Source organism: Pipistrellus kuhlii, unplaced genomic scaffold, assembly GCF_014108245.1.
Source record: "Pipistrellus kuhlii isolate mPipKuh1 unplaced genomic scaffold, mPipKuh1.p scaffold_m20_p_7, whole genome shotgun sequence".
Lineage (NCBI taxonomy): Eukaryota > Metazoa > Chordata > Mammalia > Chiroptera > Vespertilionidae > Pipistrellus > Pipistrellus kuhlii.
In genome coordinates this window covers 36270476-36414654 of record NW_023425573.1, presented here as the reverse complement: position 1 = coordinate 36414654, position 144179 = coordinate 36270476, and the positions used below count along the sequence as shown (strand labels likewise).

The following is a 144179-nucleotide window of genomic DNA, read 5'->3' as shown; positions in this document are numbered from 1 at the left end:
TGGTTAGGAGGGTGGTGTGCAGGAATTACCTCTAACCTTCTGGAATTCTTACTTATTTGTGGTCATTGATTTATCTGGAAAAGGGACCAATACTATGTTTTCCTACTCTTTTGGGAAAATAACCTACACTAACAGACACACTAACTTTTTTTTTTCTTTTAAATAGGTTTTTACTGATTTCAGAGAAGAAAGGAGAAAGGAATACCAATGATGAGAGAGAATGAGCTGCCTCCTACACGCCCCTCACTAGGAATCAAACTTACAACCCAGGCATGTGCCCTGACCGGGAATTGAACGGTGACCTTCTGGGTCAACACTCAATCACTGAACCACACTGGCCAGACCAGACACACTAAACTTTTGCTTACGACTCCAGGAGGTCTGGCCCCAGTTAAAAACAACTGTCCCTGACTTAGTTTCTCATAGGACTGTTTCTGAACTCCTGGTGTACGTTGTAGAGAGAAAGCAAACGGGTGAGAACCTGGGTTGAGGGATCAGGCTCTCAATTTGAACTCTGGCCTCACCACTGACCTTGGGCAAGCACCTGAACCTGACTTGCCTCAGCTCACCTGTAAAATGAGGATAATAATAGCACCTGTTTCATACAGATGTCATTAGGATTGAGTGGGCTCATGTGTACAAAGGGTTTCGCCGAGCACCAGGTACGTGCCAATGTTTGTGACTGTCATTGTTCATTTCATTGCCAGTCTCTTAAAAAGTTTCTTAGTATCTTTTCTTGGCCAGACCAGCCTCTTGGTAAAGGGTGAATTCTCTCTTCATTCAGGACATCATCGTTCAAGAGATGTCTTGCTCTGAATAATCTCTTTCTTTTCTTACCTGGCCTTTTTTGCTCATGGAACAACGGTTGCCTCTCTTGATGGCTTTGAGTTTTAGTGAGACATTTTGAAAAGAGAGCCAAACACAAGGCCACACAATGCAATCTACAGATCATGCACTGTGGAGATATATACTTGAAACCTATATATTCTTATTGACTGGTGTTACCCCATTAAATTCAATAAAAATAATAAATTTTAAAAAAATAATAAAAGGCATTTTTAAAAATAATATACTTTAACAAGTAGAGATAGTAACAGTGATTAATATGTATTCATAGACATAGAGATAGATCCTCAGAGGAGGCTTTTCAGACATAACACTCCTCAGAGGAGACAATACTCAGAGTCCCCATAGTAAATGGCTGCCCACCCACAACTCCACCAGCGGCTCTGGCCACAGACCTAACACATTTCCCAGCACACAGATGATTCTAAACTAGTGTTTATTGAATTAAGTAGCCATTATTGTAAATAAGGCAAAAATGCCTAAGTAAATGGTACAAATTGTGTCCCAGGCACAGCTGAGCCATACCTTAGAGGCGAAACCTCTGTATAATAAGGGGGAAGAGAACCATTTGGGGTGGGAGGTCCCATCCTGTACTGCAGTGTTTCCCAAACTCTTGACATATGTGTACCCCTTCTAAAATTCTCGTAACCCTGAGTACCCCTCATACTCATGAAAATGTAGAATTAGGCGCAGCTAAGCAGAGTGCAGTGCATATCCCAACCAAACTCCGGCGCAGTGTGTACCCCCAGAGGTACGGGAAGAGTTTGGTGGGGGTACGCATATCACACTTTGGGAAACACTGATGTACTAGATGGTTCACTCATTTTACTTCATTTGCTCTTTCCTCTAATTCTATAAAGATTGCACTATTATTACCCTGCGTTTACAGATGAAGAGTCTCTACAAGCTTAAAGAACTGAGAAAGGCACAATAAAATTAAAATGTAAATTGTTTTCAAACGACTTTTTAACTCCAAACCTTTTTCCTAATAAATTCTTAACAATCAAACAGATGACATAGAACTTTTCCCAAAGGAAGGATTGGGGGCCCATAGCCACCCCAACTGTGCTCCATGGAGCCCTCACCCTAAAGAAAACCTTCCCCTGCCGAACCCCTCTCTCTGAAAAAAAACAACGGGAACCCCTGGATTCAGAGCCTGTTTCATCACCCAAGAGCCATGAGGACTAAGTGCGTGTGTATACTTTCTGGTTGTCTATCTGTAATAGGACAGGACAGGACAGGGTTGTTGTGCTGACTGCCTGATGTGAGGGGGCCTGGAGTCACGCACCCAGATGGTGCTCAGCAAGCAGCAACCCTGTGACTGGCTCATGTTTGCACAAAATGAGCAAGTGGAGGAGGCTGGATTCAGCTCTGGGTCCCAGACATCAGAGTTCAAGCTTTTCCTGCCCTGCCACAGCAACTTCAGGGTCCTAAGTAGAATGGAGGGAAAGGGCTCAGGACCCAAGACAAGCCAATGTAGGAATAAATCTGGAATTCTATCAGGAAAAAAATAACACTGGCTCCATGCTTACACAGACCTCTGAAGTCCCCCAGCATCAAACACACCATGGGGCACTGGTAAACATATTTGGCTGGTGAGCCCTATTTAACCTAGCTTGAAAGACTGTCTTAAAAATACATGATGTCGCAAAAACCGGTTTGGTTCAGTGGATGGAGCATCAAGCCTGCGGTCTGAAGGGTCCCAGGTTCAATTCCGGTCAAGGGCATGTACCTTGGTTGTGGGTACATCCCCTGTGGGGATGTTTCTAACTCTCTATCCCTCTCCTTTCTTCTCTGTAAAAAAATCAATAAAATATATATTTTTTTAAATGCACGATCTCTAAAATTTCCTTTGTTTTGGAGTTTCTTTTTTAATTGGTTTATAAATGTAATATGGATTTAAATATTTTATAATAAATGTTGAAACACTTATAAGGCAAACGTATTGGAAATGTTGAGTCAGTTCATCAGTCACTTTTCTATCAAAGTCTCATCATCAACTCTCTAAGTTAAATTCCAAAAATAAGGAAGGTATACCCTTCCACCCACTGCAGCAGCTCAACTTTCACATTCAGCCACCAAGAGCAGACAGCATAGCAGCTCTGGGACAGCGTTGATCCGTGTCCCATGCAGTCAGAGCAAGCGTCCACCAGCCTTTCCACGCAGCCTGCGCACTGCAGAGAGATCAGCAGGACCTGAGATGCCCTGGTCGTTGCTGCTGCCAAAGCTGACAGAGCAGCTGGGTCAGGCTCAGCTGACACTGTGGGGCAGGCCTCTGCTGATTCAGGGGTGGCACAAGGCTCCCCAGTTTGGTCTCAGGGACAGGGAAGGTGATAAAGAGGCACACCTGCAGGTTACTACTCTAAACTGCAAATATGAAGAGAATAGCAGGAAGAGAAGCAAACTGACATAGGTATTCTTAAGCAAGGTAAACTGAGTCAAGCAGCAGGCTTTACTCAAAACTTAACTGTTGCTGAATATTTCTTAAGGTATAATTTCATGTAGCTTCATTATAGGAGATAATCCTGCCCTAATTTGTATTTTTCTTTAAGAACTGTCAAATGATGGCTGTTCTTCTCTTGAATGGGGCCATTAATGAGGTTTCACAGGAGTTACATGAAATTCAGATTATGTATAAGACGGTAAGTGGTTTAGTTGTTCTTCTATCTTTAAGATTATGCACTGAACCCCTCAAAGTATATTCAAATAACTTAAGATTGAGCTCCCTTCTCCTTCCCCTCAAAATGCCCTTTGTTCATTGAGAAAGATAGAATATTAATGTCACCCCACCCCAAAGATGTTTACATCTTAATCCCTAGGACTTATAAATATGTTCTTTATATGACAAAAAAGACTTTGCAGGTGAGATTATATTGAGAATTCTGAGATGGGGAGGTTATCCTTCATTATACAGAAGGCCTCAATGTAATCACAAGGGTTATTTTTTTAAAATATATATTTTATTGATTTTTTTACAGAGAGGAAGATAGAGGGATAAAGAGTTAGAAACATCGATGGGAGAGAAACATCAACCAGCTACCTCTTACACACCCCCTACTGGGGATGTGCCCGCAACCAAGGTACATGCCCTTGACTGGAATCGAACCTAGGATCTTTCAGTTCGCAGGCCAAAGCTCTATCCACTGAGCCAAACCGGTTTCAGCCACAAGGGTCCTTACAAGTGATTGAGAGAGAAGGTAGTGGGGGAAGGATTACAATTTCTGGCTTTGAAAATGGAAGGGGCCAAGGGCCAAGAAATGCAGAGGGCTTCTAGAAACTGGAACTGCATTATTCCCTAACGCTTCCAGAAGAAACACAGCTCTCCCTGCACCTTGATTTTACTCCAACGAGGTTCATTTCTGACTTCAGGCCTCCAGAATCCGTGTGTTTTTAAGCCACTTAGTAATCTCTAACATTTAAGAAAGTTGAAATTTAACTTGTGATCATTGTTACAACTGCAATAGGACATTAGTACAATACATTCATATGACACCTTCCTTCTCATCCCACATTCTGTCTTTCCATATGTCGCCTGCCCTGCCTCAAACATTAATTCTTCCAGGAAGTCTTCCTCTCTGACCCCTGCTTCACCCTCAGTAGAGGTGAGGTGCCTCTCTCAGGCCTGACCCCTGTCAGAGCACGTGTCACACTGTGTTATAATTGACTATAAATGCTTCGTCCATCTCTCACACTAGACAATGAACTTCTGTTGGGCAAGAATTGTGCCTTGGTATTTTGCATCCCTTGCTCTGGGTACAGAATCTGGCACAGTGCAGACTCTCAAAAATATTTCTTAAATGAATAACTGCTATTTTTAAGTTTTTGCACAGTTCATCTTTTCCTGGAAACAAACTATACCCATTTGCCCCTGAGATAGTGAACATCTATTGAATAAATGAACAAATGGAAAAAAGTGCTATTGACGCAGAGCTTACATCCATGAATTGATCAGAGAATAATAACACTGCTGAGCAGTCCGCTGCCATGCCTGGCTCCCTACGCTTCCCTGAGAGCAGATTATCAGCTTCATTCTAAGTGATCCTCTCTACACATTCCAACGGCAATTACTGGGTTTAATACAGATTTGCCAAATGTTAACTTTGCTCAAATAACTTTGTTTAGGTTATTCTGTACACAGCCATAATGCCAGAAAAGGCATTCTGTATCATTTAAGGATCTTGAAATTTTTATCTATATTAATAAAAGTAAAAAGTTACCAAAGCAGTGCAGCGATTTTTCTAAAGGAAGGGGGAAAGAATGCCTCATGGAGGAATATAAAATTCTGAAGGGAACAGAAGCAAGATTTTACAAGACTATTTGATATCATGTCAAGTACGAGAACAAAAGAACATAAACTAAGGCTCAGAAAGGGTCAGACCCTCGAGGACTTTAGGCAGAATTTCTTTAGACATAAAGGAGGAAGTTTATAGAGTAAAAAACAGAGGGTTGAAGTGGGGGAAAGGTTGTAAATACGGTTGAAGTTGTTAGACCAAAATTGTTCCCTGAGTTATACTCAAATCATAGATCATGGCTTCTAATTCCTCAGAACAGAGCAACTTGAGCTGAGTAATGGACTCTCTTTGGGTGGTGTCTTTTTTATCTTCTTTTTTACTTCCTTTAAATCAGTCCTTCAATTTAGCCACTTGGCAAGGCCTTAGGATATATAATCCAGGCAACCCATCTAAGAGTTTGGTCCCACAGATGAGAAAACCAAGATGTGGAGATTAAACGGTTTTCCATAGGACTGGTGGTGAGTCCCTAATTGGAAGACTGGAATTCAGAGCTGTTATACCTTCAACGTCCTACTCATTGAATTGAATCCTGGGTTTGTGATTCTTCTTCATCTCAGTAAGGAAGCTGTCCTGATGAAATTCCCATTGACTCTTTCTATCATTGCTGTTATTACGTACTTACCCTATTTTTATTATTATGTACTGAGCCTTTCTTAGATGCTGATTATTGTCTATGTCAGTGGTCAGCAAACTCATTTGTCAACAGAGTCAAATATCAACAGTACAACAATTGAAATTCCTTTTGAGAGCCAAATTTTTTAAACTTAAACTTCTTCTAACGCCACTTCTTCAAAATAGACTCGCCCAGGCAGTCGTATTTTGTGGAAGAGCCACACTCAAGGGGCCAAAGAGCCTCATGTGGCTCGCGAGCCGCAGTTTGCCAACCGCGAATCTATGTCATTTACTTGAAACTTAGTCTCGTTGAATAAGTGGTTTGGTCAATTGTATCATATATTCAATAGGAAAAGGAACTTGGGTTTGAGCCAGCAGCAGATGGGTGGACATCAGATAGGTGCAGAGAAGGAAAGGAGAGTGGGGGAGGGTCCCGAGAATGCACAATGATGTGGATATACCACATGTTCTCAGCAGACCTTATTGAAAGGAGATGTCAGCAACCTCCTGGTACGGAGCAGGTCAGGACTAGAAGCTGGCTCAGGGCAAAGTCAGTGCTAAACAAACCAAGTCCACGTGACCGCTGCTTTTAAGGGACAGCCCAAATCAAACAGGCCCACTGGGGGCAAGTCACTGTCACAGAAAGTCATGGACATCAAAGTGGATGGATTGAGGTGGTTGAAATCAGAAGGATCAAAAACTAGTCAGCTAGTTTTTCCTGTCCCACTCTGAAAAGAAGATACTGGCACCAGTTCTTTTAAATACAAATTAAAAACAAAAATGAAGTGATATATTGCTCTATCAGATTGCCACAACATTTTAAAAAATATTTAATGCTTGCAATGGTGCTATAAAACAAACATTCTTCTATTCACTGATGAGGGCATAAATTGGATAAACTTTCTGCAATCATAATTTATTTATTCATTTAACAATTATTGGTTGAGCACCTGTATGAATAGGCATACATCTTTAAAAACATCTTGCCTTTTGTTCACCCTCCTTTTTCCCTTGTTCTCTTGCTGCCCTCTGGCTCCCCAGAGCTTCTCATTACTGATGCTCTGCTCAGACCCACCCTCTCTAGACAATGGCTCAAGATGCAGATCTATCCCTCTATCTTGTTTCCCTTTCAAAATAAAGCTGTTTGGAGTCCATTCAACTATGGGAACTACATGTATTCAGCTAAGTCCATTCAGTAAATTTTGTCACAGTTAGTGACATCAAATATACACATTAAATGGACTAAATTCAACTATGTACCCTAAAAAACAAAAATATTTTTTCACATAACCTTAACACTAATCACAAATCAAATATTTCATCTGGTACTCATCTAAAAACAGTCATATATTCCAATGCTGAAGGAAAACTGTGTTATTTAATTACATATACCCCAAATCTATAAGTATTGCAATAGTAGAATTTATGGGCAATGTGATGATAATTTGACTTCACTGACTATTCCCCTTAGTCATTAAACTTAGACCTAATCCTGTCCCTAAAATAGTCCTCTAACTCAAGCTCAACCAATTCATGTTGAAGAACCAATGGTTAATAATCTATTCATGTGTTTCCTATGCAGAGATATTTGCATTGTAAAAGAGGACATTTGGGAGAGCAATGCTTTTTCCAGAAGGAATAGCACTGTTACTGGTGCTGTATTTATTGAGGAGGGACCTTTTAGCCAGCCTCCTACTTGTACAGGAGGCCTTGAATTCCGTCTTCTTCAGATTTATTCAAAGTAAGCTGCACCAATAAAGTGGTTCACAGTGGTTTGGATGCCCTTACATACATTGCACATGCTTTATACTATTACCAGTGTACGACTCAGTGAATCAAATCCACACTTATTTAGCATCTAATAGCAATAGGAACCGAACTATAAACACTTTCATGTATATTGTCTCATTTTTAATCCTCAAAATTACTACATACGTAGTAATTCTACAAAAATTTGTAGAATTTTTATAGATGATAAAAATGAGGCTCAAAAAAAACACATCAAGTTGTACACTTCGTGAAGCAAAGATTTGAACTCAAATCTGATTGACCACGAGGATGATTGCAATGGGACAGTGCTCCTAAATGACTTATTAGGGGCATTTGCTACCACATACAACCTTTTGACTTAGGCTGGAAAGTTCTGTGGGTCATCCTTATAGTAGAGATTGACAAACAACTCCCTACTTCGTTGTATCATTGAACAATTTGAAAAGCACTTTTAGATTCAGTCGAGACCGGTTTGGCTCAATGGATAAAGCGTTGGCTTGGGAACTGAAGGGTTCCGAGTTCGATTCCAGTCAAGGGCATGTACCTTGGTTGCAGGCATATCACCAGTAGCGGGTGTGCAAGAGGCAGCTGATCGATGACTCTCTCTCATCGATGTTTCTAACTTTCTATCTCTCTCCTTTCCTCTCTGTACAAAATCAATAAAATATATATATTTTTTTAAAAAGAAGAAGAAAAGAAAAGCACTTTTAGATTCATTATCTCAAATGACTATCAAAAGTCCATGAGGCATCACAGCAGGGCAAGTATTATCAACCTCAGTTTCATAAATAAAGCAATTAATGACCAGATTGTTAAAGACTAAGATCATGAGATAAGGAAAAGGAAAACAATTTTACAGCTAGAAATAAGAAATTAACTTTGGCACGCTCTGCAACACTACGTGGACCACGCTTAGAATTTCCACTAATGTCAGTCACTAAGCAGCCACCCCATAGAAGATCCATCAGAACTGAGTCTGTCTATGACACCCAGTTCAGAGGCCGAGGCCAGCTTTGATGAGCCTATGCCTTTCTCCTTAAGAAACCATCTCTGGCTCTTGCTGAACAGATTCGAACATTCCAAACTCATACCACGACCTGAATCAGAATCTAAGATACTTCTTTTCAATTCCCATAATGTTTTTCTCCTTTCTAAAATGACTCACTTAAAGACTGGCCTATTCCTATCCCTTTCTCAATTACTTTCCAAAGCGCAAAAATTACATCAGACAAGTGTGTACATACTTGGTCTCCAAGCTACAATGTGTTTGCACCCCTACCCGCCTGCAGAAAGATCTCCAGTATATCTGAGTTTGTAAAGGCTTTATTCATGGTTAAGGAGAGATTAGATGGCATTTGGCTACAGAGCCAAAAATATACAAATTCCGTCTTCTCCATAGAGACTTCAGGACAGAAAACACACAAGGAGAAATAGCAAGACGGAAATAAAATACCACTTTCTTATTAGCCAGATGTGAGTATCTTAGATGAATCCTATTTCCCATACACTGCTGTGGACCATAGGGAAATCCTGCTAGCCATTACTCTATATTTATGTTCCAGGAGCAATAGCAACAACCTTGGCTTTTATTCCTGGAGATTTTCCCTCTGTCGGCCAGCCAGCACATACCAAATCATATCTTCAGAGGCCGTAAAAACTGAAATTTAACACAGCACAGGAACACAATGGGGTTCCCTCAGAGCTACCATTGTGCTCTGTCCATGCCTCCCCATGCTATCGGCAGCTTCAATGTCCAACTACAAAACTATCAACAAAGTCAGCAGAGAGCAAAGAAAGCCTTTACCACAGATAGTAATGAGCATGTTGAAGAGCAGATTTCCCTAATGAAATGGCAGGTCGGAGGGGGTCAAAGTCAGGTGTGCCAGGGAGACCCACAAACCTGCCCACACCTCAGGGCTGAATACGCCAGCCCCATATTTAAACAGATGGAAAGTGCCTCTTCTGTCCTTGAAAGGACAGATAAACATAATAAAAAGGGATGTGATGCCTGCTTTTTAAATTTCTCTTTTCAGTCACTTCTGAGCCATCTATTTCCTAAATGTTTCAGGAAGTTAATGCTACAATAATTCAATATGCAGGAAAATGTAGTCAGCCCTGAATACCCAAGATCCAATAATTGAAGCATATACCACTGAGATTTTTAGTTATTGCTTTGAATGTTCTTCTGTGGCTACTCTTCTATGGAGTTTGAAACTTTTCCAACCGCCATCATACTAATTCCATGCATTAAAAATTCAAATGCATCCAAACTTCATTTCCAAAGAAACATGTTGTACCAAGGATGATTATTACATTGAAATCTGGAACCACATAAACTGGAGCCTGAGATAGTTAAGTTATCCTTTTTAAAAAGTGTGCAGTAACATTTTCTCTATTGCCCTTACATCCCATGGAATCACAAAGCTAGAAAGCAAACTCAGGGAATAGGGTATATTTCTTAGGTTACTTTGAATAGAAGTTATTTTGAATGACTCTTAGTGGAATGTTAGAGAAGGCACCCTGAGATCACAAACTGGTTGCCCACAAGTACATTTTATTTGGCCAGCATAAGTTTTTTTAATGTTTCAAAAAAAAATTGTTGCCCACACTCAAAGATCTGAACATTTCTCAGAAGAAAAGTCGTGTTCTTGACTTTTCTTTTAAACCCGAAGGTCTGGCCAGTGCTGTTCAGTATTCCCATGTGGCCAACATCTGCCAGAAGAGGAGAAGGGCTGCTCTGTGCAGACAGGCAGAGGCCACCACCCTCCACTACTTCTATCCCAAAGCACCCCTGTCTTAAATAGCATCCAGTTCATCCGTGAAATAGAAAAATAAAAGTGTTACTTCTATTTACCTTAAGATATAAGTTCATGTTCTACTTCTATCACTGAGACAAAAACAGATCCCATTATGAAGTGTGTCTGGCAATCAAAACCTTCCATCAATGTGCCTAATACAGTTAAACAACCAATCAATACAGAGAAAGAGGAAATCTTTCCAGTTACTTCATTTTACCTCGATAAGTTGGCAAAGTGTCTTAGTCAAAATAGCCTTGACTTTGGGAGTTTCAACCCAGCCTTTGCAGCTTTGCTGGGGAAAGGGAGCCGAATGTCCTAGCCAAAGCAATTAGTTCCATGAGTTCATCTATATTAGACCTGAGATCCTAGCATCTTAAAAACAGCTGCATTTGCACAAAATCAGACAGTCCAAGTCTCCAAGCCTAATCTAGACCAATGCTGTTCCCAATGTGAGCTCAAGACCTCCGTCAGAATGCACATTTTCAGGCCTATTCCAGGCCTACTAAGTCAGAAACTCTGGGGATGGAGTCCAGCATCTGTTTTAACAAGCCCTCCGAGTGATTCTGATGTATGCTAACATTTGAGAATGATGAGTGAAGCTTCAGAATCTTCTGGAACAAAATCATCTAGAATCTTGAGTCTTATTCCCACATGCATTTCTAACAAATTCCCATGTGGTACTGCCACTGCCCGCCAAGGAGCCAGACTTCGAATAGCACTGCTGTAGACGCATGGTTCTCAGCCCGGACTACCCACCAGAATCACCAGACCAATTGAATCAGGAGTCTTGAGAGTAAGTCCAAACCCTGGTAATTTTGTATTTTTTATTATTTTTTAATCCTCACTTGAGGGTATGGTTGTTGTTTTTATTTATTTGAGAGGGAGAGAGAGAAAAACATCAGTCTGTTGCCTCCCATACATGCCAACCTGGGATTGAACCTGCAACCTAGGTATATGCCCTGCCATGGAACTAAATGCTCTAACCAACTGAGGGCTATCCTGGTATTCTTTAAAGCCCTCCAGGTAATTCTAAGGTATACTTAAGCTGAGAACCACTGCTCTCAACACAACTAATCTCTCTAGTCAATTTTAGTTCCCCTAACACACATCGATATACTCATTCGTCTTCTCTGAAAATGTTCTGAGACTATTTCTATCTCAAGATATAGCCATGACCAATAATCTCAGCTGTTCTAGTAGGCTTTTCAAAGAGCAGTCTTCCATCAGTTTGATAGAAATTGTCCCCAGTAGTCATTTTCTGACCCATGTTTGGGTTCATATTTGAAGATGGTGTTATTTGGGGATAACTGCTAAGGGACAATGTCAGCAAATTGTTTCTGCCAATAGGTAGAATCCATAGCCACGAAAATCAGACATCCTCCAAATAGCACATTCCATGGCAAAAACTAAATGTTTTGGCTGAGGAAGAGACACACAGATGTTCTAATATTCTCAATACCAAAGTAGTTTTCTTCCAAGCAGCTTCCACAACTCCAAAGGAGATTTGTTTAACCCATTAACTAAAGTCAGGGAAGGTATCCCTATGGCAGTGGGGCCCAGAAGATGTACTTTCAACCTTAGAACCTCCTTAATATGTTGGTTAACACAGGAGCTGCTGCAGGAGACAGCCTCTCACTGTACGAAACCACGTTCGGGACATTTAGAAAATTATAATGAGAACTGTAGGTAAATGTCAATGTTTGCCCAAAGCATTTCTAAAAAACTTTCTAGAGAAATATTCCATAGACTCAATGGATCAAAATATCTTCTGACTTAGAGGTTTTTTTCCCACTAAAGAAACATGTACTAGTGACAACTCATCTAACGGGGAAGGAGTAAAATGAAAACAAAATGCATATTCATGTGTAATAACAGAGTAAAAAGACTGTGGAAGAAAATATTGATAAATAAATATTTTCCTAGAGAAAGTGGTGTGTTTATTTTAGCTTCCTAAAAATACACTTGAAAGAGGGAAGAAAAAAACTTTTTTTTTTCCATTTTGGCTTTATTAGAACAAGAGACTTTGTGCCTCCCATCAAAGCACACCCAGGCCCTTTTGTCATGTCGGAGGAACTATTGATTCCTCTATTAAATTGCGCTATATGGAAAAATCTTGACAAGAGCAATATCATTTATTAGACTAACAAATATGTTAGTTGAACCAGCTTCAGAGACTTCTAAAATCCATTATACAACTGCAGCTCTTTCTCAGAGGCCAGGATATATAACAGAGACCAATTCTCAGGACACCGTATAACTAATTTACTTGCACATTCCAAGAGACCATTATTTTTTAGGAAGAGAAGAAAAATTATAACCTTCAACTTTGGAGAAAATCACTGGCAGCTGATGTGTTTTTACTAAATATCTCAACAAGCTGGTCCTACATTCTCTATTATTTCCAGCTTCAGCATTTTCTGACACTAACATTTTTATAAGGGGGAGGGTAGAGAGGAGAGGGGGGCTACAAAGAATAAAACTGACCAGATAGTCCAATCAACTTTTGGAAGAAAATAAATAATTAATATATATAAGGTCATCAACCCTCCACCTGGTGCTGCATATTACAACTCAGGTTTCCATGCACCCAAATCTACTCCTCACCCTATTTCTCTTCCTTATTTTCTAGGAACATTGAGACTGTGGGACCCTTTTGAATCCTCAAATATCACATCTTACTCCTGACCGTTTGTATTATTTTCCATGGCAAGCAAGATATGCCAAACTCGGAGAATCATAGCTCTAGAGACTGCTTCAGTGTTCCCTTTGTCTAACCACCCCATTTGTGACGCTCAAAGGAAAGAGGCTCACCTAACAGACATGATGGCAGAGCCAGGCAACCTGGCTCCCTCTGCCATGTGCTTCCCACCTGTCGGCACACGAGCTCTGTTCATCTCTTCAAACGTGGTGAAAAACCAGGCTCCGCCTCAGCTCGCAGCACTGGGAGGCCTTCGTGGCCATCTGGAGCACTCACCTGGAAACCTTGATGCTATTAGGAAGTTAAACCGATCACCGCTTATGATAAATAAACCGTATCTTGACAGTGCCTAGGTACCATGCACAGAATCAAATGCACATTCTTCCAAATGCACACCCAGCTCCCCGGAGCCAGGTGCCGGGACTGATGGGGATCTGGAAAGGGCTGATTTCTGAAGGGGAAAGGAATGTTTCTGGGGCAGCCCAGGGGCTGCCAAGTGTGTTGTTGAGTCTTTTTGGCTCTGGAACAAGCGTTTGGGACAACAGGAGGATTTTGTCATAAGTCCCAGTGAACCCAGAAGGAGGAAAACTCTTGTTGCCTTTGTCTACACCCAGGCAAGAAGCTCAATATCAAGCAGACCAGAGAGCTGCGTCATCACTGTGGATCAGCATCTGCTTGTGTGGCGTGGGAGGACACAGGACAGCAGCTGGAGCGAGGCGGGTGAGAAAGACACCTGAAACAGGGAGGGGGTGAAGAATGGGAGAGAGAGAAGAGGAAAGAAGAGAACATATGTAAAAAAGAAGATAGAACATGTGAGGAAAAGGGCTGAGTTAGAAAAAGAATTGTGGTAGAGCCCTCTGAGGCCCATCTGTAGCTTGTTCGCCTTGCCTCCTGGGACTTTGCAGGTCTATGCAGGAATGACCCTTCCCAGTCCTGGGAGGGTCCATGTGGCTAGTCCATGACAGAGTAGGGAGAAGTGACATGGAGTGGAGTACTGAATACCAACACAAGCCCCGGAGGGCTCCATGCTCAGCCCAGGGAGAGTGGCAGCTGTGGAGACACCATAAGAGTGGAGAGGCTGGGAATGCTGAGCCAACACATGGAAACCATTTGTCCTGATTGCCACCCAGATCTCCAGACAATTTTGCTTAAATGAGAAATAAACTTTGCTACATTAAGCCACTGAAATTTAGAGGTTGTTAATTACTGCAACATCACCTGGCCTATCCTGGCAAAATAGAAAAAACAGAGAAGGGTTTAGCATAGAGAAAAAGAACTGAGAGAGAAAGAGAAGGAGAGAAGAAAAGAGAGTGAGTGAAAATGGAAAGAGGGAATGAGAGGGATGCATGCAACGGCCCCTCATCTAATTACCTTATACCTTGTTCAACCAGTTCTATGAGCACAGGAGAGACATGAGAAAATGTGCCCAGAAAGAATTCCCGAGAGAGAAGTCAGGGCTTGTGAGTGGCAAATTTTCCACTTGCAATGTGTTTGTAGTCATCTCCTTCCTGGGCCGTGCTTAATGTAATGCACATATGCCTTTATTAAATATTTACTGAGCACCAGGTAAATGCCAGATACTGTAGCACTAGGGATATGGAAGAGACCAAGACAGACTTGGTCCCTGGCCCCATGAAGATTACAAATTATCTCCTTCCCTTTAAACTCCAAAGGGAACATCATCACAATAAATCCACCCGGCAAAAATAAGACTTCAGCCACCAGGAAGATGAGTTTGAAAAAAGAGCTCCAGAAGCTAAACTGCTGGTTCTGTTAGGAACCAGCTGCGAGACCACACTGAGGAACCTCTGAGCTAAATCTCTTCATCTCTGGCATAAATTAAATTAGACCTACTGATTTCAACCCTAATGACAGTGGTAATAATAATAGTACTAACAACATCAGCTAACATTTATGGAGCATTTACTACCTGCCAGGCACAGAGCTTGGATTATTGCATTTAATCTTCACATCAACATGATACCCATTTTGCAGATGAGTAAACTGAGGCTCAAAAAGGTGAAGAAACTTGCACAAGACCAGAGAGCTGGTAAGTTCTGTAGAGCCATTATCTGGAAGGAAATATGATCAACTTCTGAACCCATAGTCTTTACCACTCTGCCATAACTATCACCAGAAAATGTATCTATTGCTGTGGTCAAAAGAAAATTAAACATGGAGACAAAGCAGATATGTTCTCTAACACTCATCCTTGCCCCAGAAAAGGGTCCTAGAAGAGATAAAGTGCCTACAAGTAACAAAGTTTAAACATTATTTGCCTCTCTTGTGAGAAATGGGGGACTTTTGTTCAGGTTATGTAGCATTCCTGCTCTGTGTTCATCTAGTTGCCTCATGCAGTCCACAGAAAGGACAAGTTGAGTCTTCCCTCTAGATATCGCCCACCTTTCTCAGCTCCTATGACTGTGGGACAACCTCTTTTTGTCCACATCTGACCAGCTAGGTCATTGGTTGTCCCTACACTGTGCCCATTGCAGCCAGGGGTCTCTGCAGTCTTCAGGGCCAGACATATTTCACCGGAAAACCTCTATCCATCACACTGTATTTCAGCTGGTGTTAGTTTCTTGTGTCCCTATCTGTCCTTAAAACTAAATAAGAATGTAAACTAGCAAACAGTTACAGACCTTTTTCTCTAGGCTTGTAATAGAACTGCAGGCTAACCAGGTATTCAGTAAATCTTGGGGATCTAACTCTTTAATTAAAAAGTTGTTTTGAAAAAGCACTTGAGTAGAAATTCTAAGTAACTGCTTGCCAACTCCAAATACATGTCTAGGAACCCAGCAACAAGAAAAATTATATGCAGAAAAAACAAGATTTTGACTGCAGTCTTAGAGGGGAAAGACACCATCAAACAGGTAGACTGGTGCTCTGGGTGGCTCAATTGGCTGGAGCATCATCTCATACATCAAAAGGTTATAGTTAAATCCCCAGACCCAACCAATCAATGTCTCTCTCTCTCTCTCTCTCTCTCTCTCTCTCTCTCTCTCTCTCTCTCTCTCTCTCTCTCTCTCTCTCTCTCAAAAAAATCAATAAAAACATCCTTGGGTAAGGATTTTTTGTAACCAATAAAACATATCCTAGGGCAATGACTTAAAACACACACACACACACAACGTAGACCGGAGATGGGCAGCATTATGATATAGCATAACTGAACAACTTTGTTCAAACCGAGAGATTCCGCCCTGCCAGAGGGTGCATACGCAGCCTCATGTTCTTTCTGTTTGTCTGCATAGTGTATTTGGTGCAATGTCTAAAAAAAGTTTTATGGGTGGTTTTTTGTTGTTGTTTTAATTTGCTGCCAATATTTTCTAAAGAGAAGATTTCATATAGAATCCAAATCTCAGACTTGTCTTCAAGTCAGAAGATTTGGCAAAACCCTGAACCTACATTTCCCCAGGGCAACAATTGAACAGGGCCTGAGCTCTCTGATTCACCACAGTCCCTACCACTCCCTGATGTCTGACACACTGGCCTGATTATCTGTCTAACCTTCCTGGGTCCTTCAAGCCCTGAAGTCAGCCATTTGAACCCTCACTGTTTGCTGACTGTGGAGCAAAGGAGATATGGACAGGTTGTAAGTAGGTGTACATGTACTGCATGTCTTTTTAAATCCCTGATCTGGTCTCTCATACATCCACTCAGCATTGCCACATGGGCTCTATTAGAAAGAAGCTCACCAAGACATAGGTCTGAGCCTGGAGTCCCACTCCCAAATGATAGTGCTGGTTATCTGCATGGGTCCTCGCTTCTGAGTTCCATACATAAATCTATAGAGACAAAGCAGATCAGTGGTTGCCTGGGTCTGGAGTTAAGAATGGGAATTGACTGAAAATGAATATAGGGGACTTTTGGGGAGTGAAAGAAATGAAATGTCCTAAAACTGGATATTGGTGATAGTTACACTATCCTCTCCTACAAATGTACTAAAAATCATTGAATTGTATACTTAAAACAGATAAATTTTATGGTATAAAAATATGCCTCAACAAAGCCATTTAAAAAGAATAATTGTGACTGCTTTGTGGAGACTAAACCAGAGGAGAGCAGGGTGAAGTCAGGGCACCCACTTAAAAGGTTCATATAATTATCCAGGTGAACGTCAATGGGGTCGGGGACCATGGTAGCACTGAAGGAGGTGGGACATGACCAGACACTGCACATGCCTGCAGGCAGAGCAGATGGAATTGGCCGGTGTGCGAGAAGAGAAAGCAAGGATGACACCAAGGTGCTCATTGGGAGAATAGAGTTGCCATTTACCAAAATGGGAGAGACTGTGGGAGAAGCAGGTATGGAAAAGTGTAGGAAATGTAAGGAGCTCTGGTTTAGGCATGTCAAGTTCAAGGTTCCCACCGGACAAGGAAGCTGGGAAACTGAGTAAGATAATCTATACAAGTCAGGGGGAGATGCTGCTTGAGTGAAATTGGCATAAGCAGTGGAATTCCTATGAACAGCCACTCAACCAAGGTCTAACAAAATGCCTCAGCACAGTCATTATGCAAGCTACTGGTAAGATGCAATGAGATGCATGTGTTGCTCAGATGCAAACATACATGTATATGTTGTACACACCATATATATATATATATATATATATATATATATATATATATATACACACATACACTATCAGGAGTTAGGCAGGTACTTTTGGGGTAAAGAGCCTTGTATTAGGGTCTTAGGGAGGAGTGTAGATAGTAGGCCAAAAAAGGATATAATCCATTTCATCTGGGCTATTTTAATGAAGAAATAACATCCAATAACAATTTTATGATAGGATGGGGAGGCTTAACATTGTATAGTTGTTAATCATTCCCAATTAAGCTGTAACTAAAATAAGACTCCAATTGGAACGCTGAAAAAATAAAATATAAAAAGGCAGGCAGGCCATAGTAAGATTTTGTCTGCTGCTTTTCCCCCTGACATCATCAAGCTATAAAACTGAAACATGTCAGGCATCGTGTAGTGCACTTAATCCCAGGCCCAGTTATACAGATGAGATCCAGAACCCCACAAAGGTGAGCCCGCTTGCCAAAGCATATACTTTAGTTTATTTACAAATATTGCATGAAAGGCAGCTATATACTTCTGTCTTTCAGAGGACAATAAATCAACTCTGTATGCTCTGAAACATACCACAAGAGTATAGTTGCCAAGGCACCAAAAACTTCTCCCATTATTGGGGTTTATCAAAATGTAAAAGAGCTCATAGAAAAGCAGTTTAGCAATATAAGTCACAATACTAAATGTCCATATGTTTGAACCAGTGATTCTGCTTCTGAAAATTTATGTAACTGAGATATTGGAAACATCTACAAATACCGTTCCTCATATTTTTATTCTATTATTACTATAATGATAATAGAGTACTGTTAATAATATAAGTTGAAAGTAAATAAAATATCTATAAAGACCGTTTATAAATAGCTCAAGGTACACCATACAATGAAATATTATACAATCACAAAAATAATTATGTGGTTCTATATTTATCAATATGAAAAGAAATCCAGACATGAATATAAAAAAAAAGAATATAAAAGAAAAAAGATTAAAGAACAAATGATCTAGTTGTCTGAATTCTAAAAAAAAAAAAAAAAAAAAAAAAAAAAATTAAAAAAAGTCATAGTATATTCCATTTGAAAATACAGAAAATAATGAGTATCTTTTAGGGGGAGAGTAGCAGAGTAAAAAAGCAAGTAATAAGGATATAATTCATTTCATAATACAGGAAGAATGTTCAGCAAAATGTTAATCATGGTGACCAATAAATATTAGGGGTTAAAGTGGATCTCTTTCTTTTTTTCTTTTTCTTTTTCTCATGGTTTTTCTGTATCCTTTCCATTTTTTATTATGAGAATGCATAATTTTTATTTATTTTTAATCTTTATTGTTCAGATTAAATATAGCTGTTCCTCTTTTTTCCCCCATAGCTCCCCTCCACCCAGTTCCCACCCCACTCTCCCCTCCACCCAGTTCCAACCCCACTCTACCCCATGCCCCCTACCCCGCACTGTCCTCATCTATAGGTATATTATTTTTGTCCAGTCTCTTCCCACACCCCTCATACGCCTTTCCCCCCAAGAATTGTCAGTCCACTCCCTTTCTATGCCCCTGATTCTATTATATTCACCAAAATATTCTGTTCATCAAATTTTTTTATTCATTTAATTTTGAGGTTCATTTGTTAATAAATAGGTATTTGTTGTTCATAATTTTTATCTTTAGCTTTTTCTTCTTCCTCTTCTTAAAGAATACCTTTCAGCATTTCATGTAATACTGGTTTAGTGGTGATGAACTCCTTTAGCTTTTTTCTTATCTGTGAAGCTCTTTATCTGACTTTCAATTGTGAATGATAGTTTTGCTGGGTAGAATAATCTTGGTTGTAGGTTCTTGCTATTCATCACTTTGAATATTTCTTGCCACTCCCATCTAGCCTGCATAGTTTCTGTTGAGGGTACTCCCTTGTAGGTAACTGTTTTTTCTCTTGCTGCTTTTAATATGCTCTCTGTCTTTTGCTCTTGGCATTTTAATTATGATGTGTCTTGGTGTGGTCCTCTTTGGATTCCTTTTGTTTGGGGTTCTCTGCGCTTCCTGGACTTGTAAGTCTATTTCTTTTACTAGGTGGGGGAAGTTTTCTGTCATTATTTTTTCGAATAGGCTTTCAGTATCTTCTTCTTTCCCTTTTTCAGGCACCCCAATAATTTGGATGTTGGTATGCTTGAAGTTGTCCCAGAGGCTCCTTACATTATCTTTATATTTTTGGATTCTTTTTGCTTTTTGCTTTTCCAGTTGGGTGTTTTTTTGCTTCTTTGTATTTCAAATTTTTGACTCAATTCTTGTGATTCTCTAGTCTGCTGTTGGATCTCTGTATACTATTTTTTATTTCAGCCAGTGTATGTTTAATTTCTAGTTGGTCTTTTTTCATATCCTTCAGGGTCTCACTACATTTATCGGCCTTTTCTAGAAATTCTTGAAAAACCTTATAACTGTTGTTTTGAACTCTATATCCAGTAATTTGCTTCCCTCTATTTATTTCATTTGTGACCTGTTTCTTTGTCTCCACATTTTGGCTGCTTCCCTGAGTTGACAGAGTGGCTTTGTGTGCTAGGTGTCCTATAGTGCCCAGTAGCTCAGTCTCCCAGTTAGCTGAGGTGGACACTCTTGGTGCACTCCTTTGTAGACTGTGTGCACAATCTTGTTGTAGTTAAGCCTTGATTGTTATTGGTATCACTGGGAGGAACTGACCTCCAGGCCAATTGGCTATAAGGATCAGCTGTGTCTACGATGGGAGAACTTTCGTGCTGGAGACACCCTTATAAGGCAAGACTTGCTTAAGTGGTGCTTTGGTGCTCACTGAGTCTGCCCCCTGAGTGTGTCCTTTATGGATCTGAGGAGTTGTATTCTGAATGGTCCCACTCTGACCCCTGGGTACACTGGCCCTTGTATCTCCAAGGAGGTGCTAACTTAGCCTCTGCTTGAGGCCACCCAGCAGGAGCTGTGAAAAGATCTGCAGATTTCTCTTCTTTGTTGGGGTTTTGGAGGTGCCCAGATGATGCCCAGCTGTGAAGCAATGCAAGCTGCTGTGAGGCCTTGAGCCTTCTTTTGGATGTTCTGGATCTCACCGGCTTCCTCTTCTATGGACAGAAGTGCTGTTTTCTTCATTGGTGGTTTGTGGTTTCTTCACTTTCTATTGTAACTAGAGGCCTGATGCACAAATTTGTGCACAGGTGGGATTCAGCCGCAGGTGGTTGTCCAGCCAGCCCTAACCCCAAAGGGGGTGAGGGGAGCAGATGGAGAGAGGAGGGCTGGCCAGGGAGAGGGGTCAAACTCTTGGTTGAGAGGACAATTTGCATATTAGCCTTTTATTATATATGATAGGGAAGGCTTCCTAAATGACCAGCCCTTGAATCCTGCCTTCTGAATACCAGAGCCCAAGCCAACCAGGAGAGCATCCAGTGTCTCTTCTGATTAGGGACTTGGCAACATTTCTTATTTTAAGAAATGTTGCCAAATTGATCAGGTGACTTCCATCTTATCACAGGTGTCACAAAACCCACATGTCCCAGCAGGCCCTTGAAGACCTCTTTCTTCGACAATCCCACTCACCTCCTCCTTCCCTGCCAGCCCAGGGAGAAGAGTATTTTCTTCTGTTACTCTAATACCACTTTGTGGTGCAAGTGCCTCCCTCTGTTTGACCGCCTGCCCTCACCAAAGTGAAGAAAAATTCCTCTTCTGGGGCTTTATAATGGAAGGAAAGGCCTTTTGAAGCCATTGTTGTGGGAAATTTCACAGTGAACAGGAAAGGGTAAGGCAGGCCCAGCCCTGGGATGAGACTTCACCAAGTCAGACCTTTGCACAATCAAAACTGCATGCGGTTTTTAGGCTCCACCTTCCAGGAAAGCACAGAGAGGTGGGGCCAGCTTCTGGAGGCCTGCTGCTGCCAGCTTGGGAAGGGCCTAGCCTTGAGGAAGAGCCCAGTGTGGAGGGCACTGCCCAGGCCCGCACTGATCCCTCGGGGCATCCTCCCTAAGTGGTTTTTATGCCCAGGCTTCCAGGAGCCCTGTGTCTGAGCTGCTGACTCCTGAGAAAGGTAGATACTAAAGGGGGAGGGGGGATTGGGGGCTGTTACCATCCCTGAAAAGCATTTCAAACTGTGTTACAAGCAGGCTGCCAGTGAGAGGCCCCCTACTTTGCTTTCTACGTGGTTCTTAAGTCTCTTCAAAGCACTCAATTAAAAAATGTGGCTTCTATAAAACTCAGAGCAGACTATTATGGAGCAAACAGCTGCCATGTGATTAGAAACACAGGAAATGTTCTGAGGACGGGATGCTTGGTGCTATTAATGTCTTCCTTTGTGTTCCAAGTATGGTTCCCAGAGAGTGGGGCAAGGTAATAGTTTGTGTTCTTGGTTTTACTTTCAAAGTAAATCCATATTCATTGTAGAGCATGCTTGAATATGCAGAATTTTACAGAGAGAAAAATCAGGTTTACTGGCAATCCCAGCACTCAGATGTAACAACTCTTTTTGTGTTTTAGGACATGTTTTGGTACCACATTTCTTCTACTTTGTAAAAACATAATTAAGATCATATTTTACATGACACTTTGAAATCTGCTTTTTTTCCTTAACACTATTTCATAGTCACTTTCCATGTTATTTTTTAAAATCCTTATAAATGCATAATTCTAATAGCTGTGCAGTATTTGATCATATAGATATGACATCATGAGCTAATAATTTCCCAGTAAGTAATTCTGTGGAGAACATCTTTGAGTCTCTCTTTCAGCAGTTCAGATTATCCCTGGAAGACAGATTTCTTGATGTGGTAGGTATCCCAAATGAAAGGTAAATTCTGCAGCTAATTAAAGTACAACATAACAGTGATCTTGACTTAGAGTTATACTATGTCCTTTCATTATGTTTTACCTTTAAATATACATTACCAACTGTTAATACATTAGCAAGGAAATGACTTAATAGCTTTTAATTCCTATAAGACCTTTCTGAGTTATAAAAGTAATCCTAATCCTAGAAAAAGAAAAGGGAATATTTCAAAATGTTAACTGTGCTTGTCCTTAGAAGATGGAACTTAAGTTTAATTTTTTCCTACTTTTAGTTTTGTTGCAATTTGCCAAATGTCCTATAATGTACATAATAGAAATAGTGTTTCATAAATATTTTTATGGGGGGGGGGTGAAGGCATGTATGGGAGTAGGGTAGAAGGGGGCAATGGTAAGGATATATACACATATAATACTTTAATTTAAAAATGAAAAAAATATTTTTAATTTTTTTTAATGTGTGCTCTTCTTTTCTATGTTTCTAGAACAAGTCACTATAGATTATAAGCATTTTTAGTTCATCCTCCTGCTTATTCAAGCCCACAAATGAGAAAGAACATTGAATTCCAGATTTTCATATTTTCCAGAAAATGCTTTGTGAATAATTTAATTGGATTCAAGCAAGGAAAACTGAAGTTATTTATAAAAACATGGAATCATGGCCTGGCTGGTGTGACTCAGTTGGAAGGAGCATCATCCTGTACACCAAAAGTCGGTGGGTTCAATTCCTGGTCAGGGCACATACCTAGGTTGTGAGTTGGGGCACATATGAGAGATAGCCAATCAATGTTTCTCTCTCTCTCCTTTCCTCTCTCTAAAGTCAATTAAAAACATACAGAATCATTTCTTTAGTTCCACAAGTATGATTTGAGTGAGTTTGAGACTATTGTCTTTATCAATTTGGGTTATTAAAACAGAATGGACTGGGTGGCTTACAAACAACAAACATTTATTCCTCAGGACTCTGTAGGCTGGAAGTCCAAGATCAAGGTACCAGCATGGCCGAGGTCCAGTGACAGCCCTCTTCCAGGCTGCAGACTATTGACTTCTCTCAAGTCCTCACATGGTAGCTCTCTCCTGACTTTTACAAGAACACTAATCCCCCTCTTAAGGTCTCAACCCTCACCACCTTATCTAATCCTAATTACTTTCCAAAGGCCCTACTTCCTAATACCATCACATTGGGGGGTGCAATTTCAATATATGAATTGGGTGATGGGGTGAAGGGGAAGGGGAATACAAATGTTCAGTTCATCAACAATGCTCATCTTTCCCTAAGATATAGCACGTGTGTGTGTGTGTGTGTGTGTGTGTGTGTGTGTGTGTGTATGCAGACAGGCTCATTTAACACCCAGTTTGACTATACCTCTCCTGAAATGGGAAAGCAAACACTAAAGGAAGCAATAACAAATTAGCAAGTCCAATAAATGAACAGTTCCTAATCCCCCCATCCAAAGCAGGGACCATGAATACACAATTTCTCTTTTCCAATCACAACCATAGTTTTAATTATATTTTTCATTTTTGTTTTTAAATGTTTAGCAAAAATATTTTGTTCCTTTTTCCCAGAAATATATAGGTCTGAAGTAGGTTGTAAATTATTTGGAAATGAAGGGTTCATTTATCAATAAAAACAATCTTTGGCGCCCTAGCCAGTTTTGTTCAGTGGATGGAGCATTAGCCTGTGACTGAAGGGTCCCAGGTTCGATTCCCATCAAGGGCATGTATCTCGGTTGCAGGCTCAATCCCCACCCCTGGTCAGGGTGCATGCAGGAAGTACCCAAAGAAGGTAACCAATCAATGTGTCTCTCTGTAGGTCTCTCCCTCTCCCTTTCACTTTCTCTAAAAATCAACGGAAAAATATCCCAGATGAAAATTCATTTAAAAATAATAATAACTTTTGGCTAGTTTGCATCATATAACTTTCACACCAGAATCATGACACCAGGAAAGAGGACAAAACTTGTTGCCAAGGGAACCCTTGCTGATTTGAAAAGATTAAATTTAACAATGTTCAAAGAATATATTAAGATATTATTGTCATCATTATTATTAATGACACGTGGCCCGGTGCACAAAATTCATGCACCGGGGGGGGGGGGGGAGGGGGGGGAGTTCCTCAGTCGGGCCTGCACCCTCTCCAATCTGGGACCCCTCAAGGGATGTCCAACTGCCAGTTTAGGCCCAATCCCTATGGGCAATCTGGGACTGCTGGCTCCTGTCCACTCATCTGCCTGCCTGCCTGATTGCCCCTAACCACTCTGCCCGCTGGCCTACTCACCTCCAACTGGCCCCCTGCCAGCCTGCTCGCCACGAACTCCCCCCTCCCTCCCCACCTCCCCCCTCCCCCCCAAGCTGGCCTGATCACCCACAACTGCCATCCCATCCTGGCCTGATCACCCACAACTCCCCTCCCCTCTTGGCCCCTCACTGTCTCTACCTCAGCCCTGCCACCATGGCTTTGTCCAAAAGAATGCCTGGAATGTCTCCTGGAAGGTCTCCCAGTCTAATTAGCATATTACCTTTTTATTAGTATAGATAGAGGCCTGGTGCACTGGTGGGGGCCAGCTGGTTTGCCCTGAAAAGTGTCCTAGATCAGGGTGGGGTTCCCTTGGGAGACGAGGTGGCCTGGGCAAGGGGCTGAGGACCATTTGCAGGCCGCTCCCTCAGCAGCTGGCCCAGGAGACCCAAGCCTCCCATGCTCTCAGGCAGGCTCTGTGGCCACCACCATCTTTGTCCCACTAGTTTGCATATTCCCTCCTGATTGGCTGTGGGCATCATGGAGTGATGGTCAATTACCATGTTTCTCTCTTATTAGTATAGATAATAACAAAAATAGCATCCTAGAATTTTACAAACTCTTATGCACATAAAGTTGAGAAACAGACTTCTCTTGGGGAAAAAAAAGAAAGAAAATAAAACTAGAAGACACCAAGAAAATTCTGTGGAAGACATTAGACACTTTTATCGAAAAAGAGCAGGAAATATATAGGGGAAACTGCATGTATTATGCTATTATTATTATTATCATTTCTCTGTGGCTACAATGTTGTAAAAGGCTTTGATGTCTGAAGTTGCAGGGGGAAAAATATACTTATTTCTAAAGGCTCAAAGAAAGAAGGATTTTGAGAACAAGAACAGCTATAATAAATTCTGGCCCTATAAATAAAATCAGATATATTTGTCTTCCTATTTAGTTTCAGTAAAAAATAAATAAATAAATAAATAAATAAATAAACACAAAAAAATAGTTAAATTAAATATAGTTTATAACAGTTGAGGCTTAGTACATAAGGCTCTTAAATATGTACCTGGGAATTTACATTCCTTTATATCGTTCTATTTTTATTTCATTGTTTATACTTAGAATTAGATACCTTATTTGTATACCATTACTTTTAATGCATGAGTCTCTAGAGAAAATTTGACGTGGGTTCTAACATGAGTTTTTAATGCATAATTGGTAAAAGCGTAGGGAAAAATCTACAACCAAAACCATTAATGTTCACCTGGTGGAAGCTACCCAAATCTTAGGCATGGGGCCAAGGAGAAGATATCTACTAAAGGGTTTTAATGACAAATGCAAATCTAGTAATTAAAAGCAAACTCACATTAGCTTAAATACTTCATGCCATAGTTAATGCTTGTTTTCTCTGCCTGTTACCATGGAGATGAAGAGCAGCTGGCAGGCTGTGTATCTGTGGTCCCCAGCTAACCATGGCTGCACTTCAGAATTACCTGGGGGACTTCTAAAAGTACAGATTCTCTAGCTCCACATCCCCCCTCCCTTGAAATTCTGATACAGTATACATAACCTGGAAGGATCACCAACTAGTCTGTGCATATTCAATTTCTTTTCTTATTTCATAAAGATTGGTTTTCTCCAAATTATTATTTTCCAGTTCATAGTGCCTTCAATGAATAAAAAAACTGTATTAAGGATTTAGTCTCTGACATTTTATAAAATTCTGATAGGTATAGTTGTCCAGATGTTTGAACTGATTCAAATTTTATCTTAAAAATTGGGTTTTGATGAGGTTTGGTATAATAGATCCTGTGTCAGCATATTCCCAGAAAAATACTGCTGCTTCACCCTTTTCTGGTTCAACCTTTTAAGCAACTAATATCAATGATTACAAGGATTCCCTGAGCAATTTATAATATTAAGGAATTTTGATTGCTTATTAATTGACTTGTTTTTCTGGCTGTCTGACCAAAATAGAAAGGTCTATAAAGACATTTTCCATTTCTTGTCATCATTTGCAAACAAACCAAGTCAAGTCCCAGGAGAGTGTGTGTATGTGTGCTGGCCTCTGGGGAAAGAGGGGGAAGGGAAGTAGATTGCCCTCAGGAAAGGGGCCAGCTAGAAGTCCCATCTTTTACCCGATATCCCTGTTTCGCCATAATGGGGAATGGAATCTCCCCTTAATGCTTCAGATTGAACCTGTAAGTACAAGAGATGAAAGCCTACTGGAGACTGAGTATTTTGTCCAACAAATGAGAGCACAGTGAGAGTTTACGTCTTGCCTCGCGCATCTAGGAACGCATTGCTGTGTTGATTACCTACTAGGCTAATAAGTAACCAGTCCCTCAGAGACTAACAAAAAGACCTAAGGCGCAAAATTAAATGTAAGAATGACTCTAAGTCCATAACAGTTTTGTGCCCACAGAGGTGCCACATCCGCCATAACAGATCAGGCTGTTGAAGACACATCTATCTCGAGCTTTTACTCAAGGGATCAAGCTTGGCAGACAAGATGGCACCCAGTCCCTTGGGTAGAAAAAGCCTCAACCGCTGGGAATAGCTTCAGAGGGAAAAAGAAAAGGCAGGAAGCGAGTGCATCTAACATGGTGTCCTCACTGGTGGCTTCATCCTTTCTCCCTATGCCATCCCCGCCTCACGTTGGCTGGCACTTCAGGGCTCGGAGAGGTGCCACGGCCAGAAGAGCAGTATCTGGAGAGCTCGCTGCACACTTCCCATTATCATGAACGCTCCTCTCACAAGATTCCCTCTCATAAGGCTAACTATCTCTTGACTCCTATTGAACTCTGGGTAAGCCGCCTTCCTGCAGCACGCCCCGCTATGTAAAACGCTGCGAAGAGGATATAAGCAGTATAAAATCTTGATAGAACAAAATAAAATGTGCACCAATGTGCATCTGATAGATGTAGCAATTGATTTGTGGATTAGGTTTTTATTTTCAGCCCATTGAAAAGAAATAATGTATGGAGGCAATCTAGTACTAAGCATTTTAGAAAATCTATTTGAGATCATTTCAGCAGAAGCTCTGGCAGTTTGTCATAAGAGGGGAGGAGAGCAAAGGATAATTGTCTCCAGTCTAGTAAAACACAGAATAACTGCCATCACACTTGAGTGAGCTTATAGCCAGCCAGTCCCAGGGCCTCCAGAAGATAGAGCAGTTAATGTTCCCTTTTATTTCAGAGGTTATGTCACTTGTATCACAGATTTATACCATGATACAGCAATTTCATCCAAACAGATGGATAATGATGTCAAAGGCAGAAACCCTGTTTTTATTGAGTTTTGCAAAGATTGCTCAGATAGCTGCTTCAATTGAAAAGCCCCAGCAGTACTTCAGCTCTTAATCTTTGTAATCTCAGTGGTATTAAATTTCATCATTTTTGTTTGAAGGAGGAAAATTCTGCAGTAATGGCTTCCTAATAGGAAACACAGAGGCTGCAAAGCTGGGGGCTCTCGGTGCGGCTGCTCCATAAGCACTGCTGATTTATAGGGCTGTTTATGACAGAAAGGAAAATTATCTTCTGCAGGTATAAATCAGGTAAAGAGTAGGAAATTGAACTTAGATATCATCTTGTCAGATGCTTAATGTTCTTCCTCCTGTCACTTTGGATAGGCCCAATTTGTAGAATACTGCAGAGGTAAAAGAAGACAATTAACAGTGACAGGATAGTAATAGATGAAGCTATAAAACCAACCTGCTGGTGCTGGATGCTATGTATGATTTTAAGATGAAGTGGTGCCAAAAGTATATATTAGCTCAAACCAACCATTTCCTGTGTTCAGCAATACCCAGTGTGGCACTTGTTTGTCACTTTCATTGAGATCTACATACTACAGTTTACATATTAATGAACCCATAACATCTCACCTTTCCTGAAAGTCACGGGAGTTCCACAGCGGCGTATTTGTTGTTTACTTATCAAAAACACAAGGATTATTTGCTTAAGGAGCAAATAAGGAGGTTTCTCATCATGGTGATCACATTTCTGGCCAAGACCCAGATGAGAGATGGGGACATAAAGTATCCAGTCCTTAGGAGCCAAGGAAAATGTGAAGAAGTCGGTACCCAGTTTGGGAAAATGACACCAACATGGTCCCTAAACCTAATCTAGATACGTGTTCCAGAATCGTACCTAGAAAGCTGAAGCAGAGTTTATGGGACAGTCTCTGTGCCTTAAAGGTTGGAAGGTGACACAGCCCAGTTAGGTGGAAGAAGCTGGCTGACCTTGGGGCTGGGGTCACTGGTGGTAATTATCTGAAGCAGCTAATTACAGGAAAATGAACTCAAGGGTGGCTGTTGTTTTAGGAGCTTTGTCAAAGCCAAACCGAGGCTCTGGCTGTCAGGAATCCGAGGGCTTCTTGTCATGGACAGTGTCCTGGTTTTGTCTTATCAAAGCCTCACCGTCATCTGGTGTGACAAGGAGCTTCTATTTAGAGAGTGAAACACAGTCCCAAGGACCCTGTATTTCCAGATTAAATTCCCGCAGCTGGTAGAAGAGATCCAATAACAAGTTGGAACCTGGTCAGTAAGTTGGCAGGTCCCAGGCAAAGAACAGGCTTAGAAATACCTACCATGGCTCTCATAAGCAATAATTGACAATAGTAGTCAAGAAAAATGAGCTGCCTGTGCACAAGACAATAAGTTCTCCAAACAGGAGGAAGTACAGGATTCCAGAGAAAACCACAGTCAGGAAGAAGCACTGAGCCACAGTTGCTGACAGGAGTCATTTCTAGAGGACTGTTAGCAACTGCTGCGATGGACAGGGAGAAACATTTCAACCAAGTAATGCCTACATCTCAGCCTACAGAACCTGGGCAACTCCAAGGCTCTAGCTCTCCTGCCCCAATCTAAACGGTGACATGCTGTTTATATTCAAAGGATTACATTTGAACCCATCAAAATTTGAAACCTATGTTTTTTAGGAGATAATAGTCTGCTGCTTCGATCCTCCATCACTCCTCTCCAGTAAATAAAGATTAAGAGCAAATATCAATGTATGTGATGTATGATTTGAAATCTCTATGTTTTTCAGTTTGTAACTGTTTTCCTACCAAACATGTCATTTGTCTTATATGTGAACATTTGTTTTGGCTCCTGGTATCAACGAATAGGGGAGGGAGGGTTACAGAGTAAAAACAGGGCCGGGCCAGGTAAGCCAGAACAGGCACGAATGGAGGTCAGTGTCAGTGAGTGCCCCCACTCATTGCTGGTGAAACCAGAGACAGCTGTTGGGACAAAGGCCAGGAGCTGAGCAAAGGAAGTGGGAGCAAGGAACACAAGAGGGCTCAAGCAATCCCTTGGAGCTGGTCTTTGTCATTTGGCTCGTGAATAACCAAAGACGAGAGTGAGAGTGACACAGAGGGCAGGAGAGCCCCCCTCATGCTAGCCAACAGGACCAGAGGGGTCCCTTCTGTGCTGAAGACAGACCTATCGGGAACCTGTTATTCCATGGTGTGATTTAAGGGAAAATGGGAGTGTGCATACCTGCCCACACACTCGCTGTAGGTATCACTCCTGTTCTTTGCCATCTACTAATACTAAGACCGGCCTAGCAGTTCTATCTTAACCCAGCAGCCAGCCTTATTACATGAGTGTGTTTACTCATGGGTTTGAAGTTATCCTACCCACAATAAACAAATTCTGAAGTTATCAAATTCTGCTCCTGACCTGAACCTCAATGGACAATGGGTTAAAACTGCCTCAACGTAACCTACTTTGGAAAAACCCACTGGAGGTCCAGGAAGAAAAGCCCAAATTACAGTAGATCCAGATTGAATCCTAACCAGTTCATAACAGTACCATTGTCCAAAGTGATGCTCAAGCTGAATAATCAGATCGCACTCCTCGAAAATGTCATTTTAAAAGGAAAGACGAATATTCACCGATGGTAAAGATGTAATTGAGGACATCAGTCAGCATCTTACCCAGGATCCTCCTCATGAGATGTCTGTGGGGTCCTCGCATGAAGAATAGTTGTGGGGGAAACTGGCTCTGCCTTTACTCACAGACATCATGAATCACGTAGCTCATCAGATGTTCACTCTTCCCACTAGCTGCAGGAAAGCTCCGAGTCAAATTGGAAATACTAAATACTGCCTCTAGCAAGCAATTAGACACCTGTAATAAGCACTTTGAAATAAGCCACGTGCCTGGCTCCATTTCAGTTTTCTATCCTTTCTCTTTCTGCCTTTTTAAAAGGTATTTCTAACATATGTTATCGTCAAGTCATGTGCCAGCCTCCCTGCTCTGGTCCTGGTGGCTCAGCAGTTTCTAGTTATTGATTTCCCAAATGATGGTATCAGTTATGGGACCTGTTCTCATACATCTCATACATCTCATACACAAAGCTGTCAGTTGTAACAGGCAAAGGCAGTGGCCAGATGTAACAAAAAGCTAGTCTTGGTGGGAAAGGGAGCAGGGCATGTTACTAAGAATTCTAGATAAAAATGTGAGAAGATTCTAAAAATTCAAAAACATCTGTAATTATCAAAATGAACAATATTTATGGTTGCATCACTGTTGCAACATGCCCAAAAAACACTGAGACCATGTCCTGAGAAAATATCAGGGTGATTGTAATTGTTTTGTAAGTCAACTTATCAGGGTTCCTGATATGCAATATAATTATAGGCCGAGCTACACTTCATCAACTCCATCAGTTAATTTAGCCAATTTACTCACCCATCCATCAATATACATTTATTGGGCATTTACAAGTGCCAGATGTGTTAGGACCTAAGGATATGAGATGGATAGATAAATGCAATATGATCCCAACCCTCTGGGCCCCTGCATTTCAGTAATAATTACAGTGTCTCTAACAGTATGAACCAAGTGTGATACAAGCACAATAGAGTAGTGCATTGGTTCTATCCTAGGTTTAGGGGAAGGGAAAACTAGAGGAAGTTTCACAGAGAAGATGAAAATTGAATTTGACCTTAAAAATAAGGAGTCCTCAAGCATCAACCCAAAGAGGAGAAGATCATGGAGGGGAAGTTAGCTAGAGCAAGGACTAGAGACATGCAAGACATAGCAAGTTCAAGGCCAGTCTGGCATGTGACGTGACTAGAGCTTAGGTAGGGATAAGGAAGCAACATACATGCCTGCACCATGTTTAGGAAGGGGTTTGACATTTATCCTACGCATGGTGAAGAGCCAGAAATTTAAGCAGGGAAGTGACATAGTTAGAATCATATATTTTTTAAGGTCACTGATAGTGATACAGGAAATGGACAGTTGGAAGAACAAAGTTACAGGATCAGATGTCATTTATGACCATTTCAGTTCTAGAAATACCAAATTTGTAGTTATCAGCATGTGAACACACTCCACAGCTAAAACCATGGGAATGAGGGAGTTCACCAATAATTTAAAAAGTATAGAGAGGCAAGAGAGGACCCAAAAGCAATGTCAGCCACTAATGGTGCTGTACGTGGAGGAAGGAGAGCCGCAGGAAAAGGCTGAGAAAGGAGGCCAGAACTAGCAATGACCTGGAACAAGGAAAGTGAAAGTTGCAGATGGACAAGATGGAGAGGAGTCGCCAACAGTGCGGGGGGGGGGGGGGGGGGGGGGGGGGGGGAGGGAGGGGGCCAGGAGGCAGAAGCCAGAAGCTGGAGTTAAAGTGGAGGAAGCAGAAATAGACTCTTTTTCATATAACTTGCCTGGGAAACAAGTAAGTGTGAGAGAGAGAGAGAGAGAAAGAGAGAGAGAGAGAGAGAAAGAAAAGTACTAGTGAAGAGGAGATGGTGGAGGGGAAGAGGAAGTGGGAAGAAAGCTTGGAGGAGAAAAACAGATGATACAGGGTCTTGAGATGGAAGCTGGGAGATGTGAGCCAATGAAAGGATCAGAGCTGGAAATCCATCAAGTCACCAGAATCGGAGGGCATGGGGGAACAGTCTAGCAAGTTATTTGACACAGCATGCCTGCATTTTTTAAATGTTTCAGCCTGTTCTGTCAAACTTTTGAAGACAGAGCCATGGTGACCTATTTAGAAGCCAGCCAATAGAAAGAGTCGTTTAAAATATTTTGGGTTTTTTAGTAAATCAGCCTGGAAATTTTCAGCTGTGCTTAGAAAAAAAATCTACACACACACACACCTTTTAAAAAATTTAACAGTTTTAATGTAACCATTGAAGTATTAAAAGCACGTTGTGGTTTTTTGGGTTTTTTTTAATACTAATGACTATTTAGATAAAATATCACATGAATGATTACTTGCTGCTTGTGGAATGGGAAAATAAAGGCTTGCCAACAGTGAAACATAAAGGATATTGTGGCTCGCATGCTCCCAGATCTCCTGCCTTCGGGTCCTTATCAAATAGGTATTATGTCATCGGACTTTATAGGCAAGGGGCTTGAGCTGGGACTAGAATCAATTCCAAGTTGTTCTCATCTCTAATATGGTGCCTCCTATTGGGGAAAAATGACTTTAGACTAAGAATACTACCCATAATTCTTCACAATTAAGGGCCCCTAAGACATTGGCTACCCTTAATCATAATTCCCATTTCCAAAATTGGCAACTGGGCTTTGTTCATAGACTGCCCACTGCTCTTTAATCTGATCCCTAATATCTACTAGGAAATAACATAAACCTCACTTATTTCTTCTTCCTTTTTGCAAATTTCCTTTTGGTTTGTGATTATTTAGCTTTTCCATGCTTATTTGAAATAAATGAAAATCTAATAGAGTCAGGAATCAGAATTACCAAATTATTCTATAATACTATGAATCCTTTAATAGGTTGTATCTTTTACCAAGAATATGATTATAAGTTTTAAAATTAAGTATAAGAATTCAGGAAATGAAAGGGCCCTTTGCTGGCCATAAGATACATAACTATGTTTAAAAATACATTAGACTGATATTTTTAAAGCCAGGATTAGTTATATATACTCTACCCATACTCAAAGAGATATATTTATTTGACTACATAGTTCCTTTATGCAACTGCAAGAACAAAACCTCTATGTCCCTTTTGTTCTTAGGTAAGGCAATATGTACAATACAGGACAGTACCATGTGACTGGAAAGGAAAGTGTGCTAAGAAATTACAGAGAGCTGGCTGGTTAGGGAATGCCTAAACAAAAATACAACACTTGAACTGGGCTTTGAAGGGTTGGTAAGCCTTCAATAAAACAGGGACAAAAGAAAAAATTCCGGGTAGAATGGCAAAGGCGAAACCAGTAAGAGAAAATTAAAATATGCGTGTTTTCAGTCCTTCTACCAAACAGAAAATGGATCTCCTCTCCTCTGCTAAAGTCTAAGAATGTGGAAACAAACCAGATGCAGTCCTTACTCACAAAACTCTCACAGGACCTGGGGAGCAGCAGCGTCAGCCCCACAACAGCGTGTCTGCCTGAGGGTGCTCTGAGCAGCCAGGGAGCGAAGCTGTGCCTATGTCACAGTTGGAGTGGTACATGTAAAGAGAGCAAGGGAAGAGCCATCCCAGCAGGAGGAGCAGCATATGCAGACATATAGACATTTACCTGCAGCTCCTTAGGCTAACACGCACCAAGCTCTTAACTGTTTGCCAGGTACAGGTATTGAAATCTCACTAATTTCTCAGATACCCCTCTGAAGTAGATACTATCTTCACTTAACAGAAGAGGAAATTGAGACAGAGGGGTTAAGCAACTGGCCCAGGTCACACAGCCAGAGGCTAGATTTCAACTCAGGGAGCCTACTTTCTTAACCTCAGTTTCATCACAGATAACCTATGTGGCAAAGGCAAGCAAATGTGGGAAATCTGCTCTTACCAATTCCATAGTTTGGAGAACATTTATATTTTTAAAGTCCTAAAAGTTATCTGGAAGTCAGTCAGCCTCAAACATTAAGCATTCAGAACATCCTATGTGAGACACCACCACCTCTATCGTTGGGTCACTTGTATTTCCAGTTGGAAATTGTGGTGGACTACTTAGCATGTTTCCGCTCTGAACCTCTTGAGAACTTCTCTCCCCAACCCCTTCCTCTTCAGCCATGGGATCACAGTGAGGACCGCCATGTTCTTGTATGACCTCCTTGGCCACAATTGGCGGATCTAGAGGCATGCTTGTCCAGGCTTGATTGAACTAGAACTTGGAAATGACAGTTGGTGATTCTAGTGAAAGGAGCTGTGAGATGCAAGACTTGGCATCCTTGGCCACGTGTCCTCCGCCATATACAGGATGTTGCTGCAGTGGTTGAGGATGAAACCAACAGGCAAAGAGAAATACCACTGAGCGTTGGAGAGAGCAGGAGTTCTGAGGGAATTTGAAAGTCTAGATCATGTTGTCCACATGACTTCCCTGACTGGATTTAGATCACATGAGATAAACCTGTAGCCTTCCAAAGCTAGTTGGAGTCCTGCCACTTGCAGTCAAAAGGGTCTTGAGCAACATACACACAAAGAAGTAATGCACATAAAAATACTCAAAAAAAATGTGTATCAAACAAGCTTCAAGCAAGAACCACTCTATCACAATGTAAAAAGGCACATAAATATACGTAAGGTTGAGTCTGATCAGGGAACTCTTTCCTAAAGGTAGTGATCAGCAACCAACAACTCATTAATGCTGCCAAGGGTTCCATTTCACCCACAGTTCTTGAGATCTTCCCTCTTCTCTGAGCACATAGGACACCTCATTTCTAAGTCAAAAGGGTACACATGATATGACTCCATGATAAAGAAACTACTTCTTAAATAAATATGCCAGGATCTAAAGCCAAAATGTGTGCTTTTTTTCCTTCAGAGCCATCAGCCTAGAGCTGTGCACTTGATCTGTGAGGCTGCCCTTTCTCAATCAGCACCGGAACTCCATTTTGGAGACGACCTTCACAGCTTACTGAATACTCTTAACGGTACCAACCTTTGCCATTAGAGACCGGAGCAGACTTTAGAATGAGCCAAAATATGTAGAGCCAAGGTTGTTGATTAAAGTGAGTAATCAAACTTAGAAAACCACTTGGTATCAGAAATAACATTTGAATATAAATATGGAGGTAGATTTTTTCTTTCATTATTTACAAACTGCCTCTGACAGGTGATTTTGCTCATTTATGTACCGTGATAATTTTTAAATAAAGTTTACCTGCAAAGTAAAAAATTTAAATCTGATTTCTACAACTTATCTAATCATATCCATAAGTGAGGAGAAGGAAAATCTCTTCCCCCTAAGCCCAAGATCTTAGAATAAGAGCAAAAGGTGTGCCACCAAAACTATTTGGATGTATTATGTCCACTTGTTTAAAAAAATTAATTTGGATTTTACAGAATCTTCCATTCCAACCTCAACAATACTGAATTACCTGGACTGTCTTCTCCACCAAAGGGGGCATTCATTGCATTGAGAGATAAAAAGTGACAATATCTAGAATTTTTTTCCCCTCTAAATATGATCGTTTTCTCATACCATAGCAGTTAAAATATAATCAATGTTTTTCACTTTTTGCCTTTTAGGAAGTTTTGTATTCCTCTATAAGGTATTCTTTTGCCCACCCCATGAGGCCAGTAAGCCTACTAGGGACTCTCTAAGGGCCCAGAGACAAGGATAGAGGATTCTCCTAACTTTTTCAGAAATGTTAACCACTATGGAACACTTCCAAAATATTTTTTACATATTTTCTGTCAAGTTACAGAACACAAGGGTTGCAAAGCAATCTCTCACATTTCCCAGAAAATAAATACATCTGATTTGGCAACTTACATCAGCGAGATTGTGCAAATATTATTTGTAGCAGTTATTTCTTAAATAAATAAACACAATCCCCGAAAATCTTTTTAAAACATCATTTCAAACAATACAAATACAATAGAAATGTGACATGCATGGCATGGCTGTCTCTTTTACTTGTACTGCTTTCCTGTTTCATATTCTGAGCAAACAGAGAGGCTATTTTCCCCCAAGGGTTCAGGAGGGCATACAATTTCATTTCTTCAGAAAATTGTTTCTCAAGATTTCAATCTTCTTAGCTGAAGATGACAAAACATAATATCAGAAACACTTATGCTTTTTATCTACTATATTTTGAAAGCATAAATAAAAGCTAAGTATGCAATCAGGACAGGTAGATGCAAACTTAAGATTAAATCACATACATATTGCAAAATGGTTTTATGATGTAAATTTTAAAACACTTACGAGAAGATCAATATAAAAACTAAGCCCTTTAAAATTATTTTGCATTGTCATTCTTATTTTACTCAGGTAGCATTCAATTTTCTAAATCTTGGGGTTAATGAAACAAGTAATAAAAAATTAAATTGGATTTTTAGGGAAAAGGATTCAAGTGGACAGCATTCAGCTAAAGCTTCTTTTTCTATTTCTCTGCACCGTGGTGAGCACTATTTTGGATTTCAGCCTCATTACACTTCTATTCAGAAAGCATGGTATAAAAACTTTAAACCTCAAATGTTTTAAGAATAAAACAAATCATGCATCTATGAAAAGATGAGCATAATGGCTTTTCTGTAGCGTGCCTAGTGCACTTGTCGACTGGTCTTGCACAGCATTAGCTGAGCAATTCCCATTAGCATTAATATGCTCTTAAGTTTCTACCATCCTATCATTTAAGCAATAATTTGAGGATCAATTCAATTTCATGGGAATTTCACTATTCCAGGCCGGCTTTGTGGCTTTGTGATATAGAGAAATTTAGTTGTTGAGACACTTAAAGTTTCATAGTCTTTTGTGGAGTAATTGGACACATACATACACATATATATCCCTGATACACATGTCATTAAATTAATGTTATGGATGAAACTAGATATAAAATAACGTTTCAGAGGTATGGATACCCATCAGCCTCTCACCTTCCTTCTCTCAGCTCCCAGCTTGTTTGCAGATACCATAGTAAATAGGTCATCCAGCAAAATATCAGGGTTGGTCCCTTAAGAGATTTAAGAGACACTTAAAGAATACTTGAGTCTCTATTCCATTCTGGTTGCTGTCTTGGGATAAGGAATTGCTTCTATAAGGTCTCTGATAAGATACCAATATCTGATCTAAGAGAGTTATGAAGAACTCATTAGCAGAGTCCCCTATATATAGTAGGTTCAATATATGCTTATTGAATTGAAATAGCACCCATGAGTTCACGCAGGTGATTTACCCAATTAGTAATGAGCAAAAGCATCAGAGTACAGAACAAGAGTCCTGAGTGCTGGGGTTTGGTGGGGGAGATGGGGGAGAGAAAGGGAGAGTAGAACATTCACATCCCACCTGAAAATTCATAATTCTTATGTTAACTGAAAAAGGTTTAGAAAAAGGCTTCCTTGTTTGCTGAGCAAACTATATTCTTAACGCTAAAAGTTCTCTCTAGTGGCTGCAAGAAGGTTCAGAGAAGTCACTATTACAGGCTTAGGTAACATTTTGTAGATTCTCATTCACTGGTGCTAGGGGAGGCCTGAGGCATCAGAACATTATGCCAAGACTAATAGGTTGTGAGACTTCTGAACTTTGATACTAATAAACATACAAAATTTTTAGCAAGTCTCCTGGCTTATCTTGGAATCTCTTAGTGTTTTTCTCTTTATAGATAATCCTGCTCCAACCTTAGTTTAGCTTCCCAGGACAAGCCCTGAAGATTATCAGTTATAAGAACCACATAACATGCATAAAGAAAATGAAATAAATCTACTCTACTATAAGCAATATATGTGTTTCAAAATATATTTGCATTCTGCAAAGTCACAGGACCTATAGGAAAAAATAAAGTTAGCAGCAGAACACTCAAAATTTGAGCAATTTTGTAACAAAAACATCATCAAAAAGAATAATAAACCTAATCAAATATTTTCACAGTTTTTTAAAAAGTCAAGTTAATATCCTGATTTTAAAAAGACTACTATAAACAGAGGAATTTTTACCTTAGGGGGGGGGGGCGGTGGTAATATATTTTGCCACAAAAAAAAAGCAGAGAGAGAAAGAGAGGCTAGCTTGATAGCTTGATGGAAGACATAAAAATAAGGGTTGTGGCTGCTGGCTTTTGGAAACAAGAGCAAAATACCCAAAGATAAGAGAGAATTACACAATAAGACAAAGCACATGGTCAAACTGTTTACAGGACAGTCTATTCCTTAACTTAGTTTTCATATTTGTTCTATATTCTATGTTCTTCCATAGCTTGCTGCATTCCTCTGTTGTTTGGTAATGCTGGCCTCATTCTCTTATTGGTCAGTTGTGAGAGCTAATTCATGCTACAGAAACATACTACGGACTCTACTGGAAAAGCTATTGCCCACATGTTGAAGTGGTATCTTGTGAGAAAACATAAGACATCTAAGTGTTCTATACGCATTACTCCTTTAACAATCTAGAAGCAAAAACCTAACCTATGTAACCTCCAAGACCAATCTAGCTCTTCAATTTTAGGAATATTCAATTCTTGAGGCTCCACAGCGATTTAATTTTTTAATGATAGGTAAATGATAATACCTGCAGACGATATAGTTGACAATAAATGTAGGTACTAACCATTGCTCAGTACCTCAAGTACAAGAGGAAGTTTTCATAAAGATGGAATGATTTTGAAATTCCTACAAACAGGAGAGCTCAGTCAAACAAGAGGACAGCTAATCAAGTCATCCATAAAGGAGTATCTATGCCTTTTGGGAAACAGATGGCCAAGATATATCATAGAAAGTGTTGACTACTATGAATGTGTCTTTAGTCAACACTTTCTACCCTTTGGGATTGTTTAATCAATAAATGTCCAACAGACTGTATTGTGTTCTATTACATTTCATCAAAAGAATTTGCCCAGGCCTCTTTCTTTCAGGCCCTTCTCAGTGCTAAGCAGTTCATCCTTTTAATGTGCTTTATTCAGCACAAAATATGAAACAAAATAAAGTCAGTGGCTTTGTTTTACCTTGTTGGCCCCCTCCTGCCCTATTTGAATAGTTACCATATTCCCTTCACATTCCATTCTTAGTAAGGTTATTTACCTTGCATACCCAATGAGAGTCCACTATATATAATAGATTCTCTTTTCTGAGCTATGTCTAAGAGGGCAGCCTATTCAACTACTAAAAGGTTTAACCTTTTAACTGAGAGTGTTCTTAAGTCTGGACACAATTTTCATGCTGAGCTTTCAATTACTTAAAAGATGTTACCATCGCACCCAGAGGTGTTTACATTTACATACACCAGTACATCTACTTTAAAATAGCCCCTCCTCAACTTTTCAAAATGGCTAGTAAAGAAATCACATTAGTTACTACATGTGTATTGCTCTTGCATCTGTGTGAAATATAGGTGTACTATCGATAAAAATATAATTTCAATGCATTAATATTACTATTAATTATGTGTGCTAATAAAATACATGGAGGTACAATCCAAGTTTCCTTTTAGGCAATAATTGTTCTTTTCTCCTCACAAAACTTTTTAACATAAGTTATCACACTAACTACCTTCATTGCATCTTTTTATATTCTCATCCCAGATGGGAAAGAGTAACAAACAGAGAAATAGCCAAAAGTCTAGAAACAGAAAATGAATGAGGAAAAAGTAAATGGCTTGGATATTCCACCATTTGGACAATAAACTTGGCTTTACCTCATCAATAGGGCTGAGGTAGAGGTGAGGGGGAGGGGGTGGTTGATGGTTGTGCAAAAAAAAATTTCAGTTACTTATTTAGGCTACATAGGTCAAATGCTTATACTGCATCCAAAGTAATATGAAAAGGAATTTTTCACAAATCTTTTTTTCCTCTAAAATCCAGTTAACGTTTGCCTTATGGCACAGTTCACCCTCAGATTCTCATGCACATCATTACCTAGTCTGCTTGATTAAATGTTTTACTGACCTAAAAAAGATTTGTTTATAGTGGTATCCAAGGCACTGGAGAGCAGATCTCTTAAGTCAAAACAATTTGGACTCGAGTCTCTGGAAAGGAGTAACTGAAAGGAGAATCTCCTTTTGGACATAAACCATCTTGTCCATGTCTCTTGCAAAAGTCCCAGGAAATTTTAGTCTATTTACTTATGTTCTGAAGCTTACGGGTTATTCTAGAGAACTCAAATATTTACTGATACCCTACCAACTGCTACGTAATGGGAATAGAGCAAAAAGCAAAACATTCAGAAATTCCTGGGAACATGGATTGCTTTCTCCTAGGGGAAAGGGTATAATAAACAAAGATGTTAGATGGTAATAGCACTACTATTGAACGTTAGTGATAATAGAGAAATTGTAGACAATTTTCATGTAGGAGAAAAGCAGGAAAGCGGTATTTTAAGGAGGGTGTTGTTAGGTCAGGGAAAGCAAGTTGATATTTGAGTAAAGAACCGTTGAAGTGACTGTAAGCAATAGGCTAGCCCACTTTCTCTTCACTCTCCTGGGAGGGCCTGATCACACAGCCCCAAACTACTTCCTTACCTGCCTTACCAAAGATCTGGCAATAATGTTTGACAGCAAAATGTGTTGGTAGAAGTTTATATAAAAAGCATACTCTTTCAGAATAACACCATCACAATGCATGAATTACATACAATAAACAGGAGTCATGAAAACTATTCATAAAAGCCATAAGAACTAAGGGAATAGTTGGTACCCACCCCAGTATCTATAGGAAGACATGCCAAGCACTGGTATGCAAGTGCTGAGTGCACACAGGATGATCACAAAGGAAGGAAGGCCAGAGGGGCCAGACAAGGCGGCTGACTAATACTGGATCCTTTGTGGTGCCAGGGCCTCTAAGCAAAGGTTAAGTAGAGAAAGGCAGCTGCTCATCAGTGCCTGAATGTCTAGGTAAAAACCATCAAGATGGGGACGGCCATACCTTTCCCTTCCTGACTTCAATAGAAGACCTAGAAACACAAGGAAAACCAAAATGGAGGTTTCTTCATTCCATTCCAGAATCCCAAATTTCAGAGAAGATAAGCATCAGTATCAAGGGCACAGTGTCCTGCTAAGAAACAATGCAATTCAATAAACACACACTGAAACCGAACTGTTTGCCAAGTGCTGTTCAGAGTGGAGAGCTGGCAATACCTAAGTCACAGTTAAGTTAGTCCCCCAGGGAATGTACAGTCCACAAAGAAGTCTACATCCTTTGCATAAACCAAACCAACATTTAACATGTGCTCAGAAAAACATTTTGATAGACAATAAATGTGTTATTTTTTCAGTGCTTTCACTGAAAATCTCATTGGAAAGACTAATTTTTTATATATTTTTTACTTATTTCAGAAAGGAAGAGAAAGGGAAAGAGATAGAAACATCAATGATGAGAAAGAATCATTGATTGGCTTCCTTCATGCCTCCCACTGGGGATCGAGCCCAAAAGCCAGAAATGTGCCCTTACCAGGAATTGAACCATGACTTCCTGGTTCATAGGTCAATGCTCAACCACTGAGCTACACAGGCTGGGCTGGAAAGACTAATTTTTAAATGGCACAGAATCAAAGAATTTAGATGCTGGTTTTACAAATTCACTTAGTATCAAGAACAGAAGTATAATTTATATACAGAACAACTTATAATCATCTTTTCTGCTGTTGTCACAAATCAACTCAACTCTGCATGCTACCCCAAAAAACACAGCCAGCAGTGAAAGTGGAGTGAATGCACACTGCACCCTACCAAGTGGAGGAGAAGCAAGCAAGCATTACAATATTCTTTTTTCAGCTTCTAAAATAACTAGAGGCCTGGTGAACAAAAATGTATGCACTGGGGGGGGAGGGGGGGGGTCCCCCCAGCCCAGGGAACAGGCCTAAGCCATCAATCAGACATCCTTAACACTGCCTCAGAGGCGGGAGAGGCTCCCACCACCACTGCTGCACTGGCCAGCATGAGTTGGCTTCTGGCTGAGCAGTGCACCCCCTGTGGAAGAGCACTGACCACCAGGGGCAGCTCCTGAATTGAGCATCTGCCCCCTGATGGTCAGTGTGCTTCATAGCAACCATTCTGCTGTTAGGGTCAATTTGCATATTACCCTTTTATTATATAGGACAGTTAACATCTCTAATAGTGTTTCACAAAATTAGTGCAACCTAAAGAGTGGTCATCTTACTAAAGGGGTTCTTCAAGATAGTCTCCAGAATATTTAAACAAAAATGTTGCTATGGAACATTTTTACAGGATATTTTAATCATTCACAGGATACAAGTTAAAGACAGTGTTGCTAACCAATTTTAATAAATGAATAAGACAGGAGGTGGTGGGATACAGTGAAACATGTATGGGTCAACCTAGGTTCACATCCTCCCTTTGCCACTTACTCGCTGTGTGACCTTAGGTGAGTTAAGGAATTTGTATAAACTTCAGATTCCTTAACTACAGGACGGAGATGAAAATTACCCATTTCAAAGAATTCTTCTAAGGATCAAATGATATTGTGTATATGAGATGTCTTACAGCAGGGTGAGTATTTATTCTGTCAATTATTCTGTCCTGCAAGCCAGGACAAGTGGAACAGGGAACCTGGGACAGATAGCTAAACAAACTGGCAGAGCAATTTGCAGAGATCCAGAAGGTCACCTCCCTAGATAACATCCAGGCCTCGGTTGTATTTCAGCTCCAGATCCAGAAAAGCAGCAAAACCAGGTGGGCAACACCAGGACCAGATGCAATGACTGACGACCCCCTGCCCTGACACTGACCAATCAGTGAGGAGCATGGCCTAAAGAAGCGCACTTCGAGGGCTAATTAATATTCTGCTGACACCCTCCCTGAGACCTCCCCTGAGATTCTGGCCTTCTACCTTCAATCAAGACTTTGATAAAGCCTCAAGACAAAGGACCTAGCCCATGCTCTCCCCACTATTCCCTTTTTCCTCTAATTTCTCCACCTCTCCCCCCACATCTCCCCTACAGGACTCCATGAGGCTTGCAACTTGGGGAGCAGTGGGCAGCAGCATGCAGGCTAGTCGCCTGAACCTGGTCCCAAGACCTCCTTTTCTCTCTTCCCAGAGAGCTAGGTAGCCCAGCCGAGGCTCTCCTGTTGCTTTGTCTATGCTAAGCCCTTTCTTGTTTTACTGTCCCCGGCTTTAATAAATGTTTCCTCATAGTCACCTGGACTCATGCTGAGAAATTTTTCCTGCACAAAGTCAAGAACCCACACTCTACTGTTTGGTCCTAGACAGACCCACCAAGGGCCAGGCCCCCTTTCTGGTAACATTATGACTTCCCCAATAGGGGGCCAGTAAGCAATACAGTATTCTTTCTTCAGTGTATCAGAGTATCCCTAGATACTGGTATACATAAATTGGTCACAAGACAATGGTGGACCAAAATGCACTAAAATGAATTACTGCATACTGCGCTATGATGATTTCTAAATGTTTATCAGAACCCAGATTTAGGGAATTATTGGAACATCCATAAGAAGCAATCTCAGTATGAACTTAGTTGTAAGATTTCCAAAGAAATATACTAAGACTATGATGATATATTGTGTATACCAAAGCAACTATTTATTATAAGACAAAACATCTGATTCATTCTTTTTGATTAGAGAAGTTAATGGGCTGTGTACGCCTATATATATGCTTATAAAAGAAGATGGAGAAAAGATGTAAATGTGGGCGGCTTTTATACCACTCTACAAGCTGTGAGCACTTCAAACTGCAATAAATAAATTTAAGCTTCTCAGATTTCTTCCTAATTTTTAAGTACCTATCATTCATAAACCGTTCATCTTTCTTCTTTATTCCAAGATAAAAAAAAGGTCTTATATTTTTACTGCTCAGATACTCACTTTTTTTTCTCTTCATTTTAAATTTGAACTTAAGTCAACTTTTTTTCAAGACTCTGCACATATGAAAATGTTTTGAATTTGGTAATATCTGAACTATTAACTGAACTTAGAACACAGTGATTTTTTTAAGTCATTATTCTGGATTTTTAATTTTTCCTTTAAAAATTAGCTTTGCTAAAAGTAGTATAAATCCTTGATATTTGATTTGGAAAATATAAGGGATTTATAAAAATTATAGACTATAGATCATATTCTATAATCCAAATATATTTACATTTTGTTGTATTTCTTTAAAAAAATCTTTGGCTTTATTAAATAATTCATGAGGGCAGCTTCCCATCTAGCAAATAAAAGGGCCTCTGAGGAATTATACAAAATGGAAGGTTTTAGCCTCACCAGTGGTCAAGGACAATAGGGGTTGGGGGCATGAGTGGGGAGGGGTGGGGGATTGGTATGGGGGGTTGAGGACAAATATGTGATACCTTAATCAATAAAGAAGTTAAATAATCAAAAATAAATAAAAAATAAATAAAGAATAAGCAGGTACTTAACTCAGCAATAATATTAATTAATGCTGAGTATTATTACATTAATAAATAATTATTTAGTTACTTTGGTTGTTTTAATTACCAATGAAGAAGACAACTTAATATTTTGAGCTAGCCACACTTAAATTTCCTCTTCACCATGTACTAACTAGTTCTTTGGCCAAGTTTTCTGACTTCTCTAAGTTTCTGATCCTTCATACGTAAAACAGAAATAAAATAATTGTAAGAAGGTGTGAGATAATATATGAAAATAAATAATATGAAGGCTTTTACAGGAAGAAGGGCGGGGCAAGGGAGTGTTACACACAAAGGAAAAAATTCCTGTTAGGCCAGGACTCTCCTTTGGAGGGGAAGATAATGGCAAGAAATGTTGTCCTGCAGATTGGGGGCAGGGGTGAGAGCCAGAGGGTCCACATGACAGATTGCCTTACTGGTGCTTGACCAGAAAATTCCAGACTGGTTCGTTAAGATTACATTTCTGGGAAAGGTTGAAACAACCATAGGTCAGGTAATTAACTCTAGGTTTGGTGTCATGGCCTTTAGCTCTAGTGCAACATGTAGGCCATGGTTTCCTTCCTCTTTAACACTAAACACTCCTTGTCTGTGCCCCAGCCCCACGGGCCTGTTTTTAGCTGCGAAAACCCCAGTGGCCACAGGCCCTATGCACACTCAGTCCCCTCTATTTGGAACATCTACCCCCTCCCCCTTGCTTATTTGGCTCATTTGTTCATTCATTCCTTCATTCATGATTTAATCATTCAACAAATATTTACAGAGCACCAATTATGTGGCAGATACTATTTAAGTGCTAGGGGCAGCATTGAATAAAGTTAAATTCCTATTTTCATGGGGAAAACAGGAAAAAAAATAATTGAACAAGTAAATAATTGAAAATAATAATGTCAGAAGTTGAATTTCTATGAAAATAAATAAAGCAGGGAAAAGGAGTTGTGATAGAAGACACTGTTGCAAGAATACCCAAAGGAGCTCGCTCCGGAGAGGTAACGCCTGGGCAGGGCCCTGAAGTGAGTGAATGAACCACACAGATAAGCAGAGAACACAGCAAGTGCAAGCATGTTGAGGAGGGAATGCTCAAGGATTGTGTGAGGCCCCGCCAGGAATCCAATGTGACCTGAGTGGGGAGGGCAAAGGAAGGAGTGGCAGAAGGTGAGAGCAGAGGGATAGCCAGGGGCAGAACATGTACAGCCTTGCAGACAATGACCCGGATTTAATTTACGGATTTAATTTACACGTGACTGAGAAGCCTGAGAGGGTTTTGAGCAATGGAGTGAAATGACCCATTGTGGAAGAATCCTCCTGCTATTGGAGGAGAGAGTGTAGAGCGAGAATGAAAACGGGAGGTCAGTGAGGAGGCTGCTGTGGTGGCCTGGTCCACAGCAGCAGTAGTGGAGGTAAAGGGACTTAGGACATGTGGTTAGAAGGTGTAGTTGGCAGGACTTTCTGATAGACTGAATGTGAGAGTAGGATGACAGAGAGGTTTTGCTCTGATTGACCTGAGTTCTCAGCTCTAAGATTCTTCCCTAGGGAAGACCTTCTCTGGCATCCAGAGAGAGTGAGGTCTCCTATAGAGTGGGGGTGCGTTACTCACCTGCTTTTTCAGAATATAAAACTGTAACCTGCACATTCCTGTCTTTGTTAGGTATTTTTGTGACCCATGCAAGTGTGTGGTGATCTGATGAATGCCAGCCTCTTGTACTGGACTGAAAGACACACGGAGGCAGGGTCTGTATCTATTTTGCTCTTCTCGTGCCATGGAGCACAAGCTCAGTGCCCTACACCAGCAGAAACTCAATTTGTAATTGTTGCATAAAGTGATGTTGTCATGATTAACTTTTTGGAAAGCAATGGGGCAATATGTAATAAAACCTATAAGATGTAATATTTGATTAGCACTCTCTTGTGGGGAAATATTCAACAAAAGAAATAAGGAAGGTCTGAAGGTACTCAATTCTGCACTATGTGTGAAGGTAAACAAACAACTAATCACAGAGTCTATGTATGTGGATGGCAATATTCACAGTATAACAAAAGAGCATGTTCTCAAAGGCAGTCAGTCATGCGAGTGTGCAGAAAGGAAACTGACATTTTTGTTGATGGGACGAAACCTAGAACTGGTCCTTGTTAGCAGGTTCTGGGCCTGGGCCCGCCCTTGACTACATGGGAAGTTGGAGCCTGTTCTGGACGTCTGCCCCTCGGCATCTTGTCTGTGGTCAGCCCAGGAAACACCCATGGCACAGGATGTCACTGTTTGTTCTTCCAACCTTCAGTGATTGGTCTTCCCACCTTCATCCACTACTCAGTCAGGGAGTCCTACCAATGGCAAAGGGATTCATCCATCCCACAAACATTTGTTCTGTGCCTCCTGTGTGCCCCGTACTCTTCCAAGTGTTGGGCAAGAGAAATTCACTAAATAGACACAGTCCTCCGCTCATGGAAGTTACCTCTTAGCAGAAGAGACAAGACCGTTAACGACTAAACAAACGCATGATGTCAGGCTCCTCCTTCCATTCTGTCGCCCCAGGGCAGCAGCCTTTAGGTATTTTTCCTCCTCCAGCCCCGGGGGCTGACGGTTGTATTTTAAGTAGCAAATCAGAGCTGATATGTCCTGATTAAATATCACCTCGGCTATTCAGGACATTGTTTAAATTTCTTATTCCGCAGAGGAAGCCCTGCGGGACCCCCTTGCTTACCTCTCCAGCTTCATCTCCAGGCTCCCACACGACCTGCACACCGGGATGTCTCCAGGGCTGCCACCTTTCTCCCTCAAAGGCTCTCCGCCCACAAACACCTGAGGAAAAAGGGGGAGGGATTAGGAAGTACTCATTGGAAGTGGTAAAACAGCCTGGGGGATGTGCAGTACAGCATAGGGAATGTAGTCTATAATACTGTAATAACTATGGATGATGTCAGGGGTGTCACTCAGTAGGTTATATAAATATGTAACCTCTATGCTGAGCACCTGAAACTAACCTAATATTTAATAGTAACTGGGGGGGGGGGGAGGATAATAAAACAGAAAAAAAAAAAATAAAAATCAGAGAACAACAACAACAAACAAACAACACGAGTGCCTACTGCCGGGCTGGGGGCCTTACCCCTCCGGAGAGTTTCTTTCTCTGCGCCCGTTATGTGGACAAGGGTGCGCCTCGTTCATCTCTCCGCCAAAGGCCAGGCGCCAAGAACCACTCGTGGGGTGACTGTGAGGCCTCGCAGGTGCCTGCACTTCCGTGGGCGGCTGCGTGGGCCCCTGAGGGAGGGAGAAGCGCCGCTCTAGGAGCCGCGCTCTGCTCCGTGGTCGGGAGGACTGGGAGGGAAGGGGGGGTGGGAGGGATGAAGGGCAAATTTGTTGTATTTCTTCCCAGGCTCTTTATATAGACACACACACACACATACACATGTGTATCCATGAGACCAGACATATATACTGTGTAACCATATATCTACGTTTCTCTTAATATTAAGTCATGAACACTTTCTCACATTATTAAAAATACTTAAATGCATTATTCCTGAACATTTAGGTCATCTATTTTATTTATTATTTTTTTACTATCATAAATAATCCATGTGATGAACCTCATTTTACCATGCAACAGGTTTAGACCTAAAAAGCAAGTTATACAAACTCAAACTCAAGGTATATTCTGAAGGACACATTCTGAAGGAGATACTTGGGAAAGGAGTGAGAACAGGTATCCAAGTCCTCAGCGTCCATTTGCCTGAGTAGCAATGGGTGTGTGTGGGAGGGGCAGGGGGGGGGAAGCGCATCACCACGTGACAGCTGCTCCGTGGTCTGTAAACAGCTACCAGTTCAAACCTCTCCCAGTGACCATGCCCAGGGCTTCAGGTGGAGAGTGGATAGTAATTGACTCAAGAGTCTGATCATAGTTCAGGCGAGAGAAGCTGCAAGAGGCAAGTAGGATGGATCCCACACAGAGTACCTTCTTCAGACACGATTTGGTTTAAGTATACAGCTGTGTTCCTATCAATTTATAAAGCAGATGAGCTAAAAGGAATAACAACTAGAAGAAAACCTAAGAGAAAACAGTCAATTCATTACAGTGACAAGAATACAGTGAAATAGCTTTTCAAATTTTTCTCTTAAAGTTGTGTTTTAGGATTCTTGTATTAAAAACCAAATGAGAAAAATAGCCAGGTGTTGGCAAAACAAACTAACTTTATGACATTATTGCATGAGCAGGAGGTTAATTTGGGGTGGAGAGGTAGCAGGGACAATTAAAGAACAAGCTGGGGATGATGAAGGAACAATATTGATAATATCAAAATTCAGTAACAGATTTTGTGATTCCTTACAATTTTATTTTTAAAATCCAACTTCACTAAAACCTGACAAGTTTTAAGCAATTCTCATGTCTAAAGTGATCATTGCTGAAGCTATCGGTTGTCTAAAAATGTGTTAAGACTTGCTCTGGCCAGTGTGTCTCAATGGGTTGGAGCACTGTCCTGTGCACTTCTGAGTTGTGGGTTCGAGTTGAGGTCAGGACACATACTCAGGTTGGGGGGACCTGGTTGGGGCACATGTGGTGGCAACTAATCATGCTTCTAATTCATGTGTGGGATCGATGTTTCTTCAATGTTTCTCGCATGTGCTCTCTCCCTCTCCCTTCCTCTCTCTTAAAATCAATTAAAACACACACACACACACACACTCAGGGGATAATTAACAAAATTAATATATTTTAAAAAAAAACACTATGCAAGACCCACATACTGAACTGTAGTTTCATTTTTTATACTAATTTTGCCACTAGTATGACATTGCTGCTTTGTAACTCCTGGCCATGTAGTTCCTGGCCTTGGGGATGATTTGAAAGATTCTTTTATACCCAAAGAAAAGATATGTATGATTCAGGTGATTTATTTTTACATCATTAAACCAAATATTACAGTAATGCAATCTTTGATAGCCATTATCCTAGAACAGAGCTACAGCATTCCTGCTCTACTGACTCATGGTCCCCCTTGGAAAGTAGAAGAGAGCTACGTATTCTTTCTGGAAAAATGTGCAGGCACACATACAGATTCTGCAGGAAATTCCCAATGGCGCTTAGACTCCCTGACTCCCTTAGTAAACGTCTATCCCAGAGAAATGATAAGCTAACCTACTGAGAGATGGAGATGGAGATAAAGGAAGGATGAAAAATATAAAAGGAAGTTTTCCTTTCTGGACTTGGCCTAAATTTTTCCTGTTATTTACTTTTCACAGCAGCTCCGTATACTACAGATTTTTTTTTTTTTAATATCCAGGAAATTAAAGTTCAGAAAGGTCATGTCACTTTCCTACAAGGTCAGACTGCTGGAAAGTGGCAGAGTCAAAATGCAAATCTGCTCTCCTGACATTTCACTTTGCACTTCCTATGTCTACTTACTGCTTTTTCATTTTAGGATTTCTCAAGGTAGAATTTAACTGTGAGGCTAAATGTGCCTAGTAACCTGTGAGCTCCCTGAGAGTAGTCCCCATGTCTCAGTTATGTTTTATCCCCAGGGCCTGGTACATAGAAGGTACTCATTAAAGGAGAAATGAATGTATAAATTAAAACACTGGTGCAGCAATCCCATAGAGAGTAGCAGAAGTTATAGGTAGTTGTGAGTTGCCACAACACAAAGGTCCTCCTTGTCATCACTAAATATTTCTTTACACGACCACTGGACACAGATTTCAATGTATTTTATTTTTCAAATTGATTTCAGAGAGAAAGGAAGAGAGAGAGATAGAAACATTAATAATGAGGATCATCGATTGGCGGCCTCCTGCACTGCCACCCTCCTGGGGATCGAGCCAGAAACTCCAGCCTGCACCGTGACCAGGATCAAACGGTGACCTCCTGGTTCATAGGTCATGCTCAATCACTGAGCCACACAGGTCAGGCGATTTCACTCTGTTTTAAAACACACATGTAAGTGTATAAATTATGACTATAAAGTTACTTAATTTTTAAAATTTCATAGTAAGAACTTAAATGCATTTTTGTTTCTGCAACCATGGCTCTGAAGATGAAAAGTAAAGCACCATTGCAATGTAGTAGAGGTAATTGCTGCGTTTACTGCTCGTGTCATGTTGATGTATCACTATGTACCAAAGGTCATCCTTCTGTACTCATACATTATCAAATTTGAAAGCACAATATTTGATTCCGACCAACCTTTAAACTGCCCACAATGTTTGTGAAAAATAGATGGAGTTCTACCTTGGGGTGGTTGTTTTTTTGTGTGTGTGTTTTTTTTTTGTGTGTGTGTGTGTGTGTGTGAGTGTGTGTTTTTAATGAACCTATGTTGCGGAAGCGGAAGGGTCAGGAAGCCAGTGGCAAGGTTAGATGTCAGCACTATGAATCTCACACTGTCGTAGCTTATCAATGAGGTCTAGCACAATGATCACCAGCTAACACTGCTGCATTAATGAAGATGAAGGTCTAAAAAATTAGATAGCACCGGCCCTATGACAGAGGGCAGTGCCTCGTGGACAATAATGCAGAAATAAGGACATAAATCACTCTTTAGAGACCATAAAGCCTATAATGCACAAATTGAATTGTTTACATGTGCATTGGAGGCACTGATAAAAACAGAAGTGTCAGCCATGGCCATGCCTCTTGCTAGTCACCTGGAAAGCGGCGGCCTCAAATTCAGCCACTTGATTAGAAGGCAAGTCGTCTGCTTCCCACCTCTGCTCTCCCAACTCCAAGAACACAGCACCGCTGTCCTGACTCCCAATTTAGTAGTCTGGTGCCATCCTGACCTAAAAGGAGGGCTGGACAGTCAGGCTTGCTGCAAAGTATTGCTTACAATTGTTTGCTGGATGGGTAAATTGGTCTTATCAGAATCTACTAAAACCTGAGCCGCTGCTGCCGGTGGGGGTGGGAGGTGGCAGAGTGCGGTGGGGTGGGGGGAGAGGGAGGATGGACAGCAGAAAAGGGAAAATCCCCACTCTTCAGCAATGGTGGGGATTGTAATTAAATAAAGAATAATTTCATTAAGCCCAGCTACAGGAGATCATCTTATTGGAAAGAAGAAACATCACAGAAACATGCAAAAAGAATCCAGGGCTTCAAAAGCTAAAAGGAAAAAAAAAAAAGTGCTGAAAACAATCTACAATGTCTACCCAAAACATGTTTCGAGCATATCAATTTTATTTCAGACTGTACTCAGTTTATTTTATAGAATTCACAGTATCCTATTCCGAAAATTCATGTATCCTTTGGCTGTGTGAACACTTCATAATTGAGAATATGTTTTCCAAAATTTTATTCTTTTTTATTCCTAGAAAAAAACTTTTTAAAAAGCAAACCACTGTAACTTCATAAAATGGGTCAACTCTTGGCAGGCAGGCAGAGCCTATAGAATCCTTGCTATAGACAGTAAGGCACAGTTGCTTTTCATTTTTATTTTATTTAAATATATATATTAATTTGAGAGAGGGAGAGGGTGAGAGATAGAAACATCAACGATGAGAGAGAACCATTGACTGGCTGCCTCCTGCATCCCCCTACCTGGGATCAAGCCCGCAACCTGGGCACGTGCCCTGACTGGGAATCAAATTGTGACCTCCTGGTTCAAAGGTTAATGCTCAACCACTGAGCAACACCAGCTGGGCATTTGTTTCATTTTTAGACAAAAATAATGATTAAACTAGGTGGTTATAAGTCATAAAATATACCTTACTAATGCAAGTTTTAATTATGCATGCCATGTACAGTACACATTGCCTTTTATTTTTTTATCTTTTTTTAAACATATTTTATTGATTTTGTACAGAGAGGAAGGGAGAGAGATAGAGAGTTAGAAACATCGATGAGAGAGAGAGTCATCGATCAGCTGCCTCTTGCACACCCCCTACTGGGGATATGCCCGCAACCAAGGTACATGCCCTTGACTGGAATCGAACCTGGGACCTTTCAGTCCCCAAGCCGACGCTCTATCCATTGAGCCAAACCGGTCTTGGCCACATTGCCTTTTAATGGTTTTTTTATAGCAAGTACTCAACTTTAAGGTCTGAATTCTTATGGCCTATATACTGAAAGTGAAAATATTCTTAAATTTTACATACAAACACACACATGCACACACACACACACGTGGTGTATGTGTATGTAAAATTTATGCACACATATATATGTCTGGATACACACACACACACATACACACACACACATGTGTGTGTGTATGTGTGTGTGTGTGTATCCAGACTCCATCAGGTAGTGTCAAAAAAGCAACTTTATCCAGAAAATTCCTAACTTAACACCAGCTATAACATTAATGGATCAGATATGAGCTAATAAATAAGAAAAAAATATTTTTTAAATACCTCATTCCATAGGTCACATTAGGTTCAAGGAATGGGGAATGTAGGAATCTTCGAGAACGGGGGCGTGGCCCTGATCAGTTGCACAGTGGTTAGAGCACCAACCTGTGCACCAAAGGGTCATGGTTTTGATTCTGGTCAAGGGCACTCACCGGGGTAGCAGTCCCATCCCCAGTCTCTGTTGAGGAGACGGCAAGAGGCAATCAACTGACTTGTCTCTCTCACATCACTTTTTCCCCCTCTCTCTCTCTCACCTCCTCCCCTCTCCCTTCCTCTCTCTAAAAAGCAATGGAAAAAAATATCCTTGGGTGACAAAACAAACAAAAGGAGGAATTTGTTAAACTCAATTTATTTTATATATGATTTAGAAACCTTACCCAAATGATGGCTTCATGTGAATTAGGAAAGAGTTCCTACACTGTAATCTCACCCTAATATATTGGCTCTTAGGTCATCTCCCATTCAATATATTCAGTTATTGAACATCTATGTCAGGCACTAAGAATACAAAAACAAATGATTCCTCCCTACCCTCAATGTGCTGACAGTTTCCATACTCTCCTATCTTGAGCTAGTCCTCACTTTCTAGTCCCAATTACTTTATGTGTAGGAGTTTCAGATAGAAGCACACAATCACTAGTTAGTGCTGACTAGGTCAGTTCTATTTATACAAATCCACTCTCAACATGCATGTAGCAGACACCATGCCAGGCTAATATTTTGTTTTAATTTGTGTTTTGTTTGAGGAGAGCAAGAGAAAGTAAAAATTGAAAAACATAGCCTGTCTTCAGTGTTTACAGTCAAATAAGGGAGGCTGACAATAACAAGAGTCAGGACACTACAAGTTACATATAGTGTATCAAGTGCAAGGGGAACAAAAAGCAAGGAACTGCTTGGGAAAGCTGAGAAAGATATCCCTCAGGTTACAGACAAAGCTAGGCCTTAAAGAGAGGAGAGTTTAACAAGGATAGTATCATATGAGATCAGTGCTGAGTATCTCTCAGAAGGATGGAATATTCATCTGTGATCAGAGCATAAGGGAGAATAGTGGAAGAGAAGTCTGGAAAAGTAATTCACATTCTGAAAGGCATCCTTACAAACCACCTAAGGAGTCTGCCATCCTCAAATGAGCTTTAACATTTTTAATTTATGTTTTAGAAAGCTCCAACAACAATGCAGGTGATGGATCAATATTAAGAGGAAAGACAAAGGAGTCCATTGGAATTTGCCTCAATTACAAGCTAAAAGTTATCTGGCTCTTCCCTACTGAATAATTGAACTAGTAGGATATTTGCAAAACTCCCCAAACTCTAAAATCTTAACTAAACGACAGCAGTATTTCCCATTCAATGTGTGCACTTGCATGCGTACTATCTACTCAACAGACAACTTAGTGTGTCTTCTAGATGCCAGACAATAGGAATGTAATGATGAACAAAAACAGATATGGCTCTGCCATCATATTATGAAAGAATTTCAAGGGGAGGGTTATGACTGGAGAGTCTGACAAGTGTTAGGCTAAGAGAAGACGGCCGATGAAGTAACACTTGAGTTATCACAAAAATATGAGAACCTAAAAGAGCATTAGTCTATGTCTTTCAGCTACCAAAGGAGAGAACTCATTGGGAGTGAAAAAGACAAGGACTTGACAATCCTAGGTTCCAATTCCATTTACAACATCCATAAATTAAGAAGTCTTGGGAAATTAATGTAATCCCCTGCTTGAACAGAATTCCAACTCCTCACATGGTGGTTTTGAGAACTGTAAGAGAATGTACTTAAGTACCCAGAGCACAGTGCCTGACTAAGAGTAGGTATCCAAAAAATGTTCATTTAATTCCACACTTTCTTCACCCTTCAAAATCAGACTATGATAGAAATATTTATTTTCACAAAAGTAAATTATTTTCCCCAGTTTTCCTAAATCAAGTGCCAGGGATCTGGTAAAAGTCTTTGGCAGCTGAAAATTTGGATTATTCTCATATAATCCTGGAATAAGAACTTTAAAAAAGCTAATTTATGACGGAGATTTTTGAGAACACTTTTTAATCTTCTCAGAGTGCTTCCAACTTCTACCAAGTTTGCTGCCAAAGAAAAAAAAGGAAGGTATACACATTTTTTAAATCTAGAGAAAAATACATAAAGCAGAAAAATCTAGGTTTTAAAAAAATATCAACTAAGATAGAACTATGTATGTAAATAGTGTTTTTTTTTCTCCTAAAGCCCATGAGTAGCATAAATTAATCCACATACAACAGGACCTCTGGAGGAGAAAGAATGAAAAATGGGCCTAGCTAGTTTGGCTCAGTGGATAGAGCACCGGCCTGCAGAATGAAGGGTCCCGGGTTCGATTCCAGTCAAGGGCACATGCCTGTGTTGTGGGCTTGATCCCCAGTAGGGGGTGTGCAGGAGGCAGCCGATCAATGATTCCCTCTCATTGATGTTTCGACTCTCTCTCCCCTCTCCCTTCCTTTCTGAAATCAATAAAAAATTGATTAAAATAAAATGAAAAATGGCATCTAAGTTTCACACAAAGGCAAACTGATAAAGGGCAGTTGGGGGCCACCTACTATCAGTAAATGCAACAATTTCTAAAAAGGCATTTTTAAATAGTATTAAAGTATAAAATGTAGATTAACTTCTGAGGAGGAAAGAAATTCAGCTGAGACAATAGTTTATAGACTGATACAATTTAATGCTTTAATCCGGTTCTTGTTTAATTTTTATTCTTGTTTATATTCTAATAAAGTACTTTTCTGTATTTTTATATTTATTACCTAAATTCAGAGCCTGGATATATTAACTTATTAACCAGGTAGAATTTATACATTCAGATGAAATGTTTTTGAAACAAGTCAAATTACAAACTGTAATTTAGCAGACCACCGATTCACAACCATGTTTTGCTTCATCTTTACATATTATTTTTAATAGCCCTTTATAGCTCATAAACTATATCTAAATCGCATATAATTTTTGCGATGAATTAAAGTTATCCTAGATAATAACACTGCATTTTCTTCCAATTTTCTAAAGCAGCTCTGTTCTCCACAATTATTTCACAATCTTTCCATAATTCCAGACGTTATCGCCATTCTTTGACCTGTTGTCTAGCTGATTTGCACACAATTCAACAGGTGATATTGGAAAGTAATATTGTAAAATAATATTACAAGAAGAAAATTTTTTTTAAAAAAAAGTAGCCGTCAACTGGAAATAGAAGTAAACATGTTACATTTTAAATCTTAAACACTAACACAAATATTGACAGTGTAAAATTGTTGTTTCAATATAAAACATCTTGCATTAAGAGATCTGAGTTTTGGCTTAGTTGACATGCTATTTATTCCTATGACCTTTTATAAGTCACTTAGCTTTTCTAACACTTAGCATACAGTATTAAATGAATTAAATAAACCTCTCATCACACACACACACACACACACACACACACACACACACACACAGCTATAGCTCTGATTTAGTTATATTCTCCATAACAATATTGTGTCCAATGTATAAATGAGAAAGATCCATTTCAAAAATAAAAGGCATAACTTAACAGCTAGCAAAATTTCTAAACTTGAGTTTTAACTGCAACTTTTTCAAGTCAACAACTATTTATTGAGTGTCCTTGGTGCCTGTGACTATGTGAGTGGGGAAATACTGCAGGCAGAGGAAGAACACAAGGAGGTTAGGGGATTAGAAACACTCTGCATATGCCCACCACAGAAAATATTAATGTAGCAAAATTAAAAATGTGTATGTGGAGGGGAGAGGGGGGACAGTGGCAGTGTCCGTGGTAAGAAATGCTAGAGGTAATTGGCAGAATTACACAGGCTCTGTAGGCCGTATCGGTAAATTCAGACCTCTTCCCAAGACCAGAGAGGAATCATTGAAGTGTGTAAGCAGTGGTGTGGTGGGATGATTCAATTTCTAATTTTGAAAACTCCAGTGCACAGGATAGCAAGGCAAGACTGGAGACAAGAAAATCAGTTAAGAGACAGTTTTGAGATGATGAATTAGAAGGCAGTACAACAGTAATTAATAGGAAAACTTCTGCAGTTAGTTGCCTGCATTCAAATCTGTTTTCCACTTACCAACTTGCTGTTTCTGTTTTCTCTTCTATAATCCAGAGATAAAAAAATCTTCACAGGGGTTATTGCCAAAGAACAAATAAAACAATACTCATAAACAGCATGTTGCCAGGCACAGAGTTAGAATGCTAATGCTTATTATTAATGTATTGTTAATAGGCAGAGAAATTGAGAATATTACCTGGAAGATGTTTAGGAGACAGAAACTGACAGTGAAGATATAGGACAAAGGGGAAAGGAATTAGACTCAAGTTCCTGGCTTGAATAATGGCTCTATTTGAGAAGATGAGAAACACAGGTGGTTTGAAAGTTTTGAAGGAGAAAATAGTGTTCATTTTTTGGTATGCTGATAGTGAGAGACATTCCAGCAAGCAGGTGAATATGGTACTTTGAAGTGAAGGAAACAGATCAAGGCTGGAGGTCTGAGAATCTGAGCAACAGATGGTAATCTAATCCATGGAGGTTGGTGAGAGCCTCTGGAGAAAGGACATATGGGTTGAAGAAATGCTGGCACTAGATAGAAGCTATGGAATAGCAACATTAAAGGAAGCCTACAAAGGACACTGAGAGAAGGAGGGCCCGAGAAATAAGAGAACAGTGTGAGCACTCAGAACCAGAAGAAAAAGAAGTGCTTCAGACAGAGGACAGTGCTCAGCAACGTCCACACTGCGAAGCAGCAAAATAAGGACAGTTTTCACTGCATTTAGCAACGAATTACTCATTCACATAATAAATGTGTGTCAGGCACCAGGTCCTGGAGATGCAGTAGTAAATAAGTCAACAAGAGCCTTTCACACACAGATTTTATGTTGAAGATAGACAGTAAACTAGTAAGCAAAATACTTATTTGAAATAGTAGACAAAGTGACATATGTAAGAGTAAAAAGCACAGACCACTTTAATGAGTTTGGGATGGCATCTCTCTGAGGGAATATCTAAGCTGAGACCTAAAGCAGGAATGGGCTCAGCCTGGCCAAAGAATTGAAAGCAGCTGCTGAGGGCACAGCATAACACTGGAGGGATGGAGAGGAGCCACACCATGTTTGTAGAGTATGCTGAAGGCATGGTGAGAAAAGTTTAGATGACCTGTTAAGCATGTAAATAGGGAAGTTAAGGTCACTGTAGCTAATAGCACTTAGTTGTTTGCTTTTCCTCATTTATACTAGCCTTAATAATCAGAAATAGGCAGTGTCATCACTCTTTCAACCATTAACTGTTTATTACAATATCAGAATAAACTTTTCTATTTTAAAGGATACTGATTATAGCATGTTACCTCTAACATTAATATTACTAATACACTTTTAACTTTCCATATTTCTTTTGAATATATTAATCATAATATTTGCTTGATTCTATGACTAAATTATATTTCTCTGGGGTAGTTTCAAGCAATGTACATCAGAATTTGAATATTTTGTAGCAGGAAGAATCAGCAAGGTGTTACTAAAGCCTGATTAAACTCATCCAAAAAACTTCCATAGAGTTTAGATTCTGTAACCTTAGGTTCCTATCTCCTTTATATATTTGTATATATGTATATCATAGGTAAAAGTTGATGCAGAAAACATTGGCTTGATTCTGAGCAGCTGAATTACATGTTCATATTGTTTTTTCATTTCTTTATCTGCAAGAGGAAGAATTTATGGCCCTTTCCTATTTCATAAGGATATCAATAACATAAAATGATATTTACTTGATATCTATTATCAGGCATTGAGGTAGGAACATTACATAAATTGTGTTTAATCATCCTCATACTAAGACTGCAGAGGCAAAATTTAAGCCTATTTCTGTAATCTCAAAAAATTGGATCACTAAACCATGATGCTTCAGACTATTAACAGATTGAGTTTCTTAAAAATACCTATCTGATATGTTATTAAATCATAAACATGAATTTTAAATAACAAATGTCATTTTATTAAAATTTTAATAAGCTATGTACAACTTAGAAATATTTGCTATACACACCATTCCTATACATTTCTCCTTTTGTCATAACTTGATTTAATTTTTTTTAATAATGGAGAAGAGAGGTGAAAGACAGAAAAGATTAACTACAGTGTTACTATTCTGGATCAAAATTTTTCTCAGTTAATCTTTGAAACACATATTAAGTCCAATGAACTGCCTATTCTCATAGAACTTATGTATTTCTCAAAATTATAAATTACAAATGGCCTATAGTTTTCCTGAATCAGAAAAACCTAATCTCTGATTAGAACCTCTAAAGGTCACTAGTTCCGTGCATTCAGAAGGTAACAAGTCTCAATAAAAGCATCATAAATTGCCCTCAGCAGTAGCTACAGAGTTGTATTGTGAGCTCTTCCTGCTAAGATTTTTTCAGGTAGCTAAGTCATCCACCTAGATTCTGTCTAAAGAAGTCTAGATATTTAACAAAAAGAAACTACTGCCAGATCATCTTTATTTTCCTTAACAAAATACACACAAGAGCACAAAATGCACTTATAATATCATTATTTTACAAGTATAAATAATGCTCAGAACTCGTTACAGTCAAGTGCAGAAATATTTCCTATGCTATGTAAACATAAGCTAATTATAATATTATGTGCCTTTGGCCCAGCTGCAAAATAAGAGACATCAAAAAAGAAACACTGCACTTGACTATTCAATTGCATTCTTACTGAGAATTCCTATCAATGCCTATATAGTTAGAACTTTTATAGTGCTTAATGTAAATGCCTAAATAGACATTTCCCTGCCCCTGGCAAATATCTTGAGAGTAAAACTTCTATCCATTTTTAATGATGAACTATTAAAAATCTTGAGTTTCATTCCTTAAAACAAACAGTTAGAACTTATTTCTAACCAAAGTTCTTCCTATGTCAAAAATGGATATTATTTACAGGTCACACATATAAAAAACAAGAATGCTATCATGTTTGTTTACTTTTAGAATGCAAAAAAAAAAAAAAAATCTAAAAGCCAGTGTGGGTCTTTGTACATTCAAAAATATTTTACTTTACTGATATCACTTGCTTGTAGTTTTAATACCTAATAGATACAATTTTGACAAATTGAAATAGCTAAGCAATCTGAATTCAAATGATATCAAGCATATCCTTAGAGAGAGAAAAAAAGCACCGCCTAAAAAGCAATAACTGATATCAACAAACTACAGCTATCCAATTGAAGGCATGTGGAAGCATTTACTACGTCATCAATGATTCTCCACTTAATTCAGGATTAGGAATAGAATCAGGAATAGCATCAGAAATAGAATCAGGAACAGAATCAGCTTTGGAAACTATTGATTTGGCTTCATTCGCTGAGGTTTCCTCCTTCTCAGTCTCCTCTTGCTTTTCTTCTGGTTCCTCTGTACCAGATGCTTTTTCAATCACTTCATTTGTTTGCTCTGTGTCTGTTACTTTGTCCTCTATCTGCTCTGCAGTGTTACCCAAAACATCTTGTTCTTCTAAAGATTCTGAAAAGACAAAGAGTTAAGACTTCAGGAATACAAAAATGTTAAAATTGCTAAATAAGGTATATGAATTGGTACAACAGGAAAAAAAAAATTGGAGGAAAACAAATCCATACTTTATCTAAAGTACCATGTTTTCATAAAATTTAGGAATTTTCATATTAAGAATTTTCCTAAAGATGCATTTGAAAGTTGAATGTTCAATCAAACAAAGCCCCAATAGAATTATGTGCTGTAAGACAATAGCCCAGCAAACAAAATAAGGTATTAAATCTCAGATTATGTTTTTTAAAGAAACTGTCTCCCTTGTGCCAGGCAATCCTGTGAGCGGCGTGTAAATATGTACCTTTGCATGTATGTAGGTGGTGCTATTTCCTACACTGATTTACATCTCTATTATCCCAGACTTTAGAAGGTCTATAGACCAAGACCTTACATCTCTATTATCCACCTTTTCCAAAGGCATGACAAGTCTCCCCTTGTCCCTCTATATAAGACAAATCCTCATGATTTAAACCTCTGGGTCAGAATATGCTATACACCTACAATGGTAGGGAGAGAAAGAAAAGGGTCTTTGTCTTTTGTTCCTATCTCTAAAACGGAGACTAATTAAAGGTCTTGCTCGCCACCTAAAATTTTGTTCCTTTTAAATTCTCTACTAAGTTTCATTAAACTCAAATCTTATTATTCAATAACAATTTTATTATATAAAGTCTCTATAATTCTTTATGTTTAATGAATGGGATGGAAGAGGGAATGACCAGAGCAGTTTTTATAATAAATAGCAACTGCTTTTGCTAGGAAGATAAGGTTAAATCACATCAGCTAAACAAATAAGCAGATTTTCCTACCCCCATAGAAGATCCCTTATGACATACAACAAATGTTATTGATTCAGCATTTATGGAGTAAAGACCAGTCTACATCAGTAAAAAGTTCTAGTTTAGTTCCTTATGTAGTACAAAGTGTGTGTGTGATATTTTAAAACAATTATTTCCATACAGATATTTTAGAATCTATTTTACAGAACTGTAAACTTTTTTCCAATTTTTACATTTATGATGAATAGCCAAAATTATACAATTAGGAGCATCCGAGTTAATGAGGTTTTACTATATAAAAACTTCATATAACCACAAAAAAAAGTAGTAAGGAATGGTTCTCAAATCATATAACAAATGTCACAAAAATGCTATTTTTATTTCAAAAGGAATTTAAAATGGCATTGCTGCACCACTTCAAATCTTACAAAAATCCAAGGTAAAAAGCTGTAGAGTGACTGAGTCTGTTATTTGAATGTTCCAGTGCAAAAAGAGAAAGCAAACAGTGCAGATAAAATTCTATAGACATGGACAGATAATTCTGCTACTTGGGCAAGTAAGGCCTTCAATGGAAAACTTTAAGAGTCACTAACCATTTGTAATTCTACCCTAACAAAATTTATCAATAGAATTTTACATTATGGCTTTCCACAATACCTACTTGCCAAGAACTTTACAATTTGTTAAAAATTTAGTAAGCCTTCTGAATCAAACAAAGAAAGCCAAACAAAATGAAAGAAGTTCGGAATCCACGACTCAATTCACCAATAAACATGTTGAAGTGAACATAGGCCCACTGAGTTTGTCAGATTCTGTCAGACAGACTGCCTCAGTACTAAACAAGAGAGGTATCAAAGTCTATGGTAAATGTTAAAGCCCTATGATACAACTATTTTCAGAAACACATCCTGCAGGTGGGATGGTGGAGCAGGTGAGGGGTGGTGCCAGGCCACAGTAGGGTGCCAGGCAGGGCTGCAAGGCTGGAGGAATGAGCTGGGTCCCGATCTTACAGGCCACCTCAAGAGACCCCACCCATGCACAAATTCATGCACCAGATCTCTAGTATTCGATACACAAAATACTGCTTATTTACCATTGGTGAAAAAATCCATTAGATGAGTAAGAATGTCATTAAGCAATGCTACAAAATTGTTTGTTTGTTTTCAATGAAGGTATTTTAGAAAAGAGAATTTGCAGGCCAAAAGATCTTTATGAATAAAATAAGCATGCAAACTGTTACTATGGTTAATTTGCATCTTGAGTAAACTGTACATAATTAAATATAAATAAAGGTATAAGCTTTATTCTAGTAGATCTAGTAAATATACAGAATTCAACAAAATTTACATATCAAATAGTTAAATATCATAGAGCATCATAACAAACGATACTACAAATAGAATTTTCTCTAGATTAACAGAATCTAATAGTTACAGTATATTCCTTAAAAGAAAGGAAGAGCAGAAATCAAGTTATCAAGATAAATTTCTACGTTATATAAATTTTACTTGTTACTATTTATAGTATTGATTAGGTGCTATGAGTTTTATTAGCAAATTATTTCTAGTTGAATAAGAGCTATTTTTTCCTAATATATCGGGTCTAGTAATACTTAATGTCGTTTTTAAACATTCGTTTAAAATCTTGCTTGGCATTGACTTGTACTGACATAACCTTCAAACACGTGGTATCTACAGAACGTGTGAAGTGCAATTAACAAGTTTTGCTTGAAAAAGTTTGTGTTTGGTTTGGTTTTTGTTGCAAAACTAGGGCTAAGAAGATGGCGGATGAAGAGCATATTCGGCACTGCATGCTTTACGAGTTCCAATTAGGAAGAAAAGCAAGTGAGGCTGCAAAAAACATCTGTAGTGCTCTTGGTCAAGATGCAGTTAGCGCCAGAAAATGCCAGCGTTGGTTTGAGAAATTTCGCGAGGGAAATTTTTCGTTAGATGACAAGAGTGGTCAAGGCCGTGTGTCCAATTTTGATCAAGAAGCTCTTCAAGCTCTTTTGGTGCAAAATCCTCAAATTACCCAACAAGAGCTTGCGATAACTTTAAATTGTTCACAAAAAACAATTTCCAATCAATTGCGTGCACTTGGCAAAGTCCAAAAGTTTGGAAAATGGGTTCCTCATGAGTTGACCGACAACAACCGTAATCAAAGAGTCACAATTTGCAGTTTGCTCCTCTCTCGTCAAAACCGTTTGCCGTTTTTAGAGCAAATTGTTACCGGAGATGAAGAATGGGTGCTGTATGTTAATTTGAAAAGGCGGCCTCAATGGTTGGACAAAAATGAGGCTCCGCAGCCCACGCCAAAACCTGACTTGCATGCGAAAAAAGTGATGTTGTGTGTTTGGTGGAATTTTAAAGGAATTCTTCATTATGAACTTTTACCATCTAACCAAACCATTACAAGTGCAGTGTATAGTGCCCAATTGGAAAGGTTAGCCCAAGCTTTAAGAGAAAAAGAACCCGCGCTGATTAATCGGAAGGGCGTAATTCTTCACCACGATAATGCACGACCGCATACTGCAAGAATCACTGCTGAAAAACTGTGCCAGTTGAAATGGGAAGTTCTCCCTCAACCTGCATATTCTCCTGATATTGCCCCTTCCGATTACCATTTGTTTCATTCTTTGCAAAACTTTCTTCTTGGAAAAAAATTTAATAATGAAGAATGCCTCAAAAATGCATTGACCGAATTTTTTGCATCAAAATCACAAGAATTTTACAACAGAGGGATTAAAATGCTTCCTGAGTGTTGGGCACAAGTAGTAGAAAACAACGGCAACTATATTGTTGATTAAATTTTGTTGTATTGTTTAAATAAATTCGATTTTAAAAAGTATTAGAAAACGACATTAATTATTACTAGACCTAATAATTACATAAAATTTAGACAAATACAACTGAGCAATGAAAATAATATTTTTCAAACATGCTAGCCTAAAACCACTGAATTAGTATATTAACAATGTAAAAACTTCATACTCTCTTACCATAGCTAACAACAACAAAAAATGCTATATGTCAGGTATTTTGGATTGCATATTTTTTAAAAGCAAAACTGATAAACCACTTTAATGTGGTTTAGCAGATTCAAGTATTACTATACCATCCATTTAACCATAAAAGAAACTGAGGAACCTAAAAGCAATTCATTACTTTGAAATACCATACCTAGTATGTTCTTAGATACAAAGACAATCCATAGTCCTAATTTCTTGTGTTTCTTTAATATTCTATTACCAAAGCATTTTCTATAGACAATTCTAAAAACAACAACAACAACAACAACAAAAAACTTCTAGGAATTCAAATGAGCAATTAATGGAAGAAGTTTCTTCTAGGTCTCCTTCTCTGATGAAAACTTTACAAGATATCATATGTTGTTCTAAAGAGTGGTCCAAAAAATTCAAAAGCCTTGTGCTTCATCCTAAATGCAAAATCTAGTAGCAGAATTAAGACACAACTTACTTTCAAAGTTTCACATCACAGATTTTTAAGAAGGTGTCTTCTACTAAGTCTAGATTATTCATATAAATTATTTTAGAATATTCACTGAAAGAAAATTCAAATGGAAAAAAGTTACCTTTCATTCCATCTGTAAATTCAATAACTGAATTTCAACAGCTTTTGCTGCTATCAAGGAACTATTGCAATACTTAAAAAATATAAAAATTATAGCAGAAAAGTTGTGGAAATCAGAAATCTAAGCCCTCAATTACACTGCCTGTCAGCATAGAGAATAGATGATTAAGATAATATGATCTTAATAGTTCAATTTAATCATAAAGATATGCCTCCAGTGTTCAAAACAAATGCATCTTCTCTGTTCATCAAAAATACTTCCAGTCATTTACTGAAGGAATCCAGCTTGAAATTGATAACTGTATATCATAGTGTTGAGATACGAGTCTTGGAGAAAAGTTCAATCTTCTAGAAAGCCAAAGAAGTAAATGGTGCTCATTGCCATTTTAATGAATCCAAAGAGAAGTTTGAAAGTTACTACTCTAGAGATAATCTTAAATCAGATGCAAGTGTTGCTTCAGTTTCTAGCACTATGAAGTTACTAGACTCTGCCTCATATTTTGTCTTCACCTATTAATATTACCTTATTAGGGTTGAATATGACCCAGTTAGACTTCACTCCAGAGATTTCAGACAGAAAATGAGACATCTGGGGTATTGCTCCTCCTAGATTAGATGAGAAGGAAAGGTATAGCTCGGTGTTGTTTGCTAACTATCTATATTGACTTTAGCAGAAAATAAAAAGCATTAGGCTCATTATCAAGATTTTATTTTGTTGGCTGATTTTTCTTTTTCTTTTTGTCCCAACTATTGGCTTTCAAATATTCACTTTAGCTTTCATAAGTAAGGTTACTCATGGAAAGGACTTCAATGTTTCCTCTAGGCATCTTCAGTAAGAAAGTCTTTCATTTTCCAGTTCCAAGAGGGTGTATTGGTGAGGCAGATGATTTTCATGTGACAGCATGAAGCTCAGAGCATGACTTAAGCAAACAAAAAAAATCTATTATGTTTGGAGTTGATGTTGCAGACTTGGAGAAGATGAATGCTTTGATTCACTTTTGGAAGTAGCAGACCTCTTGTCATGCCTATCTATTCAAATTCCTTTTGGTATTTGTTATTAAGCCCAAAGCCAAGCCTGAGTCAACACATGTATTTTATTATTCAATTTTTTTAAAAAGATACACAAATTTTCATAAAACTTATCTGAAAATTCCCCCATATTATTTTTAAAGCAATTTTCCCACACTCAATGCTTTTATAAAGAAGAAATCAAATATATATAAATGATAATTCCTAAAACTTAAAAGGATGAATATTGATTGCTAAATAAACTATGTAAGCTAAACTTCCATTATGAATTTTTTTCTCTATAGCACCAAAATATCATAGCCTGAATCATAATTTTAGCAATCTTCAGAATTCAGAGCTGCTTAAAAACAGCTCCTCACCTCATTATTAACAGCAAGAAATAGTTGGCAATTAATAGACAGCTCTTCCAACTCATCTTTTTCATTTTTTTTTTTTCATGAAACTTCCTCAAGAATTCCTAAAATAGAATTGCAAGATAAGGCCTAAAATCCAATGAATTCTGATGAACTCTGTTTCTCTAAAATAAGGTTGTTTACATCAAGGCATGCGTCAGCAATGTTAGTCTCACTGATCAAGATAAACTGTTTCAAAGGACTACCAGCCGTACCAACACAGTCAACTAAAGGATGCAAGGATGCCTTTCCAATTCCAAGGTCTCTTGTTTGCAGTAACTTCTAATTCAAGTGGTAAGCAAAAGCTTATTTTATCAATATCAACTGCAATTTTTTAAAAATTGTATCTTATAGTTGCTCCATAATTATCATAATCTGCTCCATTTAAATAAAATGGGGAAAAAATGATTCCATAAAAACATTACCAGTCAAATCTTCCAACTGTTATTAGAAGAGGTCACTCCATAAACAATGTTTTCCTAGCTATTGCTGGATGCTGCTTAACAAGTTATATTTTAAAACTAAAACACATCATAGTAATTACACAGGAGGCTACAGTATCAGAGTGATAAGTGATATATGCATTCTGCAAAATCTGATAAATAAATCCATTCTTATTTAAAAGCATTATTCTGTTATTGTTAAAATAGTAAACATTATTAAGAGACAAAATTTTTTAATTAACACATTTATACCTTCACTTATCAGGTTCTCTGATGAAATCACACTTCCTGCGGGCAAGGGGCCAACTAAACTTGAGCCTTCCACAGCCTGCCTCTTCTCAAAACTAAACTCTGGCAGTCTTGGAGCCTGAGGTCTGGTTTTTCTTGCAGGATTCAAGAAAAAACAGTAGGCACACCGAAAAGCTGCAGAGAATTAAAAATAAATAAATAAACAAAACCACAAACCAAAGAAAACTCAAGGATAGTCAGATAACTCACAAGATTACTTTTGCAAATAGTCAAAGAACTCTTCGAAAGTTATTTATCCCTAGTGAAATTATATGTGGTTTTAGCAATATTATTGCAAGTGTTCTAACCAAAGCTAATTTTAAAGTATACTTTCTAATTATTATTAGAATATTAATTTTAGATTAGAAAAGATAAGTTATATAGCAGGTTAACTAAAAATTGCAAAACAATATTAATAATGACCTAAGTGTATTATAGAAATTATATTTCTAGTCACCAGAGTCATTAGGTATTTTTAAACCCAGAACCTTGCTCATTTACCCAAGAAAGTGTAGTATATCATATATGAGAAACATAATTAATTTAGTACAAAGTTCCTTAATAGTGGCTACACATGAGAATCATCTGAGGAGCTTTAAAACCATGCTGATGCCCAGAACCCTATCCCATATCAATTAAAGCAGACTTTCTTGTAGGTGGGCCCTGGGCTTCATACTTTTTAAAAGCTTTTCAGATGATTCTGATACACAGTGAAGTTTGAGAACAGCTGACCTAGAGATTGTACATTGTTATAAGAAAAATCTCATTTGTCTTTCCTGCTTTGCTATGTTCTAAAATAAGGACAATAGCTTGAAAAATATATACAGAGACAGTACCAAAATTAAAATGACATTAGATGGGAGCAGGCATAGAATAAAAAATTAAGCATAAAATATTTAAATCTAACTGCCTAATAATTCTTACCAATGTATTCAAATTCTTCTTTCAATGCCATGCCATTATGAGAAAAACACTGCTGACATATAAGGGCATACCTATACCAAAAGGAAAAATATACTAATTACAAATGCAAACAAAGCCCATGGGAAAAGCTACTTTAGCCATCATAGCTAACTTATATTTTAACATAACTAAGTATGTCCTATCAAACTAGATGTTCTTAGTAAACAATAAATAATACTGTTTAAACATAATAGTCAAAATTTCAACCATTTTAAAATATAATTTATGTATCAAATTAAAAATAAACTAAGCAATCAGTCAAATTAATACAACTTTTTTAAGTTAGCAGAAACATTTGGTAACAGAACACCTCAGTGTTTCCTAAAGTATCTGGGGATGATAGACTCAAAATATGTAGTCAGATAAGAATGGAAAAGATGGAACTTCTTAGGGATTCTCAATGAGAAGTTTTGTAGTAAAGAAATTAATTTTGTTTAGTTCAACCCAAAGATTAATTTCTCTACGCCATAATTCCTATACTTATCCTAGTTACACTTAAACATCTTCCTCACTTTCTATTTATAGACTCATTCTATTCTTTGTTTTGAATAACATATAATTTATTGTTAATTTTATCTAGCCCTTGTATTAAATTGATAACATTAACCAATAACCTTGTCAAATATCTACTCTACTATCCTAAAAAAAATTCTTAAGTCTATATTATGACAATTGCTATATCATAACTCTCTTCCTAAAATTATTATAAGGATCAAATAAATAATTGAAAGAACATTCTGAAAACTGTAAGTGCCAAATACATATAAATTGTCCTCATTGTTATTAAAATCATCACCATCACCAAGTCTAGCACTGATCTATAAAATTACATTTCTTTTCTTTTTTTTAATATATTTTATTGATTTTTTACAGAGAGGAAGGGAAAGGGATAGAGAGCTAGAAACATTTTTGAGAGAGAAACATTGACCAGCTTCCCTGCATACCCCCTACCAGGGATGTGCCAGCAACCAGTGTACATGGCCTTGACTGGAATCGAACCTGGGACCTTTCAGTCCACAGAACAATGCTCTATCAACTGAGCCAAACCGGTTTTGGCTAAAATTATATTTCTTAAAACCTATCAAGTTTTCACTAATTGTATGCTCTTCAATTTTAAAAGTTTTAGTGAAAAGAATCAATTTCTCTAAAAATAACTGTAGAGTAGTATTATAATATAGTGCTGAAATACATATATTTCAGTATTTTACTTCCATACTTTATCTAAATTCCTACTGGGGAAAAACAAAAACAAAAAACTGAATGCATACTCCTTTGCAGGGCTATGAAATAGTCCATTATGTTTTAAAATAAGGAAACAGGAGCTACAAAACTATAAAAATCTAGTGCATCTAGTGCATGCACACAAAACATACACACCATGACCAATAAACGTTTTCTTCATTTTCACTTTTTTTTTTACCATCCTCGTAAACATTACCTGTTTTGTGGACCATCACCAACTAAATATTCAACAACTCTATCCAAAGCACTTCGTTCTCGGGGGAGAATGGGTCTAGCTAAAGGTGGACCTGGAGGATGAAGACCTGGTAAATAAATAAACACATAAAAATTATATGTACAAAATACATATAAATTTTAATTCAGTTTACTAAGAACTACCTATGCTTTTTAGAGTTTAAATGATTTTAACAAAAATAACATTGATTTTTGTTATTTTTTCTCTGTAAATTATTTAACATATATAATTTACTAAGACATGAAATGATGTTAGGTTCTGTACAAACTAATTTTTAAAATGGCCAGATTCTTAAAAACACATGTTATAATAAATTACAGAATTCCACTTTGGACCATTATAGTCAGAGGGGTCATATTTACCTTCCAAACTAAAATATGATGCAAAATATATGATGTAACAGTTTTAAAGACAATGGATATCAGGCAATGTAAGATAAAGATTTCTGACAGACAAAAAGCAAATAAGATGAACCCTACAATTGCCCCAGCTTGTTGTCTAGAAAGAATTTCCAGGCAACGGCTCAGGGAGGGTAATCCCAGGTGAAGTAAACCCGTTTCCCTGAGATGAGATAAAGCTGGAACTTTGGGGAAGGCAAAGCAGCTTGAGTTCCAGGAAAGTCGAAGAGAATGCACAGAGCAAAGATTTACAGACTATTCAACAGAGTACTGACTGACACAAGCATATGAGGAAACTACCTGAGGACAGAGAAAACTGCTCCAAAGTATTTAAAGGTAAAGTAGCTCACACAGGGCCAAAAATATTGCATGTTCCCACCAGAGTGGAAAACTTCATAACTCGCAGGTCAAGGTCACTGATCAAGTATTCAGAGGAGTTTTGTGTAGGAATATAAAAATATTCCATATCCAAATAAGCAGAAAAATACAACCCATCATGAGAAAAATCAATCAAAAATGACCTTGAAATGACAGTGATAATAGGATTAGTAGACAAATATGTTAAGACACTTATAACTATATTCCATATGCTTCAGAACCTAGAGGAGACATTCACTGTTAAGTAGAGGCACAAACTTCTGCAGATAAAAACTACAATGTCTAGGATAAAAAACCCAGAGATGGGATGAATAACAGTTTGCATATTACAGAAAAAATATTAGTAATTATGAAGATATAGCAATTGAAACCATACAAAACAAAGACTAAGAATATTTTTAAATGAAAAAATCATCAGTGAGCTATAGAACCTCAAGCAGTCTACTCTAACATACATATGATTGGAGACCAGAAGAGAGAAAGGGAAAAGAAAGTAATATTTGAATAAATAATGCACCAAAATTTTCCAACTTTGATGAAAACTACAAACCATAGATCAAATATCAACAAAACTTAAGCACAAGAAGCATATTCAAAGTGTTTAAAACTAGTGATAAAGAGGACATCTTAAAAGCAGTCAGAAAAAGATACATTATGTATAGAAAATAGATATAGAAATGACAGCACATTTCTTATCAGAAAAATAAGCAAGTCAGAAGACAATTAAACAATATGTTAGAAATTCTGAGGGAAAATTATCGAATTAGAATTCCATATTAGTGAAAAAAGTCTTAAAAATTAAGGCAATGATGAAGACTTTTTCAGACATACAAACTGGAAATATTCATCACTAGAAGAATTATAAGAAATGTTAAAAGAAGTCCCTTCAAACAGAAGGAAAATGACACCAGATGAAAAGAGGAATACCAGAAATGCTTACCATGTAGGTAGAAATACAAAACTTCTACTTTTAAATCTTTTAAAAGATAACTGATGGTATAAAGAAAAAAATTAAGTTTTTAAAAATGTTTTTATTGATCTCAGAGAGAGGAAACTAGAGGAAGAGACAGAAACATCTGAGAGAGGAACATTAATTAGTTGCCTTTTGCAAGTCTCCCCCCTACCAAGAATGGAAGAGTGACCTCACTCTTGCTCGATGCTCAACCAGAGCCATACTGGCTGGGCAGGAAAAAAATAATTTGTTGTGGGATTTATAACATATGTAGAAACGAAATGTATGACAACACATTTAGCAGCACAAAGGCTAAGAAAAGAAAAATGCAAGTATACGGTTGTTAGAGTCTTAAACTATATATGAATTGGCACCCTATCATGTGTAAGTTGTGATATATCAAAGATATATACTGTAAACCCCAAAACATCTCATCGATATTTCTCTCTCTCCCTCTAGCTTCCTCTCTCTGAGATCAATAAAAACATTCTTTTTCATTATTTTTTTCCTTTATATCATTCAACTTGTATGTCTGAAAAAAGTCTTCATCTTTGTCTTCTTTTTTAAAAGACTTTTTTCACAAATATGGAATTATAATACTAAAATTACACACAAAAGCAATATAGCTAATAAGGCAACAAAATGTATAAAATGGAATCATGAAAAAAAAAAAATAATAATCCAGCCCAGCTAGTGTGGCTCAGTAGTTGAATGTAGACCTATGAACCAGGAGGTCAGGGTTCAATTCTCAGTCCCCGTAGGGGGGGTGTGCAGAAAGCAGCTGATCAATGATTTTTCTCATCACTGGATGTTCCTATCTCTTTCTCCCTATGCCTTTCTCTCTGAAATCAATATAATTAAATTAAATTAATTTTTTAAAATACTAAAAATCCAAGAGAAAGCAGAACATAAGAAAGGTAGCAGAACAGATAGGACAAATAGGGGGAAAAATAGCACAATAGAACATTTAACTCAAACCTATACATACCAATTATTATATTAAATGTATGTGGCCTGAACATCCTCATTATGAGGCAAAGACTGACAGAATGAACAAGAAAGCAAGGACCAACATAAGCTTCTTACAAAAAAAAAAAAAAAAAAAAAAAAAAAAAAAAAAAAAAAAAGACATTTTAAATATAAAGACCAAATAAGTTAAAAGTAAATGGTAGAAAAACATATATACACATATACACACCAATGTTAATACCAATAAAAAGAAATCTATAGAAGTTGTATTACTACCTAACACAGTAGATTTTAGAACAAAAAACATTCTCAGGAATAAAAAAAAAGTACTAATTTCATAATCACAAAAAAGTCAATTCATCAAGTGGGCATAGCAATCCTAAATATATATGCGCATCATAATAGAGCTTTAAAACACATAAAGCAAAAATTATAGAACTATAAAAAAAAACAAATATACAATTATAGTTGGAGATTTCAACAGCCTTCTCTCAATAGCTGGCAGGACAGCAAATCATATAGTGTTGATAAAGAACAATATTATCTACTACCAACTTGATCTAGTTGACATTTAATAGCCACTCTACCCAACAGGAACAGCATATAGTCATGCATTGCTTAATGACAGGGATATGTTCTGAAAAATGCAGCATTAGGCAATTGCATCATTGTGCAAATATCAAATTCACACTTATACTAACCTAGACAGTACATAACCTACTATACACCTAAGCCATCCTATATAATGAGAGGAATATGCTAATTATCCATTTATGCACTGAAGTGTAATGACCAACTGTATAATGACCAGATCACAGATCTGCAGGAGGGTGGGGCAGCAAACTATAAGCAGTTGGCCAAGAGCTACAGGAGGGGGCAAGGCAGCAAGCAATTGAGGGGGATAAAAGGGGGAGGGGGTAGCTACAGGAGGGCGGCAGCAACCTACTGGCACATGGATTCATGTGCAGGGCTACTAGTATAGTATTATACTGCCTATTGATCCCAGGCTACAAACCTGTACAGCACATTACTGTACTGGACACTGTAAGTAATCATAACACAACTAGAGGCCCAGTGGATAAAATTCGTACATGGGGGGTGGGGGAGGGAGGTCTCTCAGCCCAGCCTGCATCCTCTCACAATCCGGGATCTCTCAGGGGATGTTGGGCCTAAACCAACTTAAAAGTAAGCAAATGATGCCAACATTATAACTATTAGTAAATAAAATTTAGGTTCTAGAAAAATTAGTATTACAAATCAAGTAATTTTTTTGGCTTTCTCATAGAAGTTATTTGTTTACTTGTACTAACAACATTCAATCATTATCATAACAAAATAAACATTAATGCAGACACTTAAGTGTTAACTCCTATAAAATTTTCAACTTGAATAAGCATGCCAAATGAGATTCAGAAAGCATTTAAGCCAACTTAACTTTTGCTGGAATATTTTACTTCTACATGTTTAAAATGAAAATGTCCATAATGGAATCTGAATATATAAAACAACAGATTTCATAAATATATCTTAAAATCCTTACATACTTAAAATAATGCATATTCATCTTCATACTATTAAGGATAACGGTAATTAATACAAACATCAAGTGCAATCATTGTAGGAATACTGGTCATTTTTACATAGCTTGGCAAATTATCAAGTACCTGCTGCTTATTAATTTTCAAACATATGGGTGCCCTGTGGTAATACACATTAAATTGATTCTCTTCCACAAATATGGCATAATGAAAAAATGAATTATTAATCTTCTCTATAAGAAATCACTTAACTCATTCATATTTTTGGCAATGTTCAACATAAATAATACAGTCTTTTACACAGAAGCTAATTTAAAACTTTGGTAAAATGTTATATTGACATGATCATGAAATTTAGGCCATTATTCCTGCTAACCCTATTCTGAAATTTGCAATACAGTTTTTACTTTATATAAGTTGCTAAACTTATATTTCTTTAAAACTAATTAAATATACAACTGTATATAATACATGCATTCTCACCAAAACAGTAATTTCATTAAACAACTAAGAACTTTACGCATTATGGGTATCTCAAATCAGTCAGATAACAATTGAAAGATAAATAATTTTCAATCAATTTCATTTTTCTCAATTTCACAAAATATATGGCTATCTTAAGGAACATAATTATATGTCAAGTTTAAAAGTATTTTTTCAATAACTGTTTTGAAAAATGTTTGTATATATTTCATTTAGAGCCAGATTTCTTAATGTTTATAAATTAACAATTTTCTAGTTTTCTAAAATGTTATGCTGCTTTTTTTGAAGGAAGAGCAGAAAAAACTATCTACTGTAATATTAACATTTAGATTACTTATTGATTTTATTATATAAATGTCCTGAATACCTGATATCAACTACTGAATAGCCTCAAAAATCATTATAAATTATGCTAGTAATTAGTCATAAAAATACCAAAATAATCTAAATTAGAATTAACCTAAAATAGTATAATTTACAATCAAAGTCAAGAACCTGACATGGAAATCTACATAAACTAATGTGACTTGCTAAAGCAATGAACTTTCAAGCCCCAAATAAAATTGCAGGGTAATATAATGCGTTACACTCCCAAAATGGGATCGTCCCTAGTGATCCTCCACACTAAAAAAGGAGAATCTGCTCAATCAGTGTGGCTCAGTGATTGAGCATCAACCTATGAAACAGGGGGTCAAGGTTCAATTCCCATCAGGACACATGCCAGCTTGCAGACTCATTCCCCAGTAGAGGGTGTGCAGGAGGCAGCCAATCGTTGCATTGATTTTTCTCTCAACATCAATGTTTCTATCTCTCTCTTCTGCCCCTTTCCTCTCTGAATCAATAAAAACATATTTTTTTTAAAAAGAGAGAATCCAAAGGAATGAAATAACAGTAAAGAAAATATGCTAATTTAATGGGACTTTATACTAAAGTATCTGTCACAAAATACTAAGGTTCTTTGGCTTAAAAAAAAAAGAATACTTTAATACCAGTCCATATTAACAATAGTGGTATTGTACACAATAATGGAATATTCTTCCTGAAATATGTTAATTGTCCTGTTTAAAAATATATGTGAAGGATATGGCAAATCTATAAATATATTCCAAAAGTGTTCTCTTCTATCCCCATTTTAAATAAATCTGGAGCCATTCTAAAGGTGAATATAAAAAGATATGCTATACTGTTGACTACAGAATACTACAAAGTTTTATCGCCATTTAAACAAAGAAGCCATAACAGTTAAATGAGCTCAAGAAATAGATTTCAGTATCACACGGTGCCAGCTGTAAAGAGTTATGGCTAATTGAATATGGAACTCCTGCTTAATCAGATAACTGCTCTGCTATTTCCAAATGAAATGCCATTTCCATACTGTCTGAAAATGGCCCATTTTATTGGTAACCAGAGAAAACAATATAAACTGTAAATAACATTAAGTGCTCTGTTTACCCATTCCAGGCACAGAAGTAGCAGGGGATCCAAGACGTCTTGGTAACGCATTTGATGATAGGGCTGGAGTAACAGTTCTTTCTGGGGGCCCACCAGGGGCTGAAGTGTCCTTTGTTGGACCAGGAGAAACTGGAACTTGTGGAGGAGGGCCCTGGCTAGACCTTACTGGTGTTGAAGAAAGATTTCTTTGAGCTGCAGTTCGCTGACGAATCTCTGAGAAAAAGAACAAAAAGTATAAATCACATTTAATATCCAATATACCACATTAGCCAATACCACAAGTATTCTTTACATTTATTTTTGTGACAGCAAAAGGCATCTGTAGGGCCAAAACTGCTTATAATAAGAAATCTATAAAATGTAACATTGAAACTGACTAACAAAGTACTCCATTTCTGAACCTACGAAGTCAACTGCATATATTTACACAAGCCTTGAACTCAATCCATCTACTAATATCACTTTTCAAAATAAATTCAAGTAAAATAAAATCATCACCCACTGTGTCGTGTCTTTTACAGAGTAATCCTTCCTAGTTTATAATAAAGGAAAGTTAAAAAAAAGGAAAGTTTATCAGAATTTAGTGAAAATTGCAAGTTTTTCAAGATAAAAACAATGGTAACTCTAAGAAATGAGTGAATAAATATATTCTGGTACTATCAAATAATTTATGAGTTAATTAATAGTCATAGAAATGTTGCAAAAGTATTCTTTACTATTAGGTGTCATGCCTATTCTCCTTTACACTACTGCTATTTTCTTAGTAAATTTCTTTTTGCCAATACATTCGATAAAAAAAACAAACTTCCTACTTAGCATAAATAATGTATCACTATAAATAAATCTTATATTTAGTTGCAGAAATTAAAAGATTTCTGTAATGGGTTAGCAAATGTGCCATATCCAGGCTGCTGCCTCTTTTTGTAGTTTTACTGAAACACAATAATGCTCTTTTGTTTACATATTGTCAATAGCTGCTTTAAAGAGCTGAGTAGTTGTAACAGAGACCATATGGCTCTCAAAGCTGTCGTATCCTATATAATAAAAGGCTAATATGCAAATTAACTGAATAGTGGACCAACTGGTCCCTGTGATGAGCACTGACTTACCAGGGGCCAGGCGCTCAACACAGGAGCTGCCCCCTAGTGGTCAGTGCACTCCCACAGGGGGAGCACCCCTCAGCCAGAAGCCAGGCTCACGGCTGGCTGGTGAGCACAGCAGTGGTGGCGGGAGCCTCTCACCTTTCTGCAGCAGCACTAAGGATGTCTGACTGTCAGCTCAGGCCCACTGGAATGGGCCTAAGCTATCGTTTGGACATTCCCTGAGGGCTCCCAGACTGCGAGAGGATGCAAGCCAGGCTGAGGGACCCCCCTCAAGTACATGAATTTCATGCACTGGACCTCTAGTTTATTATACTTACTATCTGGCCTTTTACACAAAGTTTTATGATCCCCCTAACTCAGTAGCATAAAATTCAATTCTATCCCCATTCCCACCAATATCTTACTTGAATGCTGATGGTAACATCTCAAGTAAAGAAGAACGTATAAATTTTTAATTCTACATATCACATAAAGTTGTTATAAATCCCAAATTAGGCTGAAACTAAAGAAGTTAAATTTTAATTGGCATTATTGGTAAAAATGCACACTCCACAAGCAAAATACTTTAGATTTGGACTTTGACAGTTAAAGATTTCATGAAAAGTTAATTGCAATCAAGAGTACAGCTCTAGCATCAAATTTCAGTTTACTACAATTAACTCTACTAGTTAAGAACCTGGGCCCTCTGGTAACAAAGATTTGGTGAGAATACTGGCTGTTATTACTTTTTCTCAGATGGATTCTTACCTCACGAAGTTATAAGAAGATTAAAAAAGATAATATCTGTAAATTAATAGCTCATACTTATTGGATTACATACTATTTCAGATAACAGTGTTTTCATGCAATTAACTATTTTCAAATGACCAGTTAACTATAATTATTGGAGTCAACTAATTTTACATTGATTCTTAATGTAGTCTCTAATCCAGCCCCTACAGTAATGAATTATAAGCATGTCATCATTATATAAATAGAACCATCTTTATATTTAGCTATTTTCCATGCAATTTACATAGAAAGTTTCAGATTTTACCTGAATTTACTGTATCCTAATATCTCCTGCAAATTATTTGATCACTTAATAATTACAAGGAATTCACAAGCAACACCTTAAAAGATAGTTACACATTAGGAAAGCCATTAAATGCTACAAAAGGTACTGAGATCAATAAACTCATATTAAGGTTTGTTCATTTAAATTAATTTTCAAAACAAGGCATCAAATATTATAAATTATTTTTAGCTAATTTTCATATAAAAACACAACTTAAAAAATGACATTTCTTCCAGATAAAGTTTAACATTTATTAGGTTATATTAAAAGTAGCTATTAGCTTTTTCCTTCTTGGAGACCTAAGGCTGCTTCCTCTGAATGTGCATTTACCCTGTGAAAATTAACCAAAGCACATTTTTAATATCACTTATGTGCTACTAAAAGGTAAGGTTTATAACTAACTGGTAAGCAAAGAATATCATGTTTAACATTCCATAAAAGAGAATTAGCATAATAGTTTATAAATTTAAATTTAGGCAGACAAAGGGGAAGAAATGATATACAAAAGTCAGGAAAGGGAGAAAATAATATCATCATTTAAAAAAAAGCAGATAATAAAGACAGTATAGTGATTACTAGAGGGAAAAGGGGTGAGGAAGGTCAAAGAGAGTATAGGGGGATAAATGCTGAGGGAAGGAGACTGAACTTTGGGTGGTGAACACACAATACAATATGTAGATGATGTATTATAGAATTGTACAACTGAAACCTATATAATTTTATTAACCTATGTCATCCCAATTCAGTAAGAGGTAAATGTCAATAGTTAAAAATAGCTAGTGATACAATCTAAAACTACACTTGGTAAAGTGTTATGAAATATTCTGGTAAGGTTTGACTTAAAATATCTAAGATTTTCCCTAGTCAGTATGGCTCAGTTGGTTGGAATGTCATCCCATACAGCAAAATGTGGCGGGCTCAATTCCTGGTCAGGGCACATACCCAGGTTGCAAGTTCAATCCCGGTTGGGATGCATACAAGAGGCAGCCAAGCAATGTTTCTCTCACTGATGTATGTTTCTCTCTCTTTCTCTCTCTCTCTCTCTCTCTCTCTCTCTCTCTCTCTCTCTCTCTCTCTCTTCCCACCCCCCTCACACTGATGTTTCTCTGTCTATGTCTCTCTCTCTCTCATCAATTTTAAATAATAAAATGTCTAAGATTTCTCAACTTTTAGCCACTCACAAATGCCTTGTGTTATTACTACGCCAAAAAGTTTCTAGTACACAAAAAAGTAGTGATTGGTTATATTAAATATTTCCTACATTTAAATATAAAGTAGCATCCCAAAAAAAGATTTACTAAGCATTCCACCTCAATTTGGCATCTTATCTAATAAAAGAGTAATATGCAAATTGACTATACTTCTGCTATATCCACAAGCCACACCTATCAGCCAATCAGAGTGAGTATATAAATTAACCCCAAACAAGATGGCTGCAGCCTCAGAGAGCAGGAGGGAGGCTTGGGTTTCCCAGGCAATGGAAGAAGCCAAGCTTTCAGTCTGCCGCCCTTGCTGGCCTAAGCCTCCACTCATGGATACAAAGTTTCAATTATAGAAGGTAAACAAATCCAAACAAAAAAGGCAGCAGCCACGAAGTGAGAAGGAGGTTTGGCTCCACTCCAGGCTACAAAGTTTCAATTGTAGAAGGTAATAAATACCACATACCAGGGCCTCTGCTTAGGTTGCAGAGGGGCGTGGCTGGCCTGCAAATCACCACAGGCCCCTCGCCCAGGCCACCCCACACCCCAAGAGAACCCCCACCCTGATCCAGGACACCCTTCTGGGCATACCAGCTGGCCCTACTCATGCACCAGGTGTCTATCCTATCTAATAAAAGAGTAATATGCAGATTGACCATCACTCCAAAACACAAGATGGCTGCCTCATGTGCTCAAAGATCCTGCCCCCATGTGGACACAAGATGGCCACCATAAGATGGCCAGCAGCAGCGGGCAGTTGGAAGGGACCAGGCCTGCAAGGGAAGGTAGTTTTAGGTGATCAGGCCAGCAGGAAAGGGCAGTTGGGAGGGACCAGGCCTGCAAGGGAGGGCAGTTGGGGGTGATCAACCCTGCAGGGGAGGGCAGTTAGGGGTGACCAGGCTGGCAGAGGAGGGAAGTTGAGGGCAATCAGGTCTGCAGGGAAGGGCAGTTGGGAGGGGGACCCAGTTAGGGCAAAAAGGCTGTCAGGGGAGCAGTTAGGCATCAATTAGGCTGGCAGGGGAGTGGTTAGGGGGTGATTAGGCTGGCAAGCAGAAAAGGTTAGGGGCAATCAGGAGGGCAGGCAGGCAAGCAGTTGGGAGCCAGAAGTCCTGGATTATGGGAGGGATATTCGACTGCCCATTTAGGCCCGGGATTCTACTAGGATCGGGCCTGAACGGGCAGTCAGACATCTCTCGAGGGATCCCATATTGGAGAAGGAGCAGGCTGGGCTGAGGGACAACATTCCTCCCCACCCCCCGGGCACTAATTTCATGCACCAGGCCTCTAGTATACATGTAATTCCTTTAAATAACCAAAATAATAAAGAATGTGCATATGACATCTCTTCCTTTTACTTTCAAATTTTTCTAAAGCCTACATTCACTATATCATCTTCAAATCCTATTCATACCAAGATCCTTTAAATACAGCTTCTATCCTACTTCTCTATTGAAATTATTTTCTCAGTAGGTTGATGGCTTTTTATTAACAAAAATGACTCCAAAATCTTCCTTCCCGTAAAGGAAAAGCTTTTTGAAAAAAGCAAAACTTCCCCAACTTTTCACTCCTCAACACAACACAATCGGATTTTTGTGCTCCTTCATAGCTTCCACAGTATCACTCACCACTTAAAGTACCATTGTTTTGATCATATCACCATTATTGTCATTAGCATGGCTGCTCTTTACCAATCCCTGCTATCTGCTAGGAACTATACCAGGTGCTTAATGTGAGTTTACTAAACCTATCTAATAAAGGGGATATGCTAATTCACCAAAACTGGCAGTCGGACATCCATCTCACAATCCTGGACTGCTGGCTCCTAATCGCTCACCTGCCTGCTTGCCTCGTCGCCCCTAACTGCCTCCCCGACAACCTGATCGCCTCTCACTACTTCTGCGTGCCATTCTGATTAACCCAAACTGCCCCATTGCTGGCCTGGTTGCCCCTAACTGCCCCCCCCCACTGCCGACCTGGTCACCCCCAACTGCCCCCTTGCTGGCCTGGTCGCCCCCAAATGCCCCACTCCTGCTGGCCTGGTTGCCCCATGCAGCCTGCTTGTTCAGTCATTTGATGGTCCCTCACTAACCTCCCTGGCAACCTGGTCACCCCACACAACCTGCTTATTCAGTTGTTTGGTCATCCCTCACTAACTCCCTGCTGGCCTGGTCGCCCCACACAGCCTGCTTGTTAAGTTGTTTGGTAGTCTCTCACTAACCCCCTGCTGGCCTGGTTGTAGGCAGCCATCTTGTGAGGGCATGAGGGTCAATTTGCATACCACCTCTTTATTATATAGGATATCCTCACTCTGTTATATAACCTCACTTGTATTCTACTTTACTTTTTTGCAGTCTATGACAGTGGAAGCCTTCTCTATTATAACTGCTCATTGCTTCTGTCTTTTTCCTGGGCTCTTCTTTTTCCATTTATCCTTACACATTAATGTTCCCTGGAGTTCTGCCATAGATCCTCCTATTCTATTTTCTCATCCTAGGAAATTTTACTCAATCCCAAGGTTTCAATAAGTATGTTGCCTATACTTCCCAATGATTCCTAATATCTATCTACAACCTCAACCTTTTTCCTGAGCTCCATTGGAAATAATCAACTTCCTATAAACCACACCACTTGAACATAATTCCCAATCAACAGATCCAAAAGCAAATACATTATCTTTTACACAACCTACTACTCCAATTCTTATGTTCCTTATCTTGCTTAAAACATTAACATCTAACCAGTTACCCAAACCAAAAACCTAGCAATATTGTGACTTCTCCTCCCACTCCCCTTTTCAACTCTGATTGCCATTGAGTTCTGTCAATCTACTCTTAAACCTGAATTCTCTTAAATCTCTTCCTTTTTCAACTTCTTCACTACAAGTTTATGTAGTGTAGGCCTTTATCTCTTACATATGTTAGATGATATCCAAATTGATCTCCATGTCTCACCTTGCTCTCACCAATCCATTTTCCATGTTTAAAAAAAAAAAAAAAAAAGTGTTCTTTCTAAAATGCAAACTTGATCTGAAAGTTCACCAAGGTTATCCCATTTGGTTAATTACTATTTCATAACATTTAAACAAAATTCATGAATTAAAAATAGGTTTCCTTTTATCTTCTTAAGCTCAAACATTTATTAAGCAGCCACTATAAGGAAAGCACTGCTAAATGGGACTCAGAGCTGCATTTAGAGGTGGCAAGCAAAGATAATATAAAATACACATATGCAAGGTAAGTGCCATAAAAAAAGAACCAACAAAGTACCACAAGGAGTTCAAGAAGGGGAAGATACAAACTTAGTGATGGGAGAAGAAAGGGTTTATAATAATGGTGCCATTTAAGATGAACACTAAAAATAGATGGGGATAGAAATGCCTTTGGTTAACTGTATTAAGGTACATATGGCAGTTTCAAGAATCCAAAATTCTTTGATTTGCCTCCCATCAAATGGAGAAAGAAGGGTGTAAATGTCCTCTCCCTTGAATCTGTACTGTTACTGTTTGACCACAAAAATATAGGTGTACCAGTTTCTAGGACTACTTTCTGTCTCTTGAGCTGTGTGCTCTTAGAACCCAAACACCATGTTAGCAGCAAGCCCAACTGACCCCATTAGAGAGGTCCAGGTGGAGACAAACCAACAGCCAGCACCAACATATTAGCCTTGTGAGTTAAGCCATCTTGGTAATAGATCCTTCAGCTCCAGTTAGATAGCTCTATCTAATGTGAGGCAGGGATGAGCTTCAGCTCCAGTCAAGACAGCTCTATCTTATGTGAGGCAGGGATGAGCTGTTTCTACCAAACCTTGCCAAAATCACAAATTCTTGAGTAAAACAAATGAATACTGTTTTCAGCCACTAAGTTTTGAGGTGGCTTGTAACAATAGATAACTGTAACAGTATAGATATGACACTTAAGTAAAGAACACCCAAAACATAAAATTTGCTATTTTATAAGGTGTTTTCCAGATTTCCTTAATCAAATGTATATCCTCCCAAAAAAACAGCAAAATATAAAGTGCCATTCCATTTGCTCTCAAAAAAGATTAATGATTTATACTTTAATCTTCCCTATATGCCACGAAGTAAGTAAACTCTAAACTCTTACTTAAATAAGAAGTTGTAATCTATTTGCTAGAGCCATTAAATTTTTCTGTAATACTTATTGATTTCAAATTTACCTGTGGCAGGATACAATTGACTTTTCTTTTGTTAATTTCATTAAGAGAGATGTAGTGCTATACACACAGGTAAAGAGAATGTAGAGGTGACTCCCTTTTTGAAACAAATATAGAAGGGTCTGTTAAGAATTTATTTTAGCTACAGATGGCATCCTCCAATATTCTTATCAGCCTCTCTAGTTCAGTCATTCACTCCTATCTATGGTCACCATCTAGTCCTATATCCTAGTCATTAAGAATAACTGCACTCCTCTCAAGTTCAATCATCCCACTCTCAAAACACTTAGCTTTCCAGCTATTTTGTAAAGGGTCAGACAGTAAACATTTTATATTCTGTTGACCATATGTGGTTTCTGTTGCATAGCTTGTTCTTATTTATTTTTTAGAACATTTAAAAAATATAAAACCAATTCTAAGCTCAAGAGTCATAAAAAAGAGATTTGGGCCCAGATTTGCAGGCTGTAGTTTGAGAACCTTATTTTAATATTACCAATACCTCTGACTGTCCATTATTCCCCTCTCATTGTCCTTATTTCCCTCATGTTCACCTTAGATTTCATAATACAGTATTATAATCCTTCCCTTTTTGTACACAATTTCACTTCCCTGCCCCTTTATCACTTTATCTAATCCATTAGGCAAAATCTTACTCCTGGGTAAAGCCAACTCTCTGCCTACTCCATGCCTGATACCCATACAGCTAAACACAACTAGAAAAGACACATGCTTTAAATGGATGACCATCAACTTCAAGTGGATGTTAGTGTCCTCTGGCATTTCTATATTTTCCTAACCTATTTACTCTCATACTCTGCTAGAGAATTATTTTATACCTTCTCTTCATAACTCCAACATCTTCCTTATCCATGCATTCTCATTAAGAAAACGAGTGAAACACAAATGGTTCTGCCTCCAGCTACCTATTTTTCCACTCCCTTTTACTCAAAATAATTGTTTGTTCAATTGTCTCCAACTTCTCTTCTCCCATACTTTCTTAAACCCATCCTAATCAGGCTTTTGCCCCCATTCTTCAAGGTCACCAAAGAACTCAACATTACTAAAAATCAATGTTTAATTATTGACCCTCAATTTGTTTGGCAGTAGTTTTTGTAACAGATGACCACTACCTTAAAACACTCTTCAATTATCATCCAGGACTCAACCTCTCCTGGGTTTCCTATCTTACTGACCACCTCTTTTCAGTTTCTTTTTCTGGTTCATCTTCATTATTCCCAACAGCTGAATGTTAGCATACCCTAGGGTGGCCTTAGTCCTTTTCTTTCTCCATATTTAACATCGGTAGTAATCACATCCAGTCTCATGGTTTTAATACCATCCACATACTAGTGACACCCAAATTTATATCTCCAGCCCAGATAATTCCTGTTTGCCAGACTCATACTCAACTGTTTCCTTAATATCGCCACTTGGATGTCTAACAGGCATTTCAAACATATAGGTCCAAAATTAACTCTATTCTTTATCACCTTAACTCTAAAAAGCAGTTAATTACATAGACCTAGTAGAGCCAGGAATACTGGAACAATACGCTCCAGAATAAATCTTCTTAAAGATTATCAGCTTCTTGCCAAAGCCAGTTTGGCTCAGTGGTAGAGCGTCGGTCTGCGGAATGAAAGGTCCCAGGTTCGATTCCGGTCAAGGGCATGTACAATACATTGGTTGCGGGCACATCCCCAGTAGGGGGTGTGCAAGAGGCAGCTGGTCGATGTTTCTCTCTCATCGACGTTTCTAGCTCTCTATTTCTCTCCCTTCCTCCTCTCTGTGAAATATCAATAAAATATATTTTAAAAAAAAGAAGATTATCAGCTTCTTAAAGTAAAAAAACCATATTATAATCATCTGTTTATTCTCCATGGTGCTTGCACATAAGTTATTTAATACATTCTTTTAAATGAACACTTCATTTATATGTAGCTAAATGTTAATTCTCCAGAAAATATTTGAAAGCAGAATATTCTAAAGCAGAGAGACCATCAACAATAAGTTTTATTGTTGTTATTTTTAGCAATGGTTTTTCTATAATTAAGACATGACATCAGAAGGAAAAAATGTTTTTGAATATCAAAGCTTCTAAAGTAAAGGTAAGTTTAGCTTCTTGAAGAAACTTATGTTGCCTAAATATTAATAAATATTTAAGAATGTCAGGAAAGGGAATCATATATCTGTATTAGAGTGAAAAGGTCATATTTTTCTTTAAATAACTGCTAGCAATAGATTTTTTAAAACAGCTGTAAAATATCACATTTTAAAAATGTATTCACTAAGATTATTTAAAAAGTATTTTTGAAAAGTTAGTCCCAGTTATACAAAATACTGTATAAATACAGAAACATAGCCTATAGACAAAAAAAAAAAAAGGTTTTTTATAATTATTAGGAAAAAGTTTAAATTTAAGTAGAAAATTTAAACTGATTATGGAAGTAAGAGTTTCATAGAAAGTATTGATGCCTATTTATCTTAATCATATGTAAGCTTTTACATTTATCAAAAGAGCAAGCTAATGTTTCTAAAAACTAAAATCCTGTTTATGGAATTATGGAAGAGGATGGGATTCTTTCCAATTAGAAAACTTAAAACTATTATAGCTTATTTAGAATACAGAGTCTTTGGAGACATTTATAAAAGAATTGACTTCTCAAAGTTCTATATGTCATCTCAACTTTATAATCAGACTAAAATTCTGATGATTTATAAGAATAAATGTTAAAAATTTTTAAATAGCACAGTCTATATTGCAACAAAATCCTTACAAACTATATTATTTGATTCTAGACAAGAGAACAAAGAGAAAGCCAATGCAAATTCAAAATATCTTTTACATGGCAGTCTTGGGAAAACTTTATGTAACCACTTAAAATAACAACTTTTAAAGTTTACGTAATAATTAGTAACAAAATTGTGATGATTTCACTAATAATTTGGCAATATAACCTCCAAAAGAGTTAATGTTATTAAGTAGCAGTAATTCAATTTTTCCTCATTTCTAAATTATTTTCTCTTCCTAAATAAAAGTGCTATTTCAGAAGAAACTTCAAATTTGACAAAAATCTTCATTAAACTTAATCCCAAAAAATAATAAAAATGTAAAAATTTTCTTAAAAATAGATGTTCCAAGAAATCCTTACTTACAGGAGAAAAAATAATTTTAAAATATTGTTTAAATTACTTAGATTTCAAAAATTAAACCAACTGTATATTTAATCTCAATAGAAAACATCTTTGTCAACATAATCCTATAAAATCAAAATGAGATAAACATATTGCCATCATTCCAAGTCATACCCCAAATTACCAAATAAAAATTAACAAAAAAGCATTCTACATAAGTTTTTATACACCTCTCTAACACATTTTTAACTCACTTGGGGAAATATGGATCTTTCCAACAGCAGCAGCAGTTTCTACAAAGTTATTTACCTTGTCCAGGTCTTGCAGTTACATCTGGTCCAGCAGATGGCGGCTCAAACTCCTGTCAATTGCAATAATGTTATTACAGTGATCTATTACAATGTGCAGTTTATAATAAAATAGTAGTGGTATCACAGCCTTACCTTTGCTTTCTTTGAATCTGGATCAAACCTTTCAAGAATTAATTTAGCTGTTTTATAAGTTTCTTTTTCCATGACTTCTTCAAGCTGGAAACAAAAATTTCCATAAATTCCACATTTTTAAAGCACACAGAACTTATTTTATAAGTCCCATTCAAAAAGTGTTCAAGTATAGGCTTAAATAAACAGCACATAATATATCCAGATAGCATGAAAGACTTCCTACATACAAATAATTAAAATCCAGATTTTAAAATGACTTCTAACCTCTAATATGTTACTTGTATTTAACAGTTTTACTGCAAGGAAATACCAAATATTGCTAATTGTTTACATATAATGAGGAGAATAATTACATGCACCAACTTCAATAATGGAATGTGCAAAAATCTATCAGCCATCATTATTGGAAGTTATTAGACATGACAAGCAAATGACAGGCAATTCCTTAGATTTATTTCCTCATAGCACTTAATGCTATTAATTTAAAGAAGGTCGTTAGCCAAGAGCTTTACAAAATAAAATCTCTGTGCCAATTAACTGCTGTCAGCATCGATTTTAGATTATTTATTAGCAGAAGCAATTAGCTTGCTGCAAATGCAGTGAACACTCACTAAACTGGGAGAACAGCCATGGAATTTGCTCAAATTACTTTAAAAGCTAAAGCTCCCTGTTTTTATACTTAGAATCAAATAACTTTAAAGAGAAAAAAAACATGAACATACTAATAATTAAAGTTAAAATTTTACTGAGTTCTATGCTCACACTAGAGAATTTAATTAAAATACTTCATTATTATAGCATTTTATTTACAATGCACTCAAGTCACTTTATGGGTTAATACTGGGTTTAATTTTAAAGTAATTACTAGTAAAGTATCATTTTAGCAGTTATGGCCCAATATCAAAAAAAATTTAAGTTTAGTACAAGACAGTCAAGTTATAACAAATAGCTAATGTGTGGAATAAAACGCTCTTGCAAACACTGGAACTGGACCTTTTCCTTCTCAATGACCACTGATAGCACCTCGGATTCATTAAATGTCATATCCCAAAGGACTTTTATTTTAATATGCAACACAGAACACACATACCAAATTAAAAAATACAGTTAAAAATATGTTGCCAGAATAGTAATAGATTCCTCATGAAAAACTCAATTTAACATTTAAGCAGCTAAGTGCTTAGATGAATGATTTATTAACCTAGGTTTAGTGAAACTAAAACATTTTCCTATTTCAAAATTATAATAAATTCTCAAAGCAGGGAAATTTAATCTTCTGATGTAAGGGAAGTATCACTTTAGAGTTGGGGAAAAGTTGGTAATGAAGTTAGAGAAAGGATATAAGATAGAATATATCCCCAAATAAACATAATCTATATAGGATATCAAATAACTGAATCCCTGATCTCCACAAATTAATTTTTGATGTTTTAGACAAGTGTTGTAGCAACAGAACTTTATATAGTGATAGAAATTATTTATATATAGATAACTACCAATGAAATTGAAGCAGTAATCAAAAATCGTCCAGCAACCAAAAGCTCTATTTCAGAAAGCTTTATAGGAGAGTTCTATCAAACATTCAAAGAAGAACTAAAACCTATCTCCTCAGACTATTCCAAAAAATTCAAGAGGAAGGCACACTTCCAACCTCTTTCTATGAAGTCAGCATTACCCTAATTCCAAAACCATATAAAGACCACAAAGAAAGAGAACTACAGGCCAATATCCCTCATGAACATAGTTACTAAAATCCTCAACAAAATTCTAGAAAATCGGATCTAGCATCACATTAGAAAGATCTTACATTATGACTAAGTGGGGTTTATTCCGGGGATGCAAGGCTGGTACAATATCCACAAATCAATAAATGTGACACATCAAATTGAGAAACAAAAGTCACATAATCATGTCAATCAATGCAGAAAAAACATTTGACAAAATCCAACACTCTTTCTTGATAAAAACTCTCAGCAAAGTGGGAATAGAGGGATCATACCTCAACATAATAAAAGCCTTATGTGACAAATCTACAGCCAACATCATACTCAATGGGCAAAAACTAAAAGCATTTCCCCTAAGAACAGGGACAAGACAGGGATGCCCACTTTCACTACTCTTGTTAGACATAGTACTGGAAGTGCTAGCTATAGCGATCAGACAAAAAGAAGAAATAAAGGGCATCCAAATTAGAAAAGAAGTAAAATTGTCGTTATTCACAGATGACATAATATTGTACATAGAAAACCCTAAAGACTCCATCAAAAAAACTACTAAATTTAATAAATGAATTCAGCAATGTAGAAGGATACACCCAGAAATCTATTGTTTTTTTATACAGCAATAATGAACTCACAGAAAGAGCAACTAAAAAAAAACAAAAACAAAAAAAACACAATTCCATTTACTACTGCACACACACACACACACACAAAAAAAAAATTAAGATACCTAGGAATAAACTTAACTAAGGAGGTAAAAAACCTATAAGTGGAAAACTGAAAAACAGGACACTGAAAAACTGAAAAACAGGACACTGAAAAAAGAGATAAACAAATGGAAGAACATATCGTGTTCATGAACTGGTAGAATCAACATCATTAAAATATCCATACTACCAAAGCAACTTATAGATTCAATGCAATCCTCATTAAAATACCAACAGCATATTTCACAGACCAAGAACAAACTCTCCAAAAATTCATCTGGAATAAAAAAAGACCCGGAATAGCCACAGCAATCATGAGAAAGAGAAACAAAGTTGGAGGGATCACAATACCAGATATCAAGCTATATTACAAAGCCACTGTTCTCAAAACTGCCTGGTACTGGCAGAAGAACAGACATAACAGAGAACCCAGAAATCAACCCAAGCTATTATGCTCAATTAATATTTGACATAGGAGGCAAGAGCATACAATGGAGTCAAGACAGTCTTTTCAATAAATGGTGCTGGTAAAATTAGTCAGATACATGCAAAAAATGAAACTAGATCACCAACTTACACCTTACACAAAAACAAACTGAAAATGTCTAAAGGACTTAAATGTAAGATGGGAAACCATAAAAATCCTACAAGACTCCATAGGCAGCAAAATAGCAGACATATGTCATAGCAATATCTTCACAGACACAATTCCTAGGGCAATGGAGACTAAGGAGAAAATAAACCAACTTTGAAGTCTAAAGAATTGGGTCCAAAGCACATCTCCATTCTTCATCATCTAGAAAGATTTTAAGCAAGTGTGTTTCCTAAAAGGAAACACTAACAAAAAATAAATGTCAAAAACATTTTAATTTTAAGCCTGGCTAGTGTCGTTCAGTGGTTGAGCTTCAACTCACTGAACCAGGAGGTCACTATTCCATTCCTGAGTACATGCCCAGGGTACATGCCTGGGCTGAAGGCTCGATCCCCAGTAGGGGGCGTGCAGGAGGCAGCCAATGAATGATACTCTCATCATTGGTGTGTCTATCTCTCTCTTCCTCTCCCTTCCTCTCTCTGAAATCAATTTAAAAATTTAAAAATGGAGGATTAAACTTTAAAATTTATTTTTAATTTTGAAAGATGATTACACACATATTTGATATTTAAGTTATCATTATTGAAATAAAATTTTAAAATATACAAATTATTAATTGCCTTAGACAATATTCTTGACTTCTGTTTCATGACAAATATCCCAAATGTAGAAAATTTTCTTTCATTTTGCATTGGCTTAGGTCAAATTATTAAGAATGTGATGAAAGGTATTCAGAGCATTAGGATACATGTTGTAACATTAAACTCACCTTTTTACAACAATGAAAATATTGTCTATTTACCCTAACTTGGGTTTTGCTGTTGATATCAATATTGTATTGACTAATTCAGATTTTACAACGTTTTCTGATTTCATATAGGAGTATTTCACAATAATAGTCACAACTTTTCTCTCTCTGCACTTTTTTGTTAAAGATCTGTAGCCTATGATGAATATTCAAACACTGCAAAATGCCAGCAAACATTATTGGATAATATAAAAATGTAATATTTGAAACATTACACAGAATCACATGCTGAAATTGCCAATTTAAGGACATCCTTTATTTCCAAAATACTAGATGTATAAGCTTACTAATATTTATTTATGAGAACAACTCACCATTAATAAGACAGGACCATAAAACATAGTTATAACCTGGCCACAAGAGCAAGACTAATTAAATTGTTCCACTTCTCTTATACATGGTCCTGTTTCCAGAAACGTCCACATTAACTTACAGCTCAGAATGTAAGCATTTCTTGCTCTTGTTTTCAAGTGACATTAGTGGATTCTTTTGAACCAATAATATTTGTAGTTGAGAATTATAACACTTCTTTCCATGTTTCCAATTTCTCAACTCATTTTTTTCAGGATTTGGTAAATTTCCTGAGAAATGCCAGAAAGAAGTTACCACATGCTATCTTGGAAAACACATGGCATTTTCATGAAGCCATTTAAAGAGTTCATTTTGACTCATGTGTTCTATCTTGCTTTTGAATTGTTTTGATAGGATGCTCATGGATGCAGAGGGATTATATACTGAACAATGATTTATTTTTTTTTAATTTAAAGACCACAAAATATGTGAGTGGCAAAATATACACATCCAAACTTGGTAGTTTTTTTAGATAACTGAAGATCAATTCCTAGCTTTATTGACATTAAGTTCTTAGATTTAAAACACTATTAAGATGTTACTCATTTTTCTTTCTAAGTAATTTAACTTTTTAGTAATTTAACTTTTTAATCAACTGATAATTCACGATCATTGTTAAAAATTATACTTTTACAAATTACACATTACATTAAAAATCTAATCATATTAGCCGGGACTGGTTTGGCTCAATGGACAGAGCGTCAGCTTGGGGACTGAAGGGTCCCGGGTTCGATTCCAGTCAAGGGCATGTACCTTGGCTGCGGGCATATCCCCAGTAGGGGGTGTGCAAGAGGCAGCTGATCGATGATTCTCTCTCATCGATGTTTCTAACTGTCTATCTCTCTCCCTTCCTCTCTGTATAAAAGCAATAAAATATATTTTTTTAAAAAAATCTAATCATATTAAAGAGATGCATCCCTAAGAAAACCACCTATAATAAAATATCAGGTAGTAAATATAGTATATTAATTTTGTTAATAAAAGAGGTTAAGGAGTTGAATAATTTTAAACTGATAGTCATTTTCCTGCAGACATTTAAACAATAAAAGTATTTTTAAAGCTATAGATGTAGAGTGGAAACTTCAACATCAATGAACAAGACCACTTTGATTATTTAGCTTTTGCTCAAACTAATGTCCCTTCTTTTGCTTCTCAGAACCAGCACAATCATTAGCTAGCCCAGGCCTACTACTATTTCACCCTTAACAAGCCTATTGTTCTAATCAAAGTGTAAAGCTACTCAAACAAAGCAGCTTTGTTAAGTGCTCCAGCAACAAAGGCCAGAGACTAGTTCCCAGCAGCAACAGTATCATTACCAGCAACATTCAAGTCGATGTAAATTGTGGTCCCTAATTAATAAAGTGAGTTACAACAGCCAACTTATTTTTCTAATAAAATAAGTTACAACAGCCAACTTGTTTTCTTTAATCATACTATAAGAAAAATGCCATACTGAACTATTCTGTTAATACTAATGCTTCATAATCCATTTCAATATTCAACTATTGAACCCTGAAATGAATTTTCCTATTATCACACCTAAATGAAGCACCTTTTATGCTCTGAGTCCTTCAATGGCTATTAAAGAATTAGTAAATAGCTTGCCTTGCCCTTTCATAGAATTTTCCAAGTTTGCTCCAAGATTCTGTTTTCCAGTGATGTGACGCCACTACTATGGGAATTGTTTCTCATCATTTGGAATTTTTTATTTTCTTCTGTGTTTTTTTCTCTTTTTTTCTTTTGTCTTCCTACTCTTTTCTACTTTAACCAATACTTCTCCATTTTAGTACATACAGGGCTTGGCTCTGACCACTACAACCCGCTCCTTTTTATCATATCAGAAAACTATATCAATCATATCACAACTTCTAATTACTGAGAACCATCAGTATTTCCTCACTTTGGTTTTTTTTCTCAAAGATTACATTCAATACTAGAGGCCCAGTGCATGAAATTCGTACATGAATCCCCCATGCCCTTCTTTCTGCTCTCTGCCTGCCTCCACCCCGCACCATGTGAAGGAAAGCCCAATGCCCTGCAGTGTGATGTGTCTGCCAGGCCTGAGGGCTTCGCCAACACAGTAAGGAAGCACCCATGCCCTATTGCCCTGGCTCTGTCTGTGGGGCCTCGGGGTGTTCCCACTGCCACCTTGCTAAGGAAGCCCCCAAGCCCTGCTGTCTGGGATTTGTCTGCCATGTCTGGGGACTTCCCCACCACTGCAGCACTAAGGAAACCTCCATGCCCTGCTGTCTGGGCTCTGACTGCCGGGCCTGAGGGTGCTCCCGTCGCCACCGCCATGCTAAGGAAGTCCCCAAGCCCTGCTGCCCTGACTCTGTTTGCCAGGCCTGGGGCTTCCTCCACCATCACCCTGCAAACGAAGCCTCCATGCCCTGCTGTTCGGGCTCTGTTTGCTGAGCCTGGGGCTTCCCTGCTGCTGCTGCACTAAGGAAGCCTCCATGCCCTGCTGTCCGGGTTCTTTCTGCCATGTCTGAGGGCAGATCAAGCCTCACTGCTTGGTCCCCCCAACCCCGGCGGGGCTGACAGGCCCAGACACTATAGCAGTGGTGGAGCTGGGAGGCTGGATCTGCCTCCTCTGAAGGCAGATCCAGCCTCGCTGCTCCTGCAGACAAGCCAGACACTCCAGGAGCAGGGCAGAAGGGACTGGGCACCACCGTCTTGTGGCTATGGGGGCCGCCATGTTTGTCTTGGGAGTGATGGTAAATTTGTATATTATTCTATTATTAGATAGGATTATTTTCTATTAGTTTCAGGTGTACAGCATAATGGTTAGACAATCAGTTTACAAAATGTTTCCTGAAGTATTTCCAGTACACATCTGGCGCAATACATAGTTATTACATATTGACTATATTTCCTATGCTGCAATTTACATCTCCATGACTAATTTGTTACTACCAATCAGTACAATCCCTTCACCTTTTTCACCCAGCCCCCCAACTTCCCTCCCCTCAGGCAACTATCATTCTGTTCTCTGTGTCTGTGAGTCCATTTCTGTTTTGTTCATTTACATTGCTCTTTAGATTCCACATATAAGTGAAGTATTTCCTCACTTAGAATTCTAGCTGCTCCATAATGTACAAAATGTCAGAAACATAATACAATATAATGAAAATATTTGTTTCAATTTAGGACCATGAAAAATGTTAATGCAATTTTGATAAATATCTCATAGAACATTGAAGAAACAGTAAACAAAACAGATAAGAAAGCCTTTCGAACTTAGTTTCTTTATTTTTCAGGTACTTAAAACCCTCAGGACCAATGTCTTTTACTACCAATTCACAGAACAATGTTTAACATTAATCTTAACTATATTAATTTTACTTATTTCATACATAATTGTAACATATTACATTTAGACTAAAATATATTCATCATTTGCATCTAATTAACATGATAGTACTACCGGTATCAATTATCACTTTCATATTTCAAAAAAATTACATGAAAAAAATACATGTAAATTCAAGTCAAAAGCTAAGTTTAACTAACTTGTTAGAGACTACTAATATTTAAACCTCTAAATATCTAGGGCTCTTTCTCTCATTCTTGGCCCTCCTTCTAACATATCCAAAGTATGCATTTAACTGCCCCACAATAGCTACTCAAGTAATCTGAGTTGCTGACAAAAAAAATAAAAGAAATCAAAAGGGGAAAAATCTCTATCTCCCCCTTTCTTAAGTCTTTTCATGTTAAATTTGTCTCTTACAATCAATCTTCTTGATTCCCTCTCTTATCCTTATCATGTCAAGAAAACTTAAGAACTGACATATGTAAATGTTTGGTCCTTTTTTGCCCCTAATCAATAATCAATCTGGACACAACTTTTCATCCCTCTGCCTTATTTAATGCTCCAATTTGATTCATTTACTTACTTCTCATCTTCCATATAAATTCTCAGGATCTGAAAAGTCCATATAGCTACTTTTTCCTGTCTTAACTAGCAAAAATATTCATAATTTAGCTTCATCATTAAAATGCTATCTAAAATCATATTTGTTTCTTAGAAGTCATTACTTACAACATATAAACATTATTTAGTTCTTTATTAGTTTTACATAAATTAACTTTAAGTAACAGTTCACTTACTATTTTTTTCTTCTGGGATTTTAAATCATCCAATGCTTCATCTAGAAAAAGAGATTTAAATCAAAGCTAAGTGAGATATTAAGATACTTAAACAAAAAATTGTGACAAATAATAAACATTAAGCAACTGCAAGAAAACGTTCTCATTTTAGTGTTTCTCACTGATATGTACAGATAAAAATGACCTCAATCTTTACCCATATATATTTCATATTTTGCCTATGTTATACACTGAGTGGCCAGATTATTATGATCTCTGAATGCATAAAAATCTGGCCACTCAGTGTATACATATATATACTTGAGGCCCAGTGCATGAATTCATGCATGGGTGGGGTCTGGCCAGCCTGGCCAGGGGGAGGGGGCACGGGGGTTGGCCGGCCAGCCTGCTGGTCAAACTCCTGGTTGAAGGGACAATTTTCATATTAGCCTTTTATTATATATGATATACACACTAAGTGGCCAGATTATTATGTGTTCAGAGATCATAATAATCTGGCCACTTAGTGTATATTACAAGCTACTTAAATAGAGAGAAAAATTGCCTTAACACAGACTACAACATTTTTCCAAATTTAAAATTATTCAGTTTTTAGAAACATTACTGTTACTTCTCCTTCCTTTCGTTATCCCATCCAAATTTATAAAATTAACACCAAATCTTTTTATATATTGCTAATAAAAATGTTCTCTTTGTTTATAAGGAATTAAGTGAATGATATATATTATTAAGTTATTCAATCTTCAAGGTATTGAGCACTAATAAAGAAAATACTTTGAAAATTTATAGTATTATACCTGAGGAGGCACTTGGAAAGGAAGAGAACAATATTCACTTTTCAAAATTAAACTTTTCTAAGATTTGTCTGCTTTAGGTTGGCATGGTAAAGAATCAATTCAAATGAATTATGAATGTAGATGTCTGCTTTACAAATATATTTTAGGTTTCTAGTTTTTCTCTAGAAATACTGTCAACATCTGCTTTACAAATTAATTTTAGATTTTGAGTTTTTATCTAAAAATATTTAATTAGTACAAAGAGGAATACTATTCCAGCTGGAAAAAAAAGGATTTATACCTTGATTTAAACATTTTATCAAAGAGAATTTAAACTGTTCTTAATTTTTAATTAAATTTATAAATACCATTCAAGTACTGGGGTAACAAACATGTGAATATCCATTTTAAAGCATATTATTGAAAGGAATTTTAGGAATAAAATAGGGAGGTTTATGAAGTCTTAGGAATAAAGTGTGTCCATGGGGGAGGAATGCATAGGTGAGGCCTTGGAGCCGCCAGAAGGCATACAATCAGAGAATAGAAAAGTGCCACAGGATAAGGGGAGAGGAAGACATACATTCACAGAGGATCAAGAAAAGTCAAGTGTGGGGGGAAAAGGAAACATACTTTCACAGAGGATAGAGAAATGCCAACAAATGCTGGAAAAGGTAAATATGTTCACAGGAGATAGATGTTACAAGAGAGAGAGAAAAAGGGGGGCACCACATGGGTGTTGAACTTTGAAGCTGATATTCTGCAAAAGACTGACCAATTTAAAAGCACAGTCATAAAATAGGGAAGGGGTCCAATTAGAAGGGAGCATGAAGAGACAAAAAAAAACTATAGCATTTTGATAATAAAATCTACACTCCAATATGCCCTAAAAGTGCAACATTCAAAGTCCAATTTTCTATTCTTGTTTTTATATGATGAATATGCACTGGTAACAAAAAATAAAATTGTCACAATACAGAAATACAGGTGGCACTTGAAATGCTGTCAAATTATAACTATGTCACTGTAATTTGTCATGCATGCTGCAACAAGTCTGAAGTGTTGAGAGCACCAGCACAGTCTGTCATAACTACTCAATTCTGCCATTATAGAATGAAAGCAGCTATACACAACACAAATGAATGGGTATGGTTGTATTTTAATAAAAACAGAAATTTGAATTCCACACAAATTTAACATGCTAAAAAATATTATTCTTTTGAATTTTTTCAATTTTTAGTTGAATATTCAAACCCAACTAAAGGACTTGTATGCATGCATAAAAGCATAACCAATGGACACAGCCACTAGGGGGTGAAGGCATGTGCTGGGCGGTGGGAGTGGCCCTGGAGGGGTCAATGGGGAAAAGGGAGACATATGTGATACTTTCAATAAAGAACTTTAAAAAAAAATGTTCAAACCATTCCTAAATCATGAGCTATACAAGGACCTAGCTCACAGGCTGTAGTTGCCAACCCTTAATGTAATCTATACTTTCCAACTTGTAAAACAAAGGAAATAAAACTAAAAGAGAACAAAAAGCAAGAACAAAATAAGACAAACAAAAAAAGGCAAGCACATGACAAATAGCTTCAGATATAAATAAAAATGTTTAAATAAAAAACTTCACACATTTGATTTCCTTAGGAAAGTGTTTCTAAGGACTTATTGAATTTTTTATTATTTTGCTAGCTCCATGAAGTCAGAAAGTATATTTGTTTTAAACTTCTTACTATCCTCCAGAAGCTACTATATTACTAAATACCACTGGAAATAATACAATAAACTTAATTTTCTTAATCTGATTTTAAAAGTATCAATATTTTTTTAACCATATCAAATATCCTACTTAATGGTTAATCAGGAACTAGACAAATTTACCTGCTATCCCACTTCAATATAATACTGGGTCTTAACCCATTAACTAAGGCAAGAAACATTTTAAAAGAGTAAGATTTGAAAAAGAAAAATTAGTACCATCAGGCCACATGTGTATAACACTTAACAGTATTTATATGCTTTTACATGTATTTTTGTTCAGTACTTGGCAATAGTCTTGCCAAAACAAATATTTCTTTCCATTTTATAAATTAAGAAACTGAGGCTCAGATAATTTAAGTTTATTTGGAGGACAAAAAGATGACCAGTATGTTTGGTGCAAAAATGAAAAAAGGAGAATGCAAGGAGTTAGAGAAATGGCATACCAGATGTACCAGTTAATAATACGGATTTTTTTTTTTTCAGTAGATGGCGTTACACATAAGTTGATGTATATGTGATTTGATATGTATGCTATTTTGTTGTACTGACAAGCTTCAAAACTTCATGTGTCAAATGTTCTGAAGGTGTTAAAATCATAGATATTTTTACACTTAAAAATGCCGAGTTTTGTACCAAAAAAAAGAAGAGCATTTGTGGAAAGTTTTAATTCATTACTTTATTTTGAAGAAAAGTGCTGCTGAATACTTCAGGAAGCTTATGGTGAACATGCTCCATCTCAAGATACTTGTGAACGCTGGTTTAAACGCTTTAAAAGTGATGACTTCGATGTGAAAGACAAAGAATGTCCAGATCAACCGAAAAAGTTTGAAGACCAACAATTACAAGCATTAATAGATGAAGATGCATGTCAAACTGAAAAACAACTTGCAGAAAGATTAAACATTGTTCAGCAAACACTTTCCAATTGTTTACAAGCAATGGGAAAGATTTTAAAGGAAGAAAAATGTGTACCACATCAACTGAACAAAAGACAAATGGAAAACCAAAAAGTCATCAGTGAAATGTTGTTTCAACGGTATGAAAGAAAGTCTTTTTTGCATCAAATTGTGACTTGTGATGAAAAGTAGACTTATTCTGAGAATCCCAAATGCACAAAATCGGGTTGATCCAAGTCAACCATCAACATCAACTGCAAGGAAAAACGCTTTGGAAAGAAGACAATGCTCTGTATTTGGTGGGATCAGGAAGGTATGGTATATTATGAGCTTCTAAAACCAGGTGAAATCATTAATACTGCTTGATACTGACAACAAAAAATCTATTTGAACCACGCTTTGATCGTGAAATGACCAGAATGTGCCAGAAGACATGGCAAAGTAATTTTGCTTCATGATGACACACCATCACACACTTCAAAACCAGTTAAAGTCACATTAAAAGATCTTGCCTGGGAAGTATTAACCCACCCGCCCTATACATCAGACCTTGCTCCTTCAGATTACCACTTGTTCCGATGGATGGCACATGCAATACTTCAAACTGTACAAAGAAGTGGAAAATTGGGTCTCTGATAGGTTTGCCTCAAAACAAGAAAAGTTCTATTGGGATAGTATCCACAAATTACCTGAAAGATGGGGGAAATGTGTAGCTAGAGATGGACATTACTTTGAATAAAGCTCTTTTGATGTTTTTCTTGAAATTATCGTGTTTTCTTATAATCAAAAATTTTTTTTGATTATAAAATCCACATTATTAACTGATAGACCAGAAAATTGAGGTAAGAAATCAATTTTACTTTTGTTGCCATAAGAAGCCATTAGAAATTTTAAAGACACACAAGATCTGATTTAAAATAGACTGGTTATATATAGCCCTGGCCAGATAGCTGTTAATTGGAGTGTTGCCTCACTTCAATTGCAGAGTTGATTCTCAGGCTGGGCACATACCTAGGTTGCACATTCAATCCCCAGTCAGGTAGTGTGTGGGAAGCAACCGATCCATGTTTCTCTCTCACATCAATGTATCTCTGTTTTTTCTTTCTAGATGATTGCATTAAGGCAGAATTAAATGCTAATAGAGAATATCCAACAGAAACAGGTTATACAAAAGAGAGGATAATTCTAGGAAAGGGTAATTATAAGAGCAAAGTTCTTGAGATGGCCAGAGAGGATCTAAAATCCAGGGCATAAATGGAGGGCTTAGCCACATACAGAATCAAAGTCATTCTTCCAGAATTTCATGAAGTATGACAACATACTTAGTAATAGATGGAGCTAATGATATATTTAGTGAAAGAGGTAGCTCTCATCTGTTTACATCTATTTTCTCCATAAAGTGAAACTATCAGGTGAGAGTGGCCAGGTAGATTTTTGTGTGGTTTTGTTTGTGGCTTTTGAATTTTTATTCATTTGGTTAGTTTGTTAGTTGGTTGGTTTTATTTTGACTTGGTTTTGCAGTTTTGGCAGGGAGGTAGGTATTAGAAATTTGAGAAAAAATACAATCTTAATGCTCTCAAAAAGAAAAACTGTGAATCTACTAGGGAACTATAAAATAAGACTGTGCACTGTTGAGTGTACATTGGTGTTTGCAATAAGTCTGGTCAACATGCTGTATGATTTTCCTCTAATAAATTTAGCTTTTCTGATGCAGGCATAAGATTAAGCATATAAATGTTTTTCACTAGGACAGGGTTTTGGCAGCCACTGATTAAGCATACAATTATTGTATGTTTAAAGAGGGTATGGTTTTCCCAGACAAGTCGACTGGGAAAGAGGGCAAATGAATCAGGAGAGCCTGTTAGGGATGGTCAGGGCTAGACCACAGAACCTCAACTGGGTTCATATAATGAGCAAGTAGGGCAGTTTGAAAGTCAAATAATATATCCGTATGACCTTTATCTGGATCCTGAGTCAAACAAACGAAATACTTTTAAAGCAAATTATATTTATGAGATAACTAGAAATGTAATACTCTCATATTTAATAATATTAACAATTATTTTCAAAGAAACAATAAACAAAACAAAACCAAAGAAACCTCACAGATTCAGACAAGATTGGTGGTTTCCAGGGGGGAAGGAAATGGGGGAGGGTCAAATATATGGTGATGATGGAAACTAGACTATTGGTAGCTAGCAAACTATAGTGCATACAGATATCAACTTACAATGTTGTACATTTGAAACTTATGTAATGTTATTACCCTATGTTAACCTCAGGATTTTTAAAATTTCTTTTTCAACTGTTATAATGTATTGTGTTAATTATTTTAAAAGTCTGCTATGGATAAATATACTTGGGATGTATTTCAGAATAATACAGAAGGTAGATAAGTGGGGGTAAAAATGAAACAAGATTGACCATGAGTTAAAGACTGTTTAGGTTGTATGAAAGCTATAAGAGAGTTCATTATATTATTCAGTCTACTTTTATATATGTTTGAAATTTTCTATAATGAAAAGTTAAAACAAAACACACACACACACACACACACACACACGCACACAGAAAAAGAAAAGTTAAAATAAGAAAAAATAAGTCACACAAATTTTATTAAAAATTAAATTGGCATATCTTTGGTTAATTGTAGCTCATAGTTTTAAGACCTGAAAATCCTTAAAATCTGTATACATGCAGAACAAATATAGACTATTTTATCATAATTTGTATATTTCAATAAAAACAAAAGCCTAGGGGCTGTGAGGTTACAAAGAATGGTGCAATTAATAAAATAAATCAAAAGATGTATAACCGTATTAAACTCCCTAATAAGATTTGTATAAAGATTATTTTAACAAATATAATTTCCCTTGATTTAAATAAATGAATTATTTTTGTGCAAATAAAAATTCTAAATGAACAAGACAGAAATAACACAAATAAAAAGTGGAACCATCTTGATCATTCATAACCTTTCTTATGCTTCACAAGAAACAACTCTTCAATATATACCATGTTTATCATTTCCATATAACATTTCATAACCTGCCATTTAATTACAAACCAATGCATTTTGAGTTTTCTAATGTATTTATACAAACTTAGAAATTCAACTTACTATTTCTTTCTGTTCTCTTGGAAAAGAAGAATATAAGCACCGTTCTTATGCTCCAGATGCTATAGAGGTGGCAAAATTCAGAAACAAAAATCATTAGAATAAGTAAATTAGAAGCCATATAAAATTAAAACAAATACACATTTCATTAGAGTTAGGTTTATTGTTTCCTTTTATATGTTGAAAATAAAAAAGTACTCTTTTCTTTAAGAGACATCAGAAGTCTGTGCTTTCAAAAGAGTTCTCAATCTAAAATCCATGGGCCTTCTGAGGCTCTTCTGAATTAGAAAATTGCCTCTGTGTAAATAAATGCATTTCTCTGGAGAGACCACTGCTTTCACCATTCTCAAAGAGGTCAATGAACTCCACAAAAGATTAAGAACAAAATTTAGAATCCCTTCGTAATAAGTATCAAATCCAAGAATTTATTTATCCTATGCATTAAAAGAAAAACATGTTTTTTAAAGTCCAGAGCATTATACAAAAGTAAGTAGCTACTCTTTCCCTATTATTTAACATTGGAGGGATCTTCCCAACTAATAGAATAAGCTATGTGGAGGGAAATAAAATCAAATAAACATTGATGAGTAAATTTAGCTAAGTGCTTCCTTCCAAAGATTTTATGAGGATAATTGTTTAAACCCTGCATTAGGAAGCCAGTAAATAATATTAATAGTACTGAAAAGAAAATCAAAGAATGATCCTAATCACAAACTTGTCAAGGTCATCTTTTAAATTTAATGTAAATATAGCAAAATATCTCTTTCTCCATAAAACATGGCAGACTAAGTATACAAACATTATACATTATTTTATAAAAGAAATATTGTGTCTGTATGTGAATTCAGATAAGTATGGCACTGAGTTCATTACTCTAAAATATTATTGCTATTCTTGGGAGTCAGCATGCAAGATAGTCACAAGTGTACTCTATCTCCTGGTATTCACATCTTTGTGTAGTCCTCTCTCATCAGTGTTGATCTGTGTGACCAACAGCACATGGCAGGAGGGATAGTATGTCACAACAAGATTTCCTTATAAAAGACTACATACAGCTTGCATCTTGGACCTCCTTTGCCACTCACTATCTTTCTCTCTCTCTTGGATTACTCGTTCTGAGAGAAGCCAGCTGTTATGACATGAGGATATTCAGGGACCTCTATAGAAATGCCCAAGGAACAGAGGTCTCTGGCAAATAGCCAGTGAGGAGTTGAAGTCTGCCAACAACTACATGTGTGAGCTCAGAAGTAAATTCTCCAGCCTTAGTTAAGCCTTGAGATGAATACAGCCCCAGCCAGCAGCTTAAATGAAATCTGTACACTCTGTATATGAGCCAGAACCACCTAACTAAGCTGCTCCCACATTCCTGCCCCTCAAGAACTATAAAAGATAATAAACATTTGTTGATTTAAACTAATAAATTCTGGGGCAATTTGTTACACAGCAACGGATAACTAATACTTGTCTTTTATATTGTTATTTACTTTTATAATCTGAAAACCCAAAATAACCAGCACCAGATTCCCACATGGTACTTGAACAGCTACCTAAGCACTAAAAAATCCCTGAATATTATCTTTATCAAGGAAAGGAAGATGAGAAAACAGGTTAAAGATAAGACTCATAACCTCAAGGATCCCACCAACAGTAGAAAAGTCCCATGGTATTTCTCTACTTCAAACAAATTGAAATAGTGGCAAGCTGAGTGATGAATTAGAAAAAAAGTACAGGAAACAAAAACAGAGAACACAAGAGAAGAAATCACAGAGATAGTGCCTGGAATTCTATAGTAAATCAGTAAATTTTCTTAAATGAGTAGATACTACTTTTTAAAAAAAATATATGTAATTTTTGCCCTGGCCAATGGGACTCAGTTGACTGAGCATCATCCAATGTACCAAAAAGTTGCCAGTTTGATTCCCAGTCAGGGCACATGCCCAGGTTGCAGATCTGATAGCTGATCGGGGTGCATGCAACCAATTAACTTTTTTCTCTCAGATGTTTCTCTCTTTCTCTCCCCCCCCCCCTTTTTCTCTCTCTACCTTCCTCTCTCCCTAAAATCAATAAAAACATATTTTCAAAAACATGAAATTTTCAAAGTGCATAAACTACAAGAATTGAAATAGACACCCAAAATAAAACTCATTAATTCACCATCATAGACAATAAATTCTCCCTTTGGTTTTGATCAGAACTACTGCAAGAGAAGGTGAGCTATCAAATTTCCATGTATCAAGTCTTTAAGACTTGAAAGTGTAGAACATGTAAGTTATTCCTTAAGGCTAAATTAAATGAAATTCATGGCATTTAAAAATAAAATTTAGAAAACAAATTAAAGTACATTAAAATCTATATTTTAGTTATCCCAAGAAAGGTTTTTCTCTCCAAATTAAATATAATTTATGAAAATGTGGCAACATATTTTCTGGAGACATTGAAGATACCATTATTGACTCCTACTTTGAGAACAGTGACAAAATCAAAATTTCCCCTTCTTCTTCAAGAAATAATCCAAAAAACAAAAACAAAAATTCCTTTTCAGTAAAACTAAGATATCGCTAAAACCCAACCCTCAAAATATGTGGAAGGGCTCCCAAAAACAATGGAAATCATGCAGGGACTCAAAAAGAGTGGAAGCAGAGAAGAAAAATTGTTTATCTTACAAAGAGATAGCAAGAGAAACTTCTCAAAGTATAATAAAGCCTTGTTTATCACAATAAGACATACAGCCAAAACCGGTTTGGCTCAGTGAATAGAGCATCGGCCTGCGGACTGAAAGGTCCCAGGTTCGATTCCGGTCAAGGGCATGTACCTTGGATGTGGGCACATCCCTGGTGAGAGGTGTGCAAGAGGCAGCTGATCGATGATTCTCTCTCATCAATGTTTCTAACTCTCTATCCCTCTCTCTTCCTCTCTGTAAAAAATCAATAAAATATATATTTTTTAAATAAATAAATAAATAAGAAGAAATATATGCTATAGGCAGAAACTCCTTAGTTTGGTCCCATAAATGACAGAGAGAAGGTGGGGCTTAAAGAGAAATCATTCATTCATTCTGCCAAACTTACGTGCTCTCTTCCTAACAACCACATAAGCCCTATCTAATTTATTGAAATGTTTTTAGGTGAGATTTCAATACTATATAAACAAAAATGAAAAGATATATAGGTCTCAATATTTAAAACTATATTTACTATTTTGTCTGTTTATTTAACTATCAAAGGTTTTGCAAGACTAACCTTCAAATTCAGACAGAAAAAGAATGATTTATTTTTATATAAGGCAGGCACCAAGGTTTACATTTAACTTTTATCTATTTTTCAGTATAACTCAACACCATTTCCCCCCAATGATTTGAAATGTCATCTCTATATATTATATAACTAGAGGCCCAGGGTGCTATTGAAATTGTGCAAGGAGACGCCCTGCCTCCTGCCGTGCAGGGAGGCACCCCATAGGGCACCAGGCCGAGAGGTGCTCCATGCACCTCCTGGTGACCGGTTGTGGTCCTGATGCCATTGATCCTGATGCCATTGATGCCTTTTCCCTTCCTTCCCCACTGCTCTGAGCTAAGGGCATGAGATCGCCTGAACGCCTGAACGCCTGAACTGAACTGGGGCCCTGTATTGTGTGCAGATTGTGCTCCACAGGAACCTGCTTGATCCAGGGAGTGTTGGGGTCATTCACTGTGGGCTCGATTTAAATGAAGCCCCTGCTTAGATAGGCCCTGGCTGAGCCATTTGCCTTTTGCAGAGGGTTTATCATTCCTTCTGGCTGTTTCCTTGGAAACCACAAACTCAAGATAGCAGTGGAATGCTGCATCCCCTTATCTGAAATCCTGCTTCTCTGGCACTAGGGGTGGCTGGGACCCACAGGAGTCAGGCTGGACGGGCACTGCAGGGGACCTGCTCCTGACTTGCAGCATTCCCTGGGCCTCCTGCCTGTGTCCGCTCCGGGGCCCCTGGGGCTCGGGCAGGCCTCCCTGTCTCTGTCTCCATCTCTGCTCCTGGCCTCACCTGTGTGTGCAATCTCCTCCTGTCCGGTTGTGACCCATTACGCACCCAGCCTAATTTGCATATTACCTCTTTTTAAATATATGTGTACACACACACACACCCACACACAAGGGGCCCGGTACATGAAGATTTGTGCACAGGGGGTGGGTCCCTCAGTTCGACCTGCACCCTCTCCAATCTGGGAGCTCGCAGGGGAGCCTTCTCCAATCTGGGAGTTGCAATCATATGAGCGAATTGTCTGAGACCCTAACCCAGTTTGGTTTGTTGCTCACAGAATAATAGAGGCTTTTTTTTTCTTTGCTTCATTGGTGGAGATTTCCTGGAAGTTTTAGGATATCTTCCCTTTAATTTTACCTATATACTCTGATTTTACTTATGTCTCTCATCTTTGCTTTCCCTCCATCCCCCGCTGCAACAGTAACCTGCTCCAGGCTCACTTTGCTCTTAATGTTAGGAGATCCTTCTGCCATCAGAACTGTGATTCCCAGCATTCCTGGTGCTCCCCACACTCTAGGCTTCCGCTTCCAGTCCTGGGGCTGCCACCAGAACTATTCCCAGAATTCCTGGTGCTCGCCGTGCTCTGGGTTTTCCCTTCCTGCTTTGTCTCCGTACCACTGCCTCCCGCTCTGCCAAGTCTTCCAAGCAGCCAGCTCTCCCTCTCTGCTCTTTGTTGGTTTGGGAAGCCAAATTCCCCAAGTCGCTCTATGCAAATTAACCCCACATCTTTGTCAGGTTAATTTGCATACTCCTGATTGGCTGGTGAGCTTAGTGGAGGTACGGTCAATTTACATGTGTCTCTTATTATATAGGATATATATCGATATATAAAAATCATGCATAAAAATTCCTTTGGGGATTTATTTCTGGATTCTGTGTCTCTTTGGTCTGTGTCTCTATTTATACACTGTACCAAACTTTTAATAAAGTTTTATAATGAATTTAATGCCTCATAGACCTCTGCTTTTCATTCTTCTCTTTTTTTTTTAGAATTTCCAAGACTATTTTTGGGTGCTTATTTTTTCATTAAAGTATTGTTATTTTTATTATGATCCCACATTTTTAAATCAACTCAGGAAAAACTGATCTCATGACAATATTAAATCTTCAAATCAAAGAATAGGATGTGTCTCTTAATTATGTCTCAGTACATAATACTTTAAAGTATAAAATTCTATCAAGTGAATATCTATCAATATTAAAATATTATCAATATTGCAAAGGGAATACTTGCAAAATGATTTTCTTACCTACCAAAGTAAATACAGTTAACTTTTGACAACACAGGTTTGAACTATATGGGTCCACTTATATGTGGAATTTTTTTCAATAAATTTTATTTTCTCTTATAATTTTCTTAATAACGTTTTCTTTTCTCTAGCTCACTTTAGGAAAACAGTATAATACACACAACACACAAAATACATATTAATCCACCAATTATGTTATTGTAAGGCTTCCTGGAAATAGTAGGCTATTGGTAGATAAAGCTTTGGGAAGTCAAACACTATATGTGGATTTCTAGCGGCATAGGAGTGTGGAGGAGGGGTCATTGCCCCTATCCCCACCTGGTTCACGAGTCAATTGTATTCTCCTTAAGTAAAAATGTCAGAAAATGTCCACAGATATCTTCTCCCTTAAAAGCCAACTATAATTGATGAGAGATACTTTGTATTCTTATTAGAGTGCCATGAAACAAATATTTAACTTCTTCAAAAGGCTACAAATGATTACTTCTTAGCCTTTTGGCTGAGATCAGGCAAAGTACCTGCTTTTATCAGTGTAAAAAGCTACAAATTATGTTTTTCAACCTTCTAGCTGGAATGAGAAAATATCTGTTACTAGCTAGTTGGAAGAAGGAGGAATGTGAAAGTGGGATAAAAATTATACACTATTAAAACCCTATCCTCAAATGGCTTTCAATTTAGTACAATAGCGATTTTCAAAAAGCATGCTACGGCATACTGGTATGGCACAAGAATTTGTAAAACATGCATTTCTTGAGCACTGAGCTCTTTCCCTTACACTGTCAAATAAAAAATGTCAACAGCAAACACAATAGTGGTAAACCAGTATTATACCTTTTTAATTTTTTATTTTTTTGTCAAATTGGCAAAAGATTACTCTTTGATGTGTCATATAATTTTAGTAATTAGTTTATGTGAGCCATGAGATGAAAAAGGTTTAAAATCACTGTGACAGAAAAACAAGAAAACATACAAAACAGGAATAGGACCGCTTCCCTCAGTTCTTTTGCTTACAATCCCCTCCCCCACTCCAATAACCCCGTTTAAGAGGCAAAAAAAAGGGGTGAAAAAACACAGGGAAAATAATCCTCTGGGAGGGTCAACATTTTATGCTAATTGCTTTCTAAAAGGATCTTACAGCGAATGAAACTTCTAGAAAGTTATAATCTGTAAAAATAAGGTATCTAGAAGTAAAAGTCTATAAGGTTGCTTGTAGAGTCCATCAAGATAGAGACAAATCTTCACAGTTGTTCACTCTTAGAAAATGAACCAACTCTCAAGGTAATGCATACCTGCCAGCATAATGTAGAAATACAAAAATTGAACTATAACCTATTCCACCTCACTAAGCATAGCCTCAATACTCCGATGAAATAAGTCCAGCATTTATACTATAATTTCAATTTTAATAACAAATTGCAAAGATCAGAGACATCCTATCTAATAAGAGTAATAAGCAGATTAACCATCACTCCAACATACAATATGGCTGCCCCCATGTGGACACAAGATCCTGCCCCTATATGGACACAAGATGGCCACCACAAGATGACCAGCAGGAGAGGGCAGTTGAGAGAGACCAGCCCTGCAAGGGAGGACAGTTGGGGAAGATCAAGCCTTCAGGGGAGGGCATTTAGGGGTGACCAGGCCAGCAGAGGAGGGAAGTTGGGAGCAAATAGGCTGGCAGGGGAGCAATCAGGCTGGCATGGGAGTGGTTAGGGCACGTGTCAAACACAGGGCCCGCGGGCCAAATCTGTCCCGCCAGGCCTTGCAATGTGGCCCGCACCGCGCTGTCATCACTGCACTCCACTGCGTTTCCATCACAATGACAGTTTATGACTGTTCAGTAAACCATTCGGCCCGTGATTTAGGCTGGATTTTAGATTTTGGCCCCTTCTCTGATTGAGTTCGACACCCCTAGGGGGGTGATCAGGCTCGTAGGCAGAAGCAGTTAGGGACAATCAGGAAGACAGGTAGGCAAGCAATTGGGAGCCAGAAGTCCTGGATTGTGGGAGGGATCCCAGATTGGAGAGGATGCAGGCTAGGCTAAGGGACACACACCTCCAACACCATGCATGAATTTCGTGCACCGGGCCTCTAGTATAAATATATTATTGAATCTGAAAGGCAGAAAAACAATAGGTTGAAATCACAGCAAGTTCCTCCATATTATAACCTAAAAAGATATAAATCTCAAAGCATCTTATATAATATACTACAGTGTTTCCTCGAAAATAAGACATCCTCCGAAAATAAGACCTAGCGCATAGAAAAATAAGACATCCCCTGAAAATAAGACCTAGCGCATCTTTGGGAGCAAAAATTTATGACACTGTCTTATTTTCGGGGAAACAAGGCAGTAGCCCTGCACATAAATCTGTGCACCAGTAGCTCGCCAGTAGCTCCCTGCAGCCCTCCAGTAGCTCTTCGCCTGCTGCCCTGCTCTACAGTAGCTCCCTCAGCCCCCTGATCCCCCTCATAGCTTGCTGCCCCACACTCCTGCTGATCCAAGATCCGGTTGTTATGCGGTCGGTCGTTACACTTCACAACGTAATGACAATTTGCATATCACCTCTTTATTATATAGGGTTGGTAATCCTATATAATAAAGAGGTGATATGCATATTGACCATCACTCTAACACACAGATGGCCGCCACAAGATAGCCAGCAGGGGAGGGCAGTTGAGGGGAGCCAGGATGGCAGGGAAGGGCAGTTGGGGGCAACTAGGCTGGCAAGATAGGGCAGTTAGGAGTGACCGGGCCAGCAGGGGAAGGCAGTTGGAGGCAACCAGGCCTGGAAGGGAAGACAGTTGAGGGCGATCAGGCCAGCGGGGGAGGACAGTTAGGGGCAATCAGGCAATAGGGAAGGCAGGCGAGCGGTTGGGAGCCAGCAGTCCTGGATTGTGAAAGGGATGTCTGGCTGCCCGTTTAGGCCCAATACCACCCCTTCCAGATTGCAAAGGGTGCAGGCTGGACTGAAGGACACACACGCCACCCCCCTCCGTGCACGAATTTCATGCACCGGGCCTCTAGTTTCTCATAAAAGACAATTTTGAAACAGTTATGATTATGCAATATATACTTAGTCCTGAACCCATGACTTCTCATCCCAGAAAAAGTATGTGGAAAACTTAGACTGAAGAGATAGCAGTCACTTTTTTCACTTATTGAATGGATTTGTAAGCTGTGCAATCAATGAAGACAGTGATAAAGCAATACATTTTATTGCTCCTTTTGCCTTCATTTCTTTAAGCAAACCCTGGTCCAGACCTCAAAACTTTGATTTCCAAAGGAAAAGATTCCAGGGATAAGCTTGAGCAATACTCACACTACACACAAAAGAAAATGTCCTTTGGTAAGTCTTCCTTCTATCTACCACAATATCCACTTTCACATTGTTGTATTTTATTTCATGCTGTTTTGATTGTCATCAATCAGAAGGACAATTCTATTCTTTGTTGGGTAACTGGTCTATGCTTCCAAGGGAGGAAAGTTCACTGAAATAGAAGCTGCAGCAGTTGAGAACCAGGTCACTAACATGAATGAGACAAAGTGAGAAATGGCTCTGAAGCTTAACCAGCCAAAAAATACTAGACACAGGTGATGCAGAACAGTCAGGGGACATAGTAAGAATAACAAAGCTTCATACTCAAAATGGTAGAAAAACAAACATTTTTAAAGAATTGAAATCTTTCTACTTTTAAAAACAATTAGTATATGATTTGAAGAAAAAAAAAAGTCTTCTGAATTGTAAGAGCAGATCCAGTAAATCACAGTGTGTGGGTAGCCATTAAAATGAGCACAGTAATGCCAATTTCTTTCTAAATTTCTTTTCTCCCATCTATTTATGAAAAAATACAAGGAAAATGAGAGAAAGCAGCATAGCATTATAAAATCTGCTGCTAGACCTAAAGTAAGAAACATTCCAAAGATTTCCAAAGGAAAATAAAATGGCAAGACATTTACTAGTATTCTGTAATACATATGCATTCAATTTTTGGTTCTTTTTTCTACCTACAAAGTTAAAATGTTATGAGCTCCAGGAGTTCCAATTTGAAAATATACTTTGCACTAAAGACTAAAGAGACAATATATATATATATATATATATATTATAGTAATCCTTAAGAAAAAAAAAATCCTATCCTTGCCCTAACTGGTTTGGCTCAGTATATATAGCGCATTGCATTGAACTGAAGGGTTCCAGATTTGATTCCAGTCAAGGGCATATACCTTGGTTGTGGCACATCCCCAGTAGGGGGTGTGCAAGAAGCATCTGATCTATGTTTCTCTCATTGATGTTTCTATCTCTCTATTCTTCTCCCTTCCTCTCTGTAAAAACTCAATAAAATATATTTTAAAAAAGATCCTATCCTGCCAAAACCAGTTTGGCTCAGTGGATAGAGTATCAGCCTGCAGACTGAAAGGTCCCAAGTTCGATTCTGGTCAAGGACATGTACCTTGGTTGAGGGCACATCCCCGGGAGGGCGAGGGGGGGGGGGGGGGAATGTGTGTGCAGGAGGCAGCTGATCAATGATTCTCTCTCATCGATGTTTCTAACTCTCTATCCCTCTCCCCTCCTCTCTGTAAAAAAATTAATAATATATATATATATTTTAAAAAGATCCTATCCTTCTTCCATGTCAAACCAAAAAAAAACTAAAGAATCACCACCATGATTCCTCCTTTTCCCTTACCTCTTACTTTTTCCCATCAAACTGTTTTACTTCCAAAACATTTACAAGTCACCTACGCATCTCCAACTGTTGTCCTCCTCTTAATCTCTACAAAGCAGCACTCATGATCCTTTTAACTTAAATAGCAAGCCATTCTTCCACTAAAACCTTTACAAGCTTCCCATTTCACTCAAAATGAAATTAAAACTTTTCTCCATGATTCTCCATGATCTAGATCCTATCTTGATTCTGAAAGTTCACTTCCTCTCCATTACAAATGCCAGACATGCCTATCTTTTTTTACCCTTAAATAAATCATGCTGCCTTTTACTTTACAGATTTTGCATTTTTTATTCTCTTCTTATACAGAAAAATTACTAGACAGATCTCTCAACTCTTGAATTTTGATGTTGTTTTTAGAACTTAAAGAATACATTGAGCCAAAACCGGTTTGGCTCAGTGGTAGAGCGTCGGTCTGCGGACTGAAAGGTCCCGGGTTCGATTCCGGTCAAAGGCATGTACATTGGTTGCGGGCACATCCCCGTAGGGGGTGTGCAAGAGGCAGCTGGTCAATGTTTCTCTCTCATTGACGTTTCTAGCTCTCTATCCCTCTCTCCTCCTCTCTGTAAAAAATCAATAAAATATATTAAAAAAAAAAAAAAAGAATACATTGAGCCCAGCTGGTGTGGTTCAATGGTTGAGTGCTAATGTGTGAACCAGAAGGTCATTATTAGATTCCCACTCAGGGCACATGCTCAGATTGTGAGCTCAATCCCCAGTAGGGGATTGTGCATGAGGCAGCCAATCAATGGTTCTCTCTCATCACTGTTTCTATCTCTCTCCCACTCTCTTCCCCTCTCTGAAATCAATAAAACTATATTTACAAACAAACAAATAAGTAAATGAAATAGATAATCCTAGTGGGTCTAATATAATCTGTTAAACCCTTAAAAGCAGAGGTTTCTACATACAGCAGAAGAGTCAAAAAGATACAGCAGAAGTTGAAAGAAGATTCTCCCCCAGAGACTCTAGATAAAATTCCAGACCAGCTAATAACCTTGACTTACACCTGTAAGACCCTACACAGGGAACTGTTAGTCAAGCCATCTGTTTTCATCTTCACAACTGTAATACAACAAATGGGTGTTGTTTTAAGCCACTAAGTTTGTGGCAGCAATGAATACAAAGGCCGTTTCCTGACCCTCGTGTCCTCCCCAGATTGTGTGAGGGCCCCCGTTAATCCTCCCACAGCATTTGGCACTTCTTTTTCATAATATTCATCATACTTAGTACTTAATTTAATGTATGCTGTCTAAACTCTACAGTCAGAAATTCTGTATTTTTGTGTACCATATACCATTATAAACCAATGTCTATGCAATTGGTACCCATAAGGTGTAATGACTTGACAAATTTTTTTATTCAATTCTCCTATTACAATATATCTTCTATAGTGGACTATATTATAAAATATTTCTAGGGCCAGTTGTTTTATAGCAGTGATTAAAAAGGGAAAACAAGTAGGATGAATGGAATATATTCAGAGTCATTGAGGCAGTTATTTTTTGTTTGTTTGTTTGTTTGTTTTACAACCCCCCCCCCACTTGCCACTACCCACAATTTTTTTTAATATATTTTATTGATTTTTTACAGAGAGGAAGGGAGATAGAGAGTCATTGATCAGTTGCCTCTTGCACACCCCCTACTGGGGATGTGCCCACAACCAAGGTACATGCCTTTGACCAGAATCGAACCTGGGACCTTTCAGTCCTCAGACTCTATCCACTGAGCCAAACCGGTTTCAGCCACTACCCACAATTTTAAATGCCCATTCCATGCCCCATACACGTAGGGAAGCATGACCTCTATTTGGGAATCACAAAAGATTGCCATAGTCTTTATTACTTATGTCACTGGGTCATATTCCTCAAGTATGTTGAACTATGAGAAAAGGCTTACATCATCATTTTATTTTTTTAAAGAAATATTTTTCAAAATGCAAACACAAAACATATTTATTCAATCTGAGACATTGTTTCTTTCTAATTAAAAAAAAGACTAAATATATTAAAACTGTCTAATCAGAAAGAGAAAATGTCAATAAAAAGAACAATTTACTTACATCAATGGGAAAGTAAAAAATGGGAGTGTCATGGTAAGTCTTGCTGTAAGTTCATCAGGAAGATACCACAAGTATACAATTAAACATGTAAACAGATAGAGAATTGAGGAGTAAAGAATTAATCTTCCAACCCATAATTTTTGTAGTCTCTGATTTTTTTCCCTAAATTCTTCCAATGCTTGAATTTCCTGTTAAGAGAAAATTATTTTATACTATTTAATCTCAAATTTCATAAACATGCTGACAAAAATTTTTCACATGATAAGAGATTATATAGAAAGAACTCTTAAATTTCAATGAAATACAATACCTTAATATTTTAAAACAGAACATAATATGAAAAACTAAAATTAAAAAGAAATAAAAATACCTATTCTGACAAATCCCTTTTTTAAATGCAATATATTAAGATACAATTTTTAACCTATCAAAAATTAGCAAAAATTGGAGGTATGAAATTAGCATCAATAAATAATATTAAATCAAATAAATAGTAATTCTCCTACATAAGGTCTATAAAATATTTGGCTATAAAAAGAATAAATATTGAAACAGTGATCTATACTGTATTCTTCCAATCCATTCATCTCTCTCAGTATTCCCATGAAATAGCCATTTTTAATAATCATAGAAAGCATAAAAAGCTGTGAAATTTGCAGACTAATAAAAATTGTTGCAGACTATTTTATAATCTTCTTTAGCCTATCTGTAACATTGATTTACATAATGCTATACACATCTAATTCCATTAGAACAGGCTCTATCGCTTGGCACAATCTTAAACCAGTGATAGACTGGATTTTTTTGAATTATGTAATATCAGAATTTTCATGCTTACTCTCTATCATCTCTAAATTTCCTACCAGATCCAATCTCCAAAATAATATATATTAAAATAATATTTACATAATACCTAAAATAGATTTAAAATACTCCAGAGATAAAGAATTTACCTTATCTATATTTTCCAGAACTTCTACAGTTGAAGGTTTTGTCTGTTACAGAAACAGAAATGAGACACAGCATTAAAACTTGTTATTACAAATTTAGAAATACCTTGATTTATACAATCATAAATAACACTTTAATCCAAAATTGTTTTTCAAATGCTGTCAAACAACATATATTCCTGTTTATTTATAAATAAGATTTAGATTTAAATAAAATTATCATTATAAACAAGATTATATAAGATTAAATAAGCATTTTCCACTTAATGTCTTTTTAGTCCTATAAGTACCTTTAACTGATAGCTCAATTTTTACCATTCTTAAACCCAACAAAACATACTTTTATCAATTTTCCTCCAAGAAAATTTTTCTTAGATATGATTATTTTTTAAAATTTATATATTAATAATTTAAGACTAAAATTAGTCTGATTTTCTATTGCTAAAATTTCACTGAGGACTCTGGAGGTCAAAAGCATTCTAATTTCCTAAAGTACTTTTCTGACAATCAGATTTTAAAAGGGCATCTAAAAATACTTTCATTAAAGCAGAGCTTGTTTGTTAAAGGTGTTTTTAATACCACCTAGAATAAAAACCAGCCAAAATGACTCATACAACACTTGAGAAAATGTTCTCAACAATCTAAGTGGGTAATCAACTCATTGTCGTTCTCACAAGAGTTGCTAACATTAGGTTGAACCATATGAAATTGCTATTTGTGTAAGTCAAAGCTTGTGAAAATTGGCAATTTCATATAGTCCAACTTAACACAAGAGACAAAAGAATAGTAGATAAATTTGATCTTCTGTAAAAAGGTTTCCAAAGGGGGCAGGGGCAATATAACGCCAATCCAAAACACAGCAGTTCCAGCAATAGTTCAATACTAAATTCTGGCTCTAACTGGTTTGACTCAGTGGATAGAGCTACGGCCTGCGGGCTGGAAGGTCCCAGGTTCAATTCCGGTCAAGGGCATGTAATACCTTGGTTGCGGGCAAATCCCCAATGGGAGGTGTGCAGGAGGCAACTGATCGATGTTTCTCTCCCATCAATGTTTCTGACTCTCTATCTCTTTCCCTTCCTCTCTGTAAAATATCAATAAAATATATTTTTTAAAAACAAAATCTGTACCAAGTAGTACCAGATTCAATTATTATGGTAAAAAGGAGTCTAAAATAAGTGAAGTAATTTTTCCTAGGCTATATTACCTCCTCTTATATTAGAGAAGAACATTTATCAATGTATTTTATATTTTCTAGCTCTAAAGTTGAGCTATTTCCTCTAAAGACTTAACCAATTAAAATCAGACTGGATTTTTAAATCTGTTTAACCTATATTTCCTGAAAGTATATTTAGTGTGACTCCAGTAAATATTTGTGACTAGTTTTAAGCAAAGAAATACAACCTGTAAAAAGTTAAGTACCATATAAAATACTAATTTCAACTATCTTTCAAATAAGATTGAAATTTAGGTATTATGAGAAGAAAAGATAACTACTCATACATGAATACATAGAGAAATAAAAGCAATTCATAAGTCAAAATGAAATAATTGTTAAACAGAGACATTAGATACCTATATAGCAAGTAGAACTCTAAAGTCCAAATAAAAACTAATTTGTAAGAGAAGAAAGAAAAATTACAGTCAGGGATAATATCAAACTACTATTCAAGTCTACATCACAAAGGAGACTTTCACAAATAGCTTTTTTGGACACTTTCATATCAGACTAAAAAACTGACTGTAAAGAAAAGAAACTTACCCTCCATCGGGAAAATAATCCACCCATCTTTTAATTGTAGAAACTGGGCACAACGATAAATATCATCAATTGTCCAAAGAAATTCACAGCTAGAAATAAAACAAGCACTTAAAAAACTTAAGTCACAACACATAGCCTACCCACTATAAAATTTAGATGTTATAGTACTCCTTAAAAATACTAAAGAAGATTAATTTATTTGTACTCCACTTAGGTGAAATTTTAATTTAGACAGTCTTGGGATATAGTCCATCTTTTAATAATCCTTCTTCCAAGCCAGGACATATTTAAAAGTGAAGATAAAGCTGGAAAAGCTTTTTAATAGCAAGGTATTTTAGAAGTATATATTCATACTACTTTGCAATTTTTTGTTCTTTAAAGTAAGTCCCCTATATTATTCTTATTAGAAAAGTTTAATCTATTATTTTCATTTTACATGACTAAACATAACTTTTTCTTTCAGCTGTCTCCAATTAGTTATTTGAAATTAAGGGTATTTTACAATGTTTAGCATAATATCACCTTACAACTAATAATATAGAAATCCAACTGAATTTGAATAAGAAAACAAGGGTTTCAAGCTACCTGTGACCTTGAGTAAATCATTTCATGTTTCTGAACCTTAATTTTTTTCTGTAAGCTAGAGTTAATAATGCTATCACTTTTCATAGAAGAGCCTTCATTATTACCATTTTATAAGAAAATTAAGTGAAAGAGGTTTAGTTGTCTGTCCAATAGCTCAGAAAAAAACATGGCCAAAAGCCACTCTATCTTCAGAATTCTCATCTGTTCACTACTATTTAAAACCCAAATAAACATTTCTCTTTTAAACTGTGTCTAAGTCACCCTCAAGTTAGTTGATCTTCATGTCAGCTATCTGTATATCCTCTTCATTTAGTTGTTTTTCTATTACTCTGAAATGTATTATATTACTATATGCTTGAAAATGTATCAGCAATTATATTCTAAATCAATTTACCAGTCAATAATTATACAAATTTTTATTCTTTTAAGTTGAACCAGTGAAAGTACACTTTCAAACTTATATATATTTTACCAGGTTAAAATTACATACTGCCAATGTCTAAAACTATTTCATTTCCATAAAATGAAAAGTTAGGTCATGATTCTTAACATTTTTAAAACCATATATGTAATAAATAATAATAATAATAATGCCAGTACCAAATAAGTACTCTCTGCAACACTACTAATAGGTTAGAATTAGCATAAGCCATACCTATATTAGACTTTTTTGGTTAGAGAAGTAACAAAGAGCCTAACTATAAAATACTTTCACTTACAGAATAACTTTTATAGACAGAAATAATTATAATCTGTCCCAAATTTGAAGTTTATAAATATAACAAATGTTATAAGCCATATTTAAGTTGCAATCTAAGTATTATTAATCCTTCAATATTAACTCAGTATTCAAATTTCTAAATGCAGTTATAGGAAATCCAGGAACTTTAATGAATGAAAGTATAAATTTCTGAGTTAAGACATTAAATAGACCTTAAAACCTTAAGATGCTAAAAAAAAAATAATCAAGAAAGATGACTGGGGAGGGAAGATTCAAATGAACCACTTTAAGTTGGTATTTTCAAAGTATACATCATCCCATTATTTTGAAACTAATGTATGGTTACTTAGTTTTGTACACAACTGACCTACACATTTTGATTTGTAACAGATTTACATGCCAAGTTAAGTTTGTAGCCATCACAAATCAGAATTTTTAATATTTGAAAGTAATAAACAACGACAGTATCAATTAAACACTTGCTAAGCACTTACTCTCTAGTAGGCCCTAAAATAAATGCTTTACTACATGAATGTTATCATTTAGATACTACTATTGCTCCATTTTATAAATGAGAAAACTGAGGCTAGGGAAGTGAAGTAATTTATTAAGGCCCCAAAGATATTAGAACCAGACACATTTTAGTTTTGATTTTTTTTAAGCAACCAGTTATTCCCAATAACACAAAATCAGAAATAAGTGTAGTTTATATATGAGACTGAAATATTTATATGTAAAATACATGAAAGCATCTGTGCCGTTCTCAAATAGCTGGTAAACAGAGATACTGAAGTGAAAAATGAGTTATAAACACAGGAGACAGTGTTAGTATCTATATCATGTAGTCCAAATCCTGCATTAGATTAACCTTGAATGCATAAATCTGCATGGAAGAGATGCTAATGGTTTGCCAAAATCATGCAACTCCAGCTAGAAGCAGAACTGACACTAGAAACCTGCAAGCACTTCCTTTGTTTATTGCATATCACTTTTAAAAATAAGTGTAATGTTAAATACTGTATATGCATAAAATTGCAATTAATAACTGGTTTTGACATCAATTATTTGTCTGGATAATTGTTTTGGAATTAATGAAACAAATTATGGCTTAGCCTTCAAAATTCCTGAAGCAGAGGATTGTACTTTTCAATTTGTCCTTTAAAACATTAGAGTAACAGTCATTAAATGCCATATCTATGCTTTCAGGCTCATAATCAAGAACCAATAAACCCTCATTATTCCAGCAATTTTCCTATCAATTTCTGGTATTTGTTAAAGAAGCTGACTTACTGTAATGCACATATAATGTTATAAAGATATAAAAGTATAACAAAGTTAAGTAAACCAACTATTTCTCTATAGCTTTAATTTCATGCCTCTTCTATTTTCAAACACTTTTTCCTCCTTACCACCCAAACATCTTAATTCCAATTCCTGTGAACCATTACTTACTATAAAGCCTTGGGCAAATAAGTCATCCTCAGTTACTCAATATCTGCATCTTCAAAGGAAAATAGTTAAGGACCCTCTTAAATGTTTAAAGGCTTAAATGACATAATGCCTTCTAAACGATTTATAACAGTGCCTGACCCACATTAATTTCTCAATACAAATTGTTGTTTTAACTGCTATGATCACTGCTAGCCCATCTCTGCTTCCTTTCAACATATGGAAATTACATTGGAACCAAATAACTAGCATTTCTTTCTGAAGCATAAATCAATCTGCTTGTCCTTGAGTGGACAGATGGCTCAATTTCAAGTGGCTTATCCCCAAGAACTCTTCCATGAACATGTACAGAGAGTCTCTTTCCACTCTGATATCATAATGGGACTTGACATGACCTTAAAAACTAGGTGCATCTAACATGTTTTCAATGAATAATAATGCCCCCATAGTACTTGATGTTTTTTTCTATTAACTGCAATTCAGTCAGGTTTGGATGTCAAAATTTTAAATCTTGGAGCACGTTATTTTTTTATTTCCAGCTCATTTCAAGTCATTAAAATAATGGAATAGAAAAAGTCTAGGTTCAAAATATGACTCAAGCACATACTATTATGTATTCTTGGTAAATTAAACTCCCTAAAGCCTCAGTTTCTGCATTTGTAAAGTGGCAAAAATATCTACACTTCACAGAATTATTGTATGAGTTAAATGAAATTATGTATCACTTGGTACAGTATTCAACAAATTTTAAGTGCATTGTAGCCATTGTTATTACTATTACCAGAAAACACATGTAGTACAGACAGTACTTCTAATATGAACACATTTCTTTCTATAAAGAACCTGTTTCATAATTTTAAAATTGAAAAATAAAATTGCAGTTTGCTTTTTACTGAAATTGTATTGCTCTCATCTTTAGTATAAAAAATAAAGCAAAATACTCTGCAGATTCTTCCATTAAAATAACATGTAGGCCTTTAACAGCAGAGTTTAGTTTTATGTTTATCAAGTTTAAAACGTAAGTAGAAACTACTCAATCACTATCAACAGTACCTCTATAACACATCGTACTATTCAATTAAGATTAAAAGTGGTCTGTTCCAAAACTCTAACTTTCAAGTACATAATTGAAAAGGCAATTCTGAAATATCACAAACTGCCACACCTATTGCTTAAAAACAAAATTATTCAAAAGAAGAACACCTCCCAAAGCACTTTTACTATATGATGATTACGTTCTGGTCTTCATGGGAGGTCAATGTTCATTCTGAACCAAACACTACCAAAAATGATCATTTGACTAGAAAGTTTTTTATATGAAGTTATGATAGTCAATAATGTCTTCCTCTTCATACTTACTTTTTCAATTTAACAATTTATAAACACTATATAAAATTCTAATTTTAAATGCATCACTCGTACTTTTTAAAAACGTGTTCAAAATCAATTTGGTCCTCCTAAAACGGAACTATGGGGACAGCTGAGGATAGGAGATTAGCAGTCCCTGCCAGTTTGAACATAAGCCTGAAATCAAGCCTTAATCACACCCACACAGACCCCTGTAGAATAGGGTTAGTGTTGTCAGTGGTGACACCCCGGCCACGGAGAAAGGAGGAAAACAGTTGACACTGCAAACCAGAAGCTCACTGGGAAAAGCAGAACATGGAAAAGTGGGTGAGTCACAGGTTTTACTTAGTTACTGGGGTGAGGAAAACCATCAGCAGAACTGAGCTCACCAATCCCAATTCTCTCTCAACACCCATGCACGATATTAACAGAATTCAAACTACTGATGTAGATTTGATTTGCTCTTCTCCTGCCAGGCTTATGACAGCTAAGCACCCCTGCCCTCCCCTCCACCCCTTACGTGGCCCATCATCATCCCTCAAATAAGGACAACAGCTGGACGCGGGCTTCGCTCTCAACTGTACACAATCCACGCCCACACGCCCGGGCCGAGCCGAATGACACTGACAGTTTTGGGTCCCTCCTGACGCCTCCGATCCTCCGAACAACTCAGGAAGCCCCGGGGAGGACCCTGGAAGTCACGGCGAGGCGAGGGACCTTCTGACCCTTCGCCTCCACATAGGTGGGCCAAAGAGCCGATGCTCAGCTCAGCTCAGTCACCACCACCCCGCCCCGCCTCGCCCACGCCGGGCGCAGGGCTGGGCACCACCTCCCCTCGGGGGGAAGGCAGGGGTCTACAGCATTCCAGAACCACCGGGGTCATTGTGCGGGGAACCCCGAGGGCCCGGGTCAGCGCGCAGCAGGGAGGGGACCTGCCCGGCCGCCTCGGCGGAGCCCGTAGGCCCCTCGGCAGGGGCGGGGGCCGGAGGAGGGCGAACGCGAGAACCCGCAGCGCGTTTCCCGGGGGGAGAAAAAGCTCAGCGCGCCTTCCCGCTGCCAAGCCCTCCAGGGCGCCGTCGTCGTAAGCGCTTTACCTTCGAGAAGCGGGCGCAGCCCGGCGCGGGCGTCCGCCTCGGCCGGCTCCGGCAGCCACCGCGCAGCCCGCCTCCGGAGCGAGCAGCAGCCGCCACTGACAGAGAGCGCGGCCGGCCAACTCCTTCCCATCAAACCCCGCGCTCCCGCCGCCGGCCAATCGGCGCCGCGGCCGGCGCGCGCCGCTCCGTCACGTGACAGCGATCCGGGCGGGCCGTTGGCGGGGAGGGGGGGCGCGAGAGGGCGGTTGAGCGCACGTCCCGCGGTGACTTCACAGCCAAAGCGGGCGCAGGTCCTCGCGACTCAGAGGTGTGATGCTCTGGACTTTGACTCTTACCCATATAGCTGGTTCTCCCTTTTCCTCTGCCTCCGCCTTGGCTTTTAAAGACCGTTCTGCAAACCTCCGTGGAGGAAGAAAATGCCCGACCATGATCCTAGGAGCAAGAGAACGTCCTAGACCATCCCGAAGAGGAGTGGGGTTGAAGGTGGAGGTGGGTGCGGATGGAAGGTCACCCTCCCTGCAGAGTCCCCCCTGGTCGCCGTCATCCAGCGGGTAGCGGAGCAAGTTAGTGCTACAGGTAATAGAAGAGACCAGCTTTCCCCCACTCCCCCGCAAAAAAAAAAAAAAAAGGGCAAGAACAGCCAGGAGAGCCTGAGGCTCCTGTCCCCAAGGACGTCCAAGAGTCACTTGAGAACTGCACGCTTACCTCACCCGTGTGTAGTAAGCTTCCAATGCCCAGTGAGGTTGATTTCAAAATGGAGATAACAACATAAGCCGAGTTTTCTTTCTTGAAACCCTTACCTCAAAAACACTCCTTTCAAAGGTCCTGATACCTGGGCCCAAACAAAGTAACCACACAAAGTAACCACCCAGCCTCCCTTTGCCTCAGTTCTGAAGCATTGCCTAGCGGGCATTCAGTTTCCTCGCTAAGTCCTAAATAACAAGACACTTGAACAAGAAGGTACTAACATGGAGAAGGGTAGAGGAACTTCAGCAACAGCTTTTGTCGTGTATTATCCCTGTGACATGTTTTTGTGACCCTGTGTTCAAACATGTTCATGGGATTGTTCTATTGGTTACACATTCTAAAATCAAAAAGTGGAGCTGATTTTTAGAGTGTAATTATTTGTTGTTTTTGTTTTTTTATATTTTATTGATTTTTCACAGAGAGGAGGAGAGAGGGACAGAGAGAAACATCGATGAGAGAGAGTCATCGATCAGCTGCCTCCTGCACACCGCCCACTGGGGATGTGCCCACAACCAAGGTAGATGCCCTTGACCGGAATAGAACCTGGGACCTTTCAGTCCGCAAGCCGACACTCTTTCCACTGAGCCAAATCGGTTTTGGCATAGAGTGTAATTGTTTTAACATGCAAACAAACAAGAAAAGAAACTGAACGTGGTATCTACATGATAAGAATAATTTATTTTGGAAGCTACCAGATCATCCTCTGTGGAGTTCCTTGTCTCGCTGCTAAAAATTTTTAGTAACAGAATGAAGGAAAGGGAACCAAAGTTTACTTGTTTGGGTCAGGCACTTCATACATCTAGAAGAAAATGAAAACAGTTCACCTGGTTTAATATAGAAATTAAGCATTTGGTTTTTCAACCTTTGCTATTTCAACATGTGTGTGTGTCGGGGGGTGGGGGGGTGGTTAGGCCTGTGCTGTGATGCAAACATTACATCTCACCTCAGGAAGATCTCTTTTCTAAAAGAATAGGGAATGTTTTCCACTTGCTAAAGATTTATTCGATAGTTTTAATTGAACCATCAGAGTCTATTTGCAAAGGGGAAGGAAACAGGAAGTGGGAAACTGAAGAATTAGCTGGATGAGATTCCAAAAAAGCTAATGCAGAACAAAATTCTCTAGGTAATTGCTCTAGAAGAGCAGAGATTTGGCCTGACAAGGAGAGGGAGAGAAGCACTGAATCATTTCAATCCTCCCCACAAATGAGGAAACTGAAAAGTAGATTTTATTGTTGAAGGTAACACTGTACCCACTGCCTCCTTTATATCAAATGGTAACAATGTTAGGCACAGTGAGGGAAGACATCACAAGCTGAGAAATCGACATGTGCACTATGTGGCTGGACTACAAGCTACAGGGGTCTTTGCAAACTCAAAGATCTAAAGTAACTGCAAAGGATGGTCTGAAATTAAATTAAATTAAATATTGAGGACAAGACCTTGTGTTTAGTGCTGAGGATACTGAAATAAATAAAATAGCTGCCCTAAAGCAACTGACACTAGTGAAAGAAACCTTCAAGAAAACAAAAAATAAGTACTGTGATAGAGACAAATATTCAAAAGGTTCAAAAATAATAAGCCAGAGATTATGTGGGAAAGCCAATGAATTAGGTGCATAGTTGTGTCCAAATATTAGAGTATTTCCTACTAATTCTAAAATTATACTGCGGTAGATTCTCAGGAAGTGAAATTGCAAGAGCACCAGAAAAGATGCAAAAGGAAACTATTCTAGCCAAAGGAATTCTAAAAGGTCTAATTGCTGGAATCAGTTTGGCTCAGTGGATAGAGGGTCAGGCTGCAGACTGAAAAGTCCCAGGTTCAATTCTGGTCAAGGGTATGTACCTTGTTTGTGGGCATATGCTGATGGATGTCTCTCTCTCCCATTGATGTTTCTAATTCTCTACCCCACTCCCTTCCTCTCTATAAAAAAATAAATCAATAAAGTATATTTTAAAAATAAAATAAAAGGTCTAAGTGAGTATTTAGAGAAATAAATGAAAGTTGCAAGAGATAGGTGCTATGGGCTTACAGTGGAGTCATTGGTTGACCTGGTCAGAAGTTTAGGAAAGGCCTCTTTGAGGAAGTCACTCTGGAATGGAGTTCTAAAGGCTGAATAACCGAAGAACAGAGAAAAGGAAACAGAGCATCTTATGTGAAGGCATTTTGTCAGGAAGGAACATTATAAAGCCTGATGGGTTGAGAGGAGGCCATTGTGGCCTAGTAGGCCATAGTTGCAGGGAGAGGATGCTACAGTGTGAAGCAAGACCTCCCTGGCCATACTGAGAAACTTCATCTTTTTCTTGAGAACAAAGTGGGGAGGGAATTTTATCTGACCAAAACTGTTTTGAAAAGATCATTCCAGCTGCAATGTGAGAATATGAACAGGGCCAGCACTGGACCAATTAGGATTTATGATGGTGATTAATGTTGGTAGTAGTCAAGTGGGTTGGGGTGGGAACAAGGAGATGAAGACAAGTGGGGGTATAGATAAAAAAAAAAAAAAAAAAAAAAGGCCCACATGCTACCTGACTAGTTTAGGGAAGGCCTGCATGGTGGTTTTGCAAACTCAAAGACCTAAAGTAACCATAAAGGATGGTCTGAAATTAAAAATTTAAAAGCAGTTTATAATAGGTAGCATTTCCTAGGCCACTATTTTCCCTGACAAAGATCAACTTAGATCTTTACTAAGCCTGTTGTCTTGTTCTCTTTCTGCATCTAAGATAGCATACCTGTGTAATGTTATGCAAATACTACATACCTGTGCTATTATGCAAATACTACATTTTTTAATTCTGAAAGAATAGGTAGGGAATCTTTTCCACTTGCTAAAGATTTAGTATTCGATAGTTTTAATTGAACCATCAGAGTCTATTTGCAAGGGGGAAGGAAACAGGAAGTGGGAAACTGTAGAGTTAGCTGCATGAGATTCCAAAAACCTAATCCAGCCACAAAATTCAATGCAAAGTCTGGGTAACTTGTAATTTCCCTTTTTCAAGACTTCTTAGTAACAATTGGCTGGAGATCACAAATTCCCTCCATTGTTATTGTTACCACGTTAATTGTCAACTTTTAACTATTCTGTATCCACCTTTGGAAAAGAAGTATATGTCACACCTGATTGGTTTGGCTCAGTGACTAGAGTGTAGTCCTGCAGACTGAATGGTCCTGGGTTTGATTCCAGTCAAGAGCATGTACCTTGGTTGCAGGCACATACCCAGTGGGGGGTGTGCAGGAGGCAGCTGATAGATATTTCTAACTCTCTATCCCTCTCCCTTCCTCTCTGTAAAAAAAAAAAAAAAAAAAAAAAAAAAAAAAAAAAAAAAACAATAATATATATATGTTTTTAATAAGAAGCATATGACCATCATTTCACTTTTTATCCAATCCCAGAGGTTCTCTCTTCCATCTCCCCACCCCCACCCCGCTTTGCTTTCTCCCATCTCCCTAATCCATCACCAATGGATTTCTTGTAACCCACTTATGGCTCTTCCTTTTATGGTAATTCATAAAAACAAGGTAAAAACCTGCCATTCTCCGGAGCATTATCCCAATGTGTTGAGGTTTTGCTTCCTGGCAAATTTTGACAGTTTAGCTCAAATAAACATAAAAATTCTTTACAGGTTTGAATGTTTTTGTTTGTTTGTTTTACATTAACAGGGGGAAATGGAATAATTTAGGAAAGAAAATGTTAGCTTTTGATGATGAATTTAGATTTCGTCGGGCTGATTGTGGATTGAAGGAGAGGGAGGAGTCAGAGATGACAGGCTTTCTGTCAGCACAGTGAGTGGACAGTCATGTCACCATCACTGAGATGTGGGAACACAAATAGAGTTGGGTTTGGGGAAAGGGGTGATTTCAATTTGAACACATTGAGTTTAAGATGTTTTTGTGACTGCAAGGAGAGATGCCACATACACAGATTATGAATCTTCAGCCCTGAGGAAAATCTGTACTGGAGAAAAATACGTAGTTTGTAAACTGTTCTTTTCCATGAGGTACGTATTTTTTTCAAAATGCAGTTATTATAAACAGATGTTTTTAAGTACATTGCAGAAAAAAAACAGAAAATAAAAAGTAGTCTCGAGGAGTTTCCCAGACTTCCCTGTGAATCACCTGGGGTCTTTGTTTAAAAAAAAACTCTCAGACCCCTTCTCTGGAAATTCTGATTCTACATGTCTGGTATGGGGCCCATAAATACAGATTTTTAACAAGTGCTGCTGATGGGAGTTTCCCTGGGCAATGGTACTCCAGTACCAGAGGCCACCTGCATAAGACTTACCCACAGTGCTTACTAAAATATAGATTCTTGGGCTCTGCAGACTAAAATCTCTAGGGGTATAGTGAAGAGAGGAAGATTGTGCAGTACCAGGAGGTCCATAACTTCACCCTCCATCTTTGACAGAGGCGTCTTAGGCTCACTGTCAGGAAGTTCGGAGGAAAGCTGGTGTCCTTTGCTGGATGATTCATATGTAGGCAGTAGGCAGCCCTCACAAGCTGCTCCGATAATAGTTTTCCTGGCTTCTAGCCCAGGCCTCCTCTCCTGTCCACTGAAAGGGCACTCAGCCCACTCTGATGCTGCTTTTCCGCTGCTCCCATCAAATCTACCCTTCCCCCCCTGGCTTCCAATCATCTTCAGTGGTGTGCTCCCTATACTCCTCCCAGAGCAGTGCTTTTTAGCTAATCTAGTCATGGCTGGGAGGGAAATAGAGTCAAATGCTATGTTTCACTCTCAGCAAAGCTGCTGCTGCTGCTGCTGCTGCTGCTGCTGCTGCTGCTTCTTCTTCTTCTTCTTCTTCTTCTTCTTCTTCTTCTTTTGTGATGTTGTTTGAAAGTGCTTTTGTTTTTAAAGACTGAACTGTGTGTTCTCTTTGTAATATTGCTATAACAACTCTATGAGGCACTGTATATGCTTCTAACTAGAGAACAAATCAGGAAGAATGGGAGAAAAAGATTAGAATTATTTTTTGTGATTGTTAGTATAGCAAACAGAGAGAAAAGTTCATAAAACAAGAGTGTGATGCTTAAAGACTATAACTTAAACACTCATGTAAGTCCACTGGGTCAAAAAGTAGAACATTACCAATATCCCAAAAGGTCCCAATGTGCTCCTTCACTTATAAACCCCAAGTGCCCAGAAATAACCACTATAATGATTATCAAATTATTTACTTTGTAGTTTTATTGCCTAATTGCTTATTTTTTTAAATATATATTTTATTGATTTTTCACAGAGAGGAAGAGAGAGGGGTAGAGAGTCAGAAACATTAATGAGAGAATCATCGATCAGCTGCCTCTTGCACACCCCCTACTGGGGATGTGCCCACAACCAAGGTACATGCCCTTGATCGGAAACGAACCTGGGACCCTTCAGTCCCCAGGCCGACGCTCTATCTACTGAGGCAAACCAGTTTTGGCTAATTGCTTATTTTTAAACAATATAGTTTATGTCTGTTTTTTTAACTCTACAATAAATGGAATTATAGAGTAAGTTTTTTATACATATTAAAATTCTTTAATCAATGTTAAGTCTTTAAGATTCAGCCATGGAATGTGGCTGTGGTTTATTCGTCTTCATTGCTTAGATTACTATATTACATGAATATACCATAATTTCCTTATCTACTCTATTAATGATGGACATATAGGCTATATCAACCTGTAGGCCATTATAAACAATGCCGTTGTGAGTGAGTGTGTGTGTGTGTGTGGGTGTGTGTGTGGGTGTATCCTGGAGAACCTAAACAGATTTCTATAGAATTTTTAGCTTGGAATGGAATTATTGGTTCATAGGACATGTTTATCTTCAGCTCTACAAGACTATGCAAGAAGTTTTCAAAATGATTGTACCAACTTATATAAGCAACAATCTGTAATAATAAAACCATAATATGCAAATCAACTGAACAGCCCAGCAGCAGAATGGCCATCTGTACAACCATGCTATGACACACACTGGCGCCAGGCCAGCCAAGGCAGGTTCAATGTGGTTGGTCAGGGGGTCCCGCCATCACCCCACGATTGCCCCAAAGAGGGAGGCCCAGGCTACCCAACCAGGGGCACTGCAGTTGGGGGTTGGGGGTGAGGGGATAAGGAGAACAATGAGGGGCTGGGCGGCCTCCATAATTAATCACCTTGCTGAGGGAGGCCCAGGTCCCCGGCTGGAGCTGCTGCAGTGGATAGGCGGGACCTTCCTCTTCAGGGCAGTCAATCACAGAGCTCCCAGATTGAGAGAGGGCAAAGGTCTGGCTGAGGGACCCCTCCACCTCCCCCACCCCCACCCCCGTGCATGAATTTCATGCACCAGGCCTCTAGTAACATATAAAAGTTCCTGTTGCTCCACATTCTCACCAACACTTAAATTGTCTGAACTTTTAATTTTTATTGGTCTAAAGGATGTGTACTCCTCACTTATTGTGACACTATTTTGGATTTCTCTGATTTTTAATGTAGAATAGAAATTGCCCTAGCTGGTTTGGCTCAGTGGATAGAGTGTCAGCCTGTGGTCTGAAGGGTCCCAAGTTCAATTCTAGTCAAGGGCACATGCCTGGGTTGTGGGCTTGATCCCCAGAGGGGGTCTACAGGAGGCAGCCAATCAATGATTCTTGTCTTTGCTATTTCTAACTCCCTCCCTCTCCCTTCTTCTCTGAAATCAATTTTAAAAAATTAAAGAATAGAATCTTTTTATATGAGCATGGGCTCATTGTTCAGGTGTTTTCCCATTTTTATATTGGGTTGTTTGTCTTTTTCTTATCTATTTGTATTAATTGATTATATAGTGTGCTACAGATATTATTTTCCACTCTGTGGCTTGTCTTTTCACTCTCTTAATAATGTCTTTTGATGAAAAGAAATATTTTTTAAACCTTTATTGTTGAAAATATTACATATGTCCCCCATTTTCCCCCATTGACCCCCTCCAGCCTACTCCTGCCCCCACCCCAGGACTTCACCACCCTATTGTCTGTGTTCATGGGTGATACATATATGCATACAAGGTCTTTGGTTGATTATCTGCCACGCACCCAACCTCCCCCACCTTCCCTCCAAGAAAAAAGAAATTTTTAATTGAGTCACATTTACCACTCTTTCCTTTATGATTAGTGATGTCTGTATCTTGTTTAAGATATATTTTCCTACCCTAAGGGTATATGTCTTCTAAAATTTTATTGTTTTGCTTTTTAAATTTAGTTCTAAGGAGACCTAAAGTTAACTTTTTTATGTATGAAGGAAGTGAGACATCTGTAGTCCTCACACCCCTCCACCTCCTTCCAATGTGGAAATTTAAACCAGCACCATTTATTGACAAGCAGACCTCTCCCCTTTCTCCTGCAGTGCTATCTTGGTAATAAACCAAGTAGTCATATTGTGTGGATTTGTTTCTGACCTGTATTCTGTTTGATTCCTGGTCAGGACACATGCCTGGGTTGTGGACTCAATCCCCAGTGTGAATATTTCTCTCTTTTCCAAATCCATCCTGGCTAAGGAACCATCTGGTTCCTAAGTAGGGGCTGCTGGGGATTGAGAAAATGAAAGAAAGAGACAGAGATGGAAGGAAAAAGCTGGGGCCGAGTGGGACCACTGTCCTCTGATGGAGAGACAAGCACCCAGAGCCAATATAGCATGTTTATTTTATACAGGAAAAACCAGGAAGTTTTACTAAAAGTCAAGACAAAGAAAATTATGTGCATTATTGGGTGGGCCCGAGTCATATTCATTCCTGATGCTTGGCTGGATTTAAATAACAAAACTCACCCCCTGGCACCTGGGCTGAAGATCAAGCTGACAACACTCCTCTCTCTGGCAAAGTGTGTTTCCAGGATGTAGCTCTGCCAACACCACTGGATTCAACTGACAATAATTAAAGAAATGCCCATTTGCCTTCTCAGGTGCTCTCAACACCCCAGTAGGGGGCATGCAAGAGATAGTCAATGGATGATATGTATAATTGATGTTTCTATGTCTCTCTCCATTCCTCTCTGAAATATCTTTCTCTATCTCTCTCCATTCCTCTCTAAAATACAATATATCGACTTGACCCATTGTTGCTGACTGAAAATGAAGAAAAAGGATCATGATCCAAGGAATGTAGGCAGGCTCTAAAGCTGAGAATGCCTCCTATTTGATAACTAGCAAGCAATTGGAAAACTCAGTCATACAACTATATGGAACTGAATTCTGTCAGCAACCTGTGGGAAACTGCCTATTGTCAGAGCTCTGGCAAAGATCAGGGCTGTTCACCCACTGTTTAGTCCAGACAATGATAGCTGAAGCAACTTCCCCAGCAGACAGCCATGTAAATCCTGACTGATAAGATAGTCTGCCAGTTACTGGAAATTGCCTGCCTAAGGGCTGTGGGTATATTCCAAATTGAATAAAAGGATGGCGAGGCCTGAGCCCAACCAGAGTCCTTCCTCTTGAGCTGCCTGGTACCCCAATATTTCCAAAATATTATTTCTTGTCTCATCTCTTTCATTTGCGTGCAGCCCCTCTTTCCAGAGCCTGAACCCTGAACCACAGGGGAAGTGGGACTTTCACAGCAACCTAAACAACCTAGAAACAAATTCTCCCTTGGAATCTCCAGAAAAGTACATAGGTAGCCTGCTGGTTCCTTCATTTCAGTGAAATCAAGAAATCACCCTTTTGTCTCTATGCTCAAGGGTTATACACATATGCATACAAGGTCTTGAGCAGAGAGCCAGCTGAGCCAAATTGCCTGGATTTCTGACCAACAGAACTGTGAGATAATAAATAAGTGCTCTTTTTAAGATACTTAAGTTGTGGCAATGTGTTCTGGCAAAAAAGAAAACTAATACCTTTCATATACATCTTTCTTATTAAGCAAAAATATGTTTGGTGGCTCATCAAATAAGCCTTTAAGTACAATGATACCAGGAAGTTTCATTGTACTACTCAAATTGTACACTACTCAAATCCTGTAGCTAAGATTGTTTCATCTTTTAGAATTCAGATTAAAAATGCACATACAGCAGAAACCGGTTTAGCTCAGTGGTAGAGCGTCGGTCTGTGGACTGAAAGGTCCCGGGTTCGATTCTGGTCAGGGGCATGTACATTGGTTGCGGGCACATCCCCAGTAGGGGGTGTGCAAGAGGCAGCTGGTCAATGTTTCTCTCTCATCGACGTTTCTAGCTCTCTATCTCTCTCCCTTCCTCTCTGTAAAGAAATCAATAAAATATATTTTAAAAAATGATTTTAAAATGCACATACAAAAAAAAAAATGCACATACACTGAGTGGCCAGATTATTATGATCTCTGAACGCATAATAATCTGGCCACTCCATATATTTTATATATATATATATATATACATATATATATATATATATATATTAGAAGCCTGTTGCATGAATTCATGCATGAGTGGGGTCCAGCCAGCCTGGCCAGGGGGAGGGACATGGGCAGTTGGCTGGCCTATCTGCTGGTAAACCCCTGGTCGAGGGGACAATTTTCATATTAGCCTTCTATTATATAGAATATACACTGAGTGGCCAGATAATTATGCGTTCAGAGATCATAATAATCTAGCCACTCAGTGTATATTGCCCTGGCCAAGTGGCTCAGTTGATCAGAGCATCATCCTAAACACCAAAATGTGGCAGGTTTGACTCCTGGTTCAGGTGTGTACAGGAGGCAACTGATTGATGTTTCTCTCTCTCCTCCTCCTCTCTCTCTAAAAATCAATAAAAACATATCCTTATGAAAAGATTAAAGAAAATTCACGTATATCTAAGTGAGGTGGCACTTAAAGCTATTCTCAGCTACCTCCAGCATGTAGGTTGAGTAGACAAGACAAGAGAGTATGTGGGAGAAGAGGAACAAATCAGGGAAAAGACAGCACCAAAGTCAAGAGCTCAAAGTGCAGCTGAATGAGCAGTGTGGCTCTTCAACCTCTCTGCTTGCCCACTTCAGCATAAACTCATCCATCACACTTTCCTGAAGCAAATGTGTGCTAAATTTGGTTCGTAGGTTCCAATAAAAAAAATTTTTTTAATTAGGAAATAAAGTCTAGACTTCTATGAAATAACTTTAAAAATATCAATGTATTATATATACATATTTTTTTATTTTATTTCAGAGAGGTCGGAGGGAGAGAGAAACATCAATGATGAGAGAATCATTGATCAGCTGCCTGCTGCATGTCCCCCACTGGGGATTAAGCCTGAAACCTGGGCATACGCCCTTGACTGGAATTGAACCCAGGACCCTTCAGTCCACAGGCCAGCTCTACCCACTGAACCAAGCCAGCTAGGGCTATCAATGTATTTTGATACTGACATTTGACCAGTCTAACATTTAAGGTTTCTAATATCATAAATAATGCATAATCCCAAAGACCATTTGTATCTGAAAGGCATTATTTAAAATTAGAACACAAGGCATTCTGTCATGTGCACAATTCCACGTGAAATAAGTCAGTCTAATTATTGGTGAAAAAAGAACATCTCCTTCTTACAATGGAAAAACAACAACAACTTTGCTTGTTCTGGAATATATATAAATTAAGCAGGTTAAAATACATTATTGGCTTGGTGCCCATTAATTCCAAAAGATGTCATTCTAATGCTACCTAAAAAATAATGATACATATGATTAATCAGGTAGCTGGTGAAACTTGAATCTTCTCTTGTATGCTTGTAAAGCTTACACATAAAATAAGAAAGATATAGCTTTATCTAAGTCATACTAAGATTTATTGTTAATAAAAGTCATAAGAGTACATGGTGTAAAAACAAAGCATAAAATGTGGAAGACAAATTTTCTGCCCTAAGGAGTTTAGTAAAACATGTGTAGGCAATAGCTAACAGAGAAAAAAAAACATTAAGACATGGTGATTTACAAAGTGATCACCAATGGAAGACTGGGTACTAAAAAAAGTCCTATAAAAAGAAAGAATTGGAAAATGCCAAGGCTTTAGATAGAAGGAGACTGTGAAAGCTCAAAGAATGAAAAAGAGATGAGAGACACCCAGCCAGGTGTAACTCAGTGGTTGAGTGTCTACCCAGGAACCAAGAGGGTTGCCTCAATCCCCAGTGGGGGGGGGGGGGGGAGGGGGGGGGTAGAAGACAGCTGATCAATGATTCTCTCTCATTATTGATGTTTCTATCTATCTCTCCCTCTCCCTTCCTCTCTGAAATCAGTAAAAATATTTTTTAAAACAAAAAGAGATGAGAGAAGTGAAAAACAAAGTTATAAGAAATAGGACAGAGGAAGATGAAAGGTAAATGAAAATGCTTGGTGCTATGAGATACAACCCAATACATAAGAAGGTAGGATTGATTTGCTTGACAAACCTCTGAAATTAAATGACTAGAAATTCTAACTATGCAATTAATTTCTTATAAACTTAAGGTCTATTTTTCTAAACAGTAGGTATTAAACCAAATCTCTTGTTCAAGACCTATTATTCTATCTATAACATATGTATACAAATTCTATACAAATCTAAATGCAGCTGAATTGTGAACAACTTTAAAAAGTTAAGGATACTTTTATCTATAGTGTAATAGGAACTTCACTTTAGAAGATATAATCAAAAACACTAGTTCTCTTTATATGTACATATGTTCTAGAAAAGTTCCAATGCTAAAGCAGTACTGAATCAGACCAAATATAAAAATCAATGGACATATCCATGAACACAGACCCACAGATCTAGACATGGGGCAAGGGAGAGATGGGAGGGAAGGAGAAAGAGGGGGAGAAGAAAAGAAAAGGGGGACATCTGTAATATTCTCAATAAAAACAATAAAAATAAAGATAATCAATGGAAAAAATATCCTCAGGTGAGGATTAACAAATTTAAAAAAAAAGTGAAATGCTTCTTTTGGTCTATTGAAATCATCATATGATTTTTCTTCTCTACTGAGTAGATAGGATGATTGACATTGATTTTCAAATCTTAAATCCTGTACAAAACTGTAACCATAGTATAATAGCTCTCACTGAGTTCTGCGCATCCTTCTAGTGAATGAGCAAACCTGAATGTGGTTTTGAGAACCCCTGTGAACTTGCAGTTGGTGTCAGAAACCTTAGGTGGACTTGGCAGTCTAGAGAACTGTACTCTCAAACTTGACAGTTTAGCTAATTCTAGGTAGCATGCAATCCATCTATTTAGGCTCAAAACACAAATTTCATCTCTTTCTAAAGCTGATGGTTTCAATGTTGTTTCAGGATTTTTTGTTTTGTTTTGATTGGTTGTTTGAATGATTTGCTAGGCTGTTTCGTATTTGTCTCATGTTCCATTGAAAGGTTAGTCTGAGTTTTGAGATTTGTAGTTCCAATCCCAAAGCCTTTGCTATGTAACTCTGTGTCTCCCACTGTGATAAAATAAAAATACTTATTTGGTCTTTATCCCCAGGTCCTGGCACAGAACTCCTAAAACCCTTACAATCTCCTACATAAAGTGCCTTCGGAATGCTAAGAGATGGCTGTTGCCTGAGGGTCTCCTGGATAGTTTCAGGATAGGACTTAATCACTAGAACCGTGGTTGGTAAACTGCACCACATGTGACTCTTTGTCCCGTTGAGTGTGGCTCTTCCACAAAATTACCACAGTCTGGGCGAGTCTATTTTGAAGAAGTGGTGTTAGAAGAATTTAAGTTTTAAAAAGTTGGCTCTCAAAAGAAATTTAAATTGTTGTACTGTTGATATTTGGCTCTGTTGACTAATGAGTTTGCCGATCACTGCACTAGAAAGACCAAACCTTGATTAGAAGCTTAGAACTTTTCAGCTCCATCCCCAAACTCCAGGGAGAAGAGAGAGGAGGAAGATTATTAATGGTTCAGGCCAGGCCTCTGAAAGCCATAAACAGGATTTATCTGAGTTTTAGCTTTCTGCAGTATGGATGCCCCATCTCTGCCAGGGGCCCATCCTCAGCTTAAGAACATAAGCACAAAACTCTAGGTTTATTCCTTTCCCCAATCTGCCTGCTTTTCTTAACGTATCCAAGTCCTGAGATAGTTGTTTTTGAATTTTGTCTTGAGTTTTCAGTTGTAAGTAGCAGAGAGATAGGCTTCAGTGGGCTTATTTCATCTAGGCCACATCAGAAGTTCAACCTGCATACTTTCTGACTCTTTGTATGACAATGATTTTGTAATGTCTTTTTCTATAAAGAATAAAAAGATAATTCAGTCTTTTGATTGATTAAAAAATGCATTACTTACAGTTTAGGAAAATATTTCAGCTTTGTATTAATATTATGTAAGTTTTTAGAATGGCTGTCAAATGTGGGAAAACTACTACCAGGTTGTTAGATTTTTTTCACACATGTACTATCTATCACTGTAGATGTCAGGGCTTTTCAAATTTCCTTATGCAATAATTAATCTGAAATGTTATTTAAGCAATGAGAGTTATTACCCATCAGTGATGTCCTTGTTGAAATGGCATGTTATGTGTTTTATATTACTTTTTTCAAACAAATTATTTTATGTCAAATCAACCAGTACTTTGAATCCGTTTTCAATGTATTTTATTTATATGACTCCCTCCTCTCATTAAGTGAATTAGCAAACAATCCAAGAACCTATTCATTACTTCTATTTGAAATGTATCTCTTCTAGTGAATTCCTGCTTTTGGTGATGATTTGAAATCATTCTAGTTAAAATTCTTCTTGATATCAAAATACTTTCCATTGATTTAAGTACTTATCCTTTTCACATTTGTGTCATATTCTATTAATTTTTATCTGAATTTTTTTTCAGTTCCTTACAAATAAATTTAAATATGACAAATGATTATCCCCTTCATATAATTCAGCCAATGTGATTGCAGTTTCTTAACTATCTTATAGAAATGTTTTGAAGTATTTTTCTGAATTGCAGTTAAAACATTGTATTTGATTCTTATCTCTTTGAATAAGCTTTTTGCTTTTTGTGTTGTGGTTTTTCTTCCAAATCTTTGAAAAATATTTTTTAGAGTCCATAAACTATCCTTGACCCATGTTGTAAGACTTCAACAACTTATAATAGACAACGCATTATATTACACTTAGACTTTTTTTTAAAATCCAAGTTAATATATGTATGTAAAATACTCCATTTATGAGAGGAACCTGAAAGGAAAATAACTGTCGTAAAATGCCAACGTGGTTAACAACTGTGGAGGCAGCTTTTTCTCTTACCAGATTAAAGAAATGAGCTGCACATGGTGTACATCCTGCACACTTATTAATATCTTTAAAGAGTGCTAGGAGCCCTTTTCCTCACCTTTCATAGCAGCCATGTTGTTGGACAACACTCCATGAATGTTTCCAACCACAGGTTACTATTGTCCAAAAGTTATTCCACATTGTTGAATAAAGCCACAGGCTGGTTTCAGTCAGTGAAAAAGTTTAAAACTATACAGTTCTCAGTCACAGCAGTAGAGCGTAATAATGGCCATCTAATCAGTGTTGGGTACATCCGGCATAGCATCTACAATAATGAAGCAATATTTGGTGTCTGGTTTATTTATTTGTTAACCCTTTTGTTATTTTGTTATGAGTCTTCTGGTTTTCCGGTTCATTAACTGTTACTTTTTTTTTTTTCATTTTGTGTATTTTTCCAAGTTCTCATGCAAAAATTAGTTAAATTTAACAATCATTTCTAGGATTTCCCATTAATTTTGACTTTTGAATCAGGACTGCTATTTTCATCATGACCTCTGAAGATTCCCTTAAAAATGCAATAACCTCAACTACTCTATTGAGCGCTTCAAAATAACATGGGGTGTTCTTTCTTGTTTTTTTATTTGTGTGTAATCTTTAAAAAGGTAGTTTTCTTGTGCTCATAGAATAGTCACAGCTTTTTCAATATATTCATTAAGTCTGAAAAACTATCCAGTAGAAGTAATGTCTGTTTTGTTGGAAATAATTTACAAACAAAATGATATTTATTACCTCCTTTTTATTGCCTTGGAATAGACTAGCTAGAATCTAAGAATATGACTATTTAAAATATTTTTTAATCTTTTTGAAAAATATCTCTTTTGCCCATTTCATTTTCTGTTGATTCTATATAAATATTATTGAAATCACAAGTTTGAAAGGAAAAAAAGTATTTAATTAAAGTATTAAATGACATTATTACTTTTTGTAACAGACCTTAATGAAACCATAGTCCTTATTAAAGTCAAGGAAGTCATCAACATGAAGCTACGGTCAACCTTTGTTGACTATACAAATTGTATTTTGCTTTGCTATTTTCCATTTCTTCTGCTTTTTCATTTCCACTTTAGGAGTATCTGATTCTTATAATCTTTATCTTTTCTGTTGCCACTTTAACCATCTATATTTTTCTTGGCCCTCATGAATGCTTTCTTTTCTCCATGATTTTTGACACTTTCAGTTCATACTTTAATAGAAGGTAGTTTCTGAAGCTTTTGTGAGTCTTCAGTTTAAATTTTTGGCTTCCAAAAGGATACTTTCTTTCCACTGTATTTGAATGTTAGAATGATCAATAAGCCTGATTTTTTTTTTAAATTCTGAAATTAAAGCATGCAAAGGAGCAATTCAAATGCATTTTTTAAAATTTGAATTTATATTATGAGCTGGAAAATTGTGTAACTAAACTAACTTGTATTGCATACATTGGTTTATTGATGAACATATACAGGAGTTTTGTCACTGGAATATTTGTTTGCACTGAGTTAGTGACAACTTTGCATGCCAAGTCCTGTGAAACACCAAATTTTGTCAGGATAAGATGAATCAGTTAACCTAAGATACTTTTTAATACATTGGAACGCAGAAAAATTCACAGAATGTCCATTGTTTTAGTGTTACTATAGATATATGCCCTACAAACTCCGAAATTCTTATAAACGCTATTTTGCACAATTCCCACCAAAAAAAAACAAATATGTGAATCATATATAATTGCATATGCTGAATTATCAAATACATTCCTGATAGGAAATAACTTTTAATTTAACTAGATATTAATGGGAACTCAAACCTTCATTTACATTTTACTTGTCTGATTGAATGAATTTTCCACAGACTAGCTTCCAGCTCCATACATTGTGAATCTTGTTTCTGCTCCGCTAATAAACAATTTTCACTATCTAGGTACCACTCATTTTGTGATCATTTCTGGCTTTGCACCTTTATGCCATGGTGCCACGTGAATTGGCAGAACGGACAATTGGAATGTGCCTAGAAGTTATCTTACCCGGAGAGGGCTAGCTACCACCACAAGAGAGGCTGTAACCCATGTAACTACATCCCACGAAACCCCCAATAGCCTATCTCCGAATCAACCGCTCCTAAGCTGGATCCTAAAAATGCACGAGCAATTGCAAAGCCACCTAACGCAAGGGGAAGTATGATGAAAGGAAAGACATAGCAATCTTCTCTGATTGGAATTAAATTATTTTACTAGGGCAAATTTTGCCAAAACATATGACCCTGTGAGCACATTAGAATCTCTGTGAAGAAGCTTTGTAACAGGTTCTTCCCAGGACTCATAACCCATAGACCTCCTTAGCTTCATGGTAAATCTGTCTCTGGACATTACTTCCAGGCTTTATCCATAGTTCCCCACACTGCCTGGAATGCCATATCCCTGTTCCTGGCAGTCCCTACTCTTCTTTTGTGGCTTGATTCAAATGTCAATAGTTCTCTGAGAAAGAACTTAGTGTATTGGAAAGAATTTGGGCTTTAATAAAAAACAGATCTAGGTTTTAATTATGGCTGAGTCATATGCCATTTGTGTGTCACAAACTAATTATTAACTTCTTTGAATCTTGATTTCTTCATAATATGTGGATATATACATATATATACTTCGATAACTAGTAAGAATTTTTTAGAATTTAGCATTTCATCAATTCTATTTTTTTCTAATTTTAATATCTCTCCATAGACTATTAAGAACATTGAAAAAATGGTCCTTGAGAGACTTTATTTATTTATCTTCTCTTAACATTTTACTATGTGGGTGATCAATAGAATTGGAACTAGGATGAAATGAGAGAGGTATTTGCCTCAAGTCTAAAGTATAGGAGGGGTTATCAAAAAACTCAATAATCATATAAATAGTAAATCATAGAAATATTATTCAAAATCTATAATGAACAAAATATCAAAATTTTATATAATGACAGGATCAGTTTTACTAATTTTTTTCTTTTGCTCTAGGATCTAAGATGGTTCGTCTTAGTAGTGGTGCTCAAAATTTAATGAAAAAATTTGGAATATTAAATCCCTTTGTATCTATTAATAGCAAATTTGAATTATTCTCTTCATATTCCATTGTTTTGACAGATGCCATCTTTCAATACCACCAAAAGTAATTTTTCTAGCACTACTTAACCCTCCACAACAGATGAATATGAGCAAATTATCTTGGTTTTATCTTACAAACATTATGTGTGCTATTAAAAAGTGCTTGCTGTTTTGGGAATCTTTTAATAATTTCTGTTAGAGATAACGTCATTCTAGAATGATTACTTCATGTTTTCTTTCATTGAAGTTATTTAAACTTCACTCTCAACCTTTTGCAAAATGGCTCATTTCAGAGAACTTCAGAGACCTTATGCTTCCTGTAGTAACTTAACCTATATATCAGTAAGTTGTTCTTATTTAAATAAACATATTTATGGCCATTTCTCTGAGATAATGGAGATATTCTACTTGAGATGTGCTCTGAATGTGTAGTCTTACACACTGTTGGTGGAAGTACTTATTTAAGTTCAAATTGGCACTTGTTTAAGGTCAATTTTTTAAAAATACCAAATTTGAAATATGCATGACACATATTATCTTAATAACTAAAAATGATAATTTTAAAAAGAAGTAGTGTGTTGTTTTTTCCACTCTATCCTTCTAGGTGAAAGAGTATAGCTTCAAGGACATCATACTTTAAGGATGAAGGAGAAAATAATGAAAACCTGTGACTTTTACATAGGATGTTGTTTTTAAATTGCTTTGAGGGGTGTTTTCATATTGTAAATATTAATAACCCACTCAGAAAGTGTGGCAGAGTCTTAAAAACTTTGGAATTGCCTATAATTTTATATTAAATGTAAATATTATAATATTCCTCAAACTAAAAATAAAGGAGTGCTTATACTTATTTCTAATATTTCTATTTTTAATTATATTTTTATTTTTTGAATGCGTAATACGTACGTATGACACAAAATGTAAAAATGGGCATACACTGAAAATTAAGTCCCTCTCCCACCCTGTCCTCATGGTTCCCCTGCCTATACGCAGGACTCATGGTTTCCCTGCCTATACACAGCCACTATTGCCAGTTCTTGGGTAGCTTTTCAGATACATTGTGTAAATATGTAACTCTCTCTCTTTAAATTTTTGTTAATTTTTATTTTGCACAAAGAGTAGTTCACCATTCTGCATATATCTTAAGAATTAATCCTCAATCTTTTTAGTGGCTGCATTACATTTAATTGAAAGAATGTAGCATTCTTCCACTAATCTTCTACTGATGAACATTCAAGTTGTGTCTGATCTTTTACAGTTATAAACAAGACCCTGATGGGTTTGGCTCAATGGATAGAGCGTCAGCCTGCGGACTGAAGGGTCCCAGGTTTGATTCCAGTCAAGGACATGTACCTTGGTTGTGGGTGCATCCCCAGTAGGGGATGTGCAGGAGTCAGCTGACTGATGTTTCTCTCTCATTGACATTTATAACTCTATCCCTCTCCCTTCCTCTCTGTAAAAAATCAATAAAATACATTTTAAAAAATTACAAACAAGGCAGCAATCTATAACCTATACATGTGCCATTTCTTTATGTGTCAATATATACCCATAAGAAAGGATTTCTAGAAGTGGAAATGCTGGGTTAAAGAATATATGCAATTGTAATTTCAATAGACATTGTCAAACTTCTCTCTATTGAAGCTGTACTAAATCCCAGTCCTATCAGTAATGTATGCCTTTTCTAATCCTGGACAACACAGTATAATAAGCTTTTTAAAATAATATCTCATTGTAGTTTGTATTTCTCCAATTATGAGGGAGGTTGAACATGACTTTGTTCAAGAGCAACATTTACTTTCAAGTTTCATTACATAAAGAGTGGTCAATACTTTCATAGATGGATAGATGATTGATACATAGATAGATATTGTAAATAGACTCTTAGAATATAAAAGCAGGGTTTTCCACCTTTTCTGAAAGAATTCCATTTTTGGACTTGTAACAAATGAATAAACTTTCACTAGTATTATCTATTAGTATAGTTAGAAATCCCCTCCATATATAAATCCCCAATTGTAATTATTTCACAATTCCATGCCAAAATGCAAAATACATGTACCAATAAAAAAGTTTTTCTTCAAAACTAAAACTGTGATATTATTATTAATAAAAAACAAATTTCTAAGACTTAGAAAAATCTCTCTTCTAAATTTCACTTCTAAAAAGTGAAAGTTTGTCTTTAATCAAATAAGCACAATATTGCTGTTCTATATGACCATTGATGAGTAATTTAACCATAGTATAAATTTTAATGCAATATCCATAAATAGCATTTTTACATTGTCCCTAGGTTTACAACACTAATGTAAATAAATATTATAAATTAGTATCAAAAGTATTGTTTCTCTATGTTCTATCATTTCACTGTTGACATTAAATAATTATATTTCCATTATTACTATCAAAGTTAAATTTTACTAAATAAAACCTAGCACTTGAAATGTATTAAAAAAAATTCAAGACTTTTCCAGTTAGTTTATATTGACCATACGGAAATTACTTAGTATCTTAGAGTCCTAAGTACAAAATATACTTCTTAATATCATTATTTTGATAAATTAATCTTTCTATTACTACATCCCACCCTGCACCGTCAGCCTCACCCAGAGAAATAACTTAAGTTACAGATAAGAGATGCCAATTAATCCATTCTGCTGGTCACTGGAGGGAAAGATGTGGCTGCCAGGTTCCCTGTTACCTTGGACAGGAGCACAGGCTCCTGGAATTGAAAGAGAGCCAGCTCAAGGAATCATTTAGTCCAGACCTCTCTCTTCCTGCAAGTCTCTGCCTGAAATGTCTAAGACAGATGGTTTGTCCTTACCATTCACTAGGGACAGAGATTCTACAGTATTACTCTGGAGCCTTTTCTAATGTTTAATCACTATTACTGTCAGGTCAGTTTAAGCTCTTTCCTGCTAGTTTTTCCTCTGCAGACATGGAAAACAGTTGGTCAGCAACCTCTTTCTAATCACCTTTCCGAGACACAAAGACAGTTACCAAGGTGCCCTTCAACCCTTTTTATTTCGAGATTATATCATTTATCTTCTGTCCATGTTTAATATATCTATATTTATCTTATTAACCATTTGTATTTCTTTTCATTAAACTCTTTCCACTTGTTCTATGTCACTCCTAACAATATTACAGCAAGTTCTCTCGTTGTAATTTTAAAATGTTTAATTGTTGTAGGGCAAGGTAGCTGCACTTTCATTTATTCACTAAATAAGTACTCATCAGATATTTTGTGCCAACAAGAAAGAGATAGGCAAATTTCCTGCTCTCCTATATATATTCTAATAGAAGAAATCAAAATAATGTTATAATAAAAAAGGCATCTTACATTAATTAGCAAAAGGCTAGGTTGCTGTGCTCGAGAACCAACAATATTATTCAGTGGTTTGAAGAAGAGGTTTGTTTTTTTACCTAACCGTCCAGTGATTGCTCTGGATCATCAAGGAGTTCAGCTCCATGAAGTCTTTCAGGGACCCCAGTCCTTCTCTCATGTTTCATCATCAAATCTTAAATTTTTGATATTGTTGTTAATCCCCACCAGAGGATATTTTTCCATTGACTTTTAGAAAGAGTAGAAGGGAGAGAAAAAGACACAGAGAGAGACACATCGATTGGTTGCCTCCCACATGCACCCTGACCAGGGCTAGGGATCGAGCCTGCAACTCCGGTATGTGCCCCTGACCAGAACCAAACCAGGACCCTTCAGTCTGCAGGCCCACACTCCATCACTGAGCCAAACCGACCAGGGCTCATCATCCAATCTTATATCATTGCTATTACTTCTATAGGATAAAATGGGTCACCCTGAGTTCCAGCCGGCAGGGAGGAAAAAGACAGCGTGGATGAAGTTATCCTAGGCCCTGACGTGGCCCACATCTCTCACACTCAGTGCCACTGAAACTGAAGAGAAGGCAGCTACAGGCCACACTGGCAAGAGAGGCTGCAACAATAGTCTAACCATGTGACCAGGAAGAAGAAGAAAATGAATTTGGGGGGGACCAAATAGTATGTTGCAAACATTATCAATGTTTAACCCAAATATCCTCAGATCCCTCTTTACCTTTGTGTGTCTTTGCTTTCAACAGCAAACATTGAGCTATTTTTCAAAAGATGCTCTGAGGACACTGGATCTTACTTTGCCAACCCTGGAAAGTGCCAGCTAACTCTCTTACCCTCTGGTCAAGATAATTCTGAGCCACAACATACCTTCCAGAGTTCCCATGCAGGCAAAGGTTGAAGCTATCCTCAACAGGAGTTGGCCTGAGATGCATCCTTGCTTGGCTGTATTTTCTTTTCTGCCCTGCTTTCCGCATCCTCTTATTGGTTTTTCCCCAGGCGTGTTTTCT

The 144179-nt window shown here is 37.6% G+C and overlaps 1 protein-coding gene across 6 annotated transcripts; it reads right to left on the bottom strand.

Moving 5' to 3' along the window:
- Positions 1-59214: 59214 nt before the first annotated feature.
- LNPK (lunapark, ER junction formation factor) lies at positions 59215-121987 on the bottom strand. Of its 6 annotated transcripts, XR_006740559.1 has the most exons (15): positions 121847-121987; positions 116651-116739; positions 114895-114936; positions 113942-114129; positions 101886-101944; positions 95335-95375; positions 87046-87129; positions 86912-86963; positions 75936-76148; positions 69727-69832; positions 68250-68320; positions 67290-67460; positions 66562-66659; positions 65697-65779; positions 60710-60765 (listed from the first exon to the last, which is right to left on the bottom strand). XR_006740559.1 is itself a non-coding variant. In XM_036421137.2 (14 exons), exons 2-14 carry the CDS (start codon positions 116675-116677, stop codon positions 60757-60759), a joined length of 1146 nt encoding a protein of 381 aa, XP_036277030.1. In that variant the 5' UTR covers positions 116678-116739; positions 121847-121987; the 3' UTR covers positions 60710-60756. The 6 variants fall into 6 exon arrangements, 4 of the variants coding, with proteins under 4 accessions (XP_036277027.1, XP_036277029.1, XP_036277031.1 ...); XR_004984871.2 differs by lacking the exon at positions 65697-65779; XM_036421137.2 differs by lacking the exon at positions 66562-66659.
- Between the last annotated feature and the right edge of the window lie 22192 nt (positions 121988-144179).

Excerpts from the sequence above, each read along its gene's own strand:
- LNPK (XM_036421134.2), bottom strand. The coding sequence starts at position 116,677 with ATGGGTGGATTATTTTCCCGATGGAGG. Across the intron at positions 69,833-75,935 it reads TACTTCTGTGCCTGGAATGG|GTCTTCATCCTCCAGGTCCA; the intron begins GTAAACAGAGCA and ends TTTATTTACCAG. Across the intron at positions 60,766-67,289 it reads AGAGAACCTGATAAGTGAAG|AATCTTTAGAAGAACAAGAT; the intron begins GTATAAATGTGT and ends TTGTCTTTTCAG.